The 144,179-nt window shown below is 32.9% G+C and overlaps 7 protein-coding genes and 3 long non-coding RNA genes across 12 annotated transcripts in view; 6 read left to right on the plus strand and 4 right to left on the minus strand.

The window, feature by feature from the left end:
* Window positions 1–384: 384 nt before the first annotated feature.
* LOC136273862 (multidrug and toxin extrusion protein 2-like) lies at window positions 385–26,653 on the plus strand. The gene is made up of 7 exons (XM_066079569.1): window positions 385–511; window positions 649–750; window positions 14,183–14,251; window positions 14,428–14,476; window positions 25,650–25,749; window positions 25,835–25,877; window positions 26,369–26,653. The coding sequence occupies exons 1-7, from the start codon at window positions 431–433 to the stop codon at window positions 26,510–26,512; spliced, it is 588 nt and encodes a 195-aa protein (XP_065935641.1). The 5' UTR covers window positions 385–430; the 3' UTR covers window positions 26,513–26,653.
* On the plus strand, window positions 15,064–17,602 carry LOC117687878 (uncharacterized). The gene is made up of 5 exons (XM_034465220.2): window positions 15,064–15,263; window positions 15,470–15,607; window positions 15,992–16,152; window positions 16,365–16,477; window positions 16,616–17,602. The coding sequence occupies exons 1-5, from the start codon at window positions 15,148–15,150 to the stop codon at window positions 17,282–17,284; spliced, it is 1,197 nt and encodes a 398-aa protein (XP_034321111.2). The 5' UTR covers window positions 15,064–15,147; the 3' UTR covers window positions 17,285–17,602.
* On the minus strand, window positions 17,743–21,383 carry LOC136273860 (uncharacterized). 2 transcript variants are annotated; one of them, XM_066079564.1, is made up of 9 exons: window positions 21,188–21,383; window positions 20,665–20,768; window positions 20,314–20,433; window positions 20,130–20,206; window positions 19,590–19,711; window positions 19,297–19,442; window positions 18,815–18,954; window positions 18,339–18,545; window positions 17,743–18,033 (listed from the first exon to the last, which is right to left on the minus strand). In XM_066079564.1, the coding sequence occupies exons 1-9, from the start codon at window positions 21,359–21,361 to the stop codon at window positions 17,813–17,815; spliced, it is 1,311 nt and encodes a 436-aa protein (XP_065935636.1). In that variant the 5' UTR covers window positions 21,362–21,383; the 3' UTR covers window positions 17,743–17,812. The 2 variants fall into 2 exon arrangements, with proteins under 2 accessions (XP_065935636.1, XP_065935635.1); XM_066079563.1 differs by having other exon boundaries at window positions 19,297–19,446; window positions 19,594–19,711; window positions 21,188–21,376.
* Window positions 26,654–26,817: 164 nt separating the features above from the next.
* On the plus strand, window positions 26,818–60,268 carry LOC105335470 (multidrug and toxin extrusion protein 2-like). The gene is made up of 11 exons (XM_034480096.2): window positions 26,818–26,911; window positions 31,071–31,168; window positions 47,326–47,439; window positions 47,720–47,787; window positions 47,919–48,027; window positions 57,431–57,506; window positions 58,814–58,883; window positions 59,036–59,168; window positions 59,654–59,748; window positions 59,879–59,924; window positions 60,025–60,268. The coding sequence occupies exons 1-11, from the start codon at window positions 26,886–26,888 to the stop codon at window positions 60,243–60,245; spliced, it is 1,056 nt and encodes a 351-aa protein (XP_034335987.2). The 5' UTR covers window positions 26,818–26,885; the 3' UTR covers window positions 60,246–60,268.
* A 13,987-nt stretch (window positions 60,269–74,255) lies between these two features.
* On the plus strand, window positions 74,256–103,371 carry LOC105330752 (multidrug and toxin extrusion protein 2). 2 transcript variants are annotated; one of them, XM_020068313.3, is made up of 18 exons: window positions 74,256–74,344; window positions 74,476–74,577; window positions 76,393–76,461; window positions 76,619–76,667; window positions 84,885–84,984; window positions 85,074–85,116; window positions 86,466–86,510; window positions 86,916–87,013; window positions 88,549–88,646; window positions 89,206–89,319; window positions 89,598–89,665; window positions 89,807–89,915; window positions 90,787–90,862; window positions 91,275–91,344; window positions 102,083–102,215; window positions 102,709–102,803; window positions 102,926–102,971; window positions 103,068–103,371. In XM_020068313.3, exons 1-18 carry the CDS (start codon window positions 74,264–74,266, stop codon window positions 103,286–103,288), a joined length of 1,617 nt encoding a protein of 538 aa, XP_019923872.3. In that variant the 5' UTR covers window positions 74,256–74,263; the 3' UTR covers window positions 103,289–103,371. The 2 variants fall into 2 exon arrangements, with proteins under 2 accessions (XP_019923872.3, XP_065935644.1); XM_066079572.1 differs by lacking the exon at window positions 74,256–74,344 and having other exon boundaries at window positions 74,499–74,577; window positions 76,393–76,531; window positions 103,068–103,370.
* Window positions 103,372–104,028: 657 nt separating this feature from the next.
* LOC136273863 (uncharacterized) lies at window positions 104,029–109,072 on the minus strand. The gene is made up of 3 exons (XM_066079571.1): window positions 109,054–109,072; window positions 108,639–108,952; window positions 104,029–108,488 (listed from the first exon to the last, which is right to left on the minus strand). The coding sequence occupies exons 2-3, from the start codon at window positions 108,838–108,840 to the stop codon at window positions 107,848–107,850; spliced, it is 843 nt and encodes a 280-aa protein (XP_065935643.1). The 5' UTR covers window positions 108,841–108,952; window positions 109,054–109,072; the 3' UTR covers window positions 104,029–107,847.
* Window positions 109,073–109,400: 328 nt separating this feature from the next.
* Window positions 109,401–110,060, minus strand: LOC136273864 (uncharacterized). Its single transcript, XR_010712129.1, has 3 exons — window positions 110,036–110,060; window positions 109,621–109,934; window positions 109,401–109,472 (listed from the first exon to the last, which is right to left on the minus strand). It is a non-coding gene; the product is annotated as an uncharacterized lncRNA (long non-coding RNA).
* Window positions 110,061–115,043: 4,983 nt separating this feature from the next.
* Window positions 115,044–117,044, plus strand: LOC136273865 (uncharacterized). The gene is made up of 3 exons (XR_010712130.1): window positions 115,044–115,176; window positions 115,318–115,419; window positions 116,976–117,044. It is a non-coding gene; the product is annotated as an uncharacterized lncRNA (long non-coding RNA).
* Window positions 117,045–117,427: 383 nt separating this feature from the next.
* On the plus strand, window positions 117,428–133,581 carry LOC117692394 (multidrug and toxin extrusion protein 2). The gene is made up of 15 exons (XM_034480100.2): window positions 117,428–117,473; window positions 120,906–121,005; window positions 121,099–121,141; window positions 123,382–123,426; window positions 125,629–125,726; window positions 129,200–129,297; window positions 129,594–129,707; window positions 129,950–130,017; window positions 130,130–130,238; window positions 130,978–131,053; window positions 131,463–131,532; window positions 132,016–132,148; window positions 132,416–132,510; window positions 132,636–132,681; window positions 132,787–133,581. Exons 2-15 carry the CDS (start codon window positions 120,917–120,919, stop codon window positions 133,008–133,010), a joined length of 1,308 nt encoding a protein of 435 aa, XP_034335991.2. The 5' UTR covers window positions 117,428–117,473; window positions 120,906–120,916; the 3' UTR covers window positions 133,011–133,581.
* A 5,541-nt stretch (window positions 133,582–139,122) lies between these two features.
* LOC105330745 (uncharacterized) overlaps window positions 139,123–144,179 on the minus strand; it is a 10,890-nt gene continuing 5,833 nt past the window's right edge. Inside the window, exons 2-3 of the long non-coding RNA XR_010712132.1 lie at window positions 140,325–140,442; window positions 139,123–139,262 (exon numbers count right to left, since the gene is read on the minus strand). This is a non-coding gene — a long non-coding RNA (uncharacterized lncRNA). The remainder of the gene's footprint in view (window positions 139,263–140,324; window positions 140,443–144,179) is intronic.

Consider the following 144,179-nt stretch of genomic DNA (forward strand, 5'->3'; position numbering starts at 1 on the left):
TGCGTTGTGTGGACGAGGTGTCGGGTAGAAGTAGACGTTCGTTACAATTCCGAACTTTTAAATATCATATCATATAACCGACCGCAATCTGGCGCCCGGTAATAAAGAATTCATCTGTCTCAATCTTTTACCATGAACGGTTTATTACTTCGAAATTTCTATCAATATCTGTTACAAGGATGGTATATAGCTATAACAATGTGCTTGCGACACGCGGTACTATGTATTACACAATCAAAACTATGTAAAACGGGGGAGAGGGGGTGCCTAACATACACAACACCTGTTACCTTAAATATAAATAGTCTATGCCTACTTCGAAACAAACGACCATTTGCTGAATATTTATATTACAAAGTCAATTTCCCGTACATACAAATTAAATTTGCAGACGTTATACCATATTTCGATTCAATCTTTATTTAGGAAAATGTTGCACCTGTGTAGTGATGTTGATGTTGGGATGTATAGAGAGGAACTGACTGAATTAGTCAAATTGGCATGGCCAATGGTAAGCATACGATATGATATAAACTATTTCTTTAAATGGATATAAAGTACAACATAAAACTATTTTTTGCAATATTCCTCGTCACATGTATCTGTTTGCATATTTAATATCAACGAGTGTACATTTATTTTTTCTAGAGTTTGCAATATTTAACTACAATGCTTCCAGACCTTGTAAGTCAGGGTTTTTGCGGGCACATAGGAAAAGAAGAAGGAGATGGCGTTGCACTATCCCTTAATGTAGGTTTTTTTCTTTAGAAATGAATAAAAAATAGTATCTATAGCCTGTCCTAGGTTATGGTTTCCGTCATTTTGTTTTATATATTTTGACAAATATACGCAAACCTTATAAAGAAGTACAATTGCAGTCGATAAAAGGGGAAAACTCCAAGGTTTCTTCATTTATATATCATCTATTTATAACCAGAGTATTTAATATTAACAAAAAAAAACGTAGATGTTTACATCTTATCTCAATTCTGAAGTACTCGAGACAAATCGCACAATCTTCCAACGTTATCACCCGGGTACTTTTATATCTGCTACGATGAAAATTTCTTTATGTCACCTTAGTGACCTGTTGCAATTGGCAATTTGTCTATTTAAAAAAGAAATAAAATTCTGAAAAATTATGACTGTTACAACCGGGGGTGTCATTGAGTCATTTACAAAAATATTTTTTAATCCGACATATGTTGGAAAAAATGAATGCATGTTTATGATGTCCATGAAGCTCTTTTCTAAAACTGGGAAATGCATAGCCTCTCGGCCTGGAGTTCAGGTCCTAGGGTGGGACAAATATGGACACATTGTGATCATTTGTTAAAATTATAAAATCTTCTTCTCCACGATATGCATGTGAAAAAAATCTTAGCTATGATTTCCATTAAACCATCACCTTAAAGGATACCAGCAGCCCACTTAAGAAACTTAGGTCAAAGAGTTTATTTACCAGACTTTGATGCAAAAAACCGCAACGAAATCGTTGCAAAAAAACGGAGTTACGCCGCTTCAAATTGGCTATTTTTACCTGCTTTGGGAAATCTAATCAAGAGAGAACAGTATTAGGCGATAATGAGGCTTCAGCAGAAGTGACGTCACGAGGTCAACAAGAGGGAAATTTCTTTACAAAGCTATACATATTAAATTCGATTTTTTAGCCAAAATGATTGATAGGTCTGATGTTTTGACGTATCTAGTTATTTTAATTATTGTTAATTTAGAAATTTGTATCGGTAATTATTTTCTTACGGTCAGATTTCTAATTAAAAGATTCTAAAATTTGCTATTCCTGTCGCCTTTTTACCGATGGATACGATATCTTACAACGCTTGAATGGGCAGATTTCTGTTCATTATTCATTTTTGGATTATATAATATTCTTTCACAATGGAATCTCTTCTATTTATAGGTTAGATACATCAGATGCGTTAATCCATGAATTAAATTTCTTTGGATAATGATACCATTTGACAAAAAATTGTTTGTTTCTTCCTTTTCCTCTTGTCTTTAAAACTTTTTCAACTTTCCATAGGTCATCACCTTTTACATCTACTTTCTGAAGTTCGGATTGATAGAACGTTCCTTTAATTGCATCCTTATCAAAATCCTGTACTCTGTAGACAGGCAAACCACCGCGTAAAATCCTCTGAGAAATCACAAATACCTCACCCGTCCACCTTTCATCATATTCTCGAGAAAATGGATTCCTAAGATGAGTGAGTCGAACGTAATCACCAATTTTGAATCTAAATGGTTTTCTTAGAGTTTTTGTCTTTTTAACATTTGTGTGATCCTTTGGCCAATACATTCTCCACCATACAGCTGTTTCATTTTTATTGTTAACATTTTTAGGTGCCAAACCAATTGTTCTGTGATATGTGGCATTGTAACTTTTGACAAATGTTTGAAGTTTATTTATATACTCATATCCCTGTTGGTAAGTCATAAAACGATAAATCCTTGTTTTTATAGTTTTTATAACACGCTCGGCTATCGCAGCTTTAGTTTCATTCTGAGCATATAGATGGGTTATTTTATGAACTTTCAAAACTTGTTGAACTTCCTTGGCTCGAAATTCCTGTCCTTTATCAGTTCGTATTCGTTTTGGCACTCTACCTTCTAAAAGAATTTCCCTCAATGCATTGGCAACAGAAACTCCTCTTTTGTTTTTTAATGGCCGCATCCACAAATACTTTGACAGGACATCAATGACGACTAGTATATATGTAAATCCATCGTTGTAGTTAGCAAACTTGGTCATGTCCATAAGATCTGCAGACCATTGGTCATCTATGCCGGTCACCATAATTTTATTTCGTTGAAAACGTCTCCGTAGAGGTCTTTGTAAGCTGTAAGCCTCTTGATTTTGCAACCATTTTCTGATTTTATATTTACTTATAACATATTTACCATCTTTTCTCACATACCGAAACAATTTGTCTGGTCCCGAAAAACTTCCAGCATTCTCGGGATTGTAATAAATTTCTTGTAAATAATTTTCCCACGACATGTTTCCTCAGCAATCCGCAGCGCTAAAATGAATCAACAGTTCTATATCACACTGTTTTATAGAAAAATCATTCCCCACTTTCATCCCCTGTTTCATCTTCAGAATCCACGTCATCATTCTCTTCATCTTCACTATCCGTTTCTTCATCATCCGTTTCTTCATCATCTGATAAATACATCATTTCCTCAAGCAGATGTTTGTACTTTCTGAGAGCCATACGAACAGCTGGTAAGTTCTCATATCCCTTTTTAAGGAATTTTTCAACATTAGTCATTACTTTCTCGTGGATCTGCCCCTCTTTCAAGTCTAACATGTTCAGAATAGTTTTTCCATAAAGGTTCAAAAATGAGATAAAATTGGTCTCCTCCATTTTCTTATTTGCCTTTTCTTCTGCTTCTTTTTTAGACAATCCCTCTTGTCGATATTTTTTAACCTTTTCAGACCATGCATCCTCATTATCAGCCTTTGCTCTCCTTTTCATTCTTTTGAAGTAGTCCTCTTCTGTTGACGCACTAGGAGAATCATCTTCATAGTCCATTTCGTATTCATCTGACTGAAATATATGCTGCTTCTTTTTTGGTGGTTCCTCATAATAATCAAGAGAAAGTTGTCGTTTGCGTTTATCATTCTCTGGGCACTATCTCTTGATATGTCGTTGGAGGTCATGTGTACTATCAAATACAAGTCCACAATCATCACAAGATGACATTGCAGAACCTAAAGACGAATCCATGATTGCTAAAGTTGGACTCTTTACTTCACAACAGCTATTTAAATGCGTCCTTTCTTCTTCAGAATATACTTGCAAATGACTTGCTGCCTCTGGTTTGTGTTCTTTTATAGGCGTGTCTGAGAAAATATCTGTGCGCATGCGCATTGATTCAGGTGTTGTCGGCTTTAAATCTATTAAAAGATATTGAAAAGGTTTTTCTGTTGCTTCTTTGAAATGCCTCATCAAATGCTGGGAGTTATCAGGATACATCTGTCGAGCCAATGTCATCACCTGTTGTTTATCTATCGGATTTTTAAACAGAACTAGATAATGACAATTTCGTCTTTGGGTTGGATCCTTATTATAGAACAAGTTCTGGTTTATAGCAATGACTGAAAGGTTTCTGTGATGGCTCCCTTCCGTAAACAATTCATTGATTCGGGTATCCTTTGAAGCGGTTGACATCATATCATCCAAAATAAGCAAGTTCCTTGTTTGAGGATTTAAAAAAGAATCCTCTTCTTAATCCATTGGTATTCCTCGAATGAATTCCACGCTTGGGGAAACCGTGTCCTTTATGACGTCTTACAAAGGTTGCCATCGTTTATAAAGCCAATTTATTCGCTCTGGTGGGGGGTCAATTTTGGTTAAACAATTCTGCAATAGTAATTTAACAAAATACGTTTTTCCACATGAGGTAGGTCCAGACACATTTGCAGTAAATGGATGCGTAAATTGAAATTTCTGCTGCTGCTGCTGCTGCTCTTGCTGCTGCTTGAGATGTTTTTCCTGGTTTTGATTTTGTGAAGTTTCATATATCCTTTGCTGTGTTGAATAAGCTCCTTCTTGCTGTTGTTTGTTTGAAGTGATGTATAATTTTTGCTGCTGCTGCTGCTGAATTGACATGGTAGATTCCTGTTGTTGGTTGGAACTTGTGGTATGTCCTTTTTCTTTCATTGGATGTTTCAGTTTCAAGTGACGCTGTAAATCATGAGGCCAAACATAAGATTTGAGGCAAAATTTACATTGATTCATAATGATCGATATGTTGACACCTCGACTGCAGAGCCTGAAATGACTAGAAATTATCACTTCACTCCTTAAATAGTCATATCTGCTGCATTATGGGAAATTCTCCAATGTCCATGAGCTAAGGTGTGAATTCCATCGTTTAATATATACCTTTTGTCATCAAAGGGGGAAAGAGTTGTATTGTTTAATGCAATGGTGTGTATCTTGTGTTTGTCCGATCTAAATGTTACCATAGTTTCCATGTGAGATTCTCTTTGAAATAAACATTCTCTGTACGACGAATGACGTAATTTTGATCGTGTCACCGATTTGCTGACACCTTTTGCTGTGCGTTTTTCACTTGGTCCGTAAGTAAGACTATACATTTTTGGTCTCAGTCCTACAAACTCTGTCATAGGTACTGACATGGTTTCATCTTTCATTTTCCCTCGGACCTTTTTATTTGTAGTATCATTTAGAAAATGATCGGTTGGGTAATCGCTGAAATCAAAATGGATTTTGACTTTCTCCAGGTCCTTGTACAAGTCTTTTGTAATAATGTTGTAACATAGGGAATCTGTGTCTGTAAATAGTAGCTTTGCCTTTTCTCCATAGGTGGATTTGATGTAGTTGGAATGGAAATCATACATGAGTACTTTTGACATTTCTAAGATGGAAAATCCAACATAAATAGGACGATTCAAGACAAGTTTCTGTTTTGTGAGTTCCACTGATGCCAAATCATCGTTGAATATTTTAAATAATTTAAATCCTGGTTTTGCCGTGACTTTTAGGAGCCTTCGTTCCCGGTGGATGAGTTGAATGTCAACTCGTTTTCTGAGATTTTCCATTGTCTTTCCAAATACACTATTATTCATCAGTTTGTAAAAATCTTTCTCAAAATCATTCTTAGCAGCTTTTCGCATATTAGTGTTAAAATCGATGCATTGTCGCAGCCATGGATCCTGTTGAAAAGCTAGCACTTGATGAATCTTGGTAATTTTCATACCAAGTGCTAGATACAGTTGTAGATTTCTATAATGGACAACATAGTCGGATTTGCTGTTGGGACTTGGTACTAGTTTTCTCATAGACGTTTCTCCCAGCTTAAGATCTCTCAGGAGTTGTCGCTGATAGGGTGATAGCATGCTTGCTTTGACTTCCAATGATTCAGGTGCCAAGGGGTAGTCACTGTGAAGGTCATGCAATTCTGCTGGATAATAAAGGTCTACAGACAAAATGTAGCCTTCTTCAAAGTTTTCTGCAACATTTTGCACATTAAATGCACTGATATCTTCATCAGAAAGCCATCGAAAGCCATGTGTTGGCAAGGATTGACTCATAGACCATCCATATAAATTGTTGGCATCCAGATATATAAGGTAGTTATTTCGTTCACTGGAGTCATAATCATCTAAATAAGGGTTGTTTGCTTTCGCGTATCTCTGAGATATCATCGAAATCCCCCCTCTTAGTCCTCGTTCAATAAAGAGGTGCATGTCAGGATCTGTAAATAACTCTAAATTGACTTTTGTCATTTTAAGCGCTGCTTGCCATGCTAGCCCTGGGGCGGTATAAAAGTGAGCAGGGTCCAATCCATAAATGTTAAGACAAAGATCTCTAAAGTTTTCAAAGACGTCGGCTAACAGGATAACGTCAGTTTCCATATAGAGATCGTGATATTCGCCCATATTTGATATCTGAAACATTTCCCACACAATCTTGGCATGGTCATAATCCGATTGTGATATGCTTTGGTCACTAATGCTGCTGAAAAATGCTGATCTATCTGGAAGACAAGTTTCGTTGAATTTCTCTTTGCTATCCATGTACTTGTACGGATAAACACCCTTGCGCATGAGTAACTCCAGCTTTTCTTTGATTGATCTTGGAAACTTCCGCTCGATGTACTGCTTGAGGAGCTTGAATTTATCTGCACCTTCTTTTGCAAGGTTGTGCACAAGCTTTTCTAAAGATGTTGACAAAAATTGAAAGGAATCAACGAAATCTAATTTTCCCATTGAAAACGATATATACTTTTTATGGTTTTGGGGAATGCAGCTTATATGCTTATGTTTTATTTTTCCGATGGCTTGCATTATCAAATGAGAATCGTATCCCGTTAAGTTGTGAAAAAAAACGGGAATCCGTTCCTTTTGTTTCAGATTCAGATTACAGGCATTGTGGGCGGCACCTCGAAATTTTCCAGTCACATGACAATGATCGCGTACTCGATCTGATTCAAGTTTCTTCTGACAAATATGACAGTGTGTAGTTTTCTGAAATAATATTTCATCCTCTCTCAACATCTTAAGCGGTTTAGACTCCCTCAAAATATTAATAAGTTGATCTTCTACCTGTAACATATGTTGCACAAACGTTTCAGCAACATTTTCACCACGGTAAGTCACGTGATCATCGGTTAGGGAATCATTTGGTCCGACAATTTTATAAGTAAAACCTGATGGTATGTGTTTGGCTAGTTTTGTAGTGCTCGATTTACAAACGTCTGGTTGACAGGTTGAAATTGCTTCAGCAATGCATTCAAAATCTGCATATACCACAAAAGGTACTTTAAGTTGCTTGGAGACATCGGAGTAGTTTAGCCACTTGTTTTCTTCCGTTGGCATCTCTGTTCTTTGAGCCCCGTGGGTTTGACAGTAGGATATGTGATTGTTAAGTAGTCTCTTTTTCGTGAAACCATGCAAACAGTAGCAGCAATAGAATTTTTGGTTATCATGCTGACCATCGTTCATCAAACGGTTGAAATTTTTTATCCAACAGAAATGGGATCTATTTCCGTTAGATATAATCTACATGACGCATGAACCGTTTCTTTGTCAAATGTAATGGGTAAACGCTGCCTTTTTCATATCCAAACACGTTAACTGCTATGTCATTTTGATTTTCAAATCTTGATATGTTTTTCAGTTGCATTGGGAAATCTATTCCTGTAAAGTCTAACTCATCAGCATATTTGACATATTTAGAAACTCTCTCCACATGGTGGGTCGAGGGATGCAGTGCCGATAAGATAGCCCACTGGAAGCATTTCTGGTCACTGTTTTGGACGTTAACAACAGCTTTTTTGGCCCTTAATCTAATTGGCAGTGGGATGAAACTTGATCCTCGTATGGGTTTGTACTTAGCAACATCCAGGGTCAAACCTATAACTTTATCGAGTGTCCAATTGCTACCCTGTCTTTGGTACTCTAGAAATGAAGTCATAATCTTTTTGTTGCTATCTTGAAGACTCTGTTCCAAATCTTCGACTTTTGAGGCAGCATGACAATGTCCATGAAAATGAGGCTCCGCCGTTTCCGTCTGATTTTTCTTCTCTTTTATGAATCGAGCTTGCATTGTTAAATACCATTTTACAGTTTTTCTTTTCAACAATACAGCTCTCAAAATTTTCTTAATATTGTCATATTTGGAATGAAGGAATTGCAGGGGGTCAAATTTTGTCTTATCTAAAGCGGGTAAATTGTGGACCTTTAGATTTCCATTTATGGCCTCCTCTTCTGTAATGCAATCGTTGGTCTCATAGGCAGTCTGGCCTCCTCCAGTTTGATTACTTGCTTGAGGCATTGTTGAATGTTCAACGTTGTTCTCGTTGTCTACAATAAAGTCGAGATTCTCAGCACAAGAATTAGTATTACACATCATTGGATGTTGTCTCCTCATGTGGCGTTGGAAGTTGTCTTTCCTTCTGAATCGCATACCACAGGTTGTGCATCTGTACTCACTAGTTTTATGAGCAGACCTTAAGTGTCGATACATATTTGATGAGTGCGTAAATGATACCCCACATGCATTGCAAATGATGGACTTCATTGTAGACAATGGATTGCTGATCTGTAAGTAATAACGAAAGAACGTATTATAATATGTATGTGAACATTCCATAGAGTAGGAAAAGATTACTTAAATAAGGAAAAAAGGTGTCTAATTAAAAAACTGCAGGTATGGTCATCGACATCTCTGTTACCAGGAACGGAGCTCCGCTCAACAAAGAAAACACACATGAACTTGAGTCGGACAGGTCTTCCCAATAATGACGGGGACATGTTACGTTAACGCTCTCCTGTCCGTTGTGAGCTAGTAACACCGCCCTATGTCGGTACACCGTATTCATTTACAGCAAAGTCTAAGACATCAAAGTTTAATTATAATACTATTTTTAATGTTTTGAGATATGGAATAAAACATATAGAGAAAGTCTTGAAATTTGATTAAGAAACCGAAGTTTCAAAACAATTGCATGGCCATCAACATTCCTGTCACCAGGAACGGAGCTCCACCCACCGAAGTAGGTTCATATGAAGTAAGTCGGATAGGTCTTCCCGATAATGACGGGGACATGTTACGTTAACGCTCTCCTGTCCGTTGTGAGCTAGTAACACCACCCTATATCGGTACACAGTGTTCATATGCAGCAATGTCTCAGATTTCAAAATTTAATATTCTCTCTCTCTCTCTCTCTCTCTCTCTCTCTCTATATATATATATATATATATATTTATATCAGCATGTTTTAATTACTTGAATGTATATTTGAGTGTAATACTTAGACTTCTGAGTATGTCGTCTCTGTAATCATGAGCTGGATACAGGAATATCTCTTTAAGGCCGTTTCTACAAAATATAAATTAACAATTCAATAGTTTTGCAATTGTTAAAATGAAACTTAAACAAGCCCCTGTTATTTATCTAAACTAATTACCCCCCCCCCCCCCCCAATAAAAAAGCAAACCTTATAAAAAAAAAGAAAGTATACCAAGAGTTTTATAATTTACAACCACAGTTTACAGAATTTATTTATCGTAACGTTACTAAATAAGATTAATTTATTTAGATTATTCTTTGGTCTAATTTTAAGAAGAGAAGAGTGACTTACCTGACCGTCCGGTCCACCACAAAGTGATGAATTTGATTATCTTCAGTCTTTTTATACCCTTACGAGTGACTGTATAAAATCTTAAATCTGATTGGATAATTGAACAAACTGAACCCTAAAATTGTTATACTACATCAGACTTTATCACCCGCTATTGAAATTAGACGCTTTTTTCAGGTGTCTCGCTTGAATTCACTCGCTTCACTACATATAGTTCGTGAATAAGTGTGTGTCTGATGTTTTCTTTTGTGTGACACACATTGTATGAGTTTTAAGGACAATTATGAATAAAACTTTGTAACTTTGGATTAACGTTTTGAATGGTATGCCATATCACATTTATGAAATACATGTAAATTTCACACACTATTTACAGACTGCTCATATTTGTTGTCATTTAATCATTGTAATTATACCACTGTGAAATGAGTGGAATGCTTTTAATTAAGCTTCCTATTTGCTAGCCAAGGGTTTACGATCCACTTGTGAGGATTCTTGATCATCATAAAGCTCAATTTAAATAAACAGTCTGAAAATGAAATTAATTAAAAGCATGTTTGGAAAAAATCCAACATGGCGTCAATTTATAGTTTAATCTTGTCTCTCAATGCTTGTCGTGACAAGTTTACCTGTACTCTATAAATATTTGTGGTGATATCAATCATAACAACACACATTGCGTTCACCTGTGTTTCGCTTCAGAGCGACTTGATCAAAACAAAAGAGGTCACATTCAATGAAGTCTACATTCAATGGGTAGTTCACAGTCAGGGGGTAGTCTACAGTCAGGGGTTACTCTACAGTCAGGGGGTAGTCTACAGTCATAGGGGGTGGGGGATCTCCGTTACAGACTTGACTGCGTCATAATCCTATCAATTCGAAATTATGTAATTATTAATTACTAATCGAATTAATTGATACCTTTTTCGATTTTAATTGATAATTCATAATCAATCAATTTGTTAATTAAACTCATTAAATGACGTCATAGGTATCCTCACACCCTGGGAGGATACCAGGAGGATACTCCATAGTAACTCTATGGGAGGACACTGGTCCAGAAAGGGTACTTTTCCCCTACTAAACAACGCAAGAAAACGAACAGTTTTCATACGACATTCCTGTTTCTCATATAGCGGTGTTGACCCCGTGACGTCACAGTTCATCCCGCTCCAAATATGCTTGATTCAAAACTCGTTCAGGTGTGAAAACGGGTTTTCCCCAAATATCTTTTAAAAAAACTACTTATTCGATCGCTGTAAAATTTTAAGGATGATGTTCTCCATTATATCAAAAATTGACCGGCACTGCAAGTACCCTTTAATTATAATATTCACAGACACAGGGCCAGGGGCTCAGGCCATGGGTGTGGTCATTATGCATATAAAGTCAAATAATATTTGATCTTAAAAAACCATTCTCTCTTCATCGACTGCAGAAGAAGATAACTTATTGAATTGTTATAATATTAACGAAATACTCTACCTAAATTGTGAAACTCGTTTCCCCTTCGGTCAGGACTTCAGTGGCCACATGAATGCAAGGGCTAGTGTGGCACTTAGTAAAATATATTTTTATGATATTTTCTTATGATATTTATTTTTTGTGTGCTTCATAAACAAAACTTAATATTGACTATTTAAAGGGCATGGTCATGATTATGGTCAAATTCTATGTTTATGTTTGTTATTATTAACAATGCGTTAGAAATCCATTTCTTATGATCAAATAAAATTTGAGAGTCACTCGTGGAGTTATAAGCAAAATACAGGGCTCACAGTTCTCTGTCATGTAAACAAGGCTCGTGCCCTGTTTTTGTTTACATATGTTCAATATACCAGGAAAAAAAATCTTTTTCCAGCTTATTTGTCTTTCTTTTTATGTATTTTAAGCATATATAAACAGTTCCAAACGTTTAATACATTCGTTTTATGTTTAAAATTGAACTTTTTATTTCAACGTTCAAAATTCAAACAAACTCTTTGTTTACATAATGAAGAATTTGAAGCTCTTTAACTCGCTTATAACTCAACAAATGACACTCAAATTTCAGTTGCCTATTAAAAATGCCTTTTTGAAGCATTGTAAATATTAAAATCGGAAAAATAATTTAGGGAAAAATTGTGACCATGCCCCTATAAAGGTCTGCAACTCTCTTTTCATCAAAGGTTTACAATTTTTGGCACTTGGAGCTAGAGTATATATAATCTGAGATTCCTCTTACCCCACCCCCTCCCCCTCTTTCACTAGTAAATGTTTTTCAAACATTCAATTCGAATTAGGGTTTATGCTCTAAAAATGAACTTAAAAATACCAAAATGAAACTCTCTGATAGGTCTGATAGGTCAATATAATGGCTATGGAGCTCAGGTGACCGTCAAGGCCTCTTGAATTTTAAGCTGTCTATTAAAACCTGATCAGCTAGAGGAGGCGTTTTCAATGGAAATTTTCAGAATTCCTCCTATTAATGAATAAACATCGTTTAAACTCTATTATTTACAGAAATGAAATAATTAAGCAAAACATAAATTAAGAGTATCTTGGGACAGAATATGATGAAATAATTAGTAAATGGGTACTATCATTGCTTTTGTTCTACGTGTATCAAACTATTTCTGTTATCATTGTAATCAATAGGTTAATCTAAACATTCACTACCGCCATATCATTTTGTTCAAAAGATCCTATCATTTGCCGCAATGCATCTATCTTGGAAATTTATTGAGACACTATTCATTCATTAATCATTTAATAATTTCTTGCACGAAGTTTGACACATATATTTAGTAATAAAATGACACACGTATCAAGTAAACGTCTCAAATCAAAAATTACAACTAAACAACTAATTTGGTTGCAATTGTGCCAAATGTAAATAAACATTTCTGTATTGGGTTTTATAAGGTAAAATAAAGTTTCTGTTTAGCATTGTGTTGGTACCATGAGTGTAGTTTTACCAAGAATGATACTTGCCCGTTGGGGACAACACATTAAAATGTTGTATTTGGGGCCTAGCTAGTTGTTTGGAAGCCCCACTGTTGTATTTATGTAAACCAAAGCTACAACTTAAATGGGCAAGCTTCAACATGTTTCTCAACAGTGGTGGTAGAGTGGCAATTATCAACTTTTTTCAGAAATTTAAATTTGCAATTTATGTCTGCAGCTGTGCATTTCTAAATGATTACAAAAGGCATTGCTCTGTTCTTTTAGGCATAATTTAATACAAAAATATCTAAAAATATATATTTTGGAAAGCATTTCTGTGAAAATTATATACATGTATATTAACAGGTCTTAGTGATCAAACTGATCAAAATTTGAAATATTTCCCCACAATTCTCGGAAGAATGCCTTATATGAAGTGTTATAGTTCCCTGAATGGATCTAGTCGTTTCAAAATCGAAGAAAAGACTGACTCATTGAATCTAATATTTTTTTCTTTTATTTTTGAGATTAATTTAAAAAAAAAATTTTCTCTTGAAAATCGTTACAATAGCTGGTTAAAACTATACACGCTATAATTTACGTCAATTTTAATGATAGTGAAAACGCATGTGTTTGTCTACCTATAAAAGTTATCCTTAATCTGTAAATTACAATGGTGAATTCCATCTCGTTACAAAGATAAAGATTTTTGATTGTTTATTTTCCTGCCAGGAAAATATACCTTTTCATGAATATTGAAGAAGGAAGAGCGAACCAAACCTCATTGCGCATGTCCGTGGAGAACTAGGTGGTCGTTATTGTTTGCCTAATTGAATATCCAACTTGATTTTTTATATGCTTAACAGTTATTAATTTGAAATACATACATGTAATGAGTAAAATACGTTTGTCATTCACGATACCCTTACATCTGCATTAACACTTATAGGATCTATAAATAGCACATAGGGGGAAAACACAGGTCTACGTCATATTTTTGAAGGAAGTATTCATATCTACTCACATGCTTGTATTTTTTTCTTTTGTTTGTACTCGTATATCGGACAAATTTATGCTTTACTGAAATATCCTTTCCCTTTGTGAAACTATCACAATTATGAAGATGTTGACCCTTCACCAGTTTCGGTATGATAGACTAAATTTAGCTGTCGATATCACGTGATAGATAACTATTCACGAGGAGGCATTACTTTCCTGGCAGGAAAATAAATATTTTTTATTGTTTAATATTTGATATATTTGTTACATGATCGAATTGAGCATTATAATTAACAGCATAAAGGTAATTTTTATTAGTAATCAAACACATACAATTTCCCCGTTATTCAAAATTGACGCAAGTTATAGCGCGTAAAGCTTTAAGATGAGATGATAAGAAATATTGTTTAAGATGAACAGAATGTAGAAGTAACAAAGTAATTCTAAACAAAATTAGTGGGAATGGAGAAATATTCGTGACTCTTTGAATTAGATTTATCATTTAAATAAATAACAAATTTCTATAATATAAGACCATATTGTTTTAAAGTAAAATAAAACGAAAGGTCACCACAATCCCACCTTTACACAAATTTTTATCTTCTTTTGCTGACAGATCGTGTCTGCTCTTGGCTTTGCTGTGCTTGCAGGACTGTCTTCGGCGGCTGATACTTTATTCTCACAGGTTAATCGGTATTTTTTTTATTAACGTAAAGATCATATAACAGGAAGAGTAACAAATGAATTTAAATTATGTGAGTATTCAAAGTGACAAGTTTAAAAATTGTGTAGAGTTATGATAAAGGAAGTTTCTATGTTGAAGTCAATATTGCCGCCGTCAACACTTGCTGTAAATTTCAGATTCAAGGGAGTGGTAACAGGGAAGAATTAGGTGTTGTCCTACAAAGAGGTACATCTGTACAATTCTTTATAAATAAAAACGTTTTCATTATATATATATATATATATATATATATATATATATATATATATATATATATATATATATATATATATATATATATATATATATATATATATATATATATATAAATTTCGCCATAATTACTCCAGACGAGAACTTTTAAAAGTCACCCTGTATTATGATTTCACGATCGATTAAAGTAACCACAAAGACAACAAAATGATGATTATTTACAAGACATTTTCTCGAATGACAAACCCGGCCTTTTGTATTTAACAACTGGCGACTTTCTTGTCTTCAGAGGTTATAAATACTTATGTCATTCAAGCACATACTGTGCATTAAAAATTACAACCAATGATTTTAACTTTTGGAGCTGATATTACAATTAATTGGTAACTTGTAATAAGTTTATAACTATGTCAATTTAATGCTAAAATAATTATAAAACCATTTGTTTACATATATTTATCCACTAATTGACAGTTATAATTGGGTCAAAGGGTTAAACTAATATCTTCAAAATATAAAGAAGTACATAGGCTGATTTTATTTGTCATTTAGCAAAAACAATAGGGTCTGTAAGTCTCGTTTGGTTTCACTTTCGCTTTACCACTTCCGGGTACCTCTACTCGGTAAACAAATAGAGAAATAATATGGTATATTGTTTTGCCATCGGTTGCACACACAAGACCGGTAAAAAGTTGCAATGCAATTTATACCGATTTCCGACCGACGTCAGGGAAAGGAAACGATGGGTTGAACGATGTAGGTAAGTAATCATAACAAAATATATATCTGAAAAGTCAAAGAGAGTTGCAGACGTCAACAGGTCAAAACTACCGAACAAAAAAACCCTATTAAATTGATTAAAAGGTTTAAATAAATGATTGATTAAAGATTTCATTTGAGTTTAATGCACAATTAAGAATACTTGAGCCTAAACATTTTACTTATCGTTAAAACACGTAATTTTAGGAGAGCAGACAGAGATTATAATCCAAATGACAGGATTTGCAGCTGCCATTTTCTCGATGGCAAGAAAGAGAATGGACCAACTATATTCAGTTATAGTAAAAACTTTGGATGTTTTCCAGATGTAGCCATACCAAAAAGGTATCAGAAAATCCGCAGTTCCACAAAATACAAATATTTCATTACCAGTTATACTACATACATGTATGATTACATTTAGGAGACAGATTGTGTTATCATATATAATATGTATTTATAAAACATGTTTACATGTAAACTGTAATGCAAAAGATAAATGTGAAGATATAATGTCAGATTTAAGTACATGCAGGTTATCCATCTACAATGAATATGCACATGAATATTGTATGTTTATAATGATCTGATTGAACATTCATTTTACATACTGGTGCGTGCATTAAAAAAATATTTTACTGAAAATTCACAAGAAGAAAATGCAATACTATAGCAGCATCAAGTGAAAAGGCAGATCATGTAATATGCTAGTCTCTTATTTCTTCATAGACGCAAAATTATGAAACCTGCTGTAGAGGAAATATCTGCTTCAAACATAGATGTGGGAGCTGAGGCTGAAGTTGAGGCCAATTCCAATATTACTGTACCAGACAGCATAACTGTACTTCATGATCACGAGTATGCAACTTCAAGTCCTCAACATAATAAAGGTACCGACATAGTGTAAAATGTGTTATCACAACCAGATACAAATGCATGTACAATGTATATATACGTCAAGTACTTTTACATTAAACAGAAAATGTGATACTCCTTTATCGGTGTTTTTATGCTTCCAAGCAAAGTGTTTCTATGTGTTTGTATATTTATAAACATGTATACTAGGGACTTTATATATTGTAAACAGTTGTTATTCTTCCAGCATCCCTTAAACATATGGAAGAGGAATTAGTAAAGTTGCAGCAAGAAATTAACATGCTGAAGCTTAAAAAACCGTCCATGACAATTGGGAACATAATTAATGACCCTGAAAAGGTATGTTACAATGAAAACTATAGATTTTTGCAGTACATGTATAAAGATTTCCTTATTGGCTTGCATATTTGAAAACTTTATTCAACAGTATTTTAATAACATAAATGTGATTGTTGTTGTTGGTTTCTTTTTGTACAGATGCTGCTGTATACATCATTTTCTGCAGATACCTTTTACATTTTGGAGAACCTCGTGGAGAGAATGGGCCCGTTCAATTATTATGGTGGTTTGACTGTGGTGAACTTTAGTGTCAGCGATCAGTTGTTGATGACATTAATGAAGTTACGACTCAACTGCAGGGACCTTGATTTAGCAGAGAGGTTCAACACTAGTCGTGCTACTGTGTCCAATATTATCAACACATTTGTGCATGCCCTGCATGAAATTTTGTTTGAAGGGGTCATGAAAGCTGTCGGAATACCAAGTCAACTGAAATGCCAAGGATCCATGCCAAAGTCATTTGAAGAATTTTCATTGGCTAGAATTGCAATGGACGCCACAGAAGTGACACAAGACATCCCAACAGATATGAATAGCCAGTCACTGGCATACAGTAACTACAAGAGTCGCCACACAGTAAAGGCTTTAACTTGTGTTGCACCTAATGCTGCTCTTGTGTTCTGTTCCGATCTTTATCCTGGATCAACCTCAGACTCCGCAATAGTGGACCATTGTGGCATATTAGAGAAGCTGCAAGCTGGTGATATGATCCTGGCTGACAAAGGATTCAACATTTTTGACAAACTTCCAAATGGTGTCACCCTAAATATCCCGCCTTTCCTCACTAGCAAATCACATTTCACTTAGGAAGAAGCTCAACTGTGCTATAAAATAGGCAGAAGCAGAATCCATGTGGAGCGGGCAAATGAAAGAATAAAGAACTTTGAAATTCTGAGCCATATTCCGTCACAGTATAGACACCTATCCACTAAAATATTTCAACTTTGTGTGGCCCTTGTTAATTTACAGGCTCCCCTTTTGAAAGAGATTGCAGAAAAGTATGACATTGAAGAACCTATTCAGTAGGTCAATGCTTATGTTAATAAATGCATATCTAGAATTTGCAACCCTCTAGTTAACACAGTGTACTATATTTTCTATGCATATGTACATGTGAGATAATAAAGTTAAGATTCTTTGTTTAATTAATTCTATTGGTATAGCATCGTCGCAAACAAAAGCCAATATGTACATCATGTCATAAGAAAAAAACTATGCAAACTCTGTATCGTGGCTTGTGGTTTGATTAACAAAAGTTACTGAACCATTTTCTCATTTATTTTATTTATTTATTATACCACAGACATGCAGACAAAGAATAACAGACAAAATGAATCATAAACTTGGCAGAAACACTTTATAATAAAACTCGATCATGTTCAAGATGTTTGATGACCATGATGCATCTTTCTCGATACGAACAACTTGAATGTCTGCCTGAGTCCACACTACTAAGTCACAGCACTGTGTTCCTGTCAGGTACAACTGTCCTTGGATCTGGTGCCAATAATCATGTTGTGTTCTGAGGTGAAGTGAATTATCACTTGGATTACAATCTAGAAATGGGAAGTGTCATTTCATATATTAGTTACATGTAGAATAGCAGTGACAGCATGTTAATAAGAGGTTTAGTCATAAAAGTACTTCAATATTCAGAATGAAGTGCAAGTTATTGAAATGTTACCATGAACATTTTTGATAATATTTCATCAATGAATCTTCAATAAAGCTCAAATAGGACACATACATGTATATTTTCATATAAGTACATTTGTATTACAATATATTTATTAATAAATGTGCACAATTCAAGATTAAATCCCCATACAATATAAATTTATAGGTTTTTTAGCTAGCTTACCAAGAAAGAAATCCTTCACATTTGAACAAGCTTCTTTGATTGTCATTGATCTGGCGGAAAATGGACATTTCACCTCAACAATGTCAGGTGACAGCAATGTTGAGTTCTTTTCTTGTTGATGGACTCGTTCAGTGATGTTCTTTGGATTTCCTTGAACAAAGCCATCTGGAGAGGCTCCAAGTAGCCCAGACTCATGAAGCCAAATTCCTACAACAATATTTAATAATGGTTATTCAAATTATTAAAGGAATTGTGTGTGTTTGGGAACAATGCATGCAGTGCTGTATTTAGTTTTTAGTACTTTCAGATGATGTGTCTTAAACATATAAAGGCGGGGATTGTTGTCAATAATTAAGTTATCTAGAATTAATGGTAAATAATGTTTTAACATATTTTTTAACAATTTATAATTGCACAAATATAATGACAATTTCAAACAAACTCAATAAACTATTAAATCCTTAAAAAAAACTTACCTGTCTCTAGAACATTCACTTCAAAGACCTTGCAGTATTCTTGTATTGCAGTCTTCTCATGGGCAAGTCCCCATTGGATTGGTGCTCTTTTTTCCAAGTTGTATGCACTCAGTAGTCTTTTTTTCAAGGACATGTTTAACCTAAAATATTTTGAAAGGATTTTGAAATGATCTAAATCTTGTTATTTTAAAAAACATACTCTAAAATAAAATAAAGCTACTGTAGTTTTATCATTTATTGAATAGCACAATATTGTGTCAATTTTATTTTTATTTTTTTCAAGTAGATCATTAAAATGAAGAAATCATCGAAGTAAGATAAATGGCTTTTTCAAATATGTTCAGGGCTACTGTTGAAGAATTTACATCATATTCTCAATAGTGTGTGATTTTAAAAATTCAGAAAAACTGATATCTTTAAACTAAGTATCTTTAAATATTTAATAATGCATCTTTACTAATGAGGTTTGTTGAAAATCATACCTGTTTTTTCGAACAGCTGTAACAATTTGTCCAAAATTGGATGCTGTGAAACGCAGCTTGCGAACTTTGGCCCACAAGGTATTTTCCCTCTGCCCTATTGTGGTCCATGCAGTCTGGATAATTTGCTCTGGGGACATTGAAAGCTTCTCCCTATAATCATGGTTTTTAATTAGATAGTGATTCTGTTAGAAGATATATTTAAGGGAAAAAGCTGATATATGTATCATGGGCTTGATTAGAATATTATTGATACAGTGCAATATAAAAGTGCTGTCAAAATATTAGGTTTAAACATGCCTTAAAAAGGATTCCTTGCATTCAGCATCCAAGAAATCTTTACTTTGAAATAGTTCTTGTATCAAGACAACAGGACTATCTTCAGTTGTGGGTTCTTTTGACAGAATCCAGTGCATTGCTGTACAAATAAATTAAATCAGAAATATTTTGGTCTGAAATAAAATTCACAAAGTGCATGTTTCTGCTTGGCATTAACTTATGAGAATATTGTTAAATAAGAACCTTCGGTTTTTGTTCGTTGACATTTGACATTACAAATATTGAAATTAAATATACTGCAAGCATTTGTGTCAATACAAATATGCTTGTCTGATTCATTTTTAGTAAATTGTTATAACAGCCATGGCTTAATACAACCAAAAAATAACACTAATATCAAAGTACAAAAAGTATCTTATAATGATAAATCTGAAAGAAAAAAAAAGTCAACACCCCCCCCCCCCCAACAAATCAAGTTTAAAAAAAAAAAAGACAATGAATACATCCAACGTGAGAACATATTAAAAGGGAAGAAATTGAACATGAACTGGGAGAACCTGTAAATCTGCCTAATTGGCTAAGTTGATTATAAAAATATAATCGGTCTTCATCCGTCACCACACGTTTTAAGGCTCTATAAGTGTGTGTGTGATATTAGATATATAAATATCCACAATTTTTACTTAAATCAAGTATTTTTTGTTGAAACATTGCTTTGAAAATAAAAAAAAACTAATGTACCTGTATCCTGGTTGTTTTGGTGGAAATAATTCCTCCATGGTTGTTGTCACCTTTGGCTGTGCTGACTTTGGATGTTTTAACCAACTGCATTTTATGTCGGTTTTGCTTGCCTTCTTATATCTGCAATTTATAAAGAATTATGGTAAAAAATATTTGATGGAAAAACAACTGAATATACAGCAATTATGAGAAATGCATGTTGCATTTTATAATGATATCTGAAGAATTTTCACTCATTATTTACTAACTTGAGTTGACATCTAATACACATCAAAAGTGAACAGATTGTCCAATGATTTTCAAACATTAACCACATTTTACAATAATATATTGATATACCAGAACACTTGCCCATAAAGGAGAGTTGCTGCCACATGATGACACTTATACCTCCCCATAGGACACTCGCATGATGATGACTCCACCACACCGTTATCTTCAGATTCAAGGAATATCTATTGCAATGCATTATAACATTAAAAAGAGATACAATACATGTACATGTACCTACACTTGTCAACAGACGAAAAATTTAATCTTTCTCAATCTGTTGTAATTCATACACACAATCTAATCATACACGTGTGCTACAATAGAATTATCCAATAATCAGATATATAGGTATGTCTGTGCTTGCTTGCAGATTTGTTTATGCATTTACGATAACGTTAGAAAAATGGTTTGTTTTGTTTTCAAGTATGATTACATCATTTAAGGAGCAATCTTTCGAAATGTTAATGATTTTTTTTATCAAAAGAGTAAAAGATATGTTAAAGCCTATACTAATTCTCTTTTAAGATGTAGGCTATGCCTGTCCATGGCCACTTCTCAAAAGAGAATAAGCCTATACGTGAGTAACAAATCAACAACGCACCTGAACTTTGTATGATGTGTCCCTCATTGATGCTTGAACATTGGCAGTAATGACACGCAACTCGTCAAACGCGAAACGGAGAACCCTCTGAGACTCAACTGCAGCTTCACTTTTCCTTTTAATCTTTGTTAAACCCTCAACATAGTTTGCCCAATACAGTATCGATAACGCCATATCGCTCGAGGTACCCGGAAGTTAATAATCTCGTCAAATCTCGTTGGTCAGCTGACGAGACTTACAGACCCTATTACAAAACATTTCATGTATAAAATGTATGAATACATATAACTTAAATCGTAGAAATTTGATTGAGTTCGCAAACTTCTCCCTATATTACTGTGAAAGAAAACTGACGTCTCTCTAAAACTCTGAAATTTTGCCCTTGGTTGGTCTTTGTTAGGAGACCTATATATATATATATATATATATATATATATATATATATATATATATATATATATATATATATATATATATATATATATATATATATATATATATATATATGGGATTTTGCTTAAAATGTATTAATTTTGCACATTTTTTTTACTTTTTTTTTTTACATTTCTGCCCTATGGATTTTTTTTTCTGTTCTACATATTGAAGTTATTGCTAAAATAGATCAAATGGTCAAATAAAAAACCCTTTTACCTCCTGGTTTGTTCCAGGGGTCTTATCAAATTGTTTTTTTTGTATGCCCAATTTCAAAGTTTGTCAGATAATGGCTATTTTTTATTTGACATAGACGAAAATGGTGATCTTTATAGTATTATTAAAATATTCAGACATATTTTAGTAATAAATAAATATATAACATCACATACTAAGGTTCATTAATATAAAATACATGGTTACTGTTTTGAAATATATGAATTAAGCTTTATTTAGGCGGGTTAAGAAAACGTAACAGAGGGCTAGGCTTGCTGAACCCTTTTCACGTTTTCAACCCGAAACCAAATATAGCGTATACTTCGAGACATTTATGTTATTCAACGATTTAATATCAATTTTACGCACCAAACGAGCTATTTTCAACAAATTTCGCTGAATATCTGCAGTTGAAACTATCACGCCATGGTGTCAACAAAGCAAAAAGATGAAAAGATGACGTTGCAATACAAATGAAACGATGCGCGAAAGCGTGCGTACTCGTTCTGTACTCGGCCTCGTTAAAACATTTTTTCTTTGTAGCCAGTAAATAAACTTGCATTAGTAATTGTATCAATGAAATTACTATTTGAAAGTTCAACTCAAACAAATATAAAATTAATCACACTCTTTTTTCAAATACCCTGCAATAAATTAAACATCCCATAATAGCAACAAGCTGAGTAGACACGATACTAATAAAAACTCCCAGATCTGACCACAGAGCTCAGAATCCAAAAATCCACTTGGTATTTATTTTTGTCAAACAGGATATTCACGCTGATTTTTTTTTTGTACCTCTAGAATAAGATTCACTTGTATATAATAGAAGAATTGACCTTTAGGTGAGGTAGATTTCCCGGAGAAAGCCTATTTTAAAAATCAAATTTCATTTGATCTTTTTTAGTGTTCATATTTCTAAAAATTTTCGAATTTTCATTAAGAACCTAGCTAATTGCGCTTGTAATTGCAGTGAAACGGTCTATTTCAGCATGAATTTTGGCCTAGAAATCCATCAGGGCAGGTGTAAAGCAGAATAATGACCCCCGTAGAATAATAACTAGAGGTCATTTTACGATAAAGAATAATGATCCCCGGTCATTATTCTACGTAGAAAAATGACGCTTTTACCTGAAGAATTATTATTATTTTCATAAAAATGAGCTCATTTTACACGAAGAAAAGTGACCCCTGTACAATAATTTTAGTTTTTCACTATCTTTTATTTGCTTTGAATATCTAAAATGGTCTCTACAGTATTATAATTTTTATTGTAGTACACAGAAAGAAACAGAAATTATTACTTACTTGCACATTCAAATAATCTTCAAATGAGAGAGTTTGCATATTTAAGAAGAAAAAGGTACCCTCTCGTTATAACATGTACTACGGTGGCTGCTAACGGATTCTATAGAAGCCATCGTAAGGTACTGACAAAATACAACGAACTGCAATTCTCATTACAACGAGTAACACGAATATCATTATTACGAATGAGAACACATTGAAATTACTAGAATGATCCATCTATTATATTTTCAGCTGTAAAATACTTTTTTCTGTTTCACTTATAAATTCGAATTCAATTGAAAAAAATCACATAAAATAATCTAAAATCGACATTGGTCTCTGTTTTGTGAAATCACATTACAAAAAAAATTTAAGAGGACCTGACGGTCGTGGGCATTTTTAGGCGGCATATATCTCTTCTAAAGAAAAGCGTTGTTTTAAGATAAAAGAAACAGATCAATTTGTAAAGCTAAGTAATTGAACTTTTTCTTTATCAATGTTAGTATGTGGACATATATATCTTATGTTAAAGTTTAAGGCAGATCTGATGTTAATTTGTTCACCACACAACCTCCTTAAGGACTCCATGTGTTAAATAACACACTATTCTTCAGTCCGTTTCTACACGGTGATCACAGATGTACTGTATTTACTTTTACATGAAACTGTAATGAAAACTTTGTATACACAAAAAATAAAATATATAATGAGAAATACATGTAAATGCCATTCCTTTTACTTTATCAACTTTAAAGAGATAACATATATTTTTTTAATTTACATCACCAATCTAGATAGTCAGGTACTCTGTTCACAATTGCTCTGAAAAAAAAATTAATTTCATTCGTGATAAGGAAATACAACATTAATTATGTGCAACAAATGTTTAGAATATCAATGTAAATTTAATACGTATTAAAAAACAAAATTAACGTAAAAACAAAGTCTCCCAAGAAATGTAATTAAGCAGTTTTCATAATACTACGCCTGCTTTCTATTTAGTCTCTTTAACAAAAATATAGGTCATTCTTCGATTGAGAGTTTTTGATACATGCGGTAACCCATAATTCATATTTGTTTATAGCAGGGGTCATTTTTCTAAAGGGTCAGTTTTCTTCATGTTGAACGTGAAGAAAAATGACCCCTAGGTCGTTTTTAATTTGTTGAAAATAATCCAATTATTCTACAGTTGGGGAATGGGTCATTACTCTACGTCAAAAAATGAGCCCTGATAATTATTCCTCTTTACTTTGGCTTGTCCTTAAAAAGGTAAGATATCTTTTTAGGTTTTGATCTAAGAAATAAAATAAATAATTAAAAAAAAGAATTTTTAGAACCACACTGTCCTAAGGTTAAAATTTGCCTACATTTTTTAAAAAAAAAACTTCCATAAGTATATTCATTGATATACACGCGTTAGATCTGTATGCTTTGACAGCTCAGATGGTTAAATCGATGTAACTTACCGCATATCTAAAGGGTTCTTTTGCATCCTGATTCGATTTCATATGTTGGCATTGTTTTTCTTTTTCACAATTATCGGTTTGTACAATTTCATCTGTTGGCATTGTTTTTCTTTTTCACAATTATCGGTTAGTATAAACACATTTATAGTTTTTTTTTTATACAGGATTGTTCATTTTAAAGTCAATCAAAATGACATCACAGATTAACTTATTAAAACATCCGTACAAACAAAACATTAATATAAGAACTTGCTTGTCAGTCGTTCTGAAATTAGTAAGTTTAAATTAAAAAAAACATTGCTTCCGATTAAAGCAAAAGAATGTGTTCTTCTTGTTGATATGGATATGTTTCATAAATTTTTAAATATAATGAACAGAACTGAATAAGATGCAAGAAATATAAATACCTGATTTTAACGTTATTGTGGACATGTTATATGTGAAAACTTGATACTTGGAATTATGATCCAATATTGGAATGAAGTAAAATAAAACATTCCCTATTTTTAAAAGGATATGTGTTTCAATAGAATAAAAAAAGAGAGAAAAACCTTTCAAATCGCGTAACTGTCGAGAGTTATTTCTGGTTGTAAATAAACGCTTATGAGATGCATGTATCGTACTATAGAAAGAAAATTGTAAATACAATTCAAAGATAATAAAGTAATAAAAAGCGTCCATAACTCATACTGTTTTGACAACGACTGTAAAACATTTTTCAATCACTATACATTATGAGAATTAGAACTTAAGAGTTTACTGTGCATGGCAAAAAATCAAGAAGTGGAACGAAAGTGGATATTATTTTTTGTAAAGACAGAAACCAATATCGGCCCAAATGTCAATTCTTTTCTTATATACAAATTATTTTTCATACTATTTAGTAATACATAGTAATAAAGGGTATTATTTTTTTTACTTTATTATGACAATTTTTTTTTTCATTCAATAGTTTTCTCAATTTATCAACACATTATTATATTAATTAAGACCTAATCTTCGTTGATACATTTTTACGTGATTTTATTTCCACTAGATTTAAAAACAACCTGTTTTAGGTACATTGATTATGCTTCTATGCTGTTTCCCATGTTGTGCGATACTCTTGAATGCTGGTTTAATTTGTCGAGTAGTTGGACAAGATGAAGAAGTTGCAAGGTAAAAAAATATTCAAAGAAATTACTCTTCCATTTGATTTTTCAAAAATATTTTACATAAGACATCTATTTGATTTTTCTTTTAGGGTTGCAGGAGAATATGCGACTATATTAATGACAGGTTTACCAGTAAGACAATCTTTTATACCAATAATTGATTTATTCAATTAACTAACTTTTATTCCATTAATTATAATTTTCACTGTACGGTACTTGATGTGAAAAGCTTTTTTAGTCTTTTGATATATGTATATTAAACTATAATTATTAAAAAAGCTTCCTGATTGGAGGATAAAGCACATGATATTTTCATTAAGAAGAAAACAGAAGTGTTCCTTAATCATGTATAGGATACTGTGAAAATAAAGAAACATTTTAAAAATATGTAAGAGAATCGAAAAGATTTGAATTAAAAAAATTGATAAAATATAATAAAACTTTTTTGTCAATAAAATGATGAATATCTGCACCTTACACCTATCATTGTTATAAGAATGTCATGTGATTTAATAAAACCAATGACGAAATTCTTCCTATACATAACGGGTGATGCATCACATCGAGAGTATAATATGCATCTAATATAAACAATCCTTTTACGGGTACACACTTTTTTTTAGGGATATGGACTGATACTACTCCTGTCCAAATTTATCCAAGTACAGGTCGATATTAAAATTTTCATGACACTTTTTATTACACATTTATCTAATTCATATTTGATTATGACAAAATGTGGCCGTTTTACCAGTACTACAGTTTAACGCTGCATTCTTTTGAGGGGGATTCACAAATACTGAATGTAAATATGTTTTATTTGGGTCTTTTCTTTATTGGTGATAATAAATGGGTTTTATGTGTTTGTGTTATTAAATACTGTATGTCAGGAATATTATGGAAACACAGTTCACATTTTTAAAATAAATATTTTTTTTTTAATTTTAAAGTATAAAAATCAGTTTCCAACATAAAAATGAACTTGACCTTATTAATAAAATGCAAAAATAAGATTATTTTTTCACTCAACGTATTGGTTATTTTTTTTTGATTTTGTATATATTTCAGTCAGTTGTGCTTCCAAGTCTTATAATAGGGATAATTATAAATATAGAAAACGTAGCTCTGCATGCTCTATTTATGTACGAATTGGAACTCGGAATCAGGTAAGCATTTTTTCTTTTACACCTGTAATCAGATGTTTATGATTTCCTATCCAAATACGTTCACATGCTAACTAAAGTTTTATACATAGATAAAAGATTTGATAAGTTACAATATTTCTATGTCCATTAAAAATTATGATATGGTGCAATTCATGATCACTGTTAATCTTTTGTTGCCAAAGTGATAATAATACATTGATTTTCAATGCAAGTTATTTTGATCCCTAAAAATTAGTCTGTATTTTAAATAAATCATAATTTAAGATGTCAGGTTATATACATTAGACATATCTGAGCTTTTGAAGAAAAAACCGTATTTTTTAACTAATTGAAAAAAGAATTTTTTTTAAATTTTACCCTTCAGAGCTTGTTAAACATTGGTGTTGTGAAAGTGGCAAAACTTCTTTTCTTTAAAACGACGTTTTTTACATTCATGCCAACTACATAAGATACAGCTCGTATGATAGCCATATGGGGTTTGTTAGACATAAACACACAAATGTTGCCCGAAGCCAAAGGCCGTCAGCAACATTTGTCTGAAATTATATGAAAAGAAATTATAGGTTGCCCAAATCCCAGTGAACAACGTTAACTGCTTCATTATACCCTTTACTTGGGATGCAATTAAAATTTCATGTAGCAAACAGCATGTCCCCCAGCACCTCGTGTATATCCATTCTGCAGAATACAAAAATACATTGGTTAGCTGTGACATGCATTTACTCGGTGATCTAACAATTTTTATGTTGAGTCAACAGATCGCTCAACATCGAATATTGTTAGATTGGTTGACTTAACGTTTGTATTGACATTTTGTTGGAAAAAACAAAATAGAAGAGCATTTTCAAGGGTATAACAAACTCAAATGTTTTAATCAGTCACAAACAATTACAAACAGATGATGTTTTCTTCTTGTAAATATAAAATTATGTATTATGTATTACTTATTGCTTTATTACCCGGACACACTTACACTAAACCTTAACAAAAATGACTTTTTCAAATAACAGCCAATCTTATTTACTTAGTACCAGTAGCAAAACAAATTCTCCATCATAATGATTACATTGGAGTTATGGTTAGATATCAAATAAATACACATAGTCAAATTCTTCAAATAATCAAATACCTAGGTCCTTTTCTTTTATGTAAACAATGCTTTGTTAAATGTACATTTTGTATGGCACTCATTGCTGGATGAATCGATAATATTTTGGTGAAAAATAAAAACGTTTTTTCTTTTCAATCTTGTTGTGGTTTTCTTGGCTAGAAGACATTGTTTTGCTTAACCTTGGTAAAGAACATCACAATATTACTTGCGTAAACATGTTAATTTTTTTTCCTAATGTTAATTAAAAAATTATATAATGAATTTTAATAAGTTAAAGTTATCATTCTTCGAACATTTAATTGATAAATGTATAGCGGTAACTTTTATTGTCGATAAAATTTCAAAATTTCTCCATTTACTATGGAGACGTGTTCAAAAATCAGACATGTAAACTTGTAAATCCGAATATGCAATCGTGTTCAAAAATCAGACATGTAAACTTGTAAATCCGAATATGCAATCGTGTTGGTGTGTGAGCTTGAGGATGAATGAGTGTAATTTTGATCGTATAACCTATAAAACGCAGGGATAACTTTAGAATTGACCCCGCAGGCCTTCAAATTAATTTTTTCTACAGATGCTTAATTGCAGCTGAAATATGCTTTTGTTATTTACATGTTACCTGCCACTATAATACACACTTTTCATCTGAAGTCTCTGCATTTGTATTTCCATTCTCTGACATATCACGGCTGACATGTTACAAATCAACAAATGTAAAGTCTACAAGTTTGTCGAATTTTGACATGACCATGTATGGAAACAGTTACGTCACTGATAGAAAAAGGCTAGCTGCAGCTAAAGGCATGTTGTAATCGCCGGAATAGGGACGGAATAAATAAAAAAAATCTTAGTTCCATAATCATAATATCTCTGGATAACAACATTTCTTAGAAAGTATTATTTTTTGGAAAAATAGATTATGAGATTAGTGTACATTTTATCAAGAGAATATGTAAAAGATGCGAGTGAAGAATTCAATCGATCGGCTTCAGATTTTTTTCTTAGAACTGGAAAAAATTACATAAATTGACTTTGTTTGAATATCCATGTATACAGATATACACACATTTTTATTAGAGTACATGCGACAAATTGTTAAAGTATAGAGCGCGGCTGAATTACTAAATAACTCCAAAAGCCTCCTTATTGCTACCACAAAGTTGGGACAAGAACCCCCCACCCCCACCCTCTCCCGCAAAAATTACACGGGGTCGGCCAGCTGGACAATCAAATAACTAAGTTGCAAAATTATCAATAAGAGAAACAAACTATTTAAAGACATTGGTTTTGAGATTTTGAAAAATATGAGAAAGAAGAAGCGACACCCCCTTTAAAGATTAATAGATAAAAATTCCAAAGATAAATTTAACATTCATGAAATTAAAATGTGCATAAATTAAAAATGTTTCATTTTTCATTCATATCGGCAATATATAGGGAAAAAGCCTATCATATAGGTGAAAATTGGCATTTTTAGAAATTTAATTATAAAACTTCTTTTCATTTATAACACTTTTATATTGTTTTATCATAATTTAACTTTCACTTGCACAACAAAATCATTTTGATCTTTTTTTAAAAAGTATAAATACATGATGTGATGTATGGTTACATACATTTTTCCGTGAAATCTTTGAAGGTAGTTTATTTTTAACTAATTCAGAAAATGTAACAAAAATAACAAGAGAAAAGCTGTCAATATGCACGTGACTGCAAACCAAGTTTTCTTTTGTGTGAACAGTATCCATAATCCATTTTTCAATTCTGAAATCAGTGATAAATTCTTTCTATCCAAAGAAATGGGGTACTTTATTTGCAATGTTTTTACCAAAAAATGACTAAATTCAACAGCTGATATCATATTGATATTTTTTCATTAATTATCAGAAATCAAAATTCTAGCAACTTGCATATCTCTGATAAATGTATAATTTATCTGCAAAACAACAACTTCCTATCTTGAAAACTGTACGAGGAGTTATCGGTACAATAAAGGTACCTTTTTTGTAGCCACTCGCCCGCCCGCCATTTTCACTATTTCAATAATTGGAAAACCCGGTTAAAAGTTCTCTCTCAAAATTCTTAGAATTCAGAAGCGATGGAGCTTCATGGGACCTCGAGGCGAACTCAGAACCCCATGCCCCTTAAAATATATTTACCCCCACAGGAAGTGTTTAGATCCGTCTCATTTCTAGAAAAGAGTACGCGTTTACATATATTCCACTTTAAATTACACGTCAAATTATTTTAGAGAAATGATATATTAGGCATTACTTTTTAACCCTCATTTAACCATGAGAATTATATTACAGAGCATTCGTCACATCAGCAATGACTTTTATATTCATGAACCTCCTCCTGTTTGGTCCAGTTTCAATCCTACCTCAAAAATTTTTCTAATGATAATACGGGTATTTTCGATAGAAAAAGTGTCGTTCGTCAAAAGCTTATTGCAACAGTTCGGCCGAATATTATGTTTAATTTTCGTCCATTCCAGCGATTACGGCATGCCTTTTCCCCGCAGCAAGGCAGTTGCCATATAAGGTCATGTCAAAATTTGACAAACTTGTAGACTTTACATCTGTCAATTTGTATCATGGCAGATGTGCTATTGCCGAGTCTGAAGATACAAATGCAGAAACTACGGATTGAAAGTGTGCAAAGTTGAAGGTTTAATTAACGAATGAAAACAGAAAAGCTGCAAAATGTGAATCATGCAAAAGAACTGAGCCAAATCTTACATGTGTTTATGCCTGAGTTTTATAGGTTACACGATCAGAATTACACATATTCATACTCAGGCTCACACACCAACACGATTGCATATTCGGATTTACAAGTTTGCATGTCTGGATTTTTGAACACGATTACCCTCCATATATTACAAAACCCGTTTTAATGAAACAAAAATGTGAAGCTTTTTAAACAAACTGGATTAACAGAAAAAGAAATCCAGCAGATAATTCAATTACAATCTTTTTGAATAACTGGTATACCATGTTATTACTTTTTCTCTTTTATTGACCTATATGGATTTTTCCCCAGAGGAGCCGCTATTGCTGTTGTCCTAAGCCTGTGGACTTCGGTCATTCTGCATGTATTGTTTATAGCTTGCACGGGCTATAAGAAAGACACTTGGAAAGGTCAAGTATTAACTATTATGATAATGTGTCGAAAGAGGATTGAATAAGAATACATAATTTAATGAATCAAAAAAATTGTACTCAATATTTAGATTTAAAACTGTTATAATGTGTTTGCTGTTAATTTTGGGCAGTGAATGACAAAGGGTATAAAATTCTAAGTCTTGTCTACAATCTTTATATCCATTACATCCTTTCACCGTTTGACTCAAGATTTTTGAGATCATCTATTTTATTTCCATCAATTACCCAACTTCACACCACGCTACCCTAAAACGACTCTCTGACCATTTCTCTTCTTTATTTAGAACCCATTATACACGTAATGGTCAGGTGTTAATCCTTTTTTGTAAACGAAATTAATTACTTATCTCATTGGATTACGGGTGCCGTCGCTGAAACACAATAAATTTGGATCGATCATGGTGTTTATCTTCACTATGGCCCAACTCGTTTTCTATGGTGCACAGAAATATAATAAGTGCTGCCTGCCATAATAAAACCCCTTGTGGATAATTCTGTAAATGATACATTATAAGGTCTCCGTCTTCAGCGGAAGACCCTTCTATTATTCTATTGTTTCTTTATCACTTTTCTTATTAAGGTCTTCCCTTTCCAACGGAAGACCTTATTGTTTTCTATTATTTTTTCCAAATTTTGTGCACGCGATTTCTCGAAAACTACTCAACCGATCTCAACAATTTTTTCACAGATGATTGGACATTATCTGAATTTTTTGTTGTCGTCACTTCCGGTTCGGATTTACGGTCGATTTTGTAATTTTTTTACGACCAATTTTGTGCAGAGCTGATCTCAGAAACTATTAGAGATATGGCTTTACATTTTCAGAATAGGTAGAGCATGGTTTGAAGTTGTGCACTATTTAGTTGTTTTGCACCAGTGGCGCTATTCCTTGGAGCTCGCTTAGGCACGAAAATGGAGTACAGATTTCGAATCAAAATTTTCATGTGTTTTGATCAGTATCTTTTTATTAGTTGATATTTTGTTGAGACATATAAAACAAAAGTAGTAGAGATTCAAAAGTTCTATCCAATAAAATCAAGAAAAAGGGGCTGGCCCCATTAATTAGGGACAAAAAGACTTGTAAATCTATTACGAATAACTTGAAAACAATAAATATTATGTTATGCACTATAAAATCAAAGTTGTTGATCTCTATATTATCGGTTTGAAAAAGTCATCGTCAGCTAGGCCCATGTTTGACGTAATTAGGGTTTTTATTCTTTATCTTAAAATTTGGGGGGGGGGGGTTAATGTTGAAATTGTATCGATATTTCATGGTATCATTTAGACTAAAAAAAAAATCGGACGGAAGACCTACTCATTACTCGTAACAAGGTCGTATCTAGTTGTTATTATTTTTATTCTTCTTTAGGTCTTCCGTTTCCAACGGAAGGCCTGATTGTTTTCGAACTGTTTATTTTTTTTCCAAATTTTGTGCACGCGATTACTCGAAAACTACTCAACTGATCTCGAAAAGTTTTTTACAGATGATGAGACATTATCTGAATTTTATATGTTTTTGAGTTTTTGTCGGCGTCACTTCCGGTCCGGATTTACGGTCGATTTTGTAATTTAATTTTTTACGACTGATTTTGTGCAGAGCTGATCTCAGAAACTATTAGAGATATGACTTTGAAATATTCAGGATAGGTAGAACATGGTTTGAAGTTGTGCACTATGTAGTTGTTTTGTACCAGTGGCGCTATTCTTTGGAGCTCCCTTAGGCACGAAAATGGGGTACAGATTTCGAATCAAAATTTTTATACGATTTAATCTATATCTTTTGATCAGTTGATATTTTGTAAAGACATATATTACAAAAATAGTAGATAATCAAAAGTTCTTTCCAACAAAATCAAGAAAAAAGGGGTTGGCCCCTTAAATTAGGTGCCAAGAGACTCGTAAACTCTATTACAAATAACTTAAAAAGCTAAAGATATTGTAATGCATTATAGAAGCAAAGTTGTTGATTATACCAATATCTATTAGAAAAATTCATTGCCACGCCCATTTATTACGTAATTAGGGATTTTTAGGGGCCAAAGAACTTAATCTTTGACGCAATATCTCTAGAGGAGTAGACATATTTTGTTAGGCATTGTAGAAGAGAAAATGTTTGCATTAATGATACTAATTGATTCCATTTATCAAAACACCAATCAATGTCTGTCCCAATAAAGGATCTACAGGGCTGGCCCCTAAAATTTTCAATCATTTGTATCTCAAAAATGAACAACAATTTTAGTTAGGCGTAAGAACAAAAAAAAATTGTATTCTTAAGACCTTTTCAAAGAAATCAAGAAAAAGGGGCTGGCCCTTTAAATAAGGGGCCAGGACACTCGTAAATTCTATTACAAATAACTTAAAAAACGATAAAGATTTTGTAATGCATTATAGAAGCAAAGTTGTTGATCGTAACAACATCTATCAGAAAAAGTTAATGTCTCGCCCAGTTATTACGTAATAAGGAATTTTAAGGGGCCAAATTACTTAACTTTGACGCAATATATCTAGAAAAGGAGACATATTTTGTTAAACATTGTAGAAGAGGAAATGTTTCCATCGATGATTTTAATCAATTTCAATAATCAAAGCACCAATGTCTGTCCCCATTAAGGATCTAGAGAGCTGGCCCCTAAAACATTCAATCATTTGTATCTCAAAAATGAACAACAGATTTAGACGGTTGTAACAACAAAAAATGTTAGTATTCGTGGGACCTTTTGAATGAATTCAAGAAAAAAGGGGCTGACCCCTTAAATTAGGGGCCAAGAGACTCGTAAAGTCTCTTACACGTACCTTAAAAACGATCAAGATTTTGTAAAGCATTATAAAAGAAAAGTTGTTGATCGTAACAATATCCGTTTGTAAAACTCATTGCCACACCCAATGATGACGTAATTAGGGATTTTAGGGGACTCAAATCTTAAATCTTATGTATGTGAAAAAGCAAAACACTTTGTTAAGAATTTGAAAGGATATTGACAATCGTATACATTATCTTAAAGGGAGGCATTGAGTGGAAATTCTGAAATTTCATGGTATCGTTTAAAAAATTGAACGGAACACCTACTCGTTACTCGTAACAAGATCGTATCTAGTTATTATTATTACATATTCTGATTCAGTAAGAATGTCACTATAAGTAGAGTTGAAAACGGAAGACCCCTCTTGTTTTTCTTCGGTTTCTTTTTATTATTATTTTATTTTTTTCTGACTCCTTCTCGGCTTTATATCTCAAAACGTTTTCATCCGATTTCCATGAAATTTTCAGTGATTTTGTCCGGAAGAAATCTTCGTAAACTTAAAAGATGTCGCTTTTAAATTACTGCTGATAGATGTATCAATTCTATGGTGTACTGGAGGGTTTAAAATTTTATTTATCAATTTTGCTCAAAACCGGAAGTAGTTCCAATCTTTTGGAAATTTTCATTTTTTAAACAAAATAATACAATACTACAGTATTATAGAGTTTGCCATGGTGAATTCAAATCTGAAATCTGTTTAAAAATCGGACGATGAATTGCAGAGATATTGGGGATTAAAAATCGATTTTTTCGAAAATTTTGATTCCGCGTTCCAGGTTTAAAAAATAGCGAAAAGTTCAAAGTTAAATTATTTCGTACCAAAAATAATTCGATTTTTGTTAAGTCTTACTTTGATACGTTCAGATTTTTTTTGTAAGGTCGTTCTTGAAATTGTAAAGGTTTTTGTCAATTCGTACTCAGAATCATTCGGATTTTGTTAAGTCGAACCAAGAATTATTCGATATTTTATTTTTGTTTAAGTTACTCTTGTTATTGGTTAAGGAACTTTGCTTCTTACAGGAACATCTAGCTTTACTCCTGACATTAACGGAAGACCCACTCGTTGCTTTGCAACGAACTTTGCTCTTGTTATTAATATTATTATTGTTAAGGTCTTCCGTTTCCAACGGAAGACCTTATAGTTTTCGTACTGTTTCTTATTTAGGTCTTCCCTTTCCAACGGAAGACCTTATTGTTTTCGTACTTTTTCTTATTATTATTATTTTCCACAAATTTTGTGCACGCAATTTCTCAGAAACTATTCGGCCGATTTCGACCATTTTTTACGTATGATTGCCAGAGGTCATAATTGTACAGGTTTTTTGAAATTTTGAAATTGTCACTTCCGGTACCGAGTTACGGCCGATTTTCTATTTTTTACGACCTATTTTGTGCAGAGCTGATCTGAAACTATCAGAGATATGACTATTAAATTTTCAGGATAGGTAGTCTATAGTTTGAAGTTGTGCACTATTATGTTGTTTTACGCCATTGGCGCCATTTCTTGGAACTCGCCTAGGCACGAAAATTGGGTACGAATGTTTAATCAAAATTTTCATACTTTTTGATCTGTATCTTTTTATAAGTTGATATTTTGTTAAATATATATAACAAAAGTGGTAGAGAATTAAAAGTTCTTTCCAACAAAATCGAGAAAAAGGGACTGGCCCCTTAAATAACAGGTCAAAACACTCGTAATCTCTATTACAAATAACTTTAAAATGATAAAGATTTTGCAATGCATTATAAAAGCAAAGTTATTGATTGTAACAATATAAATCAGAAAAAATCATTGGCATGCCAATTTATTACGTAATTAGGTATCTTTAGGGGCCAAAGTACTTAAACTTGGACGCAATTTATCTAGAGAAGGAGGCATATTTTGTTTAGCATTGTTGAAGAGAAAATGTTTGCATTGATGATTCTAATCGATTCCATTAATCAAAACACCAATGTCTGTCTCCATTAAGGATCTAGAGGGCTGGCCCCTAAAATATTCAATCATTTGTATCTCAAAAATGATCAACAATTTCAGATAGGTGTAAGAACAAAAAATGTTTGTATTCTTAAGACCGTTCCAACAAAATCATGAAAAAGGGGCTTGCCCCTTTATTTAGGGGCCAAGTTACTCGTAAACTCTATTACAAGTAACTTAAACACGATAAAGATTTTCTAATTCATTACAGAAGCAAAGTTGTTGATCGTAACAATATCTATCAGGTAAAATCATTGCCACGCCCATTTATTACGTAATTAGGGATTTTTAGGGGCCAACGTACTTAATCTTTGGTGCAATTTATCTAGAGAAGGAGACATATTTTGTAAAACATTGTAGAAGAGAAAATGTCTGCATTATTGATTGTAATCGATTTCCTAATCAAACGACCAATGTTTGTCCCCATTAAGGATCTAGAGGGCTGGCCCCTAAAATATTATATCATTTTATCTAAAAAAAACATGATCAACAATTTTAGATAGGCGTAAGAACAAAATATGTCGGTATTCGTGAGAACTTTCGAATGAATTCATGAAAAAGGGACTGGCCCCTTAAATTAGGGGCCAAGACACTCGTAGAGTCTTTTACACATACCTTTAAAACGATAAAGATTTTGTAATATATTATAGAAACATAGTTGTTGATCGTAACAATATCAGTTTGGAAAACTCATTGCCACACCCATTGATGACGTAATTATGGATTTAGGGGACTAAAATCATAAATCTTTAATTTGCTGTATGTGAAAAAGCAAAACACTTCGTTAAGCATTTTAAAGGATATTGACAATCGTATACATTATCTTAAATGGAGTGGTTTAGGGGAAATTCTGAATTTTCATTGATATTTTAATCGTATCGTTTAAAAATTGAACGGAAGACCTACTCGTTACTCGTAACGAGATCGTATCTAGTTATTATTTTTTTACCACAAATTTTATGCAGGCGATTTCTCAAAAATTGTTCGACCGATTTCCAAAATTTTTTCCACAGATGATTACACTTGATATGATCTTAATACATTTTTGATAATTTTGTTATCGTCACTTCCGGTACCGATTTATCAGCCATTTTGTTCATTTTTACGACCTATGTTGTGCACACTAAAACTCTGAAACTATATGACAAAAACATGAATATGAAATTTTCAGGATAGGTAGACCATAATCTGAAGTTGAGCCTATTGTTTTTGTTTTACGCCAGTGGCGCCATTCTTAGGAGCTCACTTTGGCTCGAAAGTTGGGTACGAATTTTGTCCCCCATTTTTTGTACACAAGATTTCTCAGAGATGGCTCGATAGATTTTTTTGAAATTTGCAGGAGTGAAAGAACAACATTGTATTCTCAGGAATCTATTTCATTTTTTCCAAAGTTCATTTCCTGTCGTCCATTTCCTGTCCCTAGGAAAAAACTAGTTTCACAAGGATCTCAGATTTGGCAGATAGTATCGATATTTCATTGTATCATATAAAACTAATCGGACGGAAGACCTGTTCGTTACTCGTAACGAGATCTAGTTATTATTATTATAATTATTATCATTAAGGTCTTCCGTTTCCAACGGAAGACCTTATAGTTATTGCTTTGTTTCTTTTTCCCTATTCTTATTAAGGTCTTCCGTTTCCAGCGGAAGACCTTATTGTTTTTCTTAGGTTTCCTTTTCCCTATTATTATTTTTTTTTTCTTACCGATTTTGTGCACGCGATTTCTCGGAAACGGCTCAACCGATTTACGTCAAATTTTCATTTCTGATAGGTATTGATCTGAACCTTGTTGGAAATGTTTTTGTTGATGACGTCACTTCCTGTCTTGAGATATCGTGGATTTATCAGTTTTTATAGGGGTATTTTGTCAGGAGAACTCCTCTTTTACCATTTAAGATATGATGTTGAACTTTTCAGGGCTGATAGACGAAAGACTGAAATAGGGTCTAATGGTCATTAATCATCTTTATCTCAAAGAGCGCCGAAGCTCGCCCGAGCTTGAAAATTAAGATAAAAAAGGCGTCATGATTTTTCTTGGTTTTCTTTGAATATCTCTTTTCTTGAAAGCATTTTGTTAAAACATGTAGAACAAAAAAACTTAATTAAATCAAGAGCTTTCATTTCAGTTCATGAAAGAGGGGCTGGCCCTTCAAATTAGGGGCTGGGGGGCTCTAAAGTCTTTTAATGATAACTTTTTACCGTGAAATATTTTGTGATGCGTTATAGAAGCAATTATGTTCATTTTTAGGTTATTAACCTAATCATGGCAATCATTTACTCCTATGTTACGTAATTAGGGATTTTAAGGGGCCAAAAGTCCAAAACTTTGATGCTCAATATCTCAAAATAAAGAAACATTTGGATAAGCAATATTTAACAAAAGATGCTCAAAATATTGAGCTTAACAATCTGAAACCATAATTTCCTTGTTATGCGGTTCCTAAAAGGAGTTACAGGGTCAGCCCCTAAAACGACCCTCTCCAGATATCTCGAGAACGGTACAAAATTTGTAAACACTTTTTGAACAAAATGTGTTTGAATTAACAAGAGCTTTCATTTGAAATCATGAAAAAGGGGCTGGCCTTTCAAATTAGGGGCTGAGGGGGCTCTAAAGTCTTTTAATGATTACCTTTTACCGTGAAATATTTTGTGATGCGTTATATATAAGCAATTATGTTCATTCTTAGGTTATTTACCGATACATGGCAATCATTTACTCCTATGTTACGTAATTAGGGATTTTAAGGGGCCAAAAGTCCAAACCCTTAATGCTTAATATCACAAAATGAAAAAACATTTGGATTAGCAATATTGAACAAAAGATGCTCAAAATATTGAGCTTAACAATAATCAACTATAATTTCTTTGTTATGCAGTCCCTAAAAGGAGTTACAGGGTTGGCCCCTAACACGACCCTCTCAAGATATCTCAAGAACGTACAAAATTTGTAATAACTTGTTGAACAAAAAGTGTTTGAATTGACAAGAGCTTTCATTTGAAATCATAAAAAAGGGGCTGGCCCTTCTAATAAGGGGCTGAGGGGGCTCTAAAGTCTTTTAATGATAACGTTTTACTGTTAAATATTTTGTGATACGTTATAGAAACAATTATGTTCATTCTAATGTAATGTACCTGTACATGGCAATCATTTACTCTTATGTTACGTAATTAGGGATTTTAAGGGGCTAGAAAACTAAAGCTTTGATGCTCAATATCTCAAAATGGAGGAAAATTTTGGAAAGCAATATTTAACAAAAGATGCTCAAAATATTGATCTTAACAATGTACAACCATATATTGTTTTTATCTGGACCCTAAAAGGAGTTTTAGGACCGGATATCAAAACGATTTTTCCCAATTATCTAAAAAACGGAAACCAATTTCTAAATACTTATTAGTAGTACACAAAAATAGCTTTTGACTAAAATGATTGAAAAGGAGCTGATCCCTCAAATAAGGGACACCAAAGGTAGACTTTCACCCATTACTTATAGATCCTGCCTCCTTTTCCGGATACGTTTCGTTGATGAAGGTCAAGAGTAAGGTCATTCCATATTCTAAAAATCGGACGGAAGACCTCGTTGCTCGCAACAAGATCGTGAATAGTTATTATTTTCATTTTCTTCCTATTTTTGTGCACGCGATTTCTCTGAAACGGCTCGGCCGATCTCAATCAAATTTTCGGATGTGATAGATAGGGGTCTGAACTTGATTTTGTACTGATGACGTCACATCTGTTTTTGAGATATTGGGATTTTTCTAATTTTTATATGGGTATTTTGTCTTCTGTTGTTCTCCTTAACTATCGGAGATATTAAGCTCAAAATTTTACGGTTGGTAGAGGAAAGATTGAAGTTTTGCATGATTGTTGTTTTGTATGTTTAGCACTTCTGGTGCCAAAGCTCGCTAGGGCTAAAAAAATTGACATTAAAAAAGCGTCGTGAATTTTTCTGCTTTTCTCTCTTTATCTCTTTTCTGGAAAATATTTTGTTCATACATGTAATGTAAAAAAAAATTATTTTTACAAAACCTTTCAGTTGATATCAAGAAAAAGGGGCTGGCTCCTCAAATTAGGGACCTAGGAGGCTCTAAAGTATTTTACCCATAACTCTTTACCGAGAGATATTTTGTAATAAATTATAGAAGCAAATATGTTTATCTTACAGTTATGAAGCCCAGCAGTAGAATGATTTTCTCATGTGTTACGTAATTAGGGATTTTTAGGGGTCAAAAGTCCAAAATTTGCTCACCTATATCTGAAAAAGGTAAAATATTTTGTAATGCAGTATAAAAGAAAAAATGCTCAAAAGGATGTACTTAACAACATGCAACCTTCAAAATTTGGTTCAGCAGCCCCAATAAGGAGATAAGGGACCGGCCCCTAAAACATTCTTTCTCAGATATCTCAAGAATGGTAACGAATTTCTGAACACTTGTTGAACAAAATGTCTTTATATCAAATGACCTTTCATTTGATACCAAGAAAAAGGGACTGGGCCCTAATATTAGGGACCTAAAGGGTTTTAAAGTCTTTTTCCTATAGTTCTTTACCGAGGGATATTTCGTAATAGATTATAGAAGCAAATATGTTTATCTAACAGTTATGTAGCTTAACAGTATAATGATTTTCTCATGTGTTACGTAATTAGGGAATTTTAGGGGTCAAAAGTCCAAAACTTTCCTCACCTATATCTCAAAAAGGAAAATTGTGAAATGCAATATAAAAGAAAGATGCTCAAAATGATATACTTAACAACATGCAACGTAAAAAAAAATTTGGTTCAGTGACCCCAATTAGGATATAAGGGACCGACCCCTTAAACGTTTTTCCACAGATATCTCAAGAACGGTGACGAATATCTAAACACTTGTTGAACAAAGCTCTTACACCTGAAACAAAATAGTATCTGGCCCTTAAATATAGACCCTCTTTTCCTGTTTTAAATCATGTATAGGTGTTAAATAGCAAAATCAAGATCGAACATAAATCTCAATTTCTAAAATCAGACGGAAGACCTCCTCGTTGCTCGCAACGAGATCGTGTCTAGTTATTATTAGGGTCTTCCGTCTTCAGCGGAAGACCCTTCTATTATTCTATTGTTTCTTTTTCACTTTTCTTATTCTTATAATTAAGGTCTTCCGTTTCCAACGGAAGACCTTATTGTTATTGCTTTGTTTCTTTTTCCCTATTCTTCTATATTATTATTTTTTTTTTTTCTTACAAATTTTGTGCACGCGAGATCTCGAAAACTACTCAATTGATTTTCATGAAATTTTGGGATCTAATAGAGGATGATATGAACCGTATTGCAAATTTTTTTTATTGATGACGTCACTTCCGGTTTTGAGATATAGTCGTTTTATCAATTTTCAGAGGGGTATTTTGTCGGCAGTACTCCTCTTAAAGTATAGCAGATATAAACTTGAAATTTTCAGCGATGGTAGACGGAAGACTGAAATTGTGCATGAAGGTTTAAAATCATTTCGATCGCAAAAAGTGTCGAAGCTCGCCTGGACCCGAAAATTGGGATAAAAAAACGTCGTAATTTTTTGTGGTTTTCTTTAATTATCTCTTTTCTGAAAAATATTTTGTTAAGTCATGTAATGTAAAAATAGTTTCCATTTACAAGACCTTTCTTTTAAAATCAAGAAAAAGGGGCTGGCCCCTCAAATTAGGGAACCAAAGGGCTCTAAAGTCTTTAATCTGTAGCCCTTTACTGAACGATATTTTTTGAAATGTTATAGAAGCAAATATGTTTATCTCACAGTTATGTATCCAAGCAATGTATTGATTTTTCCATGTGTTACGTAATTAAGGGTTTTTAGGGGCCAAAAAGTCCAAAATTTTGATCGCCATATCTCAGAAAGGAAAAATATTTTGAAATGCAGTACAGAAGAAAAGTTGTTCAAACTGATGTTCTAAACAATATGCAACCCTCAAAATGTCGTTAAACGACCCCTATAAGGAGATAAGGGATCGGCCCCTAAAACCTTCTTTCTCATATATCTCCAGAACGGTAACAAATTTCTAAACACTTGTTGAACAAAATGTGTTTAGAATTAAGTGACCTTTCATTTGATATCAAGAAAAAGGGGCTGGCCCCTTACATTAGGGAACCAAAGGGCTCTAAAGTCTTTTATCTATAGCCCTTTACTGAGGGATATTTTGTAAAATGTTATAGAAGCAAATATGTTTATCTCACAGTTATGTATCTTAGCAATGTAATGATTTTATCATGTGTTATGTAATTAGGGGTTTTTAGGGGCCAAAAGTCCAAAATTCTTATCACCCATATCTCAGAAAGGAAAAATATATTGAAATGCAGTACAGAAGAAAAGTTGTTCAAAATTATGTTTTTAACAATACGCAACCTTCAAACTTTCGTTAAACGGCCTCTATAAGGAGATAAGGGATCGGCCCCTAAAACCTTCTTTCTCATATATCTCCAGAACGGTAACAAATTACTAAACACTTGTTGAACAAAATGTGTTTAGAATTAAGTGACCTTTCATTTGATATCAAGAAAAAGGGGCTGGCCCCTTAAATTAGGGGATCAAAGGACTCTAAAGTCTTTTATCTATAGCCCTTTACTGAGGGATATTTTGTAAAATGTTATAGAAGCAAATATGTTTATCTCACAGTTATGTATCTAAGCAATGTAATGATTTTATCATGTGTTATGTAATAAGGGGTATTTAGGGGTAAAAAGTCCAAAATTTGATCACCCATATCTCAGAAAGGAAAAATATTTTGAAATGCAGCACAGAAGAAAAGTTGTTCAAAATGATGTTTTTAACAATACGCAACCTTCAAAATTTCGTTAAATGGTCCCTATATGGAGATAAGGGATCGGCCCCTAATACCTTCTTTCCCATATATCTTAAGAACGGTAACGAATTTCTAAACATTTGTTGACAAATGTGTTCAGAATGAAATGACCTTCCATATCATTTCAAGAAAAAGGGGCTGGCTCCTTAAATTAGGGGATCAAAGGGCTCTAAATTCTTTAATCTATAGGCCTTTACTAAGAGCTATTTTGTGAAAGGTTATTTAAGCTGAATTAGGTATAATACGTTTATATATCCTAACAATATAATGATTTTCTCTTGCGCTACGTATTAAGGGTTCTTTAGGAGCCAGAGGTAAACAAGTTTAATCTTTTCTATCTTAATTTGAAGAAATGCAAGTCTTTTAAAAGGCAATATAAGATAAGTTATAAAATGTGATACAATAAAGCATTAGTTCTCCACTCTTTTTCCATATCATGTTTTTTTGTCGAAAATCAAAGTCGATGATGTCAAATTTCCTTCTAAAAATCGGACGGAAGACCTCCTCGTTGCTCGCAACGAGATCGTGTCTAGTTATTAATATTATTCTTTTTTTTTTTCTTACCGATTTTGTGCAGACGATTTCTCAGAGATGGCTCAATCGATTTCATTCAAATTTTCAAGATAAATGCGATTATATCTGAAGTTGATTGTTTTTTATCCGTTTTTGAAAATACGCTTCCGGTCGGAAGTTATCGTCCGTTTACGATTTTAAAAAGTCAATTTTGTCTGTCAGGTTTCTCAAAAACGAGCAAAGATACAGGGCTGACAATTTCAAAGATGATAGATCTACCGTTTTTCTGGTGCACCTCGGTCAAGAGAATGTCCGCCGTCACCTCTGGTCGTCACCGGAAGGAAATTTGAAAAATTGAATTTTTCGACTTTTTAATTTTTTTATATTTTTCCTTGAAATTTCTACACCTTATACTGACCCTTTCACTGATTCAGAATATGTAATTTGTTTAAAAATCGATCAACGCATTCTGGAGATATTAGGCATCAAAGTCCTGAAGCGAGAGTCCGAGTAGCTCAGTCGTTAGAGTCGTGGTCATGTGCCTAGGCGACCCGGGTTCGAGCCCCGAGTGCCGAATTTCTTTCCCCCTCTGTTTGTGCTTAGATCTGATTTTTTATCTTTAAAATGATGGATTCTGTTCTTTTTTGTTTTGATTTAGTAAAAGAAGTTACAATAATATTGCTTTTCCCCGTATTTGAGTATTGAGATCCATAGCTATGTATTCATACTGAAATAAAGTTAACATGTTGAAAAGTTACATCTTTAAAACAACGCTTATACATTGTTCTAACATATGTATTTTGTTTAGAAATTGTGTAATATGTGATATTTAGAATTTAATATTCTCCGTTTAATATAGAAGTCACTGACCGACACACACCCCCCCCCTCCCCATTCATAAAATCATTTAGTTTTTCTGATCCGATTTTACTTGATCTTTGATCTTGGACCTTTAATATCAACTTAGTATCATTCTAGATTACTGTACTAATTACCAGACCAATTCGTTCATTATTAACAGAGTTATGAACTTTTTGGCATTTGAGTTTCAATCGTCGTGTTTGACATGTACTGTACAAAAAAATCTAACTCCCGAGTCCTTCACTCAATTCTAATGAAAAATTCGTGAATATAAACCTCGGACCCCATTCTTATTGTCTGTAAAATATGCAGCGGATTGAACAATTAAGAAGAGTCAAACGGCGCTTATAGCCTATACGCAGAAATAAAATTTACACACTACACGCACCGACCCCCCCCCCCCCCCCTTATTCACAAAATCATTAAGCTTTTTTGGACTGATTTGACTGAATCTTTCATTTTGGACCTTTATTTTCAACCTAGTACCATTCTAGATTACTGTACTAATTACCAGACCAATTCGTTCACTTTTAAGAGAGTTATGAATTTTTGGACATTTGAGTTTCGATTGGCGTGCTTGACATGTACTGTAGAAAAAAATTCTTACTCCCGAGCCCTTCACTCAATCCTAATGAAAATTTGTGTAAATGTACCTCGGACCCCATTCCTATTATCTGCCAAATATGCAGCGGATTGAACAATTAAGAAGAAATTCCTGAGATCAAGCGGCAAGTTTAGCCTGTACGAGGACTTAAAATTTACACAGTACAAGGGATGTAAGCAGCCGCGTCATATTTCTGTTGCATGTATATTTCTTGTTTTCCGTTTAGTCTGTATCTACGATAGCGTGTGAACTACTTATGAATGTTAGAACTGTGGAAATTACTGTCATCAAATTTTGACCGAATAAATTTACGTGTTACTGATTTCGTTATTTCTACATTTATAATGATTAAATTATCAATCCTGTTGAAATAAAACAGTCAAACACAATAGTAAACGACACGAAAAAAAATCTCAACACTGAAATACATGTGTAAAATGCATCAGTCATTGCTTTAGGACTTTACTTCCCCTAATTATCGTTAACCGAATCCGAGATCCACACCTCAAAATTCTACTTTCGATTCATTTACCACGAAAATCAAGCTCGGGTCTTTTCACCCCCCTCCAGACAAAAACACGCATCAATATTTCAAATGACATCGCACTGTTACCAAACCTGTGTAGTCAGACATCTCACACATCGTTTATAATCTCATACAAAAATTCAGCTCCTCTCCCGAGCGGAAACGCCCCAAATTCAAAGAGAAATTCGGGAATTATTTCGCGTCAGCCATGTCGTGAACCTTTGCTGAAATACTGTTATGACACCTGCAAAGGCCTCGCCGGAGCTAATATTTCTTCTTTCTCTCTATTTCTTTCTCTCTATTTTTTTTTTTTTTTTTTTTTTTTGATTTTCTAACTTAAATATTCAACATAAAGGGGTTGTTGGACTGTAGTACAAGTTGAAAACACTCGTACATTAAGATTTAGACAAAAACAGTCTTAAATTATTAGGGTCTTCCGTCTTCAGCGGAAGACCCTTCTATTATTCTATTGTTTCTTTTTCACTTTTCTTATTAGGGTCTTCCGTCTTCAGCGGAAGATCCTTCTATTATTCTATTGTTTCTTTTTCACTTTTCTTATTGTTATTATTATTATTAGGGTCTTCCGTCTTCAGCGGAAGACCCTTCTATTATTCTATTGTTTCTTTTTCACTTTTCTTATTATTCTTTTATTTTCTTACCGATTTTGTGCAGACGATTTCTCGGAGATGGCTGAGTCGATTTCGCTCAAATTTTTAATATTAACGTGTTTGTATCTAAAGCTGATACATTTTTTTTAATTTTTGAAAATACACTTCCGGTCAGAAGTTATCGTCCGTTTACGATTTTAAAAAGTCAATTTTGTCTCTCAGGATTCTCAAAAACGAGTAAAGATAAAAGGCTGAAATTTTCAGAGATGATAGATCTGTCGATTTCCTGGTGCACCTCGGTCAAATGAATGTCCGCCGTCACTTCCAGTCGTCACCGGAAGGAAATTTTAAAAAATTGAATTTTTCGACTTTTTTATTTTTTTGATATTTTTCTTTGAAATGTTTACACCTAATAGTGACTCTCTTACTGATTCAGAATATGTATTTTGTTTTAAAATCGATCGAGGCATTCTCGAGAAATTAAGCGTCAAAGTCCTGAAGCCAGAGTCCGAGTAGCTCAGTCGATATAGTCGTGGACATGGCCCAGGCGACCCGGGTTCAAGCCTCGAGTGTCGCAAATTTTTTTCTCTATTTTTCGCTTAGATCTACGATTTTATCTTTGAATTGATAAGTTTAATCTAATCTATTCAAAAATCAGACGGAAGACCCACTCGTTGCTCGCAACGAGATCGAATCTAGTTATTATTATAATTCTTTTTCTTACCGATTTTTTGCAGACGATTTCTCAGAGATGCCTCGATCGATTTCATTCAAATTTTCAAGATAAACGTGATTTTATTTGAAGTTGATATTTTTTCATCGATTTTTGAAAATACACTTCCGGTCGGAAGTTATCGTCCGTTTACGATTTTAAAAAGTCAATTTTGTTTGTCAGGTTTCTCAAAAACAAGTAAAGATATAAGGCTGAAATTTCTAAAGATGATAGATCTACTGTTTTTCTGGTGCACCTTGTTCAAGGATATGTCTGCCGTAACTTCCGGTCCTCCCCGGAAGGAAATTTGAAAAATTGAATTTTTCGACTTTTTCATTTTTTAATAGTTTTTTTTTTTTTTTTAATTTTTACACCTTTTAGTGACCTTCTTACTGATTCAGAATATGTAACTTGTTTTAAAATCAATTAAGGCATTTCCGAGAAATTCAGGGTCAAAGTTCTGAAGCGAGAGTCCGAGTAGCTCAGTCGATAGAGTCATGGCCCAGGCGACCCGGATTCAAGCCTCGAGTGCCGCAAATTTTTTTTTTTACTATTTTTCGCATAGATTTACGATTTTATCTTTGAATTGATAAGTTTAATCTTATCTATTAAAAAATCGGACGGAAGACCCACTCGTTGCTTGCAACGAGAACGATCTAGTTGTATTAATTATTTTTTTGATTTGTTTTCTAAAGGCTGGAACAAATTGTGTTTAAACGAATGGAGTACTTTTCTAAAGCTAGCTGTTCCAGGAATATTCATGATGTGTCTGGAAATTTGGACCTCCGAAGTGACCACATTTTTTACTGGTAAGTTAGTGTTTTCCCATAATCATTTTAGATATGCCTTTTATACTTTATGGTTTAAAATTATTTTAAAAACCAAAAACCATACTTTCTAAAGATTTGGAAAATATTATTTTAAGTCGTTTTTAGACTATCAATGGAATTAAAATTTGTAATATTTAAAACCCCTTTAGATATTTTCATTTTTTTTTCGAAAATTTAATATATTATTCAATATACTCGTATATTCAACAAATGTACTCCACTCAGTTTATTTAGTTATTATGTATCAATTCTTTTGTAGGACTAACAAGTAAAACAGAATTCGCTGCATATGCTAGCTTGTTTATCGTTGGATTGATGATAACAGGTGTATGTACACTTAAACATGCAAAAATATTCTCGGATGTATTCTCTATTTTTATAAGTTTTAACGTATTCAAATTGACAATCAGCTGATTCTTTTTACAAGTTATTAATTTTTTTGTTTGATTTTTATACAGGTTGTCTTTGGCATGTCTGTTGCAGTGAGCATGCGCATGGGTATTCATTTGGGAGCTGGAAATACAGATCAAGCTAATGTATCTACAAGGGTTACAATCGGCTTTGGAAGTAAGTATTTACACTGCCAAAGAAACACATGTCAAATTTATCAACATTATATACCGGATACATTATTGCCTGGTGGTATTTTAACGTTTCCTATTTTGCATTTTTTTTCAAACGAAAGAACTAGTTAAACCGAGAACTGAAAATCAACAAGCACATATGCCTGTGAAAAAAATTATTTACTGTAAATTTTTCATATTTTATAAACTGTATTTTTCAAATACTGTTCATTTTTTTTTATAAGCAGGGCTTTCAAAACTAAATTAAACAGCTTTGTTTTGCCTTTTGTTTTTTGTTTTTGCTTATCCTGTTATAACAAAGAAGATGCAAGCTTTGATGTATGTATATATATACACCATAATTGTAAAAGACAGCATTGTGCATAATATTAAACATTACCCCTACATCGTTACAGTCCAGAGTTGTTATTATTATTTCAACTTTGAGCCATTAGGTTCATTAGCATTTCACACATATAAAAAAATAAAAAAAATTGGAGGCACGCAAAATGGGAAGCCAATAGCGCTATGAAGAGCAACATACAATTGTTACATAATTACAAACTTAAAGTTATTTTATTTTAACCATATGAAATATTATTATACATATATGGTAAATCCAAAATGGTATTAGATTTAAATTCTAAAAACATCTGTCTCATTGCATAATGAAGGTTAAACAACAATATTTATTTCAGATTTATTAAAAACAGCAAACAATTCTTGGCAATAAACATATTCTTTTTTTTATAATTGGAAAAAGTTTATGAAACACAATGTGTATTTTGGGCTCCCATAATTCTCCAAAACCATTTTACAAATCTGGGCCCGGTTTTTCGAAAGGTGGTTAACTCTAACACCGTGTTAACTCTGTGTTAAACTCGGTGTTAAAGTTAACCACATAGTTAAACGTTTTTCAAAAGCGTGTTAGAGTTTAACCATGTGTTAACTCTGTGTTAACTTTAATCCACCCCCAGTACCTTGGTTAAAGATTTAACACAGTGATTAAATATAGCCGCCGGTGTAATTTTTTTGCCAATTCAACTGAAAAAGTTGGTCAAAGAAGCATTTTCAAAAAAATTTAAAGTTTAAAAATCTTACATATGATATAAAATACGGAGAAGCAACCGGCTTGACATGAAAATTTGCAGTAATCTGTGTGATATATTTATGGAAGAAGGATTTTGCAAATGGTTCATACCCCTTATGTTAAAGGATCCCTTCACTGGAAAAGGCTGCATTGAAAAAGGTACTGTTTTTCCCTTGTTTGACCTTCATATTGATTATATTGTTGTTGTCACTTAACACATTAAAATAAAATTCCAAAATTATTAGTGAAATGGGTACTGTAAGTACAAAAACATTATACAATTTTTCCTTGAATTTTTAAAACATCAATGAGAAAAGAATTTTAGATAATAGATAAATATTGAGTGAACATGTTAGCATAATTTTATTTTCAATGTTGGTTACTGCATAATAAGATTTATCTCCCTTTTGACAAAATGCAAGTGGTGGATCATGATTATTTTTAAAACTTCTACATAAATGTTTTGTACAGTCATGGAGTTATTGATATGATTTTTGTGTACATGTATTTCATATTATATCTTCCTTTTCAGGCACGTAGCATCAGCCCCCCCCCCCCCCCACCACATTAGGATTTTGAATTTTTTTTTTTATGCTTGTCAAGATGTTTTGGATGAATCTGCCCCCCTCCCTCCCCCCACACACACACTTTCAAAAACGATGCTGCATGCCTGGTTTTCTTTTTAAATTAAATTTCTTAAGAATAATTGCATTAGAATCTTTTGAAGCATTTAATTTCTAAAACTCCATGTAGTTATATTGATTTATTAAATTGAGTGATATTTAAATTTGACCTTATTTATTTCATTTCACTGGGCAGATCCCAATCATGATGCACATATTTTAAGTGTACATATTTGATATGTATTTTACATTATCAATAAATATATTTCTGACAAGTTTTAAGTATCTTATAATTAAAAAAATCATTTGTTCTGTATTTTAAATATAAGAATTATTGATTTTAAGATCAGAAAGAAGGAGAACATGACAGGTGTGAAAAAAATATTCTGCTTGGTGACACTTACTATGCTTGGTACCTAATTCTACCAAAGCCATATCTCATGAGGCCCACAAACTGCAGCCGAGGAGAAATTTAACCCAACATGCATACCAAGACCAGAAGTGAAATAGAAAGGTTCTTTTGTTGAATAAGGTGTGATTCTATTACCTTTTTTTCACTGAAGGTTGGGTATTTTCAGTTGTAGTGACATTTAATTTTTCAAATTATCATGGCATTTCACATACAATATATAACAGAGCATTCATATGCTTTAAGACTAAATATTTTAACATTACCTGAAAATTTCAAGGGAAGTATTATATTACATTTACTGTACTCTCAATCAAAAAACCTGAATAGTCTCCATTACTGAATTATAAAGAGTTCAATGTCACCTGGATGTGAACTGCTCTGCTTATACCAAAATCATCATCTTTACATCTATATGCATGTAACTCATATTGGACTCATAGGCATACAACAGGGTTCATACATGTATACATAAATATGTACATGTTTTCTGATTATGTCCATTTTAAACAAAATTTGTAGTCAAAACTGTTAAATATTTGAAGTGAATTTGAATTAAGTTCAGTCCCAAAATATGACTATATTTGTCTTTATTTCACATTTGTTGTCTTTTTGTATACATTTTATCCATTTTAATTCACAGATTTGCATGATACAGGAATTAACTGCCTGCATTGTTTATTTGTAAAGGACTTTGAGACACTGAGAAAGATGAGTATTTGATGACAACAAACCTCTAAGCCTCAAACACCATGCACCAGGAGAAGGAGGACAATTATTGTGACATTTAATCTAATTTCTTCATCCTAATAAGCTTAAAAAGTAATACACATTAGACCCCAAAAAATTGACATTTTTGGGTCTCTCTCTCTCTCTCTCTCTCTCTCTCTCTCTCTCTCTCTCTCTCTCTCTCTCTCTCTCTCTCTCTCCTGTAAAACTTTATATTTGTACTTTTATAATATAAAAGTTGAGATTTTCATCCAAATATGAAATACCCAATAAATATACTACAGTATACACAGAATGTTACACAAAGATGACTCAATTTTTGTTTATCACTGTTTTTAGGGGTAAATGTTATATTGTTGTGTTTTTTAATGACAAATTGTTGTCTTTAATTACCCATGTTAGATTAAATATTTAATACCTTTATTTTGTATGTTTTTGTCTATAATGTCCTTGTATAAAAATATGCATTAATACTAGTAAGCCTCTGATATAATTACCCTTTTATTTAAGGCATATTTGTCTTTCAAGTTAAGTTTACATGGAGACAAATGCAGTTATCATTGAATACAAAATGTAAAAAAAAATCAATTCTTTTTGCTTCTTCCTGTCCAAAGGTGAAATTTTATATAAATTTACATAGTTGAAAAATCACCCACTCCTTTCGATTGTCTCATTTTACATGTAGGATATGTAAAAGTACATTTTACATAAATTAAAATAACATCTGGTATAATTAGTACTTTTGAAATAAACAAGAAGCAACAAAATTTTTCTTTGTATTGTATTTATGCATCAAATAAGAAAAACATGTAAAGTTTGAACATTTTTTTGGGATTTCTTATCTGTCTCCTACGGCGGCGTGGAAGGGCCAAATGAAAAAATAAATAATTCTTATTTGTTCGGACGAATAAGTTATTTGTTCGGACGAATTACGATTTGTTCGGACGAATTAGTTATTTGTTCAGACGAATTAGGATTTGTTCAAACGAATTACGTATTTTTTCGGACAAATAAGTTATTTGTTTGGACGAATTAGGATTTATTCGGACGGATTAGGATTTTTTTGGATGAACAAGTTATTTGTTTGGACTAATAAGTTATTTGTTCGGACGAATAAGATTTGTTTAGACGAAATAGGGTTTGTTCGGACAAATTACGTATTTGTTCGGACGAATAAGTTATTTGTTCGGACGAATTAAGATTTGTTCGGAGGAATTAGCTATTTGTTTGGACGAATTAGGAATTGTTTGGATGAATTAGCTATTTGTTCGGACAAATTAGGATTTGTTCAGACGAATAACTTTTTTGTTCGGACGAATTAGGATTTGTTCGGAACGAATTGCGTATTTGTTCGGACGAATTAGGAATTGTTCGGACGAATTAGCTATTTGTTCGGGCAAATTAGGATTTGTTCGGACGAATAAGTTATTTGTTCGGACGAATTAGGATTTGTTCGGACGAATTACGTATTTGTTCGGACGAATTAGGATTTGTTCGGACGAATTAGCTATTTGTTCGGACGAATAAGTTATTAGTTTATATGGGAGTAATTTAGACTATCTGCTCTGGTAAAGATCGATGTAGATGAAAGGGGGGGGGGGGGTCAAGCCACCCCTTTCCTTCAAATGATAAATTGCTAATAATATAGACATAGGTGTTATATTATCTGATATGTATGCAATATCTGACATATCTGTATCTGACATATTTTGTAGTCAAGCTCAGTTTTCAAACTCTATCTATTTTAAAGATTGGGGTTATACTATCATGGTGCCATGGGTTTCCGATAGTCTAAAACTAATGTTAACCCTAATGGTTGTCTCTTTAGTCAACTTTGAATCTATTTCATTTTTAAAATCAGACATAGCATCAAAAAAATTGTCGATACAAAATCAAAGTTCGTCGTCATCATATGCAGTTTCTATTTATGAATAATCTGGATGCCGCATTCGACCATTGAATATAGGCGTTAGATGTTTCCGATAGTATGATTCATAAACAATATTTTTCAATAATAGTTAAGAAAAATGAGATACAACCTTTTGAAAATATTGTATGAAATTGTCAATTGTTGTGTAAGCTTTTATTTCACCTTAAATCGTCCAATTATTTTAATTTTTTATTCAATCAGTTACATGTATGATCAATTGTATGATAATTGATAACGTTTTTATTTGCGCTCCTAAGATTCCAAACAAAGGAAAACTTTACAAAGCCATATGATAATTCTAACATGTAAATACGTCATCAGAGGTCTATTTGACGGACGATAAGTATTTTTATCATTAAATTCTATTTTTATTATTTTTTTATATTACAGTTAGGATGTTGGGTTATTTTGCTGACTTTATATTATAAAGTATAAGTAAAAATTAGTTTGTTTTATAAGTCACTTAAGTAATTGTGCGATCATTACAATTCCACGAAGAATATCAGTTAACTTTGATCGTATACATGTATATGTATAAAGTTAAGGCGAAAGATAATTTCGTATGTCCAGTGTCCCAAGTAAACAGGAAAATGACTAAATTTTCAATATAAACATCGACAAACGAAATCCACCTGCGGAATCATATATTTATGACTATTGGAAACATTTCTTCTGGCATTGCGCGGAAAAAAAACTTATAGTTACCAAAGAAAAAAACCTGCGCTGCCTAGAGTTGGCATACATCTATACGCGTAACTAGAGCCGGGGTGGTCGTGGGGCCTTGGACCCCCATCCCGCAAACAAAATTATCTCTTAGACCCCCCCCCCTCCACCCCCACCCCGGTAAATATTTCTGGATCCGCGCATGATCATGTAAACTGATTAGACTTTTCACATTTATGAATCCATGATTATGACATCTCTCTCTCTCTCTCTTTCTCTTTCTCTCTCTCTCATATATGTACCACTATTAATAACTTATTCATCCGAACAAATCCTAATTCGTCCGAACAAATCCTAATTCATCCGAACAAATAGCTAATTCGTCTGAAAAAATATCTATTCGTCCGAACAAATCATAATTCGTCCGAACAAATAACTTATTTGTCCGAACAAAATCTAGTTTGTCCGAACAAATCCTAATACGTCCGAAGAAATAACTTATTTGTCCGAAGAAATAACTTATTCGTCAGAACAAATAGCTAATTCGTCCGAACAAATCCTAATTCGTCCGAACAAATAATTTATTTGTCTGAACGAATCCTAATTTGTCCGAACAAATCCTAATTCGTCCGAACAAATCCTAATTCGTCCGAACAAATAGCTTTTTCGTCCGAACAAATAACTTCTTCGTCCGAACAAATCATAATTCGTCCGAGCAAATAACTTATTTGTCCAAACAAATCCTAGTTCGTCCGAACAAATCATAATACGTCCGAACAAATAACTTATTTGTCCAAACAAATAACTTATTTGTCCGAACAAATAGCTAATTCGTCTGAACAAATAACTTATTTGTCCGAACAAATAGCTAATTTGTCCGAACAAATCCTAATTCGTGCGAACAAATAACTTATTTTCCGAACGAATCCTAATTCGTCCGAACAAATCCTAATTCGTCCGAACAAATAACTTATTCGTCCGAACAAGTAGCTAATTCGTCCGAATGAATAAGATTAATTTTTTTCCATCTGGCCCTTCCACGCCGCCGAAGTCTCCAGCTACCCGGGTGCGTTTGAATTTTATTTTTATTAAAAGCAGGCATCACACTGGTAGGTCTCATTATTTTTTATAATGGTTGAAAAGGTAGTGGAATAAGAAAGCAGAATAAGATTTTCATTAAATATGATTGCTTAGCTTACTTTTTAATAAAAACAAGAAATTACATGCAGGACGGCATGTACGAGGGTCAATCAAAAAATACGAAGACAATGCGGCTGTCTATCATATATTTTTCATGAAAGTCATACTTAACAGATTAATCTGTGCACCAACACTTATGTTATTGATATGCGAAGTTTTAGTTCATTTGATGAAACGGTATTTTTGTTACCCCTTTTTAAAACAACATGTTTTGTCACCACGGCGCACGGTAACATTCAAAACATGACGTCAAAATTAAACACGCACAGTTTATAGATATACCCCATCTTTATATCACGCTTAGTCTCTTGTGCCTTTCTTCTTATAATCTAAAATGGCACTGAACCACTTAACATCTTATTTGCACACATTTGCTCGAGAATCATAAGTTTTTCATTTTCTAACCGTGTATATCTTAGTTTACAGTAAGGATAGCCCTGAACGTCGGTTGACGTTACTTCTTTTATGACCAAATATTTACAGATATTCTACTCTCTTTCGGACTGTTTTATATTCAAAATACAATGACTACCACCCCCACAAAATTTATTACAGTTAAACACAAACTTGCAAATAATTGTTGACTTATTTTTTGCACCATTGTGCATTTTCACAGCTTGTATCGGCTTTTTCCTGAGTTAAATCCATTTTATTTGTACTTCTCGTTGCGCCGTGACGTCCGGCGACGTCGATGTTTTTAGTCAATTCTAAAGAGGACTATCTGACTTTAGTTACTAATATCTGTTCGACAAAACAATATATCCCTTCATTATTTGGTACATAGAATACCATGACTATACTAAATTTGAAGTTTCAATATAATTTGGTTTTAAGCCAAATTTATAGAGATAATACTTTCAATTATATGGTTTATTGTTGACATAACATAAATTTTGACCGTGCGCCGTAAATTCATTTTTGCAGGATTACATTTTAAATAATTCTTAGATGTAAAGAAATTTATTTACTTTTTTTCCTGCAAATTGTCTGAAAGTATTGTTAAATTATGTCTACCAAATTTAGTAATGTTTTGACGTTAAGTAACATAGCTATGACAAAAGTCTTCGTATTTTTTGATTGACCCTCGTATATTTGTCACTAAAAATGCTACAATTCATCCAATTTATCAAAATAGGTCAATTTTTAGTGTCGGTGATACTTGTTTTTAAATATGTGTGAGAATTGACACAAGGAAATTGCCACAATGTTCATTATATCAGGTGAAAGATTTCAAACCCCTGCCTTTTATGAAAATCAATACAAAGGATATACATACAAGGGTATTTCTATGTGATGTGGTGCTTTTATAATGATAATATCATGTAGATACATGCAGTACTGAATAAGGTTTCTTATTAAAAAACAATTGACCTCTAAAAAATTAAGTAAAAATGTTTTGCTGAAGAAGAACCATATGAATCTATGTTAAATAGAGTAAAGTGGAAATGGTGGGTTCACTTAAATGACCATATATTTTTTAAACCTCAGTGGAATTGGCAATATGGGGTATACTTTTTCTAAGAATTGCATAAGCTTTCTTATTCTAAGACAAGATGTCTTTTCATAGAATGTTGGTGTAAGTTAAACCCTATAAATTAGTTAGAAATATTTTTTGAGCCTTTGGACTGTGTTTTATGATACATTTACCTTATTAATTTACATATTGAAAGGAATTTATAATGGTATTTTGAAGCTATTACATTGTACTTTAACAGTGTTATACAGACATCAAGAAAGAAAAGGATTTGGAAAATAGCGGACTATATAGGATGGAACCCTGGAAATGATATTGATGTTCAACATATAATTATATTAATACTTCACTAGATTCAAACTTATTGAAATCCCAAAGCAAAATCTTTTTTTTTCTTCATATATAGGAAGTAGAAATGAATTGTGGGTAACCAAGTAATTACCAAGTGGTTAACTCAGTTAACACAGTGTTAGCTAACCAATGCGTTAAATTACTTTGGATCAACAGAATTTAACCACTGCATTAGCTAATCACTTGATTAGGACTTAACATGTCGTTATCCTTAACACCGTGTTAAATTCAACCACCTTTCGAAAAACCGGGCCCTGACCTTATAAATGCTGCCTAGTTGGAACATGCCCTCCTGGTCCTTCAGTCTATGGCAATACAGGATTATAAAATACAAAATGTCGTTTCCATTCGTTTGAACCAATAATTCCTCATTCGAAAAATTCTTGTAGACCTTAATGAGAGACATCCAAGTTCGGTGTTAACCATACCATTATTAGAATTTGATTTCAATCCTAAAACACACTTCAAAAACTTCATAAAACTTTTTCAATATCATTAGCCTGGTTTAATACACACACTTCACAACCATTAAATAAATGATTTTACATATGTTTCAAAGGAAGCCATGAACGGTTCATTATTCAAATACGAATCATTTGCTCTGGAAAGCATGGTTAAGAGACACGTTTGCCCTTGTTCTGCTGACTTTTTTTTTTAGTTTCTAAGAACTTACAATTTTACGGGGATATTGCATCTATGCAGGTAGAGTTATCAACAACATTTAGAAACTCTCAATTGTATGACCAATGTCCACTCGTATGCAATCTATACCTTCATTCCCGAAAATAACAATGGACTTACCTTGCAGACTTAGCTTACTGAATAAATACTGAAAATTAACATTGCTCTTAGAAAATTAGAAGAAATAGCAAAAAGTTTTGTGCTGAGGATATGCTATTCTTAGTTTTCTTATCCAATAATAAGATATTGTTTTGCAGCTTGTGTTGCTGTCGTTATTGCTGTTCTTTTAGTTTCTCTTAAAGATGTCATACCTCATTTTTTCTCAAATAATGAGTGAGTATGTCAATATTTTAATGCACACGTACTTTCTTATAATATCTGCGAGTTTCATTATGAATATTCTAATATTGACCAACAAACCTGCTTCAGACTGTAAATTATAGGCCATTACAATCGATATTGGTTTTTCAATTACACACTGTTAATCTTACGCAATGTGCTATGGCTGGACAAAATTATCTCTTTTGTTTTAGGTAAAACAGTGCCGTTAACAACTTTGATATCTATACTACTATATTAAAATAATAGACTCAAATTTTTGAGCTTAAATACCGATAAATCGAAAGAGTACTGTCTTTTGTTTTATATATTTTAAAGATCATTGGTACTAGAATTTGTATTTATTTTTTTCTCAATCAAGCTTCGTTTATTAATAATCAACGAAAATTCCTCCAAAAATTCCGGAAATCATCTAAATTTTTGGGGATTTTACTATCTTGCGCATGCGCATTACATTCACACTAAACCAGGGGAGGCTCTTTATTTTATGTTTCAACAATATCACATTTGCATGGATAAACTTGGAACCGATAAAATAAATGCATGTTAATTTTTATTTGAAATTTTTTTCTGTTCACCAAAAAAAATACGGGAGATTACTCTAACACAGTGGATTTACTATTAAAATTCCCGAGAGTTTCGAATGTCAACATGGGGTGTAAAAATCGTTGTTGAGATACGTTGAATTCTGCAATTATAGAATTAAAGTTTTCGAAGAAAGGTATTTTCAGATTCAAAACGGTTTGTTGTGAACAATTTGACTGTTATTTTCAATGCCACTTTATTAATTTTCTCCAGAGACATAAATAGAATGTTATCTATGTCTCTGTTTTGCTCCAAAATCGTTTTGGAGCGGTTCTGCAATTTTCTGCGATTTTCTGCTTCATTACGGGTATATGGGAAACATTTTAACTGCGGTGAAGGCCTTTCCCGAGACACAGTTAGATTATTCCAACTCAGCAGAGTGTAGTGAAATTAATAGGATTATTGTAGGCTTGGTTATGCAAATGTCAACAATATACGGTGTTTCGATGTATCTATTTTGTAAATGCCCGATATCATATGCTATGTCAACCCGTGCGTGCACGGGTCAAAGTCTAGTTTTTCATATAAATGATTTCTGTAAATTTCATCAGAAATACCAGAATTACTCGTATAGACTTCATCATGAAGGGTAGAATAAGCCACCTTTTCTTATATACCTAACCATATTTATTGCAAGGAACCAAACATAATAAAAGATTTATAGAATCACCGATAAATATAAATTTTCCTTTTTAACGATGTTTAATATATTATAGGGCGGTTGTATCCATGGCGACATCCTTAACACCTCTGTTGGCAATATTCAAATTTTTCGAAATTTATCAGGTAAATTAATTAGACTCTCCTTTCATCAAATAGTAGCATAAATATCTTTGTAATTGACTTCCCTGCTTTAAATAACGAGTTTATACACCTTTTTGCTTTATATTACGTTTGAAGACATAGTAACTTATGAATTTTGTAACTTCTTTTCTAAGATTATGTGCACAGGAATACTGCGCGGAATTGGTTTCCAGACATATGGGGCTGTCGTGAATTTTATTGGCAATTTTCTCATAGGGTTTCCAGTTGCCTTATCCTTGATGTTCGCATCCCCTTTACGTGTAGCAGGTAATTGGTGCAGTCCACTGGTGTCTTAACCCGCATATTGTGGCTTTCTCTTATTTTGTTTGTAAACCAATGTTCACGAAGAGAATTAATTTAATGTACTATGATTTTTTTAAGGAAAGTTGTGGTAGAATAACACACAAACTATTTTAAAACGTTTGACTTCATTTCGATCAGAAACCTGTTAGTGGAATAAACAACACAATTTTAAAATACAGATTATTCAGGGACGATTTATTGAATTTGTCCGTACATGTATTAGACAACAGCAGACTAATTAAAAAATTGTCAGAGGTAAGACGGTGTTAGTGGTATTCACTATTCAAACTGGATGCTTCTGTTGAAATTGTTTTTATTTGAAAACTATCAACGAAAATATTGCATACCTCTGCAATATGATAAGGTAAACTTCACTTTATCCTTGAGACACTTAGAGTGTTCCTGCGCACTTCATTTGAAAGTATTTAATCAAAGCTGTATATTGACAGGTGCTTGGTGGGGTGCAATCGCTGGTGCTGTAGTACTCTGTGTGGCCTTTACTATCAGAATCAACACTGTCGACTGGAAACAGGAGTCTATAAAGGTTATTCTTGATTTAACTTGTCATTTATAAAACTTTGCTAAATATAACAGCCAAAAAACAAAAAAAATTTAAAAAAAATCACATCATTGTTTCTTCTGTGTGCGATTTCACAAGTTATTTAACATTATAGGCTAGAAAAAGAGCTGGTATAAAAATGGAAGACAATACATGGATAGGCAAGTATCATTTATTTTTATTTTCTTATAAATCCTTGTTATTTCTGTTTGTTTTTATGGGTTGTTCGATAAGGGGGAATAACAATTCTCTTTTTTGCAGTCAATGACGAAGCAGAAAGTATGCAATTGGGTGACCAAACTCGGGAGATTAAGGATTACAGATCATTTGATACCTCTGTCGAAAGCGGAATAGTCTCCTCAAACACACCACCAAGTTCAGCTACCAACAACTTTGAGGTCTATAGTAAAGTGGTCACACTAGTTATTGTTAGCTTGATATTTGCAGGTGGATTATCTCTTCGATTGTATGTAAATGTTTGAAGTGTAATAAATTAATAAAGTATGGAAACAATGTCTTGATAGTAAGAGTTTATTTATTTATTTTTAATTAAAGTTATTAGAGGTGATGTTGATGGTCTTATTGTAAATCCCTAGGGGTATGAATCACTCTATCATGGTGGTAACACGTGATTCATCAACTGCACCACTAACACTTTTTTTAAAGAGGCCGATTTAAAGATTTTTTGCGTAAAAACTACAATGGAAAAACCCTTTATTTTCTTTGAAGAAAATCTACAATCTAGTCATTTTTAGAGGCCATTTTAAAATGAAGGTACGTTTACTATAGGAATATAAAAGAAATTGTCATTTTCCCAATCTAATTTAAAACAGAACTTTCATCCGCTCTCCGGTTGTCTATATGTCGCGACATTTGGAAAACCAGTGAGCGGATGGAAGTTTTAATTTTATTAGATTGTCATTTTCAGCACTTCAAAGCAGATTAAAACAATACGACAGTTGCCATTTTCCTCGAATTGAGATTTGTAATATCAATTTGTTTGATGTAAAAAATACTAAATTTTACCATCTAGTTTTAAATAGGGTGATATAAAAATAGGAGACAAATGTATAAAAACGATGTGTTTTAAATCAATACATTATAGGTTACTGTTGATCTTTCTCACCTTTAAATGAAAATTCAAAATGAATAGAATGAATACATTCGCGTTTAGCTCACCTGAACCGACCTTTTCTAATCACCTGTCTAATTATCTGTCTTTAAAGGTATATAGTATTTTTTTACAGAGAGAAGAGCTGACAGAAGGGCATTTAGTCAGTCTTTCTGTCTGTAAACGTTTGTTTATTGAACTTTTTTCAATAACACTGAACCAAATTTAACCAAACTAGTGACAAAGCATCCTAATGGAAATGAAATTATAAATTGTAAACATGAAGAGCGAAACCGTTTATAAAAGAGAGATAATTGCAAAAAAGTGAACGTAGATCGTAGAGTGTGTCCAAAAACTCTCTCATGTATTAATGCACCAGAAATACCAATATCTATACCAAGGCTTGCATATAAAATGAATGTTCTATTTAAAGCAGAACAGTGCACGCAAATGGCACTCTCCGCAATTTTTCACTTTCATCACCGCTACTATCCCTTTATAAACCGCAGGCCAACTACCAGTATAAAGTATTTCGCTGTAGAGGTATCACCTGTGTGTGCATACATCTTGCCTCGCCATGTTACCCTGTGGCGATGAAATTATTGCACTTTTTTCAAGTCAGGAGATTACTTACATCATATACACAAGCCAAGGCATTATTTACAAAAGTATTTGCATATATAGAATTAGTAATATAATACGATTTAACTTATCAGAGTTAAATCCATTTATCAAAGGGAAATCATGTTTAGATTTCATCATATTAACATTTTATTTTATTATCAACTCATAAATCTAGGCGCGTATTTCACAACTAGTATTCCCACAATAATCTGCGCCTCCTGGTATTAGCCTTACCATCGGCCTTAAAGAATGTGGGCGCTTAAGATGTAGATTCGGCAGGAATCTGGGCGCACAAGGAGAGTGAAAATTTCATCAATTAATTTTGAATATTTTTCGAATTATAACCGTTATTTGGTTTCTGTTGGATGTGGAATGAGTGGAAAAATATTTGAAATGCTAAAGGTTTTAATATAATATGGGTCTAAATATAGCAACACGATGCAATTCATGCAAAATCCTACTTATTTACAACTGTTTTTAAATGATTTTGTTGTCTCTGGGTCTTCTCTCCACAAATTTGAAACGTGTAAAGGTAACATATTTCAACATTAAAAATGTCGCATTTTAAAAAAAGATGGAGAGATGACCCAGAGATGACTAATTATGTACTTTTCAAATTATTTTTTGAAGGATAAAAAACAAAGTCCATTGATATGACAGTGGTGTTTCAAACAGTACTTTATAGAGCATATATTGACAAGTCTCCGTGGCTCAGTGGTTTCGTCCTGGATTTAGTGAATACATACATTCAGTGTTTTGGGTTCAAATCCAACTGGTGGTCTTTTTAAAAAAAATCAAACTTTTTTGTTTTAAATGTATGTTATTATAACATGATGTTGAATTATAATATACCGGTATATTTTAATTTGTTTTTATTGACTTCTAGATCTGCTGTATGAACACTATAAAAAAATTCTTTTCTTATTACTAGTTTTTTAGGATAACACAATATAACTTCATTAAATAATGTTTTCATTAACATTTCCAACTAGTTATCGGTTTACCTCTCATTGCCATTTTTTGAAAGCTTTGTGAGTTTTTTAATAACCGGAATAGCCATGTACTTCGACTCTCAACATAATATATTTTTGTTGAAACCTGTACATAGCCTTTCGAGGTTATAGACATTTAAATCCCAATTGATTCGTGTCGAGGATTCCTGCAAACTTACAATCTTGTGCGCTCACTTTCTTTTGGGCTATTAGCCAAACCCGTGACGTCATTTTGTACTTGCATCAGTCATCCTTCAAAAAATTCAAGAGTAAACTATGCCAAAGAGGAAGGTTCGAGAGGCCCCGCCTGCACCACGTGCAAAGCCGCGCGACCGGAAGCGATTCGCAACAGACAGCTCTGGCTCTGATGGTCCCCAGCATAGTGTGAATCTGGTCGATCTATCTGGTCCCCAGAATAGTGCGAATCTGGTTGATTTCTCCACCTCGCCTAACCTAAATAGGGAAACCATGTCGACCCAAAAGCAACCACCAGCGCTGAACAGGGAGCAGTTGGACGAAGTGACACAGGCAGTGATTGCCGCCATGTCTAGTAGGACAGAGACCTCTCATCATCAGAATGAGATGACCCAGGATGCATCTGCAGAGTATCCAGGTACTGACATTCTACCTACACTAGCCATAAGTACCAATCAAAAGTCTCGTATGCAAAGTTACCATAATGACCTTGGGCACAATGTTTCGAATAACCTTAAGCTAAAAAAGCTAACGGCGAGTATGTTACCTTGGGGCTTTTATTTGTAATCCAAATATGTCATTTGCTGTTGTTGACCAAGAGTTGTGACTTTTATATATGTACAGCCCTCTGGCTGTTCAAGGGTCTGTGACACAAAACATCCCCCTTAGATGTTATGAATTCAATTATAAAGGTCAATGCAACAAAAGTGTATATCAATACAAACATGAGTGCATTTTGTGTTCTTTAAATCACCCCTATATCAAATGCAGACGCGGTTCAGGTTCTGATTCAACTTACAGGCCAAACAGCGTTTCAACATCCTGGCGCCCTCAGTTACCTAGAACGCAGTCAACCACGTCCACCTATGCTAGACCTGCTCTACCTAAGGGTCCCAGAGCCCCCCAAGCAATCCACCAATATAGACCTCAGCAGCATTGCTCACTCTCCGGTTAATGTCCTAAACTTAAGTAAATATCTCGCTCATTATCCAGATCAACTAGCTGCTTTTGAATTATTACAGGGTTTTACATATGGGTTTAAGCTTGGTTACCAGGGTCCACGGGTTGCATCAGATGCTAAAAACCTTAAATCTTTGTACTGTTTGCAGCGGGAAGCTATGCAGGCCGTCAACAAGGAACTACTTTTGGGGAGGGTTGCGGGACCCTTTGTGTTTTCACCACTTCCTAATCTAAGGTTGTCACCGGTGGGCATGGTACCTAAAAAAGATGGCTCATTTCGACTCATTCACCACCTATCATACCCATCTGGATCTAGTGTTAATGACTTTATTGACAAAAGTTTGTGTTCAGTCAAATATTCCTCTTTTGATGAAGCCCTTTGTATGTTAGCTAATCTGGGTCCCGGGGCACAAATAGGTCGCCTTGATATTAAAAGTGCCTTTAGATTGCTACCGATTCACAAGTCTGATTTTGAGTTGTTAGGTTTTAAGATACAGGATATGATTTTTATTGACAAGTGTTTACCATTTGGCTGCTCTGTTAGCTGTGCTTAGTTTGAGAAATTTTCAACATTTTTAGAATGGGTATTTAGGGACAGATCAAGTTGTGACAACATAGTGCATTATTTGGATGATTTTTTACTAGCTGGAAAAGCTGGATCACAGGACTGTGCCTATCTGATGGGTGTTTTTAAGGAAATTTGTGCAGAGTTAGGAGTCCCATTAGCTGACAAAACTCTTGGTCCCGCAAACTGTCTAGTGTATCTTGGCTTAACACATCTAGTATGACTGTTAAGATCCCCTCGGACAAAATTCAGCAGTTAAAGTTCAAGTTGTTGCATATTTTACAAAAACACAAAGGTACTTTATGTTGCATATTTTACAAAAACACAAAGTTACTTTACTAGAACTTCAAGAATTAACTGGGTTGCTGAACTTCTGTATTCGTGCTATCCCAGCTGGTAGGGCATTTGTTAGAAGGTTGTATGATGCATCCTGTGGGCTGTCGCGTCCTTATCATAGGCGTAGGGTTACTGAAGAATTGAGAAGGGACATTGACACTTAGTTAATGTTTTTTGAAAATTTCAATGGGGTTACATCATATAGATTGGTCAGTTGGTCAAATGATTTTGATCTCCAGTTATATACAGATAGTGCAGGTAATGCTGATTTAGGATGCGGGGCGGTTTTTGGTCATCATTGGGCATACTTGGGTTGGCCGGACCATTGGAAGGCATCAGATATCTTCTCGGACATAACATTTTTGGAGCTAGTTCCTATAACTATGGCTTTTGCAATTTGGGGCAGCAATTTGTCTGGTAAACGGCTAATAATTCATACTGATAATGAAGCCTTAGTTTCAATTCTCAATTGTAACACCTCAAAGTCCAAAAGAGTCATGTATTTGCTTAGGCATTTAGTTTTGCAAGGTCTGATGCTTAATATTCAGTTCAAAGCTAAGCATATAGCAGCGATATACAATGTTAAAGCAGATTCTCTTTCCCGACAGCAATGGAATCTATTCAAGGCCAGTTTTCCAGGAGCAAACAGTCAGCCATCAGCAATTCCTGCATCATTTCTGCACATGATTTACAGTTTAGATCCCAGGAAATTCTGAGTTATGCTTTGTCAAACAATACCTGCAAACTATATGATACTGCAGTAAATGCATTCCATTTGTTTTGTCAAGTCTATCAAAGTCGGCCAGTTTGGCCCCCATCTCAGTCAGATTTAGTCAATTTTGTGTCGTATCTATCACTGCAGAAATTTTCCGCCAACGCAATCAAAACATATATTGCAGGTATTTCTAACCACTGTAAATTACATGGCTTCCCAGAGAGGACCCAAGATTTTTTTACTTAAAAAGGTTTTGCTGGGCCTGAGCCGGAGCAATCCCCACCATGACACTAGAAAACCAATTACCTTGCAGATTTTAACCACCACGGTCCAGACCCTCCCAAGCATCTGCCATTCATATTATGAATCTACACTTTTTACAACTATATTTGTTACAGCATTCTTTGGGTTTTTCAGAATGGGCGAGTTAGTACAAAACAAAAAGCAGGATGTGGGGCATGCTATCCAAGTGCAAAATGTGTCATATTCACCACTGGACAACACAATTAAAATTGTACTTCATCATTCAAAGACTGATCAGGCGGGTAGGGGGGCTGCTTTTCAACTTAAGTCTACACATAAGATTGTTTGTCCTGTGTCCTGTATTAGGTTATATTTACAGTTGAGGCCGAAGTGTAGGGGGTCATTGTTTTGTCATATTTCAGGAAGTCCGGTGACTAGATACCAGGTAGTATCAGTTTTCAATATGTTACTAGAGAAATTAGGTTTAGACACTAGGTTGTACAAGACACATTCATTCCGTATTGGTGCAGCATCTAATGCTTGGGCGTAAGGAGCAAGTCAGCAGTCTATTGCAATTGAGGGTAGATGGAAATCTTCTTGCTTGCTTAATTATATAAGACAGTAACTCCTCTCAAAAATGTTAAGGTATTGAAGGTGACAACCTTCTCTCATGTTTTTATTTACATGTATGTCAATTTTTTTTTTAGATCATACAAGAATCTGGATTGTTGGGTCATCCATCATTAAACATGCTTTTTGTCATGCAAGAAAGTCTTGCCGGGGCACTGATTTACAGCTAGATAGACACAAGGCATCCATTTTCTGGCAGGGCAAAGGGGGCATGAGGTGGGGTGAACTTTACTCTAAGATTAAGACATTGCTTAAGGTAGAAGATCCACCTCAGATTTTGGTCATGCATTGCGGAGGCAATAGTATCCCTATGCAAAACGGGGCTAAATCAATTGAACTGCGATTTAGTATTATCAAAACCTTGGAAAAACTTTCTAGACTGATGCCATCCACCACTTTAGTTTGGTCCCAGATTCTGCCCAGGGGTGTATGGAGGGGTGGGAGGGACCAAGTAGCTTTAGAAGAGGTTAGGAAGCGAACAAATAGGGCTGTTGCATCTGCACTTAAAAGGTTGGGTGGAAAATATATAAGATATCCAGAGCTGCGCATTGATAGCCCTGGTTTGTTTGCCACAGACATGGTACATCATTCTGGCCTGGGCAATTTATTTCTGTACCGCTTGCAACAAGCACTACAAACATTCTTGTCCGACCCCACTGTGTTTGCGTCGCCTAGAGTAGGGGAAGAGGGGCCATGGCTGCGCTATGACTAATTGGGTCATAGTTAGTTACACTTGACGGTGACTTGATGTTGTTGTTATTTCACCTAGTCCGCTGGGTCTCAGTCATGTTGACTTGAGAAAAAAAGTTTTTGTGTGTTTTTTCTTACTTGGTCAATTTGCAGACCATATAACTATTAATGAACAGCATTGTTGTTACTTTATCATTTCAATCAAGGGCACTTTTTCACTCCTATAACAAGTAGTTATCTTATACTTTTATGCCTTTGGGCATTAATATTCCCTGCCCTCATGCTTTGATCTCTTTTTAATTTGTAATAGCTTAATGGTATATAATGATTAATCTCAACCTATAGCCCTCGTTCATGGGTGTAGCTTTACTGGTGGCGTAGACTATGCTGTGCATAGTCTCGTGGCGGCATTCTGGCTTACCAGTAGTGCTTATGTCAACAATATTAATTGACAGTTATTTGCATTTGTATATATATTATGGACTAGGTGAGCAAGCAGTTGAGCATCTGTTCCCAGGGCTCAAGCTTTTGCTTTGCTTGTTTTTTAGGGATGCCCTATAAGGCAAGAATTGATGCCTGGCTCCCACATTTTTAAGCAGCCATGGCCAATCATCGCCAAATAAAACTTAAAATAAAATACTGTGTAGTTGTTTATCATTGGGCGATTCCACAAACTTGTTTTGGTTTTTCCTATTTCGTCTTTGATAAATGCTTAAAATCCAAAGACAAGGAAAATAATTATACACGTCGACCACGAGTTTCAGGTGTGCAGTCTGGTGTTATGAATTCGAATACTTTAAATACCTGTGCGACGTTGCCTATTTACGCCCGGTGTTCAGCTATAAACCGAGACCTCCGGACCAAAGCTCGGACCCTAGGAGGGATTCAAATTTCTATAAAATAATTACAATGCTACAATTTGTGACATTACTATGCAATCATCTTTAGATAATGCAGATAACTTCTACAAACTTTGACTCGAGAACTAAAAGTATTTATTGATATTAAAGGGACATGGTCACAATTTTGGTCAAAAAAATATTTTTCCGATTTTAATGTTTACAATGCTTCAGTAAGGCATTTTTAATAAGCAACCAAAATGTCAGTGTCATTCATTGAATTTTAAGCGAGTTAGAGAGCCAACAGTTCTTTGCTATGTAAACAAAGCTTTTGTTTACATATTGAATGTTGACGTGAAAATTACAGTTTTAGACCTAAAATGAATTTGTTAAACGTTCAAAACTGTTTCTTTATGCTTTAAATGAATAAAACAATAGACAAATCAGCTTGAAAAAAAGTTTTTTCTGGCATATTAATCCTATGGAAACAAAAACGGGGCACGAGGCTTGTTTGCAAAGAATTGTGAGTCCTGTATCCTGCTTATAACTTTACGACATAATCTCAAATTTCATTTGTTCATTTGAAATGCATTTCTAAAGCATTATAAATAATAAAAGCAGAAAAAGAAAATTTGACAAAAATCGTGACCATGCCCCTTTAATCCTTTCCTGCAGAAAAACAATGCTACGTTTAGTAATATCATTTACGTAGGTATATCGATCATCGTGTAGGCACCCTCAAACCTTAATATCATATCAAGGTCACAGGGACCTTCTTTCAATTTATATTATCATTTATAAATAGTTAATTTTTCAATTTTGTCATCTTTGTTACGTTGAAAACAAGATAATAATATCGGGTAGTTGGTGCATATTAGATCAGAAAGTAATTGCGCTCAAAAAATTGTACATTTTATGCTCGCAAAGAAATGTAGCGTTTTAATTTTATTTGTTTGGTCTCCTTCAAAATGATTCGATTGATATAAAGAAATATGACTGCATATTTAGAAAAAAAAAACATAAAGCTGTCATCTTTAGCATTTTCCGTCACCTACATGTAAGGCAAGGGGTATGTCTTGGAGGGGGTATTTATATTTATTATTATTTTATTATATAATTATTATTTCTAATTATTTTATTCTGCTCAGGAATTTCAATGAAAGAAATGAGTTAATTCACCTATTAAGAAAAGAGAAAGAATGAAGCTGTCTATCAAAGTTAAATATTGTAAAAAAAAAATATATGGAAAGAGTTCACGGGGAAAGTTGTAGTAACAGTAAATGGAGTTATCTTCCTTTGTTTCTTCATATTGAGTAACTAATTAGTAAAGTTATATGATCAAAAGAGTTATGCATGTATTTTTATCATTTGAAACAAAAACAGTTTTTTATCTTTCTAAATAAGCAAATAGACTTGTTAATAGTAAAGTAAAAAAAAATCTAATCCAAATCATTGATAAGCACTACAGGTAAATTGATTAAGGTATAAAAGCTAGATGGTGATTCAATGTCAGTGAAGATTGAATGTTCAAACGCAGAGACAGGAGAAGTGAATAACAAGTGATAACTTTTATAGTTGTTTTTATTTGTTTAAATGCCCACACGGAGTGTTTCTGTCCGCCTTTGGGGATAGGGGATGATAGGTTAACGTTGTTTTAAATAAAACATGGTTACCAGCCACCTTATGTTAGTATATCTGCGAAAACATATGCATATAAAACATAATGAAAGTAACGAATATTGGGAAATTATATTCTATCAGATTGTTGTACCTTTTCAATATCAGGTCATGCGCTATATTATGATCTTTAAATTTTTCGATAAAGATATAGATTTCAAAAACTTTTCATGAAGAATTCAGAGAGGGATGTGATCGTCTTGATGAAACAACAATTTTTGGAATCCAAAATGAAAGTTGATTGAATGCATAAATGAGACTACTTGACAAGTTTGTGGATGAGCAATGATACTCAGATGATCGTTAAGGTTTATTGGCCTCTTGTTTTTATTACATAATTAATTTTTGCAATTCGATCAGAACCATATGTTAGAAATGTAAGTCATTCAGATGACTCTTGTTAACGGATAAATAACAACACTATAAAAAGATCACTGGTTTAAATCCCGCTGTGGTCACTTGTTGCTGTATGTTGTGCACTTAGACATTGTCTCTGTCCATCCAGCTGAAAATGGATACTGGCTAACGCTGGGGACTAACCTGCGACGGACTTGTGTCCAATTCAGGGGGGGGGGATAAATGACTATCATCCGCACAGCATCACGGAAACCGGGGATAGGCACCGGCCTTATGCACTTTCATATCTCAGAGAAGGATTCAACTAATGTACAAATAAAATATCATATTATGGTTCTCCATGAATCTTCATCGTTCCATGCAAAATTCACTTCGTCTACGTCGTTCCACCACGTTCCACTACGCCTCCTTTTATTATATGTACGTACTTATATGCAAACCCACTTATAACTTAATTGCTTTAAATACAAGTAAATTAACAACAGTGGAGTACATATACGAGTATTTACATTCTTTAATATATAGGTGAATATAATCGAACACGTTCTAGACAAATTAATAAATAAATGAAAATCATACATTTCTTCCGCCGACAAAAATATCGTAAAGTTAAACATACTGGGTTGTGACATAAAAGAACACAAAATAATGTAGACAATCAGGTCTTGCAACGCCAACGCTAACGAAATTCACACAGGCTGCATGTTCCCGAGAGCACTCAGCAGGGGGGACACACCCAAGAACACACAGAAAAGTCTCAAAATGCTCGTAAATACTACTCGGTGTCCAAACCTCTTCTCTCAAACTTCAGCCCACAACCTGTATATATAGCAACCAAACTAACCAAACAAGTTTTACTACTCAAGATACATGTACTAAATATAGTGACATCCAGCAACACCCTAATAAACATCTACGTAAACATCCAAACAAATTCGATGAGTATCCCAATCTAGATATAAGATATAGTACAGCAAGAACAACTTAGAGCGCGTTTGATTGAACTTATTCAAGTAACTCTAGGGTTATGTTAGCGCATGCGTTAAAGGCAAAGGCTTGACTCTATTAATGTGAAAAAACGACCCGTTTTACTCCTGTGTTAAAAATGACGAATAAGTTTTCTCCTGTTAGTTGATCCAAGGCGAACCGTCTTAGGTTTGTTGGTCTAAAATTTACATACGTTTTATTATTTGTAGATTACTAACCATTAAAAGTTGAATTTCTTTTATTAAAAACATCTATCTTGTAAATCTGTTGTGAAATTTTCTTGTCATTTTAGAACTAATAAGATTCTCTCCCTATACCCAGATCTGATTTTTCTTTAAAATTGAAATATGCATCTCAGTGATAAAATTCTTCATGACTAACTAAGAAGAAATTAAAAAGGAACATAAAAAAATGCAATGTCGCATTTTACCTGTAGAGTTTAACATTTCCAATAATCCAGCATTAACTAATGTTTTATTGTCTCTCCGTTTATATCTAACTCTACTCGAGATATGGAAATCTATCAGTCGCATAAAAGTTTTAGTAATTCCTACTCGGTGAGTGATGTATTTAATTTAGATTAATATCCCACAAAATTAAAAATTGGACATATCAAATTCACAATCGCTCATCGTTTTCTGCCATTTTGAAACTCTTGTGCACTATCAGCAGGAGTAAATTTTTGTAATACGTGTTCAACACTAACAAAAAATATGTGTTTTATTGACAACTCTGGCAACCTGAGGTACTCGCGTCGTTCAATCAAACACACCCAATTGACTAAAAAAAGCGTCAATGAATGAACGATAACTCCGATCGATGAACAATAACTCATACGTTAAATGAAGTGGACAAAAATATGACAAAATATATTTTTTTCAAAATTGGCACAATGACCATTAATATTGTGACACTGAACAAATTCTTTAGAATAAAAAGCATATGTTTCTTCTTTATTGACATGAAAATCCATTTCCAAACACATAAACAAATTTGTTTAAACCAGCCTTCGAAATTATACACTTGTTTATCTCTCAAAATATTGTGCGTATGTTATATGTAAATATCAAAACACAACAAAAATAACCTTTAAAGGACCTAGATTGAGACAAGTTTTAAGATGAAAACTTTATTTTTTATGCTTAAAATGCTTTCAAGATACAAGCGAGATATGGATAAATCATTCTTACGTAACAAAGCGTGAGTCTGTAATTAATTATTAATGTAAAGTAAAGAAACAACTATTTCCTTGTCAAAATGCTTCTTGGAAAACGAGATAAACTGATTCAATGTGTTTATAAAAAATATTATCTGCAGAAGAAAGAAACATTTTATTGAAACATACCAATACAACAATACGAAAGCAATAAAAAGACTCTTTTTTACATATTAACTCCAAATTTGGTCTAACTCGACATTTTACTTCAATTTTTTACGACGCATAGAAAATACCCATATCACAGTGTTAACCATTCTAGATATTTAAACAATGGTGAAAATGAAAATTTTCCTCAAAACGTGCCTAGGGGTTCCTTTAATTACTAACATGATTTGTTTAATGGTTTCAAATACTAACAAGTTTACATACCAATACAATTTGAGTGCCTTTGGCGCAACAACATCGGAAGGCTAAACTTAATAGTGCGCAAACTATTTTCCATAATACTCATTTTTTCATGCTTAAGAATTACTTCATTTTTTTTTCTAATTCTGAAAGTTTGCTCTTACGTATAAATTGCTAATGCTAGTTTGATACAACATTCTTAATCATAACAAATCACCCATTGGCCACAGCATTTGCATTAAGACATCCAAAATAAATATCTTTGCTTATAGACCGAGAAGGTAAGCACCGCCTTCAAATTTTCCTGGTCAGTGTATAGTCAAGAATATAAAAAATATTTTAATTGAACTCAGTTTGTTTTTTAAATAAGAATAAAATGTAAATAAAACAGCACCCTTTATTTCACTAAAAATACAACTTATGTTTAATTCCACTTCACTATCTTTATAATATTGATCTTGTGCAACCATGTTTTTATATAAATAAAGCTGCATTGTGTAGACAAGGCGTCTGGTCGAACTAGACGTTCGTTACAGTCCCGAACTTATAAATATCATATCCTATAACCGACCGCAATCTGGCGCCCAGTAATAAAGTGTTCAGCTGTTATCAACTTTTTACCACGAACGTTTTAATAACTTCTGAATTTCTAACAAATTAGCAAAATCAAGCACTCTGAAATGATTAAACAAAGCCTTTATGGCTAAAGAAAGGAATATACCTATTTTAACAGATTGTGCCATATACACTGAACAATGTTTTTAATATTTTGATTTTAGCGATGACAATTCTTAAAACGTTTTTTGGTCGAAACTTGGTTCCCAGTTACAAAAACCAGTAATTTGTTGGTCATAAAAATTCATAATGTTCTATATTTAAATGCTATACTTCTATATAAATACTTTGACGTTAAAAACACATGAAGAGAAATCAAAGACGGTAAGACCCTTAGGCCGAAATCGTACATAAGAAAACTGGTCAGAAGGTGCACATTTTTTTTGTACTACTATTATCTGAACATTGCTTATAAAGTGGCAGCTGTTATTGTTTATCTAAAAGCTCTGAGAATGTCTCGTTAGATTTTACCTAAAATATAATGAAAATTTAGTTATTACATGTAATGTAATACAACAGGGACTGCAAACTTTTCTTTTTTATAAACATGTAGGAGGTGTTCGAACAAAAATCTCTTTTTCAATTATATTTTCAGATTTTGAAATTGGTAAATGTTTATGAGCTTAAAATGCTCTATCAAGAGAGGAGTCAGCTCCCTAGTTCTCAAGCACATATAGTTTTTTTTTCATTTTTGAAGAAAATTTAACAGACGATAGCAAGTCACTTTTTTTTTCTTTAAAAATATGCGTCTTTGATTTTTTTGGCATTTTTAAAAATATCAAATTTTAAGGTAAAATCACCTTACAGATATTTACTCCATCGTATTCAACCCTATTTTCTTCAATATATTAACATCATATAATATAAGACATGTCTCCTCTAAAAAGGATTCAACCACACAGTTCTTGACTGGGATCCAGAAAATTTGATTCATCGGACAGAAAGACAAATACATTAATTTTATTTTTCATTTTAGCCAAAGGATAATGCCCTTACACATTTCTAACTGTACAATGATAGCATCAATGTACTTTTTCAATATTGTAGTTATCGTAACTGCGAATAAATATACATCAGTAACGTCAGTAATGTTTTCAAGAAATAATTGCATAAATAATTGTTGAAACGATCGTGTATATCTGTTACGAGGATAGTATACAACTATGATAATAAACTTGCGATATGCGGAACTATGGACGTATACAATTCAAAATTATATAATTTGGGGAGGGGGGGGGGCTTCGCGTGGCCTAAAACACCTGTTACATCAAACTGATCTATTTTTAACTATTTCGAAACGAATGAAGATTTCCTCAATATTACAGATATCAATTTCCCGTGTATAAAAATTTAAATTGCAACAGTAATACCATATTTCGATTAAATCTTTATTTAGGAAAATGTTGCACCTGTGTAGTGATGTTGATGTTGGGATGTACAGAGAGGAACTAACTGAATTACTCAAATTGGCATGGCCAATGGTAAGCATTCAATAAGATATAAACTATTTCTTTAAATGGATATAAAGTACAACACAAAACCATTTATTGCATTGTTCCTTGTAATCTACTTGCATATTAAATATTAATGAGTTTGCATTCATTTTTTCTAGAGTTTGCAATATTTAATGAACATACTTCCAAGACTTGTCAGTCAGGGTTTCTGTGGGCACATGGGAAAAGAAGAAGGAGATGGCGTTGCACTATCCATTAATGTACGTTTTTTAAGAAATGCATTAAATAGTATCTATAGTCTGTCGTAGGTTACCGTTTCCGTCATTTTGTTGTATGAATTTTAACAAAAATATACACACCTTATAAAGAAGAACAATTAAAATCGATGCAAGTCAAAAACTTCAAGGTTTCTTTGATTCATTGATTTTTCATCTATTCACATGCAGATGATTAACATGAATACAAACAAATTCCTTACGGAGATGTTTACATTAGATCTCAATTCGGAAGAAACTCGAGACAACTTGCACAGTTTTTCAATGTTATCATCTGGGTACTTTCATATCTGCCGCACTGCAAAATCTCTTTAGGTCACCAAAGTGACCTATTGCAATTGGTATTCGTCTGTTCAATAAGAGGGATGTGAATTCTGAAATTTATAACTATAACACCCCTGGTATTAAATTGGGGGGGGGGGGGCAAATAAGCAAAATTGCATTACTATTTTAAAAAGCATCTTATTTACTTCCACGTATGTTGGAGAAAAAATAAATATATGATTACAATTTTTGGCATTTTAAGCTAGGGTGCATGATGTATATATAATCTGAGATTCTTTTAACTCTCTTCTCCCCCTTTTCATGAATAATTGTTTTCAAACATCAAATTCGAATAAGGGTTTAGACTCTAAAATGAAGTTAAAATTATTAAATTAAAACCCTTTGATAGGTCATCTAATGACTGGAACTCAGGTTACCGTCAGGCCTATAGGACTCTTGTAATTTTAAGCTCTGTATTAAAACCTGACTAGCTAGATAAAGCGTTTGTAATAGAAATTCATAGAACTATTGAATAAACATCGTGTAAACGCTGAGGTATTTATAGAAATCAGATAATTAAGCAAAACATAAATTAAGGGTATCTTGGGACAGAATATGATCAAATGATGATAAATAAGTATTATTATTGCTTTTGATTAACGTACATCAAAATAATTCTGTTGCCATTGGAATTAATAGGTAAATCGGAAACAGTCACCACCACATTATCATTTGATTCAAAAGTTCCTATTACTGGGCGCAATACAATCTATCTTGGAAAACTATTGAGACACTTTTCATTTTATATTTTCTTGCACGAAGTTTGTTTGACGTATATATTCAATAATAGAATCACACGTATATCATTTTTATCACCAGGTAAACGTCTCAAATAAGAAGATAACAACTAAACAATTGATTTGGTTGCAAGTGTACACAACAATATTTGAACATTACATTTATTGCTCTTTTATCTATTTACAACAGGTTTGGTTATTTATTGGCAGAAACAAGTCAGATTAAGAAATGTTCACATTTTTATCCTCAATTGTAAAAGATGACAGTACCTCTCCCTGAAGTGGCATATATTTCGTTGATGTGATCTTTTTCTTGAAAATATTTTTTTGGAAAGCATTTCAGAATGTCCTATAGCTTCAGGAATGGATCTAGTCGTTTCGAAATCGAAGGAAAGACCAAATCATTGTGTTTAAAACATTCTTCAAGTTTTGAGATTATTCTTTAAATATTTCTCTTTCTTTTGAAAATTGTTTCAATAGCTGGGTAAGAGTAATAAGAGTAATAAGAATGAAATGATCCAAGAAATATATATATGATGAACGGAATGTAAAAGTAAAAAAGAAATTCTAAACAGAATAAGAGGGAATGAAAAAGTATTGGTGACTTTTTTAATTAGATTGATCTTTAAAATAGATAACGATTTTCCGTCATGTTAGGTTACATTATTTTGAAGTAAAATTAAACGAGAGGTCACCACAGCTCCATCCTTACAGATAATTTATCTCTCTTTGCTGACAGATCGTGTCTGCTCTTGGCTATGCTGTGCTTTTAGGACTGTCTTCGGGGGCTGATACTTTATTCTCACAGGTTAATTAGTATTTTTTATAAACAAGTAAAGATCAAACGATAGGAAGACTAGTGGATGAATTTAAGTTATGTGAGTATTCAATTTGCAAGATGACAATTAAAAATTTTCTGTTTTAAAGTCAATATTGCTTTTGGCAACATTTGCTGTAAATTTCAGATTCAAGGGAGTGGAAACAAGGAGGAATTGGGTGTTGTCCTACAAAAAGGTACAGCTTAACAATAGCCTTTTAAATAAGAACTTCTAATAAATGTTTATTCCAAAAAAGACAGTACAGCTGAAAAAACGTATGTGTTTAACTTCAGATTTACTCATTGTATCGTAAGGAAATAAGAAATAACGTTGATTGTGACTGTGGATAAAATGTACATAAAAATCCCTTTCAAATGCCTAATTAATTTTATTATAAGCTTTATAAACTAAAGGGTCGTACAAATCAAATTAATCTTATTTATACATATGTACCATGTGGATTTTGATTGACAGTACTAGTATTTGACACGTGCTGAAATTTTCGCACGACTACGGTCATTATAGAATATGAGGTAAAAGGGATTTCCTATGCTGAACACAAGAATTAACTTCGTTAAGATTTCTATTTATGTATAAATACCATAATTTCAAAATTTGAAAAAGACCCAAACAATACAATATTTTGAAACATATATACCATAGACTTTTTCTAACTGTTTTTAAAAAATTAGGGAAGGTTACCGTCTATTTCGGATATCTACGCAATGCCTTTTGTCCCTAGACCAAGGAATAAAAAGACTGGACTTGCGAATAGTGATACGAGGAATTTTTTGCTTCGATTGATAGAAATCACTAGAAGATGTACTGGAATTAATATATCGAACTAAAATTGAGAACGAGTGAACAGGGTATCCTTAACGTGGTTCCAATATCTGATAAAAACATATGTCATGTTAATAAATAAAAAATTAAATAGACAGAGGATATACGCTCACAATGAAACTTAAAACTAGGTTATTATGTCATAAGCTATATCATAAAGCTACGTATACGTTCACGACTTTTTAAGAGGCCTTTACAAACTGATCGCTCATTAAATAATATCCTCTATACTACCCCATCGATTACAAAAAGAGTAATTATTTACTTTATAAAAAATAAAATTTATAAAAATGTAAAATAGAGCATTGTGTCCAAATTTTATAGAGAATTATTTTACAAAATTCTACCAGAGCGCCAAAGACATAGAATTGACGTCACTAGGTACGGCGAATATCCTTGCTTTATGCTTTACAAAATATATTATCTTCAGAAATATTTATCACAATGCATTAACATTTTCAGATCTTAACTGAAATGAATAAATATCTCAAAGCACAAGCTGTTGTCTATTTACGCGGATTTTACACAATTTAATCGCATCTGTGACATTACTTTTGGATCAACCCTCGTATTTATATTATACTAGATTTTGACCCGTGCGTGCACGGGTTGACATTGCATATGATATCGGACATTTATGAAATAGATACATCGACACACCGTATATTGTTGACATTTGCATAACCAAGCTTTAATAAGCTTACAATAATGCTATTGATTTCACTACACTCTTCTGAGTTGAAATAATGTAACTGTGTCTGGGGAAAGGCCTTCACCACAGTTAAAATGCATCCCATATACCCGTAATGTAGCAGAAAATTGCAGAATTGCTCCAAAACGATTTTGGAGAAAATTAATAAAGTTGCATTGAAAATAACAGTCAAATTATTCATAACAAACCATTTTGAAGCTGTAAACACCTTTTTTCGAAAAGTTTAATTTTATAATTATTGCAGAATTCCACATTTCTTCAACAACGTTTTTTACACAATATGTTGCCATTCGAAACTCTCGGGATTTTTTTTTTATAGTAAATGCACTGTGTTAGAGTTATCTCCCGTATTTTCTTTGATGAACAGAAAAATATATTTCCAATGAAAATTTACAGCATTTGTTTTTTCTTCCACAAATATCGTCTCTGTTTATCCATCCAAAAGTGATATTGTGGAAACATAAAGAGCCTCACGTGATTTAGCATGAATGTAATGCGCATGCTTCAGATTGTAAAATACAAAAAATTCAGATGATTCCCGGATTTTTTTGAGAAATTTTCGTTGATTATTAATTAGCGAAGCTTGATTGAGAAAAAATGATAAGAAATTGGTAATCTTCAAGTACCAATGATGTTTAGAATTTATAAAACAACAGACAGTACTCTTCCGATTTATCGGTATTAAAGCCGAAAAATTCGAGTCTATCATTTTTATATAGTAGTATAGATTTGATACTTGAGGATGCCTCCTTGAGTTTTTATGAAGTTATACTATATGATAAAGTAAAGTGTAAAGTGTTTGTCCTTTTCTGAGTATTTCAATTGGTTGATTAAACTTGGTATGTTTTTTGTTAATCTGTATTGAAGGTATGAACAATTTAATATTGCAATTAATCCAGCTCAAAATCAGACTTGTATACGAAATTGATGAACACCTGTCTATTTCATTATAAAAGGTGAAACATTCATACAGCAGATCCAATAGGCCCCAAAAATTTATGATTTGTTTCTCAGGCAGTGCTGCATCAGTAAAACTATTTCCTTATCAAATTTGAATATCGTTATTTTTGGGATTTTTTTTATATCTTTTCATTTTTTATTTTTTCTAGTGTGAAATCTATGTAAATTACACCAGAATTTCTTCAGAAGTCAGCCTGTGTTCTGAGTTAACGATCGTGCTAAATAACCCAAAAGGCAATTTTATGATATTTATTTAATTCATAAGACATTTTCATAACCTCAATTAATCCTTGTTTTGTTTTTTAACTAGCGACTGTCTTATCTTTAGAAGTTATAAATACGGATGGTGCATCAACATTCTGTGCATTGAAAATAACAACCGATGTTAATAACTTTGGTGCTGATAATACAATTTGTTGGTACATTGTAATTTGTTTGACTCTGTCAATTCAATGCTTAAACAATCATTAAACTAATTGTCAACATATGGTTTCAAAATTATACAGATCCACATGACGGTTGTCAATAGGTCTAAGGGTTGGACAAATGCCTCCCAAATAGCTGTATACAGACGAACATAGACTGATTTTAGTTCTCATTAACCGGATACAATTACAAATCATTTCGTCTATTAAATGTATGAATACATATAAATTAAATTTAACGAATTGGAAAATATTTACAAATTTTTAAGGGTTATTTTATTGTTTATTGACTTAAAATAATATTTAAACCTTGCCAATGTATAAGCTTGATGAATATCTGCTGATTAGTACACAAATAAAAAGATGGGATGATTGTAAAGTTGTGTCTTTAAAAAAAGAAAGGAAAAACTGCCAATCTCATCAACATTTAAACCTTTAAGTCTGAGAATATAATGATTAATATTTTTGCCTAACATAATTATACCTGTAATTAAAAATTGAAAATAATTTGTTAATTTTTGCGTTTGTACAGAGTAGTTTTCGCAAATTACAGTACGTACATTTCAATATATGTCATACAAGTAATATATGATTATATATCCACTCAAATTCAGATTTGGTATATAAAAAAAACTCGTATTCTGTATTGCTTGAAAAAAAATTTCAGAGTAAAATGTTTGATTTAACATTTTCGACAACTAAACCCTGTCCGTTTTGCATTCTATAAAATAACATTAAAAGGGTACCCTGCAGCCCAGCTGGTGTGAAAGTCATGTCATAAATTTTATTTACAATGCAAAATTTAATGCAGAAAACCGCATCGAAATCGGTGCAAAAATAACGAAGTTACGCCGCTTCAAAGTGGACATTTTTATCTGTTTTAAGAAATCCAATCAAGAGAAAACAGAATCAGGCGATAACGAGGCTTAAGCAAAAGTGATGTCACGAGGTTAACAGGGGGAGATACCCTTACAAAGCTATGCAAAATAAATTAGATTTTACAGCCAAAATAATTGATATAGGTTAATTTTTGGACTTATTTAGTTATTTTAAGTACTGTAGATTTAGAAATATGTTATCCGTATTTATTTTGTCACAGTAACATTTTTTTAACGGATTTTAAATTTTGCTATTCTCGTCGCCTTTTTACCGATGATTACGATATCTTAAAATACTTGCATGGGCTGATTATGTTCACTTTTCATTTTTTGATTACATAATATCATTTCACACGCGAATGATCCGAGACAATGGCACAGGTAAATAGGTAAACTAACGAAGCTACTACTCCAGACACGTGTATATCTGGGGCATGAATACACATGGTACACGGGTCTGGTGAAAAATTAACGGGGGGAGGGGTCCCACCTTTAGACTGATAAAAAGATTTGTGTATAATGTGCTACTAAATTATCATATCAGATAAAACAGAAAAATATATCAGACTGTGCAAAATCAGGTGTTCATATGCTAATACATGTCTTATAAAGTATGACATTCAGTGGTTAAAGAATCATGCATGAGATATCCCTATCAAAACGTAATCAGTAATGTTAAAAATAAATGCCTTTATTGTTACTTATTTACTCACTTTTAAAGCAACTCAAATCCTTTTTTTAATGTAATTTTGTAATTATTTTGGAAGTAATTACGTTGATCTTTTATTTAGTCTCAATTTCTTATCTTATAAAGGGCAACTTTCTTTCAAGCGTTTTGGTCAGCAGGTATACTCCACATAACTTAACATGTTTTACTGACGTCGACTCATTATGAAATCTAAATATATTAATATGAATAATAAATTTTAACAAAGGATGCAAATAAGTGTAAAATGAAATTCTATTATCCTATTTTTTAAGAATACAAGGTAGACTCCATCATGCAACCATATTGGAATTTCGCCCTGATTTGTTATAGCTCACCTGAGCTGAAAGCTCAAGTGAGCTTTTCTGATTACCCGTTGTCTGTCGTCTCCGTCTGTAAACTTTTAACATTTTTAACTACTTCTCTAAAACCACTTGGCCAAATTCACCGAAATTTGGCTCAAAGCATCCTTATATTGTATTCAAAGCGGAGAAAACCTTAATACTTTAAAAAAAAGTGGTGCACTTATATAAAAAAAAATCTTCTTTTCAAGAACTACGGAGTTAATCTTAACAGAATTTAGCATAAAAAATCCTTATGGGAAGGAAAATATAAATTGCAAGAATAAAGGGCAAATATGTTTCAAATTTGAGCTTATTTAAAAAAATACTAACAAGGGGGTCAATCAGTTTAAATGTTATTCCATATCTCGTGCAAAAGAGACAGAGGACTAGTCTACCATATCTCAAAAACGAGGTTCTTTGTTTGAAGCAGCCATTTTGGATGCATTTTGTCAATCGTAAAAAGCTCAATATGTTTGTGCAACAGTTCACGTGCGAATATAATCTATGAAACATTGAAGATATATTGGTGCCGATATTGTGAAGTAAATTGAGATAAAACATTTCAACGCGTTGTCAGTTTTACTTGTGACGGTGGTATTAGCTTGTTTTGGTTTTCGTTTCATTTTGCTTTTTAAACATAACCTCTAAAGAGGTTATAAATACGGGTAGTTGTATTGGGTCATAGAGTAGGACTAATGCTTCCAAAATACACAGAAGTGCATAAACTGATTTTTGTGACTTACAAAACGATTTATCTATTTTATGTATAAAAACAATTTTAAAAAAATAAAACAATTTGGATAAGTTTTTTTTAAGTTGCTTATAATTCTACGAATGGCGCTGAAATGTTTTTTGATCATTAGAATAATCTTGCTAAACAATGAAGTACTTGTGTACAGAAAATTATGAATTATTGTATATAAAAACAACGTTTTTCAAACAGTTCTGACACATTATAATTTTAAGGATATCTGCATTTAATATCATTATTTAAAAAAAATCATCTTGGTTTGTAAGCAATTGTTGTTTTTGAGGAAAGTTGAAAATAATTTATTGGTCTGAGTACAAAAGAGTGATACATGTATGCCTGACAATACATTGAATAGTTTTTTAACATATCACGCGACAAAATTTCCAGGCAAATTTTTTCATCATTCAAGTCAGGAAGGTTATAAAACTTCACACGAACTTACACCAGGTAAACAATTATTAAAGGGGAGACCAATTAAGTTTTTGACTATGGCCTTGGTGACTTTGGTCACCAAAGAGTTCATCACATCGTCGGAAGCCAACGGTTAATTACGCGTCGTTCCCCTCTACATTAACTGGTAATTTAGAGAGGAACAACGCGTAATTAACCGTAGGTTTCCAATGATGGTTCAAACACTGTGTACTGGCTTCCAGACAATCGACATGGTGTATTCATAGAGCTTGGCATCTTAAATAAACACAAAAAATATATTAACTTAGATGTCATTTTTTTCTAAATCTTATAAATGCTCAGAAAATGGAAATTAAGTTTGATTCTTTTTTTCATAAATACCAACTCACCGAACAAAATATATTGCAGGTTAATGGTAACTACCTTTCCAGTATTTTCATCATATAAACTAGATATGTATTGCATGACCTCTGAGACAAAAGATTAATGACTAAAATATTGGCATCCTTTAATTGTGTATATTCAACATGTTCAATTTATGATCACACGCGATAAGGTAGGCCCACAATGGGTTCTCATTTTTAAACTTATATACTTGTGAGAAAATGTATGAATTCTTTTATCTTTAAAAAGCTAACACTGTTCACGTATGTGCAAAAATTGCAGGAAATATTGTACCGCTGTTATATATAATTTATATATCGCAATACATTTTCACCTCCACCCCTTTATAAAGTATACTCAGTCTAACATCAGAAAAATTATGGTACTTAACTTTGCTAAATATAAAATTTTACTGTTCTTAACTATTTAGAGAATTTTAAGTCAAAGTAGTTCGCCATTGTTGTTCAGGTGAGCAATGTGGCCCATGAGCCTCTTGTTGATCCTGTGTTTAAAACATGTTATTATTTTTTTATTTCATGTGTTTGTTTTAATTTGCATGTTACTTTGATTGTTATTGGTTTGAAATTATTATTAATGAATTATCGGGTGATAAAGTGGTAATTTTATGTCTCATGCGAGGAATAGACGTACGTTACCTTGTACAAATTATATATTATCGATAATACTAGCATTAATAATGTCATGTAAAAAATCCTCCGAAAGAATGGCAATATTAGCAAAAATTTCTTATAACAATCGTGCTTTGATTGATTGTCAATTTTTTTACATAGACTGTGAAGTGTATTACATATGTGACTAAATTCATGAAGTATTTATATTTCGATAAAACAATGCATGAAAACAAACAGTTTTCATGTTTCTAATATAGCAGCGTTGATCCCGTTACGTCACATTTCATCTCGCGCCAAATCGGCTTGATTCAAATACTGTTCAGGTGTGAAATTAGGGGTCTCCACAAATATCTCAATAAGTACCTATACGATCGCAGTAAAATTTTCAGGATGATGTTTTTCAACTTAGATCTCCACAATATCAAAACTTGACCGACACTGCAGGTACCTTTTAAACCTATTTTAAAAACAGCACGCACCAAGCGCGAGTTAGCGCTTACCATAGTAAACAAACCACTATTGCATATGTACGAGGAATAAAGTAGATTATAACAACGTTATGTTTGCGTTTTAAAATAGGAAAGAACATGTCCTTCATAGTTGAAACTTTAAGGGAACATGTTGAAGGTGGGGGGGGGGGGTGTACACATATAGAGGCTAAAAAGTAAAGTTTTGTGACGACAAGCTTTCCGTAATTACTGGCCTTGAGTCTCATTCTATAGTAGATTATACATTGTATGTATACAAATTAAACTTAGATTTTTTCTTTGTTGCCAGTAAATAAACTTGCACAATAAATTGTATCAATAAAACTATTATTTAAAACGTCAACTCAAAAATCAAATCATCCACATTCTTTTATACAAATACCGTGCAATGAATCAAACATCACATAATAGGAGCAAGCTGATTAGACATAGTGCTTGTTAAAACACCCGCACCTGACCACAGCACAGAATCCATAAAACCCACTTTTATTTTTGTAAAACAGGCCATTCATGCTGATTGGTACATATACCTAGACATTTAAGAATCATTTAATATATCAAAAGAATCTACCTTTAGGGGAAATTGATTTTCCGAAAAAAAAAAGGCACTTTTAAAAATCAAAGTTCATTTCCTACTGTACATATTTCTAAATTTTTCGAATTTTTATTCAAAACCTAGCATATTGTGCTTATAATTCTTTAAGTTGGCTAAACATTTATTTTGCAGTAAAACGATCTATTTTTGCATGGATTTTGGCTTAGAAATCCATCTATACAAGTCCGTCCCCCCCCCCCCTAAAAAAGATATTTTGCTATGTTTTTTGATAGAAAAAAAAAATAAAGATATGATCTTCAAGAGGCACCCCTGTCATGTTTTAGGAACATTGATCATGCTTCTATGCTGTTTTCCATGTTGTGCAATACTTTTGAATACTGATTCAATTTGTCGATTAGTTGGACAAGATGAAGAAGTTTCAAGGTAAGACAATTCCTTAAGAAAAATTATTTTTTTTTCAATATTATTTTTCTGATTTTTTATGTATGATATCAATTTAATTTTTCCTTCAGGGTTGCAGGAGAATATGTGACTATAATGATGTCAGGTTTACCAGTAAGACACTCTTTTATACCAATAATTAATATATTCAGTTACATGTAGCTAACCTTAATTCCATTGATAAGAATTTTCACTTAACGACACTTAGGAGTGAAACGTTTTTTATTGTTTGAATATATGTATATCGAACTATACTTTTTAAAGAAACTTTCTGATAGGAGGATAATGTGGCGAGCTTACATTGTACTCAGACACCAAAACATAGAAAACCGATAACCTACAATCAACCGCTCTTCTGGCAAACTAAAATCCACCCACCTACCCCTCTATCTACTTCCCAACTTAAGCTAAATTCTTTATTTACTTAACTGTCTAATGTCGATCTCTACTGCCCCTTGAAACTCTTGCTTCTTCTGCTTTCAAACTTTTGCTTTAGAACCCGTCTTTTGCTAAACTCTACTACCCCTTAAAACCCTTGCTTCTTCTTCTCTCAAACTTCTGCTCTCAAAATCTGTATTTGCTATGCTTAGTTCAACTAGTTATATACTGAACAAAAGTAAACGCTCGGATAAAAAACGAAAAATGGATTAAACATGAGCAAAATACCTTGATCTGACAAAAATGGACATAAATTAACATTACATGATATCAATCAAACTTAAAAAACATAAAAGTAATCATTAGATATAATTCTACTACAGTTATTGCCAAGATCAAAGAGATGCCACGGACATTATACTCCAATATACCACGAACGTCATCAGTAAATCAGATCAGAAAAACCTATTTGTCTCGCACTGATCATGAAAGTACAACTTCAAACCGTAAAAAGTTTTAAAACCATGTCAATTTCACGTGTTAGTTCCAGTCAAAACGATTTGTATTGCCTCAAATGTTTATTTTTAAGAGATCAATGCGGCTGTTCCTAGGACCTCCCCAGCACATTTTCACTGCGTGTTTTTACAGAAAAAAAATACAGTGTAGGAGTAATAATCGTATTAAATTGTTTAAAGCAATTATTTAAAGCACGTTATCTTTTCATTGTGAAGAAAACAAAATTGTTTCTTATACATGTATATAATAATGTGAGAATAAAAAAAAATTAAATCCCGAAGATATGTACATGTTACAGTATAGAAAATATTTGAAAATAAGAATATGATAAAATATAATTAAACAAATTTTTCAATAGAATCTTGGATATCTGCATCTTACATCTATCACTGTTATAAGAAATATTCAATATTGTTTAAATCATATAATTTGATAAAACCAATGACAAATTACTTCCTATAAATAACGGGTGATGCATAACATTACGAGTATCACATATATCTTATACAAATAATTTAATGAAAACAATATTTTTTACGGGTACACACTGTGTGCGATTTTTTTTTCAGGGACATGGACTGACACTACTCCTATCCAAATTTATCCAAGTACAGGTCGATATTAAAATATTCATGACAAATTCTATTACACAATAATCTAATCGATTTAGTGTTATGACAAAATATTGCCGTTTTACCAGTGATACAGATTTACTTTGCGTCCTCTCCAAAAATATTTGAAGGGATGCAGAAATACTGAATGTATATGTATTCGGGTCTTCTCTGTGTTGGGAATAATTATTGGGTTTAATGTGTTTGTGTATGAAAATACTGTATGAAATGAATATTATTGAAATACAGTTCACATTTTATTTTTTTTTATTTTCAAAGTAATTAAAATTAGTTTCGAATATAAAAATGAGTTTGACCTTCAGCTTGAAGCTTATTCATTAGATGCACAGAAAAAATGTTATCATTCAAGGTATTGGATATTTTTTTTCTATTTTTAATATATTTCAGTCAGTGTTCCTTCCAAGTCTTATTATAGGAATAATTATAAATGTAGAAAACGTAGCTCTGCATGCACTATTTATCTACGCTTTGGAGCTCGGAATCAGGTAAGCATTTTTTCCTGTTACACCTGTAATTAGATATGTCGGATTTCCTGTCCAATTACGTTCACAAACTTACTCATGTTTTATACATAGATTAAAGATTTAACTAGTTTCAAAATTTATATGTCCATTAAAAATAACAAATATGATGCAATTTATGGTCACTGCTAATCTTTTATTGACAGTGTGGTTCTAAAACATTGACTTTAAGTACAATTTATTTTGATCACCAAAAACCTAATCTGTGTTTTAAATAAATCATAATATTTAAGATATCAGGTCATACACATCAGACGTTTATGGGCTTTTGAAAAACCCATATTATTCAACATAGAGAAAAAAGGTAGCTTTCAAACTTTTATCGGTCCAAGCTTAATAAAACTTAGGTGTTGTGATAGTGGCAAAACTTCTATTCTTTAAAACGACGTTATTTACATTCATTCAAATTACATATTTTTCAGTTCGTATGATAACAACATATGGTTTGTTGGACCTTAAGACACAAATGTTCCCTTAAGGCCAAAGGCCAAGAGCAACATGTGTCTGAAATTAAAGTTAATAATTCATGAGTTGCCCAAATTCCAGTCAGCAACTTTTTAAGTATACCCTTTATTTGAGATGCAGTTAAAATTTCAAGTAGCAACCACCCATTCAACTCACACAATACTTCTTCTATTAGCGTTCCGCAGAATACTAAAGAACATTGCCTAGCTGTGACATACTCAATGATCTAAAAATTTATAGGTTGAGTTAACAGACCAGTCAACTTCGGATATTGTTAAATCGGTTGACTTGAGTTTGTTTTGCTTGACTTTTGTTTGGAAAAACAAAATAAAAAAGTATTTCTAAGAGTAAAACAAACTCAAATCTTGCATTTATTAGTCATAAACAATCACAAACAGATGATATTTTCTTCTCGAAAATATAAAAGTATGTATTATTCATTGCTTTAATACCAGTATCCAGTCACCGTAATTCTTAACTGAAAAGAAATTTTTCAAAGGACAATCAATCTTACGTTGTACCAGTAGCAAAATTCTCTATAATAATAAATACATGGGAGTTATAGTAAGATATCAGTTATATACATGAAGTTTATTTCTTCATATATTCAAACGCAAAGGCCCTTGTCGTTCGTGAAAACAACGCTTTGTTGTATGAATATTTCTATGGCGCTTTTTGCTGGATGAATTGATTATAATATATTGGCGAAAAATTAAAAACAGATTTTGTTTCAATCTTGTTCCGATTTTTATTGCTAGAAGACATTGGTTTGCATAACCTGAAAAAGAACATTAGATTATTACTTCCGTGAAAATGTTATTAACATTAATTTGATAAATGTATAGCAAAAACTATTATTATCGATGATCTTCAAAAATTATTTCAAAATCCGTATTAATGAAACGAAAACATTGAAAACAGGATGAACGGCAAAATTTTTTAGCATATAATTCAATTAAAATTTGTTTTGAATAATCGGTTGACCATGTCTTGTCTATTCTCTTTTGATGACATGTATAAGTCTGTTCTTCTAGAGGAGCCGCTATTGCTGTTGTCTTAAGCCAGTGGACTTCGGCCATTCTACATGTTTTGTTTATTGCTTGCACGGACTACAAGAAAGACACTTGGAAAGGTCAGGTATAAAATATTAAAGTTATGTGTCGGAAGCGGACAAAACAAGAATAGTTAATCCAGGATATCAAAAATATTATATAGCTACTCAGTATTTACATTCAAAACTGCCAAAATGTTTACTTTAAATTTTGGGCAGTGAATGAGAGAGGGTATAGAATTCTGAGCCTTGTTCACAATCATTATATTCAACCACCTCCTTCTACTGTTGGATTCAGTATTTTTGTAATCATCTATTTCAACCAAATACCAGATTACACACTTTAATGCCTTAAAACGACCCATTGACACTCTGTCTTGTTTATGTAACACCCATTGTACACTCAGTGGCTCGGTGTTAGTCCTTTTGTGAAATCGAAACTAATTACTCAACTCGTTGGATTACGCGTGTCGTTGCTGAAACGCAATAAAATTGTAACATGGTGTTTATCTTCACCATGGTGCAACTCGTTAACTATGGTGCACAGAAATATAATTCTTGCTTTAAACCCCTCTTGGAGAATTTTGTTATTGAGACCTAAGTGTATTAATAATTTTTCGTTTTGATTTGTTTTCTTAAGGCTGGAACAAATTGTGTTTAAACGGATGGAGTACTTTTCTAAACCTAGCTGTTCCAGGAATATTCATGATGTGTCTGGAATTTTGGACCGGCGAAGTGACCACTTTCTTCACTGGTAAGTTTGTGGTTCCCATAATAATTTTAGATATGCTTTTTATATTCTTTTCGGTTTCAAATCAATTTAAAAACAAAAAATATAATACCTTCCAAAGATTTGGAAGAACAAATGTGATTTTAAGTCGTTTTAGACTATTAATGGAATTAAAATTTGTAATATTTAAAACCTTTTTTGATAAGTTAATATTTTCCAAAACTTATGTTCAATATATTTGTATATTCATCAAATGTACCTTACTCACTTTAATTAGTGTTTAATGTATTTTTTCTTTGTAGGACTAACAAGTAAAACGGAATTGGCTGCATTTGTTAGCTTGTTAAATGTTGGATTGATAATTACAGGTGTATGTACACTAAAACATGCCCAAATAATCCTTGGATTTATATCCATTCTTAATTTTGATTAGTTTTACGTATTCAAATTGACGATCGGCTGATTCTTAATACAATTATTTTTATCATTCTTTTGTAATTTTTAAATACAGGTCGTCTTTGGCATATCTGTAGCAGTGAGCATGCGCGTGGGTATTCATTTGGGAGCTGGAAATGCAGATCGAGCTAATTTATCCACTAGGGTTGCATTCTGTTTTGGATGTAAGTATTAAAACTACGAAAGAAACACATGTGAAAGATATCGCCTTTGTATGTCGAATACATTATTGGCATTTGGTAAAATAACAAGTTTCTTATTTTGCAAATATATTTTTTCAAATCGGAGAACGAGGTAAACCGCAAACTGAAAGTAAGCGAACACTTCGGCCTGTACGACAAATAAAATCATTAATGATTTAAGTTATATTTCATAAACTGTATTAATCAAATACTATTGAATTTGTTTTGTTTATTTTGTTATATTTATTTATTCATTTCAACCTTAAGCCATTAGGCTCATTAGCATTGCACACATATCAGCATATAAACAATATTGGAGGCACGCAGAATGCAGAGCCATTAGGCACTATGGAGAGCAACATGCATCTGTTACAATTTTAAAGAATCGTTATATACCATATGAAATATTAATTTTCATTTATAATGAAAATATGGTTTTAAAATGTAAATCAAAAATCTGTCTAATTTCAGCTAATGCAATGAATTTCTCAATATAGTTGCATAATAAAGGTTACCCAACTCTTCTGTGCCGTTTGTACTAAATAACTGAACAAGTTTGAACATTTTTGTTGACATTAATAATTCTTAATATTTTTTTTTATTAATATGAATTCTAAACTGGAAATATTTAACACAAAGTATAAAAAAGACTTCAATGTCATTATGATTAGAAAAAGTACAACTTCTTTCTCTCTTGCAATGTTTTTATATATTCAAACACAACTGTCAAGGAATTTTCTGAGGTAAAGGTTTGAGTAAAAAAAATTGCATACTTAATTACATTTCAAATGTAAAAAAAGTAGAATTTTTTTTTTAGATTAATTTTTTACTTATAAAAGATATTGTTTTTCAGCTTGTCTTGGTGCCGTTATTGCTGTTCTTATAATTTCTCTTAAAGATGTCATACCTCATTTTTTCTCAAATAATGAGTGAGTATTTCAATATTTCAATGCACACATAGACTAATTTCTGTGATGTTCATTGTAATTATTCTATCAATTTGTCTGACAAACCTGCTTCAAAATGTAAATTAGGGCCATTACAATTGATATTAGTTTGTCAATTACTCACTGTTGATTTTACCGCAGAGTGCTATTGCTGGACCAGTTATCTCTTTTATCTCTTTGTGCTGTTAACTGTGCCGTTAACAATTCAAACTTCTGTAAAATTCATTAGAGTTACCAGAATTACTTGTCTAGATTTTATCATGAAGGGTAGAATGAGTCACGTATTTTTTAATATCGAACCATATTAACTGCCACGAACCAAGCATAATAAAATAGTTGTATAATCATCGTTTAATATAGATTTTCTTTTTTAATCATGTTTCATACATTATAGGACGGTTGTATTCATGGCGACCTCCTTCACACCTCTGTTGGCAATATTCAAATTTTTCGAAATTTATCAGGTAAATTGATCAGACTTTCATCCAAATAGTAGCATAAAATGTTTTATAATTGTCTTCCCTGGTTTAAAATACAACGTCTTTATACAGTATGATGCAATATATATTCGTACAAAATAGCTGCCTGTTTACATTCGCTCTTCACCTCACAAATTTAACGTCGAATAAAAGGGTTTATGAATAGCATCGGAATTTCGTTAGTTATTTATAACAATTTTTGGTCCTGTGACATTTCATATGCCACATGATTTTACTGTCGACTGCTTCTTACAAATCTGAATCGACGTAAACAAGATGGGGCGCAAACCAAAGGAATTAAGTAATGAGGTAAAATAAATGGTATCGAAAAATGTTACAAGATGGTAAAACTATTACTTACGTGTCAGAAACCTTCGCAAAAAGCCAGATCTACAATTTCAAGATTAAAGAAACGTGTAGAAAGACGGGGTTCCATAGAAAACATCCCCAGACGAGACAGGAAATCCACTGTGACATCCCGAGATTATCGGAATTTTGAAAGGCTTGTGAAAACCCACAGAAGAGAGAGTTTGAAGAATATTACGGACCAATTTAATGAAAACATGGGACGGGCCTGTATCTAAACGAACTGTGCAATTGCATCTGCACAAAAAAGAATTTGTGGGACGATAGGCAAAGAAGAAGTTAGTGATCAGAGAAGTGAATAAAACAAGAGGCCCAATGGGCCACATCGCTCACCTGAGCAACACTGGCTTTATATGGTCGTTCAAGGGATATTGTGCTATGTGGCCCCTCGGTAGATTAACCAAAAATGAATATCCGAATTTTACACTTATCTTAGCATATACTTAATCTTTCACATATTTTCCTTTATGGAATACCATTTTTACCGAAATTAAGATTATATGCAATATAAATAACTAAATTTTCAATTGGTGTTTACGGTTAACTTCCAGTTCCCTTTATTTTAGCCCCCCCCCCCCCCATCACTTTATGAAAAGATTTAAGATTTAAGAGCATAAAGGTACATTTTCTCCCTCCACTACTTACTAGTTATTGTATTTTATTTTTAAAAATCCTATATGTGAAAGAAGAAAACTGAACCTCAATGCACCAGAATGAATGCGCTCAATTCCTCAAATTAAAAACATTGAAAAATTTAATTGGCCTTCTCCATTATAAACGATTGTCTTTTACCAGGCATGAATTCATTTCGTATGACGTTTCATATCCTGACTCACTTGATTGAAGAATAAACTTCACTGAAAAATGTTGTCACATATGTTAAAGAGCTATAATTCAAATCAATGTTTTGGCAGGCATGTCGCTCTATTGTAACAAGGCCCACCCATTATTTTCATCTTTATTAAAAAACAACAAATGTCTACAAACAAAGATGATTTTCCGTTGCAATAATTTTTTATGAACAGTGATAATGCTTTTATTCTCATAATAATAATGTATCAGGACTATGGAAACTGTTTAAAAGGCGTCGTTTTCATATACTTGTGTTCGAAAGACTATCAAAAAGAAGATGAGGGAATAAGATGGTACAACTGCCCATTTGGTTTAGTCGTAAAATACAACTTCAAATATAACACTTTTTTCAATTAAATATATTTGATATGTTATAATACAAGTTTACAAAAGGGTAATTTCTAACTATATTCAGTTTGAAATTTTTCAAAAAATGATTAGAAAAAAATAATAAATCATTAAGTTTTGGTGGTATCGAACCTACAACCTAAAGACCTATGTTCTATACAGTTACCTAATGTCTGGTGCTCTAACCACTGAGCCATTTTATTCACAACAAAGTTTGTAGTTTAAAGTAGATCGAGTGTTCTGTGATGTCATGCTTTTTTGTAAAACTTTAAGTTCTTTAAATTTTGTGCAAGATAGTTTTATCTATTATACGTGAATATAATCACATGGATGTAATTAGAAATACTGTTAAGTTCAAGATATTTTTGCAGGTCAATTTTATCCTAAATTTCCTGTTTTTTATACATTTTATCGATGCTTCCAACGGAAGACCTTATAGTGATTGCAGTGTTTTTTGTTTCTTTTTTTCTTATTATTTTTTTTCTCCTTTTTTGTCGGCAGAATTTCTCAGAGATTTCTTGATAGATTTCCTTGAAATTTTAGGGATGATTGAAAATAAAAATATCTCGAGGCGTTATTTTCATTTTTTCAAAATTCATTTCCGGTCGTCATTTTCCTGTCCCGCGTCAAAAAACCTTGTTCCCTCGAGATCTCAGAATCGGCAAACACTTGAACATCTAAACTTTGTGGGATGATAGACCTATAGTTGTAAATGTGTTTAAACTATTTTGTTTTGTTCGTCGTAACTTCCGGTCGTCACCGGAAGCACTTCAAAAATAATTATTTTTACGCATTAAATTCCTTTTCCATATAATAAATATATAAATATAAATATATACATAGGTTATCTATGCTATGTTATCTTAACAACAAAATTCTACTTCCGATGAGATATCTCAAATATCTCAGGTAGGTTTTTTAAAACACATTTTGTTTCCACTAGATCTCAGAAACTATAAGTGATATAAGCACGAAACTTTCAGGGATGATAGACATTTGATAGAAGATGTGTTTAACCGGTTTCATTTTGTCTTCCGTCACTTCCGGTCCACAAAGGAAGAGTTTGAACAAATTGAGCTGTGAATCAGTTTAATTTTATTCCTTTGATATTTGTAGTGTGCTCAATGAACAATAATTTACAAAAGGCAAGTATACAAGAAATATTTAATACAATTTACATTGAGCACTTCTGTTTGTCTGTTCCCTGTCCCGAGACAAAAAAAACCCTTATTTTGACGAGATCTCAAAAACGGTAACGACTTGAACAACTAAACTTTGTGGAATGATAGACCTATGTATGTACATGTGTTAACACTATTTTGTTCTATCCGGCGTAACTTCCGGTCGTCACAGGAAGTACACCTTATTTTGATTTTCTTAATAATAATTTGGTTATTTAGCATGGAAGTAACATTTAAGCTATAGAATTACAAAAGGTCATCTTCACATTGTAAAAAAAACACAAAAAAGTTCTACTTCCGGTGAAACGTCTCAAATTATTCAGATAGCCTTCTTTTTTAAAAACAAAGTACCCACAAGATCTCAGAAACTATGAGAGATCAAGACACAAAACATAGATGGATAATGGACATTTGATTGGGCATGTGTTTAACGGGTTTCATATGGTCGTACGTCACTTCCGGTTCTCACTCGAAGTGTTCAAGCGATAGAAGTTTTTTTAAACATTTTATTCAACGTGATGAACAGTAGGTAAATGTATTAAAATATCTACTTTTGATTTCTTAAATCGATCACTTCCGTTTGTTCGTTTCCGGTCCTGAGACAAAAACATTTTCTCAACTAAATATTATGACGAACAAAAACTTGAACATCCGAACTTTCGGGAAAGACAAAACAATGCATGAAGAGTTGTTTACTGTGTTCTGTATGATCCAGCGTAACTTGCGGTCGTCACAGAAAGTACTCAAAAATTGAAATTCTGTCTTTTGGTTTTGTTTATTTCTTGGGAATTCCTTTACAGTATATATAATATCCATTTTCTGTTTACAAACAAAATATATTTTTTGTACAGATCATTTTGCGCAGGTAAACAATTAACTGTCTGATTTACCGAAGTCTATATTTGATTCGATACGTAAAAATTCCAAAATACAGGCGATATTTCCATAAAGCATAAACGAAATTCAAAACAACGTAAAATCACGGTCACGAGTGAAAATGTCAACACATTGAAAGATTTAACCTCCATTCACTTCACGAAATCGGCACAAATATATTAGCATGTTTCAAGTATCCCTTCGTACGTAAGCTGTTGCATAACAGGCAAATTTATCTTTGTCAGTTTGACCCGTTTGTCATGCGTCAACATTCAAACATGGCTGCTTTGTACAAAGAACTTTCGTTTTCGATATGGAATACCGAACCCGAAGTTATAAACTGATTGACCGCGATTATCTCTTTATTTTTATTTTCGTAAATTACTCAAATTTGAAACAGAATTCGTCGATAATTTTTGCAATTTATATTTTCCTTTCCTTAAAGATTATTTATGCAAAATTACGTTGAATTTGACTCAGTAGTTCTTGAGAAGAAGATTTATTAAAATGCACCCCCCTTTTTCTACAGTTTCGATGTTTTCTTCGCTTTGAATAAAGATCGGTCTTTCATTTCTGCAATTTATATCTGCCTTCCCATAAGGTTGCTTTGTGCCAAATTTGGTTGAAATTGGCCCATCGGCTTTAGAGAAGAAGTTCAAAATGTAAAAAGTTTACAGACGGCCAGAGAGACGGACAGACGGACGGACAGGCGGACGACGGACAAAATGTGATCAGAATAGCTCACTTGAGCTTTCAGCTCAGGTGAGCTAAAAAAAAAAGCGCTTGTCTTGGTGCAGAGAAAAGAGAAAATTGAATGTTGGGAACTACTGGAGAAAAGTTATTTTCTCAGATGAGTTCAAAATCGTTGTAGAACAGAAATCTCGTGTCTGTATTTGGAGAAAACGGGGCGAGGGCTGGAGACCGGACTTGGTTGAGGCACGTTAGGCGAAGCCATCATACGAAGTTATGATCTTGGGATGCATTTTGTGGCACGGAGTAGGTACTATTACAGCTGTTAATCGCAAAATCAATGCAGAGAAATACCAGCAAGTACTGAATGACAATTTGTGGCCGGTTATAGTCCGACATTTTCCCAATGAACAGTACATCTTTCAGGATGACAATGCGCCGGTGTAATGAAGAATAATGACCCCCGTAGAATAATGACCGGGGGTCATTTTTTGATGTAGAAAAATAACCCCCCGGTCATTATTCTACGTAGAAAAATGACCCCTTTGCCTGAAGAATAAGTGTCATTTTCATAAAAGTGAGCACATTCCACATGAAGAAAAGTGACCCCTGTAGAATAATGACCCCCTTGTAGATTAAAGTTTTTCAGTATATTTTTTTTTATTTTTTGTGAAATAGTCTTTACACTATTGTAATTTTTACTGCTGAAGTTTACAGAAAGTAACAGAAATCATAATTCATATTCAAATAAACTTAAATTGAAAGAAGGGGTATATCTTAGAAAATAAAAATCCTTCCGTTATAACAAGATATTGACGTACTGCATCGGGGTATGGTTGTCATCTTAACAATTACATTTACATATATCTATGGTGTTCCGATAGGGTCACTTCGACCTTAGGGCAAAGATGCGAAGTTGCAAAGGCGATAGTGCGAAGGCGAAAGAGCAAAAGTGCGAAGATGCGACGACGAAGTGCGAAGATGTGATGCCTAAAGTGCGAAGGCGAAGGAGCGATACTTCTATCACTCCTTCCTTCCCAACTTTGCACTCTGGCCTTCGCATCTTCGCACTTTCGCCTTCGCCTTTTTTGATTGCATTCAGCAAGTCTCGGTCGATTACATAGAATTTAATACAGGCACCGTACTCTCCAAGGTTTAAATTTCCGATTAATCCATGCTATTATTGGTACGCATGCGCTAGGCCATCGCGCTTACTATGAATGTTTATAAATATTTTAATGTGTACATGTAACATATGTTTACCAGTGCTGGCTATGCCTAATCATTATCTACTCCACACAAAATTTAATGTCCGCCATAATGTGTACATATGCACTTCCATACTCCTGTCACTTACCAGCCGTCTCTTTACCGTGGACCAAACACAATAACAATGTAATTTCATTATGCGACACTCCTTGCTCATGCATGGATCTAGAGGGGAATGGGGGGTCCACCCCCCCCCCCCCCGGAAAATTCAATATTTATAATTTCACGCAGTAAAAGGGGAGAGGGAGTCCGGACCCCATCCCCCTGGATAATTTTATTTTATTAATTTATAAAGATTAACTTTCCAAAATATGCCTCGGAACCCTTTAAACGATGGAGAGCTCCGCAATTATAAAACATAGGTAATCACAGATTACAAAGCTCACCGAGACGAGGCATCACCTTTATGAGGCATCGCCTTTATGAGACCACCTTTATCATATTATATGAAAACCATCCTTCATGATCTTGGATATTCATGGATTCTGTTTTGAAACAATATCGTATATCATGATCATATGTTAAAAAATTGTGTGTTAATCATATGTTCATATGTTAATCAATACAATAATATAAAATTAAAATTGCATCCTATCATAATTACAATATATATCATATAATACCATAAACTACCGTAAAATATTGTGAGATATGATATTGTAACGTATGATATGACATTGTATTGTGTTATATATTATTTTGTTTTCCCTCGGACTGAAATGTCACACTTTCATTGGTTTAGACATAGCACGTGATTGCCTCATATATCTCTATATTTGTTCGGTGAGAAATAATACTAGGCAATATGGCCGTCACTGGCCGACGCTTCGCTTACTCATTTCGACATTTCATAGTATTTAATACATAAACCGAATGCCGTAAGTTCTTAAAGTATTTGGAGTAGTTGCCCTTTGAAATTCTTTAAAATTAGAGTAGTTGCCCTTAGAATATTGACGTCACATTGTTTTGTCTGGAGCAGAACAAAATTGGCAGCGTCAAAATTTGCTTAAATCTCTGCAGAGATAGGGAGAAAACATTCAAAATTGACTAGCAACAAAACATTGCAAGTAAACATGGGTGAAGCAAAGGTTTTTAAAGAGTATTTGAAAGGTGAGATTGAAAATTTTGAAGAGTTTAAATGAGTTAAATTGGACGAAATGTTAGGCATCTTAAACCTGGCTTTGTGTAGATCATTGATATTTGTGAACAAATCTGTCGCTTGATAGTCCTCGGGGAAAACAAAACACTTATTAGGTTAGTTACTGACTCACTACGGAAATATATTGGGTTGATCAATCTCATAGATGGCTCGGCTTCGCCTCGCCATCTGTGAGATTGATCAACCCAATATATTTCCGTAGTGAGTCAGTAACTAACCTAATAAGTAATAGTATTTGATCAAACAATACAATATCATAAAACATAATACAATATAGTATTATATGAAACAATATCAAACTGCAATAATACATCATAACATTGAAACATATGATATTATATTGTATAATTAAGCATTGAATCATTATTGTTTGAAAGATGTGGTCTCATAACTGCAACGCTGTGTGCATACAAATTGTATAACGCAAGCTAGCGCGTTATGAAAATTTGTTTGCACTCATTGTTGCAGTTATGAGACCACATCTTTCAAAAAATAATGATTCAATGCTTATATTTACGTTTTTTAAACATGTATTTCCTTCCCGCAAATATGATTTTTTTTAAAAGGCTCTGCCTTATTCAACAAGTAATGCGAAATTAACAGAATGGTCACTAGAACAGACACAATATGCTGACAAAAATAGTACGCAGCGTTTTAAATTCTAATAACACAATTTTATTTTTCTTTCTGTAATTTAATGAATTTACTCTTGGTATACTAAGAAATCAATGAATTGAATTCATTTAACTGTCAAAATATATTTACATCAATGAAATATTTATCAGCGTAAGTATAATATCAGGTCGTTATCCGGTTTGAAGTCGCGAGAAGAGTCAGTTCTTGTTCTTCGAGAAATACTGAAGAAATACTGAATGTATTCATACGCCCCAGATTTGGTGATTAAGTCCTCTGTGTTGTGTGTAAATATCACTAAAAATAACCAATGCAATTTAATAGAGGGAAAGAAAGTGAATGTAAACATTATAGTTTGATATTGTATTGTATGATACTGTATCATATTTGATACATAATATGATATTGTATTGTTAGATACAATATAATTTGATAAACATTGTATCATATCAAATTAAACAATATCATGGGATAAAGTAAAATATTATATAATACAGTCATACTATACACATTGTATCATATAATACAATAATATATATTAAAATCTTATAAAAAAACAATTTCATGTGATATGATAATATATCATATACACCAATACCATATTATACAATATCGTATGATACGATAGTTTATAATATTACAATATCATAGGGACCATGTTACATCATTTTACAACAACTACATCTATCTATCAAGCAGGTTTGAGTGAGGTAGGAGATTTCTTTAGCATCCTAGATAATGGAGATCAGGCTCTGCATCTGAAGCAACCTCTGCGTTTCATTTATAATTTGGTTAAATCAACTATGCAAGCTATCTATCTAGCTATAAAACATGTGACCTTTTCCAAAAAAACTAAACCTCATCAAGAATCATAAACCTATGGCTCTGATTCAGCATTTAAGCCTGTCGGGTGCATCAGTATCATAAGACTATATCAATGCAAGATTGGTGAAGTTAGGACCAGTAATAACTAAGATATCGTCATCAGAGGGCACCTGTGTCAAAAACTTTTACCAGCTCTTAAAATCTTAACCTCCTCCAGCATCCGAAACCTGTGACTCAGATTCAGCATTTAAGCCTGTCAGGTGCATCACTATAACGAGACGCACCATCCATACAAGTTTAATGAAGTTAAGACCAGTAGTAACTAAGATATTATCATTAGAGGGCACCTGCAACAAAAACCTTTACCTCCTCCTGCATCCGAAACCTATAGCTCAGATTCAGCACTCAAGCCTGTCTGGTGTATCATTATCATAAGACACGCCATCTTTGCAAGTTTGGTGAAGTACGGACCTGCAGTAACTTAGATATTGCTATTTAAGGCACCTGCAACAAAAACTTTAACCTGCTCCAAAAACCTTAACCTCCTCCAGCATCTGAAAGTTAGAAACCAGAATCAGTAGGTCCAGATGCATCCTCCATGTAACTTTGGTGAAGAGAGGACAAGTAATAGCTTAGATACAGGAGCTACAACTAAAACTTTAACCAGCTCCGGACGCCGACGCCGGGGGTATAGCATATGCTCCCATTGACTTCATCTCAGTGAGCTAAAAGGCGAAAGCGCGAAGATTCGAAGGCGAGAGTGCGAAGTTGCAAAGGCGAAGAATCGGTAGTAGTATCACTTCTTCGCCTTCGCAACTTAGCACTTTCGTCTTCGCGCTTCGCTGTCGCAACTTCTATATTCTTCATATTGTTCATGAATTATACTTGCATTGATGATTTCCGCAATACAAACTGCTGGATATACAAGTGCATCACTCAGAATTAATGATGAAACCAAAATTATGAAAAGTTTACTCCACTGTTAGGCATTATAACCAAGCTGAAGTTAGAGCCATTACGCCAGTAGAGGTTAACGGCCAATAAGGAAAACCGTCAAAGTACCGAGAGTACTCGTATAGAAAATATATTTTACTTTATCCTCAGCATACTTTAGTAAGTTTAGTTAATATCACGATGATTTATGCATCAATAGTTTGTATGAGCATTGGTAACATTTGATACAATAAAGATCGGGTGATCAAAATCAAGCAGGATATAAACCCCTAACATGGGTCCTAACCTATTATCAACGCTTTTAGAAACAATCTTTTCTTATTATAATCGATCAGTGTTTATTATCTATTAAGATTTACTATAGTCAGGTACTCTTCACAAATTTGCTCTAAAAGAATAAAGTCTATCCATGAACACAAATACAACATTACAACAAATGATGTTCATGTATTACGTAGAAGAAAACAAAACTAACGCAGAATGCTTTCTTTTTAAAAAATCACTTTCCCCAAGAAATGTAAATAAGAAGTATTCATATTTCTACGTTACCTGCCCCCTTAGTCTTTTTCCATAAAGATATATATACCTGTATCATTCTTCGATTGACAATTCATTCACCAATGAATATTGCTTATATTATTACAATAATTATTCTTTCATGATTATTGTTCGTTAATTATCACACAATATCCACATTGTGTATGAATTATTTTTTATATGCATCATTTCCCGGCGTTTGTCGACGAGAGAAGTAACGTAACTGTTAACAATCAATTTGTAGCAATGTAAGAGTGTTTTGCGTGTGCTTGCTACGGATAGGAGAAACTATATACAGCGATTTATTTACAAGATCGATGTTTATAACTTCAAAATCAGTTGAACAGAGTGAAAAATAAAGTAACTTCAAAGTCATATCTTGGATACGGGGTAACCAATTTCTATTCATGTTTACGGGGGGGGGTCATTTTTTTATGGGGGTCATTTTTCTTCATGTATAACATGAAGTAAAATTACCCCTGGGTCTTTTTTCTTCAGAAAAATCCAATTATTCTTCAGCTAGGGGGGTCATTATTCTACGTCGAAAAATGACCCCCGGTCATTATTCTACGGGGGTCATTATACTTCATTACACCGGCACACCCTGCCCGTTCAACTAAGTCCCGACTTAAACATATTTGAAAAATTATGGTTTTTTCTGAAAAGAAAGCTGCAAGCACTTGTTGGTCGTATTGAAAACAAGGACGACCTGTTCCGAGAGATACAGCGGGTATGGACATATATCACGCCTCAGAACGTACAGAGCCTCTATAACACATTCCTCGACGATAACAAAGTGTAATTCGGCTGAAAGGTCATTTTACAAAGTATTGGGTAAGTTTTAGTTATTAAGAATATTATTTAAAGATGGAAACAAGAGTTTGAAGTTTGACCTAATTCTGTCGCGAATGTAAACACGCCGTCATTTTGTAGAAACATATATTGCATCACACTGTACACTTTAATTTAAGCTGTACATTACTCATTAATACATAGTAACTTATGAAAATTGTCCATTTCTTAATTATTAAAGATAATGTGCACAGGAATACTGCGTGGAATTGGTTTCCAGACTTTTGGGGCTGTCGTGAATTTTATAGGCAATTTTCTCATAGGGTTGCCAGTTGCCTTATCCTTGATGTTAGCATCTCCTTTACGTGTAGCAGGTAATTGGTGCAGTTCTCTAGTGTCTTAACCCTTATTTTGTGGCGTTGCTTACAAATACTCATAAACCAATGTTGAATAGATAAAATAGTTCATGAAGAGAATTATTTTAATGTACTAAATTTTTTTTCGAAAATATTGTTAAAATAACACACAAACTAATGCTAGAACATTTGACGTGATTTTCATCAGAGAGCTGTACATGGAATAAACAACATAATTTTAAAATACAGAAAACTCATGCACGGTTTATTTATTTTGTCTGTATTAGACAACAGCAAACTGATTAAAGAAAATTGTCAGAGGTATGACGTTGTTAGTGACGTTCATTATTCAAACTGAATGCTTCTGTTGAAATTGTTTTTTATTCGTAATCTATAACCAAAAATATTGCCTACATCTGTAAAATGATATGGTAAAATTCGCTGAAGACGTGAGAAATTTAGAGTGTTTATACACACTTGTTCGTATTTAATAAAAAGTGCATATTGACAGGTGCTTGGTGGGGTTTAATCGCTGGTGCTGTAGTACTCTGTGTTGCTTTTACTATCCGAGTCATCTCTGTTGATTGGAAACAAGAGTCTATAAAGGTAAATTTAGATTCAACTTGTCATTTATAAAACTTTGCTACATAAAACCGCCAAAAAATAAAGAAATGTTTTAAATCATTGTTTCTCCTTTGTGTGATTTCACAAGGTTATAAACATTATAGGCTAGAAAAAGAGCTGGTATGAAAATAGAAGACATGACATGCATAGGTATGTATTGATCAATTTTTCATAAACACTTCTTTTTGTTTTTGTATAAATCATGAGTTGCTAGATAAGGGGGAATGAAATTTATCCTTTTTGCAGTCAATGACGAAGCAGAAAATATGCAATTGGGTACCCAAACTCGGGAGATTAAAGATTACAAATCATTTGATATCTCTGCCGAAAGCGGAAACGTCTCTTCAAACTCAGCAATTAGCTCAGCAACACACAACCTAGGGGTCTATAGTAAAGTGGTCACACTAGTTATTGTTAGCTTGATATTTGCAGGTGGTTTATCTCTTCGATTGTATGTAAATGTTTGAAGTGTAATAAATTAATAAAGTATGGAAACAATTTCTTGATAGTACGAGTTTATTTATTTATTTTTAATTAAAGTTATTAGAGCTGATGTTGATGGTCTTATTGTAAATCCCTAGGGGTATGAATCACTCTATCATGGTGATAACACGTGATTCATCAACTGCACCACTAACACTTTTTTTTAATAGAGGCTGATTTGAGGATATTTTGCGTAAAAAACTACAATGGAAAAAAACTTTATTTTCTTTGAAGAAAATTTACAATCTAGTCATTTTTAGAGGCTATTTTAAAATGAAGGTACGTTTACTATAGGAATATAAAAGAAATTGTCATTTTCACAATCTAATTTAAAACAGAACTTTCATCCGCTCTCCGGTTGTCTATATGTCGCGACATTTGGAAAACCGGTGAGCGGAGGGAAGTTTTAATTTTATTACTAGTGTATCCTAAGTAAGACACTCTCAAAGTGACTCGGGTAATAAGTATTGGGTAAATAGGAAAACTCGAGCACTTCAAGAGCATCACCTGTCAATATTATCATATGATGATTTTTTTTTTTTTTTTTTTTTTTTTTTTTTTTTAAATTTTTGCTCCCTCTGTATTCAATCATATTCAATATCTGCACGAGCTATGTGCATTCCGCAATATACTTCACTTCCCTTTACCAGCCAAACCACGAATGTGACAAGTTCTACTGCTCTCGTCACTTCTCGCGAGATCTCACTTAAGATACTAGTGTATCCTAAGTAAGACACTCTCAAAGTGACTCGGGTAATAAGTATTGGGTAAATAGGAAAACTCTTACTACAAGTACCCAACCTCTCATTTACGTTTGTAACTCCAAACAGTTGCATGCATGGCATCATCCACTAAGTCTCTCCCAATACTTAACCCATTACTAAATAAACAACAATAAAACATTAATACATCATTTATTGAAATAACAAATATTAATCCATACAAACAATGCATAATACAATATAAGACACAGGGATCCCAATAACCATAACTAGTTCAAATGACTCCCCCAACCCTCTAATTAGACTCAAATGCTTGTGGAAGTCTAGAATAATCCCCAAATTTGTCAAAAATAACATTAGCGTCCCTATCTTTCAAAACTGACACCTTTGCTAACAAATCACCCACCCCAGATGTACCAACTATCCTATTGATCCTAGAATATCTGTTGAATGATTGCCGACTTCGCCAACCAACATGCTCCATAATTTCTTCTGAAGAAGTTGTATTATTTGCCATCAGGGTAATACCACAACCTGCCCTAAAACTGTGTGCTGTTTCCCCTTCATAAATATTCAAAGTAATAAGATATTTTTTTAACCTATCCGACATTGCTGAAGTTGTAACATGATTGTCTAACACTAAAGTCCTTGATGAGTCCAAAGACCGAAACAAATAACCTACCCTCAAATCAACACCCAAGTCCCTCGAGCCTTCTACATATTTCTTCAAACCTTCAACTGGACAAATAACTTGATTTTGAACCTTAGGTAGTACAAATTCATTTACATGCCCATTACCTAGGGTTTTCCCAACAGTATGGCTCAACAAATAACCCTTCTCATCTGACAGCTTCTTCACCTCCTGAGATAAACACAATGCCAAATCATTAGCACGATCACCAGAATAAAATAAAACTTTAAAGAAAGCTTGATCTCGCAAATAAACATATCTATTTCCAACAGTAAGATCCTTTTTTGACAATTGATCATTAAAATACAAACTCAACTTTTCCAATTTGTTCAGAAAAATCGGTTTGGCTTGTTTCGAAGACACATGCGACATTGCTTGTTCTAATTTTACTGCATCAACATACCTCCTTAAGAGAATACTATCTGCTGGATTACATCTTTCCAAATGTCTTGCATTATCCCAAGGTTCAACTCTACCTATCTCAATAAACATTGCTTTAAATTGCGCAATGTAAGAAGAGACTGTTCCAGCTGCTAGACGCACTGGACAAGAACATGAACTAGCACTTGCAATACCAAGAAAAGGACAAGATAAATCATGAACTTGAGTCTTACCCACTCTGTCCTTTCCCAGAAGAAATAATCTTAAATCTTCTGGAGTGGCTTTGAAAATTTTTTTTCCTATAACATTTTCAAAATCCAACTTTAACGCTAATTTTTTCTTACAGTATGCCTTAGAATCTAGTAAATTGTTCAGGTAAGCAATGTGCCTTTCTGCAGAATATTGCATCAAACATTTCTTCTTCACAACACCACTACACAAGGATTGAGAATCAACTTCACTGACCAGAACTACCTGAAATACAATGAAATTTTATTTACTTTGAAAGAACTAACCTGACAACAATTAAATCATACAATAACCCATGTTTTGCTTCAGAAAACCCGGATTTTGAAGGGAATAAAAGCACACCCCTTTCCCCTTTCTTACCAAGTACAAACCTATCCATTGCATACTGACTGACCAAAGGCCACCAAACTGGGATTGGCAATAATTTTGGAATAACCATTGTACAAGCCTCAACACCCTGGTTTTTAAGATAGACAATAAGCGGAAGAATAAGCCTAAATGGAGGAAATACATATGGATTCTTCTCCAATGTTATATCCTGAGAAAATACATTCACACCAGCAGACAATGGGGTCGGGTATGGTGTGAAATGCCTTAAAGGTTTCCCATTTACTTGGCTAATCATACAATTTGAATCAAGGGACATTAGATCAACTGAATGTGGACCAAACCTCTTTTCAATAGTCTCAAACTTCTCCCTAGTTCACATACAATCCAATGCTGACAATCTTCTAGAATGACAATCTGCTGGGTTATCTTCAGATTTCACATACAACAAATGCAAATCCATATTATTATCCACACTGAAATTCCACAAACTCTTCATAATTCTGTTCAAAGCAGGGTCTTTCCCACTCATGCTCTCCCAACCATAGACACAAGCCAAATTGTCTACATAAGCGTCTACCCTGTGGTTTTTTACCACATCTTTGACTGAACATAGAGCATTGAACAAAGCTTGAGCCTCTTTAACATGAATTGGCCTATCATCCTCATTCCTCCAGTAATCTGCACACACTATCTGTTGACCCTTAACATCTACTAGGGCCCCCCACTTAAACTTGGATGCATCTGAGGCTACTGTAATTTGTAAATGCTTTTCATTCCTCCAAGAAAAACAACCACTCCAATGATCTATAAATCTCCAATACAAAATTTCTTGTCTCAAATCATCTGTCATATCCACAAAACCACTTCTTTTAGCTGCTAAAGATACTTTCTCTTAAGCCGATAAACTTCTGAATTTTCTCATCTGGAATAATAAATGCTAATCTCTCAGAGTCAACTAACATCCCTAAAAACTTTATACATTTCACTGGAACTAAGACTGACTTTTTAATATTGAGAAAATATCCAACTCTTATCATCACTTGACAGACAATATATAATGCCTTTTCTGCTACCTGACTGTCATCCAGGTGACTGTCATTTGGAGAAACTTCAAGGTCATGGAAAAGAGACTGCAAAAATCCCCCAATCCATCTATCATCAATGTATTGCAAACATGGTACACCTAAAGACCTACACCAACTAGTAGCCACCATACCTACACTTTGATAAATAAACGCACTTGCTTTAAATCCAAAAGGAAGAGTATTAAATATCATAAACCATCCTCCAAACTGCAATCCAAAATATTTTTTAGACTGCTCACTCAAATAAATATGATCATATCCCGACTTGTCATCCATACTAGACATAAACATGCCTCTCTGAACTAAGCGTGGAACATCTTTTAAAGTATCTAAAGAAAAAGGGCAATCCTTCACCCAAAGATTCAAAAACCTTTCATCATGGCACAAACGTGGTTTTGTAGGTTCCACTGTAAGAGGCAAAACCAAGTGAGGTGGCTCGCAAAAACCTACCTTCCCAATCAGTGTAAGAGAACCATTTTCCAACCTTTCATACAATGTCTTAACAATATAATCTTTAAATTGTGCACAAGAGGTAGAATTTGGAAAATAAACTGAGGGTGGGACATCCGAACTGTAACTCTTACCCTTAAAGTTTCCTTTAAAAGGTTTAAAAAACTTTTTAACATCAACCCCCTCCTTTAGCCATTCAAGAACATTATCTGGGGCATCTATTTTTTCCCACTCATGTAAACATGAATGCAAATTCCCAGGTATAAAATTATTAGGATCCCTGAATCTTAGATTTTCCAAATCAAATTTAACATTTTTCTTAGCAACATCTTCAGCAGTCACACAAGGTGAGGGCTGAGCATTCTCACCCCTGTAATTAACCCATTTTTCATCCTTTACTCTCTGAACAATACATTCTGGATCAAAACCAGAGTTAAATTCCCAATCAGGTATAACAGGACAAAATTTTCTCTTCTTAACCAACACCTCATTCTGAAATCAAAATGAATAAAAGAACTAGAAAGGATGCAAAATAAGTTAATACAGAGGAGGATACTCAACCCTCAACTCATGTGAAAAATCACAAAGGGCATTAGAAACCCCCGAGTTGAAGGCCATGTACCCAAACATTATTCTTATTTTTTCATTTTTGGACAATCAGCTACAAAATGTCCCAAGTCTTTACAAAACAAACATCTTCCCCTACGAGGGCGAATACCCATACCTCTAACTGAAGGACGAGGGAACCCAAAACTCTGTGCAGGGTATCCAGAATATGGCACAGGATAAGGGGAAAAAGGGAATTGTGGTTGTCCCAACAATGGTACATAAGGATAAGGATTAGCTTGCATTCCCGTCAAATCTCCCAAACTTTTGTTACTATTTTGACCCACGTTCTCTTTATCCTTAACTACCCCAGACCCTTCATACTTTTTCCCCTTAAGCCAATCAGCTACCACATTTGCAATTTTTCTATCCTCAGCTGAACCAAATAGTTTCATAGTAAGCCCACATAAATCTTTAGAATTTTCATATTTTTTACAATGTGTGAAAGATTTTGAATAGAAATCAGCATCTTTGTGAGAATTTCTAAATGCGACATCAACAAGTGTTTCTAAAGCAGCCAGGAGGACATGCGCCTGTGTAAGGTTAGGACGACCAGCCAATATCCTAACTTGTCTTAAACACTCCTCTACCTGATCCTCCCCCGATTTCTCTTTCATAGATTCCATCTTCCTCTCAATGTCTCTTAATCTTGTTTCCATATTCTTGTCACCTAAATATAACAAACAATTATTTATTATTGCTATTATTTTTCTTTTTTTTTTTTTTTTTTCTTTTTTTTTTTTCTTTTTTTAAATACCCCAATGCAAAATATACACATCTCTCCTTATATAAATCCAAATAAATTATACTAAAATAGTACCTGAAGCCTGAGAGACACTAGCTGTTGACACAGATGAGCTACATGTAGTAGAAGCAGTGGCAGCTGAACAGGATGAAGCCACAGCTCCACTGTTTTGAACAGATGAAGCCGCCCCCTGGTTTACTTCAGCACTGGAAGTTTGCACTAGAACTTGACCTTTTGGTGCCCCCACCATGTTTGCCTGCTCTATGGCGAAATGCATCAATATAACCAGACTATCAAAATCCTCTTCTCTCCCAGTTAAAAGCAAAATATCCCTCGAGCTTTCTCCCGTGAGTCCTTCAAACTCTGCCCTTAACTCATCCAGATTATATCTATAGAAAATATACCTTAATTACCTTACAGGGAAAAGAATACCAAAATTTAAATATATGTAATTAAAATATCAAAATATATGTCATAACTACATCAATACCTGGTTAATGCATGTCCTTTTTTTTTTTTTTTTTTTTTAGTCTGTGAAGGTCACATTCCTCTATCCTCTCTACTTGTGCTTTAAATTTTTAATATTACAGGCACCAAAGACTTTCCCACTAATGAATGTTTTGGTTTTAGCACACTCATCCTATAATCAAAAAGATATATATAAATAAGAATTCTTAATTATCAACAGGGAACATAATATTACAACAAAGTGTATTAATATCAGCTATTTAACACTTAAATATATCGTGTACCTAATATGTAAGCCACCCTATGCCAAGACCCCGACAATCTAAACCCAGCTCTGAGCTCTCGCAACGCACGTGCAACCCGCTCGGACCCCCGATTTCTCTTTCATAGATTCCATCTTCCTCTCAATGTCTCTTAATCTTGTTTCCATATTCTTGTCACCTAAATATAACAAACAATTATTTATTATTGCTATTATTTTTCTTTTTCTTTTTTTTTTTCTTTTTTTTTTTCTTTTTTTAAATACCCCAATGCAAAATATACACATCTCTCCTTATATAAATCCAAATAAATTATACTAAAATAGTACCTGAAGCCTGAGAGACACTAGCTGTTGACACAGATGAGCTACATGTAGTAGAAGCAGTGGCAGCTGAACAGGATGAAGCCACAGCTCCACTGTTTTGAACAGATGAAGCCGCCCCCTGGTTTACTTCAGCACTGGAAGTTTGCACTAGAACTTGACCTTTTGGTGCCCCCACCATGTTTGCCTGCTCTATGGCGAAATGCATCAATATAACCAGACTATCAAAATCCTCTTCTCTCCCAGTTAAAAGCAAAATATCCCTCGAGCTTTCTCCCGTGAGTCCTTCAAACTCTGCCCTTAACTCATCCAGATTATATCTATAGAAAATATACCTTAATTACCTTACAGGGAAAAGAATACCAAAATTTAAATATATGTAATTAAAATATCAAAATATATGTCATAACTACATCAATACCTGGTTAATGCATGTCCTTTTTTTTTTTTTTTTTTTTTAGTCTGTGAAGGTCACATTCCTCTATCCTCTCTACTTGTGCTTTAAATTTTTAATATTACAGGCACCAAAGACTTTCCCACTAATGAATGTTTTGGTTTTAGCACACTCATCCTATAATCAAAAAGATATATATAAATAAGAATTCTTAATTATCAACAGGGAACATAATATTACAACAAAGTGTATTAATATCAGCTATTTAACACTTAAATATATCGTGTACCTAATATGTAAGCCACCCTATGCCAAGACCCCGACAATCTAAACCCAGCTCTGAGCTCTCGCAACGCACGTGCAACCCGCTCGGACAGCTCGAACTCAAGCCTCTGGCAAAATTACAAAATTTAACAGACCAAGTACTCCACTCATCCCGCATATAAATACTTTTTAACATTATATACAAAATCACTAAATACTCCCCAACACTTAACCAATGTTCACTATAGCTATCAATAATAATAGCGTTACCCATGCATGCCTCATGCACAACTCCATTTTCCCGAGGTTACTTACATTAAAACAACTCATGCAATCCTATAGGCTAAACCTATTCCATTGCCACAATTCCCATCACTTAGATTTTCCCTCGGCCACTACCGTTAAATTCTGAAAGCGTGCAATCCTATAGACCGAATCTATTCCATTGCCACAAATTTAACTTTTTACTTATCATGACCACTGTCGTAAAACGTACATAAAATGTGCAATCCTATAGGCTTTACCTATTCCATTGCCATCATGAATAAATTAAAACTCACCTTCTACATGGGCCAAATGCTCCTAACCTTGGACAAAAACAGAAAATCCGCGGTAACGACCACTCACTTCTGCAGCCAAACCACGAATGTGACAAGTTCTACTGCTCTCGTCACTTCTCGCGAGATCTCACTTAAGATAGATTGTCATTTTCCGCACTTCAAAGCAGATTAAAACAATACGACTGTTGCCATTTTCCTCGAATTGAGATTTGTAATATCAATTTGTTTGATGCAAAAATACTAAATTTTACCATCTAGTTTTAAATAGGGTGATATAAAAATAAGAGACAAATGTAAAAAAAAAAAAAAGATGTGTTTTAAATCAATACATTATAGGTTACTGTTTATCTTTCTTACCTTTAAATGAGAATTCAAAATGAATGGAATGAATGCATTCGCGTTTAGCTCACCTGAACCGACCTTTTCTAATCACCTGTCTAATTATCTGTCTTTAAAGGTAAATAGATAAACAATTTTTAGGGTCTTTTTGAGAACTGCAATGCTGAGTGTGATATGACTATATAATCATCCAGTTAGAAAGGGAACTTGATTATGAATATAAGAAAATCCATTTTTTATTGACAGGATCTACATGTATTACACCACATTGTCCAGATATTTGTTATGACTCCATGAAGCTGATTGTATCATGCCTATTGTTGCTCAGGTGAGCGATGCGGCTCATGGGCCTTTTGTTGTAGTTATTAATGTCTCTTCGTGCTACATTTACTTAACGGCACTCATTTGATTTGCATATTTAGAAAACGTCGATTTGACTCAATATTATGTAAACATTTGATATCTGATACTGTATAGTTGTTTAAAATATTCAGTATTAATACTTCTATAGTCAGACCAATGCATCTATATCTGCAAGACAGTTTGCCTGCAATATAAAGTACACTGTTATGTTTACAAGAAATCATTTTAAAATAAAATGTTGGAAAATCCGAGATCAGTCAGAAAATGTAAATATTTAAGTTGGATTTTTCAACAGATTGAAGTTAAAATTCAAAGACTAAAATTGGAAATTCTAATTTTAAAGTTGGCTTTTAAGGATTAAAACTATGTCAACAATAGTGATTGTGGTGAGGATGTCCTTCTGCTGGTGCTGGTCCTGTAGGAGGTTGATGCTCCACTCAAAGTCAAATATGTCCACGATGTATATCCGTGGAACCACACAAGGAAACTACCAGGAATACTTAGACCTGTTAATTGTTCAAATACAAATACATACTTATGTCACAAGGTGGACACCATACCATACACATGGCATTTTCATAAATACTGCATGTCTCAATGATAGACATTTTACTTACTCGTAACTTCTGTTATGCATAACATACATGAAATACATGCATTACTTTACACATGGATACACTTACACTTACTCATACTTTACACTTACTAAAATAAGACCAACGGAACATATGTCATTCATATCTTCTTCTTCTTCTTCTTCTTCTTCCAGTAATGTGCCTGGCACCAAGGTTGGGCATTATCGCACATGATTAAAAGGTTAAAATCATGCTGAGGAAGGCCTCGTTAAAATCTGGTTAAAATCTTCAATTACTAAAATGGGTAGGATCTGGGGCTGATTCGGGCTTTGAAGGCCTCGAGTGAATCAGCTGTCACTATGGCTGGTGAAAGTGAGTTCCAGATTACTACTCCGGCTGGAAAAAAGGAGTCCTGATAACATTTTAAGTGGCAAAATGGTTGTAGGAACCTCATAGTATGTCCTCTAGTATTACAGCTGTTTACAGGATGTAAATGACTAAATGGTATGTCGATGTATCCATTCACAATCCGATACATCATAGTGGCTCGTGATGTTATCCGCCTGGACTGCAGGGTATCAAGATGGAGATGATTGAGCATGGATGTTACGCTGCTCTCCCTGCTATAGTCGCCCATGATGTATCGTGCAGCTCTTCGTTGTACCGCCTCTATCTTATTGATGTGGGTCTTGTTGGTATGATCCCATACTGTAGAGGCATATTCCACCTGAGGTCTCACTAGGGTCTTATAGCTGGTTGCCTTGACATATACATATACATAAAGACATAAACGGACCACCATAATAAGAATTCTAAATATATGTAACAGCTGGTAAAGATATTTAATGATAAACGTGAATAGCTTTAAGTTGAAATTACCGAGAAACTTCGTAACTGGATGTTTTAAGACATTTACATGTACTGCATTCATGAAATAATAACATTAAAAACACAATAATTATGACAAAATAAGGCTTACCTCAGAGAAGCTGGACCATAGGCATTATAAATATGAAAACAAAGTAAAAATGTGCCAGGACGTGTACAAGAAAAACAGAAGTATTTGTTGCGTCCTTCCCCTCGGACTGCCGTGTCCAAACTGTGCACGGACTGATTTTAATTTTAAAGGTCCAGTGAGTTGAGGCTCGTTACAGGTGAATCGTACAGGTAACATTACGAAAGAGGGGCTCACCACAGGTTAATTACAATTGTCATCAAATCAAAACAAGTAATGTGTGGCTTTTATGTGACAAGCTAAAATTATTATTTTTAAGTTGGAATTTACAAAAATACGAAAACCAATAATCGCTTAGTCAGAAAAACTCATCATATTTGTATATCTTAATGCAGTTTTCCTCAATAACCTTAAGATGTTATATTCACATGAGTTAAATTAGAGACTGTTATGACCTTGGGGCTGAGATCGTGTATCAAAATTGGTCAGATAGTGCAGACTATAACAGAAAATCATGACTACATGTTCATACTACTATCAGTTTATATCTTCAAATATAAGGGGGTTGATTTTTGTAGGACTTTTGATAAGCATTTTTTAACATTTTTGATTTAATGTGGGCTGTTACAGTTTTTTTTCTGATGGGGAAAGTTTATGGGAAAGTCTCAAAAGATTTTACAGCAAGTGCATTTGTCAATATTCGGTATAATTTAATGACCCGAAAGAATATTTTAAACAGCAAATCAATTTCGGGCAAATCGGTCTTGGTTGATCATAGTTTTATGTAGTCTGTAAATAGAATGAAATCTATTTCAAAATCAACAACATATCATCAATGTCGTAAACTTTAAAAATAATATTGTTATAGTCACATACGTTCATTTCATGTAAAATGAAAACGATGCGTGTGTCGGTATTTATACTTATATGAATAGGTTTGGTTAACAAAACTAACAACCTGATAAACAAAACGTATACTGAAAATGAAATGTAATCAATATGGAGAGATATATTTTTCTTTTTTATGTACACAAGGGAGGTGGTTTAACATACACCATATTTTCCATTCTTTTCCAGAGTTTAAAAATGAAATGTTGGGCCTAAAAATTATATCAAGAGAAAATCAGCTAAATCCGGGATCTAAATCGGTTGGAGTGGGGGTTATTCTCAAACGCCTATATAGTTTTCTTTGTAAAGAAAATGCAAAAGACGATAGTTAGACACCCTTTTTATTGCGTTTATGGTGTTGCAAGGCAGGATTTTTTAAATGATAAATTGTATATTGTATAAATTGTATATTGTAATCATCCAACATATATTTGCACCATCTTATTTACTTGTTTTTGATCTTTTGTAATCATACCATACAATAAACTACTGTATTTCAATAAAGGGTGTAGCATCTCAGTTATTGACCGGGATTCAGGCAATTCATGATTAATGAACATCATGACATAGTGTGTCTGCTTTTAGTTTCAACAAATCCTGTGATGCCCTCAAATACAGTGAATAACTATATAAAAACCGATGCTATGATATGTACACTATTTCAATATGGTCGTTTACACTCAACAACGAAATGTACAACATAAACGTTTATCAATAATTGGATAGTGTTTTGCGTTTTAGTTTTTGGCTGTGATGAATGCGTAAAAGGTTTAAACCTTTAAATTCATAATTTTAATCATATCGAAATTTGTACAACTAAGTACTCCTTTGTTACGTCGATGATTGTATTTCAATGTTCTTATTTTCCAATTAAAGTGTACTGAAATAATTGTGCACATCTGTTACATGTGTTATGTATAGCGAAAGTCTTAGGTTCTTTCATAAATCGATATATCACCGTGAATTGTTTTTAAAAATAACGCTAACATCAAAGAAACGTACCTACAGCAGCAGCACGCCTTACTGTCGGTTCTTCACTGTAGAACATTGTAAATGGGATAGACTTACATACACACCATCTGTTCTTTTAAATAGATATACTAGTATTTTAACTTCTTCTGTCATTTCGATTCATTTTATAAAATGTGGCGCCTGTGTAATGATGCTGATGTTGGGATGTACAGAGCAGAACTAATTGAATTACTCAAATTGGCATGGCCAATGGTAGGCATATAAACTATAATATGAACTGCAAACATTTTCTTTAAATATAGAGTATGAATAAAAACCCTTTATCGCAAAAAACCATTTTTTGCCAAGATATTTGCCTATCAAGTATTAATGGGTGTGTATTCATTTTTATAGAGTTTGCAATATCTTACCATCGTGCTCCAAAGCCTTGTCAGTCAAAGTTTCTGTGGACACATAGGAAAAGAAGAAGGGGACGGAGTAACATTGGCCATTACTGTAGGTTTATATTTCATTTTGCATAAAATGTTATCGAATTGATTTTAATTCACGAGAATTTCTTTGGCTTTTATTTTAAATCAAACTACGTTGTACTTTTGCTGTCATTGGTATATGCAGAATGTTTTATTATTTACTCTGCTTGATTTCATAAAAATTATCGAATTTACATCGATCATTTTATTCACTTAATCTTCAATGATTTGAACTAGGTGTATTTCTTTATTTTTTATTTATTGATACATCACCTCTAGTTCCGACTGAATAATCAGATTTTCAAATTTTAATGACTTTTATGCTTTACAGTTAGAGTTAATTTTTGAGGACAATGCTTGACACGTTCAGGTCAGATAGATAAATGTATAATATATAAGTAAAAAGAACTTGATTCAAAGGTCGGGACCCAACGCGCTTTGTTGGCTTTGCCAATGATCCTCCCCGGACACCATACTTACTCTATAATGTATCTCTGTGTAAAAGAAACACGAAAAACGTTAATTATAGCTTACGCTATATTGAACGGTTTTCATGTTTCTTTTTTTAAATTTTCATCTATAGTTTAATTTTGGTTGTAACGCCTCATTTGATTGGCTGATACAGATGGAGGGATATGTATTATATTGTATAACATACCTTGGTATGGGGACACACCCCCTTGACAACATTTATCCGGAACTACTTTTTTTTACATGTAAACCCTAGATGTACACTTGCATGAATGTGTTTACCAAAGTGAATAAATAGAATATGATTAAATTTATATCATTTCATTCGCATAATAAACGTTTTAAATAAAATGTTGATAATTGATTTTCTTTAATTTAAAAAAAAATTGCTCCAATCTATCCAAATTAAAAATGTCTCAAAAATGGAACTGAAACAACTTCAGGACAAAAAAATATTTTTTACGAAAAACACAAAACGGGGGGGGGGGGGGGGGTGTATGTGAAGGATATATAAGTGCACATGTATTTATAAAAATAAAATATAAAAAACCTATGTTGAAAAAAAAACTATCAATAAGTTTTAAACCATGGTGAAATAATCGCCTATATAATTTACCAAAAACACCAAATTTTAACCCAGAATGGGAATTGCACCAAAATCTCTCTTTCAGAGCGCTTTACTTTTAAGCTATCTAGGTTTATGATGGTAATTTGGTGTGGTTTTAATATACTGATTGATGCCTCGTTTCGTAGAATCATTTTGCGAGCAAACAGATCTCCATCCGATTGAGTCAGTCATCTGACTGTTAAAGAATGATTTCGGGACATATAACATACACTGTAAATATGAATCCTCTGTTATAAGTTACAATCGGAATTGCTCGACGGCTCAGAGGAAACAAATGAATTACACTCTTATATTATTATTATAATTTTTCAATTTGTATGTACACACCGTTGCAGGTATGAGACCACACCTTTCAAAAATGCCTTTATATATATATATATATATATATATATATATATATATATATATATATATATATATATATATATATATATATATATATATATATATATATTCATATCAAATCATATTTTTGCTGACAGATAGTGGTTGCTTTTGGCATTGCTGTGCTTATAGGACTGTCTTCGGCGGCTGATACTTTATTCTCACAGGTATTGACATTTTAGGATATATTTTAAAAACTTAAAATCAAAGGATGCTATCAATGGATACATTTCAGTTAATATGTTCCTTAACATATTATATTTAGCTTGTACGATATTTGGGTGAAATTGATTTTTCAACATGTTAGCGTGGATATCGATTTGAATTAGCGTTTTTCTAAATGTACCTATTTTTGTACGTAAATCTATGGCATTCTGTGATGTACTTGATTAAGTGGAAGCCGCTTTTCACCAAAAGCTAAATAGAACACACAGCTAAATTATTAAAGTTTTATTGTAGATCTATCGTATTCTATTCAAATAACTTGTTGAAATGTTTCTTTTATGAAGTCAATCTTGCCTCAGGCATCCACTGTTGTAAATTTCAGATTCATGGAAGTGGAAACAGGGGAGAGTTAGGTGTTGCCCTGCAAAGAGGTACATCTTTACAAATTTCTTTTATTGAATAAAATAGTATATTTCATGATCTTCATGATCTTCCTAAATCCGGTAATGTTTTCCCTATATCAATTTTAAGCTTACGTTTTAAGATCAATTCTATGATAATTAATCATCAACATACAACGGCAACGCAGTAATAGTCTTTTAAACACAACGTATAGTCACAAATTTTCTTTGTGTTTTTTTTAAATAACTTAATAACATTGTATAGCAATTTTGTAATTTGCTTATTACTAAACAGTTACAACAAATGAAATTTGAATGTGTAAACAACACTCTGTTACGCAATGCAGCAGTAGGTATCATCGAGTTCAGCTTTAACATAAGATATGTGGGAACCAGTAACACATTAAATAGGGACTATAAGAAAGAAAAGAAGCCGATAGGCCTTAACGGTCACCTGAGTAGCATATAACCCATACACAAACTTAACAAGGCGTCTCATACAGGGTGTCCTAGAATTTCTGATACCATTTGAAATTCGTATAATTGAAAAAAATGGCCAAAACTTTTAAATTGTGACTCAAATAAACAGTGAAGTCATTTCATTTTTTTCCCCAAAAACTGTTTAGGGATAAAAAAAAAATTTTGCTTTTCTTTGAATTATGAAAACACAAAATTGCATCGTATTTCTTTGGTTGAAATTATTTTTTCTTCAAGATGAATTTAATCGGACAAAGGAGTAGGCATTTTGGTTGTAAAACTGTATAACCCAAAACCGATTCCAGATAAAGTTGTTCAAATTGTTGAAAAAAGAATACCCTAGGGAAAAACAATCCAACATACAACATATTTTTTTTAAATATTGGGAAGATTTGTGGAAAATGGGATCCGTACAGTGGCTGTTGGGAGGAAATTTACGTATCAATTTTTGTCTTTTTATAAACAATGCTCAATCTGTCAAAAACTTATAAATGTTCGTGAAATTTGTAAAAATGAAATTTTAATTTACATCATATACATTCATGGAAATGCATTTTATATTTTGTTAAGTAAATTTAATAAAACGTTATTCAAGGAGTAAATGGTATCAGATATTATGGGACACCATCTACATGCATTTAATTTTCATTCTGGTGTAGAAAAATTATAAATTTGTAAAATGTGTGAAATCTATCAAAAAGGACTATGAAACCTATAATTATAGCGAAAACCGGAAGATCATCAATAAGTGAATGACCTGATATTGAAAAGACTCTGATAGAAAATAATTTTCCCATATTTGTTAACTTTCAGGAAATGTTTTATGTGTATATGTTTTCATAGATACACTAAAACAAAGATAGCTGGAATACATGTTTTATCTAAAACAACCTCCCATCCCCCATCCCCAGGGGCAGACAGAAACTCTCCCTGTGGGCATTTGAACCCAAATAAAATAAGCTTTTAAAGCCATCATGAGTTTCTCACTTCCCCTATCCTCTGTTCCAGCTTTTGAATATTCAACCTTCATTGACAATTAATCACCATCTAGCATTAAACCAAAATCATTTTACATGTATCAGTCATTTTAGTTAGCCAATTGTTACTTTACTATTAACAAGCCTATTGTTTATTCAGAAAGTTCAAAAACTGCTTTTGTTTCAAAAAATAGAAATACTTGCATAACTCTTTTGATTATTCAACATTTTTATATTTACATTATATTCAATGATTAATCACTAAATATGAACAAGCAAAGGTAGATGACCCAGGGTCATGATTTTCACAATTTGGGAAAAAGCTTTATGGACATCATAATCATCTATTTAGTTTTTAACAAATATATATGAGAGTAGAGAAGAAGATTTTCCAAGAAATAATACATTTTACTATATCGCCATTTTGACCCCTCCCTAGAGCCTGAACTCCTGACCAAGGGGGGTCATGAATTTCACAATTTCGGTAGAGGGTTTCGTGGACATCATAACCGTGCGATCAGTTTTTTCCTCATATGTGTGGGAGTAGAGAAGATTTTTGAAATTTGGGGGTTTTTTTGTTTGTTTGTTTTTTTGTTGGTCTTTTTTTTGTTTTGTTTTTTGTTTGCATATTTGGCCCTGCCAATGGTGCAGCGGGGGTTGTAGAGCCATGACTTTTACAATTTAGATTCCTCTTACCATATAGATGCTTCTTACCAAAAATGATATCAATTGGCCTTGTAATTTTTAAGACGAGGTTATTGATATAAAATTGTTAACACACTACGGACGAAGCACGACGACGGACGAAAACAGATAGCAATAGGTCACCTGAGTTTACTCAGGTGACCTTAAAAGCGTATTTGTCACTACTATATGTCATTAGCACATCGAAATGTATAATAGAATAAATAAATGGAAGAAGTAACAATAGATATTGTTAAAGAAAACCACATGTTAAGCAAGCATAAAAGAACTTGAGAAATTTTAGCATCTTTTTTTAAAAAGAATTTAAATCAATATTCAATTAATTAGAATGAAGAAAAGAAACTTTGGGATGTTCAAACTTTATTCACGCAAAGCTAAGGAAAACCTGTTTATAAATACAAAAACTACATGTTGATGTAACAGTTTTAAAGCTGTTTGCTACATGTTCATAAATTATTTTTTAACCGTACTTCATTCACAATACCGCATTTCTTCAAAATGTCTAGCTCAAATAAAGGGTTATCATTAAAACCATATATTCCGTATGTGTGTACAGCAAGCTAGCACACGTGCCGTGGAAAAAATAGCTCCTGTGAAAAATGATCATTAACTTACACAATACATGTCCTTTTCAATGGAACAAAAAATCTAAAATCTAAAGTAAGGAAATGACAAAATTTAGTCTATGAAAATAATTCTGAAGTATATATGGAACTACAACTGCTTAATTCATTTTGATTGGTCGATTACCGTTGTGGTTGTTAAGGCACACAGAAGGTTTGGCTTTGCTATGCCTAATTACTTAACAGCCCGAAAAATTTCTGTAGAGTGTCAATAACAAACCTATGAGTATTTGAGTATTTAGAATTGTGTAAATGAAAATGTAAAAAAAAAAAAATACAATTCATCAACCTTTTCCATTCAAATAGCCTTCAATGAATCAAAAATCCCCAAAGAGCAGCAAACTTATTAAGATAACACTTGGTTAGAATACCAAGACCTGACCACAAAATGCACAGAATGCAGAAAATCCACCGGGGTTTCATTTCTGTCTAATAGTTTAGGAAGAAACCCTAATTGTTATGTGTTCCTGGACATCTACTTCACTGTATTAAGTCATGTATAATAAATTAATTACTTACATATTTTCATTTAACATTTTTTGAGTTAGGTTTTGTTGTCAGATTTTAGTCACCGTATTAGTAAGAAGCTATAACATCATTTTACTGAATGGAAATTTATACGTTGTTCGAGCCATTATCAACTGTGATTTATAAATCGATTTTGAAATGAACTGTTTTAGGCATATTGATAATGCTCCTATGCTGTTTACCATGCTGTGCGATTATCTTAAATACGGACCTGATCTGTCGATTAGCTGGACAAGATGCAGATGTATCAAGGTAGGACAATTCAAACAAAGATATTTCATGTTCAGTATTATTTTTCAATATTCCACATTCTATAATTGTATATTAATTAATTTTTTTCTTTAGAATTGCCGGAGATTATGGGACTATATTGATGGCAGGTTTACCAGTAAGACAGTCTTTTTTTTATCTCAAATATATTCAGTCTGCTATCGATTTAAATAGAACCTTTATTTTTGGATGCTTAAAGTTTATAATTTAAACTAATTATGAAATAAAGAGTTTTTACATTTTTTACAAACTAACTCTCATATAGACTAAATCTTTTTCTTTCTTTTTTTCGTATTTTTTTCTGCTTCAACATAATTTTGGCTTAAGGCTCTGTTACACCAAGCTGCTTCCCCACGGCGTTGTAAAACTCATGTAATCGCCGTAAGATTGCAAGGATAATTCAGAAAAAATGTACAGTTTTATTTGAAAATTTTACAAGTGGAGATGTCCTGACGGAGACCGAGGCGTTCTTACAGAGCTACCACGGCGTGTAACTGCGTTTCACACGGAGTTCTACTTGGCGATTAACTGCGCTCTCGCTGAGTCTCCGCCGAGAGCTCATGACGTGCTAGGAGTTTTTACTACGTGTCCACGGCGTGCACAAGACATTCTTTACTTCTGGGTAGTTTAATATTAATTTGTACAATTGTATGGGAAACAAACAAGAATTTACAATTAGTAAATAAATGATTAAAAATTGTTTTGATTTTATGAAAAGGTAAATTGTAATTGAAACGTAACGACTTCTAACCAATTTGTGAAGGACTAGGACAAAACTCTTAATAGTCGGGTCTTCAAAAAAGATCCGTTATTAGTTTTTAGAAAACATAGAAAAGATGTGAAAACATCAGAACCAAATGGCATGATTTCCATCTACGTCCATTTAAGGTCTTGGAATATTAGCAAATGCTACTTTTACATTGCCATCTACATCCAGTTTGATAATTATTACATCGCTTGCTATTGTACAACAGCCATTGTTCGAGTTTTCGTGGCCTTGATGACAACGCACTAGAAACACCGTGGGAGCGCGGTATAAACGAAGAAGAAACGTCACGAGAGGGCGATGAACGCAGCAACAGCTCTTTGGGGTCGCTGTGTGAACGCAGTCAAATGAAAAACAACTTGTTCAAACGCTGTGAATGCGCAGTGAGAGCGCGATAGAGACGCAGTGAGATCCCAAAGGACTCCGTGAGGACAATTGACTTATCACTGAGTCTACACTGCGATTAGCTGCGTTCCTTGAGCGCGCCGACGGAGCTCTCGTGGCGCTGTTGGAGATCCTACGGCGCTGTCACGGCGACCTCACTACGCTTCTACGGCGTGTTTATCAGAACGCAGAGCAACGGCGCGTACTTTGTGCATGTTCAAAGTGTGCGCCGTCGCATGGCGTTCTAAAATGTTCTAGGCGATCCCACCGCGACGGACGAAGATGCTGTTGCGTTGTTACGGCGCTGTAGGAGACTCTACTGCGTTAACCTTGGCGTTTTACGTTATTTAAGGACGCAGCGGGATCGCCGTGAGGACGCAGCTCCGGTGTGACAGAGGTTTTATATATCTCTTACTTTGTTAAGAAAACGGATATAATAATCTGATCAACACTTATTGAAAACTTAGATTTATAAATGTTTTAAAGTGCATTCTAAGAATTCTTATTTTAGCGACTTTTTTATACTGGAGAATGAGAGTTGCGACCTAAATCCTCGTGAATTGATGTATACGTTTATCAATTTTACAATTAAAATGATATCACAGAACTTTCGACCCCGCATGGGTAAATCTTGTTATACATTTCTTTTATATAATAAATCTTTTTTGACCCCATAGGCAAATCTTGTTACACATTTCTTTATTATCGTAAATCCCTTGTAAAAGATCTATTTAATATCATTTTTACTACTCATGTTAAGAAAGATAAATCTAAAAATCTGAAACTGATAATGTCGGTCATCAATAGGTAGACGTAAAGGTATAATGTTATATTCTTTTAGGGTACAAAACAATGAAAACAGAAGTTTATTTTATTATTTTTATTTTTTTGTATTTAAATTCATGGATATAGCAATTTAAATGGAGGGAAATTTGCCTAAAGAATGATTTTAATTCCTGAAGATACGGAACATTATTTACAGCATTTAAACGATTCTCTCAATACACTGATAGATGTCTACCACCTACATTTATTTCATAAAATATTCTTTGTCTTTCACACTGGAAAGGTGATTAAAAGGAAACAATTGGCGTGATGCCTCCTATATAGAAAGGTTGATGCTTCACATTACGGGTATATTCAATTTCGAAAAGTAATTCGCTAAATGATAATCTATTTACGGGTACATATTGTATTTTCTTTTTCAGGGATATGGGCTGACACCACTCCTTTCTAAATTTATCCAAGTACAGGTCAATATAAAAAAATTAAGACAATTTCAATTGAATACATGTACTAGTAATGATAAATATGAAATAATTGCTTTAGACCACAATCCTTTATGTACTACAGTAATTGATGTTTTAAAGAGATTAATGAATTTTCGGGGATGTATGGGGGTGGTTAGTATTTTGGGGGTTGATGTGTTAATTTAAACATTGCTAATGTGGAAGTTTACGTTCAAAATACAAATTTGAAAAATTTAGAAATATGCACAGTAGATAATACCAAAGTAACATACTTGAGAGAATCGACTTCTGATTATATGTGTATGTTGGTGGATAAATTGCAGACAGCGACATTTTCTACGTATTGTTTTAGTGTCTCTCGTACTGACATATTCGATTTGCATTTTAAGCGTACATTTTAATCCAACGAATTATTTGCCGTTAAATAATTTCAAAGACATCTCGTAAGTCAAGCAGTAAAAACAAAATCTAAATTTCTATATTCGTCAAAATACCTACTTTTTTTAACTTAAAGGTGCATGGTCAGTATTTTTGTTAAGTTTTATTTCTCTTTTGTATATAATGCTTTAGTAAGGCATTTCTAATGATCAACAAATCTTTGAGTGTAAGATGTAGAGTTAAAAGCAAGATGCAGAGCTTACAGTTCTTTATTATGTAAACAAGGCCCGTGCCATGTTATTGATTACATTGGTTCAATATACCATAAAAATTGAGTTCTTTTTCAAGCTGATTTTCTATCTGCTGATTAGTTTTGAACATAAATAAACAGTTTCTAGCAATTGTCATTCATTTTAGGTCTAAACCTGGAAAATGTAATATGTAAACAAAAATACATGTATGACCTGACCTTTGTTTACATTACAAAGAATTGTGAGCTTTGCACACACTTATAACTCGACGACCGAAGTTGAAATTTTGGTTGACTATCAGATATTAGCCTTACCGAAGCATTGTAAACATTAAAAACGGAAAAATAAATTTTGACCAAAAAATCGTGACCATGCCCCTTTAAGCCTCTATCACTCCCCTATGAAGCATAAGACATGGAATATTAAGATACAGATATCAGTATTGTTTAAAGTATTTAAAATTCTTTTCTAGGAAAGATGAATTTGCAGGCATGTAGCATCAGGTGTAATTTGGTTGTATTTTTGTTTTTGTTTTTTGGGGGGTTTTTTTTTTGGTAAAGTGGGGGCCAAACATCAGAAATCTTGAAACGCAAATTTAAAAAAGAAATTGAAAATCTTTAAAAGCAATATTGAGGGCGTTGGCGAATGTGTAGTAACTTAAACTTCAATTGTTATGTTTATTGTTAACTTCACTACTGATTAAAAATGGGCTTTTTAAAATGTGAAGGGATAACTTCATGATTCAATTCTTTAAATGTAAATTTAAGGATGCCAATTAAATTTGTTTTTATTTTTGCGAAAAAACTATACTATTAGAATATGTGAGAAGTGGTCATTTCACGCACTCTAAAACAGATTTTTGAAATACTATTATAGTAATAAATTCAACCTTCTCGTTGATAGTGGGGGTCACCTCGAAAAATCAAAACGCACCAAATTTTGTTATAAATTTTGCGTTTTTAAATATGGATTTGTACAATGAATTAATTCAAAAATCAGAAAAATGCCCCTTAGAATAACATAAGTATGTGTGTAAAATTTCTAAGGCGTACACGTTTAACTTTTTATTTCATATTATTTCTTAAAACGTACTCGTAGAAGCTCCATTGTATCATAACGTCATTAAAGCACAAAGGCAACGCTTACCCAATGAACAACGTAAAAGAATTTTTCTTTGAGAAATCTAAATATTTTCATCAATACTTTGTTAATTGTGTTCAATTTCACAAGTGGTATCAAAACAATTTTTTAACCGGTATGAATACATAATATTTTACAATATTTCGCAAAATCATGCGCAATAAAAACAGAAGTCGCCACCTTAAGAAAATGCAATTCATGGTCGCTGTTTATTTTTTGTTGAAAATATGAATCTACAAATTTTACAACTCATTTTGCATACCCGAGAGTCAATCTCTGTCTAATATAAATCATAAGCTTAAAAATAAAAAAATGCAGCCCCCCCCCCTCCCCGATGCAACGTGCCTGATTTTTCTCTTTGATGAAAAAAACAACATAAACTTATTGGTTTAACATAAAATATATGCCAATCTTTTCAACATTGTATATATTTCAGTCAGTTTTGCTTCCAAGTGTTATAATTGGAATTATTACAAATATAGAAAACGTGGCTCTTAATGCATTATTTATCTACGCTTTGGATCTTGGCATCAGGTAAGTAATTATACCTGTCAGTTGTTAGATATTCAGGATTTTCATCAAGTTCAATTGCGCTCCTATACGCAATCTTCATAGTACAAGTAAAATAGGCAACCGAAATTTGAGTGTCTTTTGTTGAGTTTCAAGCAAGTTACAGAGCTTGAAATTCTTCGCTATGTAAACAAAGCGTTTGTTTACATTTTGAACGTTGAAGTAAAAAAAATTATTTTTAAACCTAAAACGAATGTGTTAAACGTTAGGAACTGTTTATCTATGTTTAAAATAAATAAAAAGATATACAAATAAGCTGAACCTATGTAAACAAAAGCAGGGCACGAGCCTTGTTTACATGTTAAGGAATTGTGAGCCCTGTATCTTGCTTATAACTCTAAGAATGACTCTCAAATTTAATTTTATCATTAGAAATGCATTTTAAAGCATTTTAAATAATAAAAACATAAAAATAAAATTTGACCAAAATCGTGACCATGCCCCTTTAACTTATAGCTCTTCAAAAATGATGACAGGTGACACAATCACAAAAACATTGACCAACAAGTTGATTTGTGAGTGGGATACAATTTCTGCAAAATTTTCCTTACTACTCCCATCAGTTTCACAGCTATTGCTGAATTACTGAGCTGATAAGACGCGTGACCTCAATATGCATATCTGAAGCCTCTGAGATCGGAAACCTTCGGTGCGACGTAATAGCCGACACACTGCCCATTCGCTGTATCTTTGAATCATAGGGATTTCTGAATTGCTCTTATCTAAAATCTGAAGTCATTAACTTTTGCTCATTGCTATTAAAAGTTTGAGAACCCAGAACATAAACAGAGTTATTCTAAGCTTAGAAACCCCATTTCTGTTTCCACAGCAATTATGAATAAGAGTAAAAATTGTGACCTGTACTGTTAACTTTTCATTGATCTATATACTTCATGCTGGAAAAAATATGCCAGATGTTGGATTTGTAAAAGATAAAAATCATCAAAACCATGGAATCATTGTTTCTGAAGAAAGGATTTTGTTTTGTCAACACATAGTAAGTGATAATGTATACAGACTTTTCGTAACCAGGAATTTCACTGGATCTTAAACACTAAATTAACCCTTATTAAGTTAATTGGACTTAATAAAGGATATTTTGATTTAAGAAGTATTACCAGAAATCCTGGTACCTGTAAGCAAATATATTTGTAAATTTCTTTAGTTCCACAAAATCAGGGGTCTACCTTAATCTCAATACTAATAACTGAAACATCTTTTAATTTCATTTTTAGTATGTTATTTGATTATGTTTGTTTATTGAAATTTAATTAAAAGAACTATAGATATATACCAATTTTCATAATCAGTAAATACTGAAACAGTAGTTTCTTAACATAGTATTCAGGTTTTAAAATCGTATTAATCTCAGACTCCTTGAATTTTATCCAAATGTAATTTGATCTTTTGGTAGTACTTCTGAGTTGTGTATAATTTATTCTCTATTGATCAAACCTAAGAAAAAAAAGCCCAAAAACGAGCTGTTATGCACACTGATTACTTCTTATATACTGACATTAGATTCAGATGGACAATGGATTATTTTTTTTTTTACAGCAACACCAATTGTTACAAATAGTACACAAAAAAGGATTTATATGTGATATAATAAAAATCTAACTCATCATGCTCCCAGTTGAGTTTTTTTTTTTAAGAAAAAAAAATATTTAGATTAATATCAACTTATTCAAATCAATGTTTTGGATCTGCAAAATTGGATTAATATGCATATTATTCAAACAATATATTTCAAACTTTACTGAATACTGACAATCTGAGCAAGTAGTTGCCTATCTGGCTGACAGGATGATAATCTGCAATAAATGATTATCAATCACTGAATCTTCAGATTCATTCTAATTTAATTACTTTTTTTCAATTCCTATTACCACTATCTTATGTACATGTAATCTTGTACATTCTATAATCTTATTACTTTGTTTTTAGGAGAGGGTTCATACACTAAACTTTTCAATAAAATATGCTTTTAATAAATTCACTTTAATCTGATATTGCTTTATTTCAAAATCATCATTTGCAACACAAATACACTATCCTGTACGTGTAAATAAATCCTCGTCCATTGCTCTGTTTACTATGTAGCCGATAGCTGACTATGTCATCTTTGACGAATAACGCACAGGGGTTTCTTATCTCATTAAAGATCGGCAAAACTCGGAGATCTGCTGCAGCTGGGATTTTCAGCACACTTAATTGAGCTGTGTGTTCTTATCTGATGCTAGTCAAATGGAAAAATTGTTATAAACTGATTTATATTTATCAAAGAAAATGTTTTTAGTAGAAAATGATTTTGTGTCACCTGTCCTTTAATGCTGTAGGAACATAGCTTAGTTTTCCTTCAGAGCCAATTTTAAACATTTGAATCAACATAAGGATACCATGTTTACTTTTTCTCATTTTTATGTTGACATATCAATTCTAATATATTTCCTTAAAGGAATAATTTCCCTGTCCGCGTGTTTGGCCGTTTTATTCCTTGATCTAGAGACAAGAAGCACAGCGTAGTAATCAAAATGAACAGTAACCTTCACTATTTAAAATCAGTTAAAAGGGTTATATTTGCTTTAAAAAATTGTGTTGTTGGGACTTTTTTAAAATTTTAAACCATGTAGTTAACTCTTAAATAAAAACGTAAAAAAGAGATAAATTTATGACGCGACAATATCACGTATGCATATACGTATATTATGTTATAAACGTTATTTTTTTTCATTGTTAAAAAAATTATCAAACTGAAATAAGTTCATATACATGTATATGTGGGTTATATAATTGTATTCAAAATTACATTTTCTGGTCATAGATTGTTCTACGCGCAAATACGGTATAGCTTATTCTCATTGCGTTAAGATTGGCTTGCTGAAAAATATCTGAAACGGGATTTTTTAGAGCAACGTTTTCGTAGTAGTAGTAGAAGTAGCAATACAAAAGAACACAAGATAATAGCTTTATCGGATTAATATTAAGGTAGCCAGCCGTTATGTTATATGTTTTAATTCTTTGAATACAAAAGGGTTGGTCTTTTTTCGTTGGAACAATGTGTTTATACATTTATGATGAATATTCTTTGATGAATGTTTTAAATATTAACTGGTGAAAATAACAAGGAAGTGTATTTGTTATTAATTTAATTTACCTTTTATAACTTTTTAATGCCATTTATCGGACAAAAATTTTATAAATTACATTATTTTTTAATGACAACTTTGATCATCTATATAAAGCCTTTAAAACCTGTTTCAATGAAAACAATAACAATTTTTTATACCAAGAAGGTGAGTAAAAAGGTATAATTTCACCACCACGAATACTATAAATAGAGAAAATAGTGCGAATAACAGGTACACATTCAATAATATTGCCGAAAAACATGATAAAAAAATTTTCGTCGACATATAAGAATTCTTCTTTTTCAGAGGATCTGCTTTCGCTCTTGTCTTAAGCCTATGGAGTTCGGCCATTCTGCATGTATTGTTTATAGCTTGCACGGGCTACAAGAAAGACACTTGGAAAGGTCAAGTATAATTTCATAATACAAGGACGCATCAACAATTGTCAATTAAGGATTTTGATATTTAAAAAGTATTTCTCCTTCGGATTTATTATCAGGCTTTTGAATTATTTACCTGTGCGTTTTTGGCAGGAAAGAAGACAAGGTATAAAAATACTAGTCTTGTCAACTTTATCTATGTTCAACCTCCTTCTTCTTCTGTTGGATTCGATCCTTGCTTTTATGACATATGACATAAATGGATCACAAAATAAATGATACATAAACGTATTCAAAATTGATTTATTTGTTTTATAAAGGCTGGAGCAAAATGTGTTTAAACGAATGGAGTACTTTTCTAAAACTAGCTATTCCAGGAATATTCATGGTGTGTCTGGAAATCTGGACCGCCGAAATAATTACATTTTGCACTGGTATGTTTGTTGTTCCATTGTAGATATGCCTTTTCAGTATAAATGATTTCAAAAACTAAAGATAGTACAATACAGAAGCGTGTGAAAAAGATATATATTTTTTATCTTTTTCAGATAATTTTGTAATAGTGGAATTTAAAACTTTAAACTATAAAAAACTCTTTTGAATTTTTAAATTCTGACTGCACATTTACCAATGTACTTTGTTGGGTTCTCATAATAATACATGTACTCTTTTGTAGGACTAACAAGTAAAACAGAACTCGCTGCATATGCTAGCTTGATTATTGTTGGATTAATGATTACTGGTGTATGTACGCAAAATAATGCATAAAAAGTCACACAAATCCTCGAATTGATCGAAATTCTTTATTGTGTTTTGTTTGGCATAGTTTTCTTTTTTTCATTTCTTTTGAAGACAGGTCGTTTTCGGCATGGGTATTGCAGCGAGCATGCGCGTAGGTATTCATTTGGGAGCTGGAAATGCAGAACAAGCCCATGTATCTGCTAGGGTTACAATCTGTTTTGGATGTAAGTATTTACACGGCAAAGTAATGCATGTGAAAGATATTTTGTTCATCGGATACCGTTATTCAGGAGTAAGAAGTTGCTTATTTTGCAGGGCTTTTTTAAAATTGATTTTTCTAATTTTTTGCTGAAAAGGTTTACAATATTTGTCGATAAAAGGAACAAAAGGGAAATACGATGTAAAAACTCAAAAGATTCAAAACTCATTATAATTGCTCTGCTATGATGCGTTCGGAATATTGATATTCCAATAAAGTTTTCTATTTCACCTACTTATTGTTAATGGTCACTATTTCTGACTAATATTTCTCTAAATTAAGTGTTTAAGACAAATGAATCTCCTTTTTGTTATTTCAAGAAGTCATGATCTTCAATTTATTGAAAATGAAAAGTGAAAGTGTGCATACCAAAAAGGCCCATTATTGTAAATAAGTTCCTGCAACTTGTCCTTGTACATACTAGTATTTCCTAGCAGACGATTATTGTCTTGTCGAATATTTCTTATGAACGCACTATAACCACTAGTTGACAACACAAATTCCCCTGTAGCCCAGCACCCTTGATGTCTGCCATCATCAAATTTAATATTCACAAGACATATTGAATGTATAATAAAACGAATGAATTAGCTCTTAGATACTTAAAAAGCCAAATATATCAAGACGTTTTGTGGTGGTGATCGTTAGTATCATGCTTATTGTAATTTGATTCTTTAATCGTTGAAACTTAATTTGTTTTACAGCTTGTTTTGCTGTCGCCATTGCTGTTCTTCTAATCTCTCTTAAAGATGCAGTACCTCATTTTTTCTCAAATGACGAGTGAGTATTTTAATATTTTAATACACACATGTTTTCTAAAACATTGTGTGATGTACGATTGGGGCATTTCTTTAATTTCTTTATACTCTGTAAAACGTGGTTCAATCTATTAATAATGTGGCCATTACAATCAATATTAGATACGATTTAAGCGATCTATACTAAAGCTGGAGCAGACTATCTCTCCTTTTGATTTTCTTTTGGTACAATTGTCTGTAAACAGATTTAGAATACCAGAATTATTTGTCAAGTTATGTTTGTGAAAGAATATAATGTAATATACCATTTACTAAGTATGTATATGAAAAGCTATGGATCAAACACTGTAAAAGCATTACTAGTATATAGTCACCATTTACGGTCAAGTTTGAATTTAAACAATCTTTTTTTTCTTCTAAATGTTATTCAGAGCTGTTGTAACCCTGGCATCCTCCATCACACCTCTGCTGGCAATTTTTAAGTTTTTCGAAATATATCAGGTATATTAATTTTACGTTTCATTATATATATATATATATATATATATATATATATATATATATATATATATATATATATATATATATATATAAAGCGCAAGGAAATTCACTTTTTATTGGAGCTCCACCGCCGCCCCGACCGAGGCTTGAACTCACGACCTCTGGAACCCATTCTCCTAGCAGTGAGCGTGAGTTCAAGCCTCGGTCGGGGCGGCGGTGGAGCTCCAATAAAAAGTGAATTTCCTTGTGCTTTATCTATATCTATATCATTCACTATGGGCAGGTATATGTCAATTTGAGAGTTATTGCAATGTTTGTGCTTATATATATATATATATATATATATATATATATATATATATATATATATATATATATATATATATATATATATATATATATAACCTGGTTTTAAATACATTTTCTATTTTTAAGTATTACAGTGTAAATTTTATATATTGCTTTCCTATTTTAATATCTTAGTCGATGTGCGCGGGAATACTACGTGGAATTGGTTTTCAGGCTTTTGGGGCTGTCGTGAATGTTATTGGCAATTTTCTCATAGCGTTGCCAGTTGCCTTATCCTTGATGTTTGCATCCTCTTTAAGTGTTGCAGGTAAATATAGTTTAGTTTTCTTATTTTACCCTTATTTGCGAGTTACATTTAAATTGAATCTCTTTTTCAGGCAAAAGATCATTTTTCCTTTATTCAATTAAGTTTACAAGTATAAGTGTGTATATATATTATATTTTTTATTTATATTTACATCTGTAACAATAAAAATTTTACTTTTAAAAGACTCTGGAAACTATAGGCAGTATAAGCAAACTTCATTGATCAGCTATTCAGTCAGGGCTAACATTGTTTCCCAATAAATGATAGGTGCGTGGTGGGGTACTATCACTGGCGCTATAGTACTTTGTGTGGCCTACAGTATCAGAATCTTCACTGTCGACTGGAAACTAGAGTCTATAAAGGTAAATCTGTAGTCAACTTGTCATGAATTAAATATAATTGTATTCACGGGAAAAAATGAAAAATATTTTGACTATTCTGTCTGTATTTCAATACAAAGATTATCTTTTATTTATCAACATTACAGGCTAGGAAAAGAGCTGGTGTAGAAATAGAAGACAGTACATGCATAGGTATGTATTATCAAATTTTTCATAAATCTCTTCAATTTTTGTTTTAAATGATCAAACGCATTTTCAAAGCTATTTCAGTGGGAATTGAAATTATCTTTCTGGCAGTCAATGATGAAGCAGAAAATATACACATGGGCGATAGAAACCGAGAGATTAAAGATTACAGATCATTTGATACGTCTGCCCAAAGTGGAGAAGTCTCGTCAAACACACCAACGAGTTCAGCGACAAACAACCTAGAGGTTTATAGTCAAGTGGCCATAATAGTCATTGTTAGCTTGATATTTGCAGGGGGTTTATCTATTCGATTAACAGTGAAACCAAATTAATTGAAGAATACAAACACTTCTCTTATTTTAGGTGTATTTATTAACATTTAGTTGGTAACAGAGTTGAAATAATGTTCAATAAGAATACAATAATAGGTTATGGACTTTTTCTAATTTGTGATTGGTTGAAAATGAATGGTGTGAAAATTTACTTTAATTTGATTTGTTAAAATGTCGCTCGACGCAAGGGATATAATATTCTGATAATGTAATTTACGTACAAATTAAAGTTTTCTAAGATTTTCAGAATGAAATTTTTATTTATGAAATTAACGCTTAATATATTTCAGTAAAACTAGTTAAAATATTCTATTATTATCTACTGGAATTTTTTTATGCAAATTTTTGAGTTGGATATGACTTAATGGTATTGATGTTAATAGTGAATACATGGTAAAAAGTACAAAGAAAGTTTTGAAAGTTTTGAAAAAATTGGAGTCCACGTTGCAACACATACACCATTGAATTAAGACCTTATTACGGGCCACCAGAAGGCTGTCCGCTATTTGATATACAATTAGATATTGTAACTGCGTTTCTGCAGGATTTTATTCAATAAAGAATTAATATTATGCTTATTTATATAAATTAAAGGTAAATTTGCATTTAAGAATATGTTTTATGCCTTTCAAAAATATTACATATTTTTGTTTTACACGTAAATGTTAAGTGGGTCCTAGACTGTCGTGTGAGGCGCCATTTTACCGAGATTATAATCTATTCGGAAAATTTCGGAGTTTTTCATTATATCAGGATCGGTATACGGGACATTTTAAAGACCTGAAATACTAAAGACCTGAATGACATGAAATTTAATATAAATGATATATTTGAATTTCTTTGTTCTGCGTCAATTAAAATGTGAAATATGGTATTTACGCAAAAATAAGACAGACCTGACCATTTGAGCTGACCTGATATAATTTTAATACTTTTGAGAACCTCATGCAATTAAATTAGCATAAACTGAAGTGTAGATAAGATTTATAATTCAATTTTTAAAAAAAAGTTATCCAGCTTTTTTAAAATTTATTTAATTGTGCAGTTTCTACCGGATAAGCATATGATCTTACATGATTAAATACAATGCAACAAAATATAAAAATGTTTGAAATACTTTATCGCCAAGAGAATAATGATGAGTTGAACTCTGAATAATGTACAAATCAATATGTTCTCCATTACATCATACTATTGCAATAGCCATACAATTACCGTTAGAAATGCTTAGAGTAACGAACTCGATTCTTAATATTAATAGTAAACTGTTCAACTTCAAAACGTGTTGCTGAAAAATATATTAAAATTTACCATAAAGATTAATAGTACAACCAACTCTTTATTTTCTTCTTTGTGGTGTGTTTTTTATGTAAACAACTTATGATGATTCATTTTAGGTGGAGCATTTTCTTTTGCTCAGTATTCACTGCAGTATGGGATATTCATCATAATATTACTCTGGTGAAAACCTGATAGTTTTATTCAATAACGATCAATTATAACAAAGTCGTCTGTACTACAAAATCAGATGATCTCATCTTAAAAGAAAGACGCGTTCATTTATACAAACATAGCTAAAATTAAATCGATAAACTACTGTAAAATTATACTAGTTTTAATGCATTGTTTACATCGGTGAATCAAGAATGATAAGTGGGGAACATTTTTTTACGGGTGCTGAGTTTTCACGGTAATTTCTAAGAAATGCAAAGGCAGAAAAATCTTACTTACATTCATTTATACCAAGCTTTATATTTATGAAAGAAATTCATGGGTTAAAAATCGTTTCATATGACCTTTCAGGCACGTAGCATCGTTTTTGAAAGTGGGGGGCCAGACTCATCCAAAAAAATTTGACAAGCAAAAAAAAAAAAAAAAAAAAAAAAAAGGAAATTAAGACTTTCCCGAAATCTTCAAAATCCTGGGGGGCTTGCGGTACTATATAACTTAAATATCAATCCTAGTTTCCTTATTTTTATATCAATTTTTTACATGCTCTCAAAAAAGTGGGGGGGCCAACTCCATGATATTTCAACTTTTTTTATGTAAATTTAAAAATATACTTGCTGCGTGAAAAAGTGGGGGGCCAGGCCCCCCCCCCCCGCCCCCCCCCCCCTGATGCTACGTGCCTGACTTTAAGTAAGTGTTTATATATATATACGGGCGATAACCCTTACAATTAGATGTAGGCATCGTTAGTAAGTGCATTACATTGTATTTATATACCATGAAAACGTTTCTCTTTGTTTTCATTATTATCTACATATACAACAATCGCTTACTGCTGATCGAAATTAACTTCCTTGTAATGTCATGTTGTAAATTTTGAATTTACCGGGTGGCAGTAAATACAAAATTTACAACATGACATTTACCGGGTGGCAGTAAGTACAAAATTTACAACAGGACAACAGGACAAATTTTGTATTTATTGCCACCCGGTAAACTCAAAATTTACAAGATGACAGTAGCAATTTAACGTAGAACGTTTACATATCGAAGCGGAAGAAAGTAAAGAAGACCTTTGGTTTGCACATGATGTGGACCTCGTACTAGTATATCTTATCAATGTCAGAATAATGGATAGAAATCGGGATCCCCAATAAAAGAGCTAGGAATTCATTCTCAAAATAAGAATCCCATTTAAATTAACACAGAGCAAGACTTCTCTCTTACCTTGAAAGGCATACAGAAAATTTTGTCCATTATTAAAAAATCAAAGGCCTGAAAGGCCATAATGGCTTACGGGTTTGATATGACTATATTTACATGGATCGAGTATGATTCCCTCTATTTCTAACGGAAACTTTAGTTTATTTATAGCTCTATAGAAAGTAACTAGCTACATGTAATTCATAGATCTATAAAAACTAACAGGACCAATATCAACATGCCCCATTTGTTGATTGGTTGAACCCTAGTGACCGAAACAGACAGGATTGAAATCTAGACGCCTCTTTTATCAATTGATTGAAACCACCATTGCTTTTAGGAAAATCATAGACTGCATAAAATAATAATGATGATGTCAGACTCAAACTCCAATATGAGACAATTTGTTTCTTTCTTTTATCCAACGACTGAAGTATATTAAGGTAGCTCCATACTCGTAAAATTCTCTGAGGAAAGTTAAAAAACCGAACTGATTTCGACTTAATAGACTTAAATGTCATCAATTGTTAGAAAAAATATACATGTCATCACACTTTTTGAGATGCCAGATAAACATAAACTAAAGCATATTTTAGCATTAGAAAAATGTATTTTTTTTTTGTTAAAAGTAAAATCTTGTAGGCAGAAATTAGTTTTTCTTGTTTAATTTTAATGTCAACTTTATCAGAAAACTAGAATTACATAAATATTTTAAAACTAATCGTTGGAATAAGAAAAATTATAGCATTTAGACATACAACTGAGAAAAAAGTCAGAAAGAGTTATTTCCCCTTTGCATAGATAAAATATATAAAAATTTGGAAATTTAGAATAAAATTAAGTGCGAAAATATCTTGAACTTACCAATAATTCTAATTACATCCATGTGATTATATTCACATAAAATATATAAAACTATCTTGCACAATTTTTAAAGAATTCAAAGTTTTACAAAAAAGTGTGACGTCACAGAACACTGGATCTACTTTAACTGTAAATTCATTCAACTATATAGGACACAAAAACACTTAAAACCAACATGCTCTCAAATATCAGTATACCTTGTATTCCTACGCACTATGAACTTGCGCGAGAGTTGGTGCACGGTGCGACGTAACAGCGCCACAGACAGCGCGAACTCACTGCGCGTAAATATAATATAACCAAATGATGAAATGTACTGCATGTTATGTACTATAATTAATGAATTCTCATGAAATCTACACCAACAAGTATTATTCCATTTTATTTGTATTTCATAAATGTATATTTATTCATATTTTTCTGGGTTTTTTTCTACTTTTTTAAGAGGCTGACCTTCACAAGCTTTTATAAGAAATATAGATTCACAAGGCAGTTCTAACACCTTCTGTTTTATTTTTTCCCCTTTGTACAGAGATAAACTCTTTGAAGGGGGGGGGGGGGGCAAGAAACAGGCAGAACTATGCAATTACAGCAAACTTGTTTTGACACCAAATTTAATTAAAATTAATTACTGCACTATAACTTTGCAGTCAGTCTCTCTTCACATGACATGTGTACACAGTCATTTTCAGAGGCATACTATACGATGTCTCTATGTTATAGTAATGTGACATCGCTTTCGTATATGACTTGCAATCAAGCTTAACTGCATATTGTTTTCTTACTTGAGTACATTTGGTCTCAAGTTTCCAATATTTTTACGACAAATAAACGGTTCAATCATAGCACAACCAAGGTAAGTCCATCGAGGGAACATTGTGCTATTTTTAGATCTTGGAAAATCCCCAACATTCGATAATGGCGGAGGTGTCGAAGAAGGCACATTATATTAAAACAAGTTCTAATTGCCCCTCTATTTATGCATTTATTACCGATTTATAATCCCAGTTTCAATATATCTCAATCATAAGTTCAGTTCTTTAACAATTGGAAAATATAATCTTGCTTAAAGATATTTATTATGAACAACAAACAGTTAACTTTGCAACATTCGAATAGAACTATTTTTTGTCGCGCATGTTCAGATAACTGAACTCTTTGCCGTAAAGATTATCCGGCAACTAGATGGCCGTAAGCCATAAAAAGGTACAAATAAAAACATAAGATTCACAGTAAGAAAAACAGTACACGGTACACTACTAAAAAACTTGAAAGATAAAACCGTGAGTTTAAATTAAGGACTGATTTAAAACAAACATGTTGGTATTGACCTATATGGAAAGTAGATCATTACACAATTTAGTTAGGAAAGATTTACAGTTCTTCTGACGTAGTACTTTTTAAGTATTTTACCGTCTAAAAAGTGTCAGTCGCTATTTAAACACTAAGCATGTAATATTCATTTGCAAGACAGTGAATTTGCAATGTAGTCGGAAAAGCAATGTTATGTCGAATATTCGCCGTCCGTTATTAGCTTCTTCTCACGACAATTTAGCTAATGATACCCCCTTTTCAATCAATTCTAAACAAAGTAAGAAAACGACGAAATAAAACAGTCTGATTTCTATATGCGTTTTATCTGTATGGTGATACTTTCAAATCTTTAATTCTATCATTTCAATGTCTTTATGAGTCGTCAAAACTGCTATACATGTATATCAAGAAGCAGTTTTTGTTAAAAGCGAAGAACTCCTTTAAAAGAAGTCACATTCTTTATTAAAATGAACGTGCATGGAAAAAAATCCATAAACATGTACAGAAAAAAATTGAGGTAGTACATGTGTATTTCAAATATTTAAAAAGAAACGATTTTTTACAAAATTGATATTTTACATTAATGTGAGATGACAAAAACAATAACTTAAACAAAAAAATTATATAACAAACAGTGAATAAGGTTTTTGCAAGGAGGAAAATCCTTTTAAAGTTTACCCAATGGAGCTCAAGTCATATCATCTAAAAATTTATTTCATACTTTCGATTGGAACACTTTCTTTAATGACTTGAAGTGATTTTCATTCGCTTTAACTAAAAATGCAGAGTGTCTGTCTAGATAAACGCCTTTTTGCATTTCAAGTTTGTAATCGGATGTACAGAGAGCCAGCCCAACAAGCATGCAGTACGAAGCTGTAAAACCCCAAGTTTCGATCTTTTCACCATCAACCATGTCGTGGAAAAAGAAAATCATGTATTCGGATTCACCAATTACCATATCTTTTTTCACAACATCGTCTCTCAAAAATCTCTCAAGAGGTAAACTAAATATTTTCGACACCTCCGCTTCGTTCATTTTCGGTTCAAAATCGGAAGGAATGATTCCAACTACTAAACTGACAAATTTATTAGGTCGCACAAAAGATGGAGGAAGGACTGCTATGACATCCACATCCTTCGCAGGAAGTCCAGTTTCTTCTTCCGCTTCCCTGAGAGCGGTGCTTATTACTGATTGGTCATCTTCATCCATGTGACCTCCCGGAAATGCAACTAATCCAGCATGGGATCGCAAATGTTTTGACCGCACAGTCAGGAGAACTTGAACTTTTCCGTCTCGGATGAACAGGGGAACAAGAACGCTTGCTGAAACAAATCCCTCTGGTTTGGTAAAATTAGCATCTCTCAATCGAAGGTCGAACTTGCTCATGCGTTCCCGAATCTCCTCCGTTGTTGAAACAACAGCTGTGGTGAAACCAAAACAGGGATGATAGATCAAAGTCAAAAATTCTGATTTAAAATGACCTGAAGTTCATATTAAATTTATGTTCAATAGATAAACTTTATACATGATCGAAATCCTTTATTCGCCTCTGCTTTTTTTTTAAATCATAATTAACAATTTCCGATCCTGGCAAAGTTCGATAACTCTAAATTATCCGGAATGTTTTTATTCTTACCTTAAATCTGTCTTTTATAATCTTAATAAATCGCATAACCATTCAACGAACTGCTTGGTTTAGTGGCTTCACGGAGACTATAGGAAGAGGTGTTCGAGCTACCGATGCACCTCACCTGTACATCCGGGTTTTTTTTTATAATTTGATCTCAACTTGTAAACGTTATTTATTATAACTTTCATAACAATTCATTAACTTGTATACGTTATCTATCTTAGTCATAGTGGCCAAAACTACAATAACTTTGTAAAATGCATGGATGCCATCAAAAAATTTATTTTTATTTTCATTTCATTTAAAAATTTTGAAGGATAAATAACAATTTGATAATGAAAAAAAATACTTTGAGGCTAAGGATCGGAGAACCTTAATGTATAGATTTTAGTTCTATGTCTTTATAAACTAAAACAGAAGGGAAATTTAATTACATGTCAATGTTACATATGATGTTTTCATGGTTTGTTTTTTTTTGTTTGGTTTTTTTGGGTTTGTTTGTTGTTTTTTTTTGGTCTCGTAACTTATTTTGATGTGTCACGTACGAATTTTGGATGGTTATATATTTTTGTATACATTGTACAATTTCTGAACCCTCCGCCATTTGCATGTACATTGCAATTACCAGTGTTGTATACCTACTAGCCACGGGACTCCTTTGGTAAAAGAAATAAAAGTTCACCGCCAAATTTACCCAATATAGTTTAAATAGAACTTAATTCATAAGCTTAATACACTTTTTAATATAAAAAAAATCAACTCATTATTTAGTTTCCCTAGAATTTTGTTAACTTAATGGATATCTCATGATACAAGTTCAGGGGCGTATGCAGCTAGTCAACTACTTTCATACCTGGTCCGCTGGAACTTGAAGCCATTTTTCTCACTATTCTAACTAAGTTTCTCATAAACTGTCATGCTGGTAAACAGAATCCTTGCAATGATAATAAGAATGTTCTGTTTGTCCTAACCTGAAATAAATATCAACATATAAAATATTATGTTTCTCATTTTATATATTCATTATATATTCATTAATGTATGCATATGCGTCTATCTTGTGTTTTCATTTTGTATTTGTCCTGATTATGTTTTAACATTTTGCTTGCCATATCACTGTATTTCTTGTGAATCAACACCAATCCTTAAATAAATTTTATGGAAAGCTGAAATCATAAACTTTAAGGAATGCTGCTATATCAGTGAGACTTCAAGTTGGCGGAAAGCCAAAAAGTAGAGAAGTCTATATATAGTGCATATATCAACAAAACCCCTAAAAGATATTCATAATTACAATTAAACTATTATAATTAAAAGTTTCGTGGATAAGTGATAATCGGTTAATATTGAAAGTCATTTTGTTGTGGTGGGGGTCGCAATACCAACTTTCGCTTGTTTAATGTGATAAAGTGTGCAAACTATTTTAGATTCGGCGATATGGTGAAACAAACAGTAAAATCAGGCGCATATTCATGCATTATTTCACCTCCCCAGAGGGATTGGTTGCTAGGAAAAGTGTGGGTGGAGGGGTGGAGGGGTGGGGGGGGGGGTCAAAGGGGCGTTGGTAACTACGATATGTCTGGATTTTGATTTTGTCCCAAATTTAACGCACTTTGAATTCTTTTTTTCAAGGTGCGTAATTTTTTCAAAGTGCGTTATCACAAATATTGCATGGTACAATGAATGTGGATTAGCCCAATTTTCTTAAAGCAATATATAAGCTTTATTTTCTAGCTTTTATTTTGCTGTCAAAACATGCTGATACTGGTAAGATAATTTTGTGCGTAACTTAGATCTTTATGATTAATAAGGTGAAATCAAATCATTATATTTTATCATAATAAAGATTCCTGTAGCAAAATCATTTCTGTACAGGACTGCCAAAACATGAGGCCCAGAGGCCAAATCGCTCACCTGAGCAAAAATTGCATTAACTCTGATCAAATTAGCATTACAGTATCAAAATCAAAATATCTTGACAACTATGTACTGTAGATCTTGCTCAAAAAATTGTTAAAATCTGTCAATTTCTATCCACATATTTTTATGCCCTTTTTGTTGTTGTAGCTCTAAGAAGATTTTTCTCTGTTCCAATTTAAACCCCCTCCCCCCACTTTATGGCACCACTTTTTTCTAGGGAATCATGGTTTGATCAAATTTTAATCTGCACAACCCATGCTCTCACACAAGTTACTGCTTTTTTTACTAAAAAATTTCCCAGAAGATTTTCTCTATATATTCTTATGTAAAATTCACCCCCCCCTTTGTGGCCCCACCCTACCCACAGGGACCATAACTTAAAAAAACTTGAATCTACACTATCTGAGGATGCTTCCACACAAGTTTAAGCTTTTCTGCTTTTCCTAAGATTTTAAAAAGAAGATTTTTTAAGATTTTCTCTATACATTCTTATGTAAAAATCCATCCCCTCATTGTGGCCCCACCCTATCCCCAGGGACCATGATTTGAACAAACTTGAATCTACACTACCTGAGGATTCTTCCATACAAGTTAAAGCTTTTGTGGCCTAGTAGTTTTTTAGAATAATTTTTTTTACAAATACCAATAAATTTTCAATAATTCGACATTATCTCCCCTTTGAAGCGGGTGTGGATGCTTTGTGCCAAGTTTGGTTGAAATTTACCCAGTGGTACTGGAGAAGAAGATGAAAATGTGAAAAGTTTACAACAATGACAACGCCGCCAACGCCAACGCCGACAGACAACAGACAAATTTTGATCAGAAAAGCTCACTTGAGCTTTGAGCTCATGTGAGCTAAAACATGAACAAATCAGGGCCTTTTCTTAAAAACATGACAAACAGATATTTTAACACTGTGCCGGACAATTATGCCAGTGCCAAGGTGGCATTTTTGCACCCGCTTAAGCTGCATATATCTAAAAATTCAAATATGTCATACGATAGACCATTGATTAAAGAGTTAACAACCACCTTTGATATCATTGTATCTCACCTGTCAAGTGAGATATTTACCTTTCAAAAATAAATTCCTATAGGAAAATAATCTTTCCCATAGGAAAAACAATATTCCTATAGTTAATTTGAAATTTCCTATCGGAATGCAAGAACTTCCTGTAGGAATTTCAATTCATAGGATTTGATAAAATCCGATTTGAAAACTTAAGATCAATTCTATGTAAGAATCAATGATTTATAAAAGGGTCTGGCCACGCATAGTCACCAATTTTCCTTATATTTCATAAATGGACTCACATAGGTGTATAACGCAAAAAAAAACACTAAAAGTTGGCTGCTGGGGGTAACCGTCGCCATGGTAATCGAGGCTAAAGATGGGAAAATAGCAAAACTTACCTACTTTGAAGCCATATTAGAAGGTTTTGCCCACTAATTTAAACTATCAAAGACATAAAACAGCCTTTGTCCTATTTTCAATTATTTAGTTATATAAGAAAATTAATGGAGAAACCAATACTTTTAAAATGTTACCATGGAAACCGTTACAAATTTTTTAAAATCAGTTTTCTGCGGTTTTTTAATAAGCCCAAATGGGAAACTGTTAAATTTTTACACCCATATCAATGTCCATGCAATATATATTTTATCCTGAAAATTGACATCCGTTGCTATGGCAACAAGGCCAAAAATTAAGAAAAACTGAGAAATTGAAGATTATTTTGATATGCTTTATTCCTGATTTTAGAATTTATTTGCAATTGTTTTAGTTGGAACTTGTAAAAATATTTCTAAATTTTCATTATACACACAAAAACCTTTGTTATGCAACAGAGAAGTGTTGTTGCTATGGAAAATTAAGTGGCATAAAAAAATCACAAAGAAATTCTTACTTTTTGAAAAGTCCATAGCAACGGCAGTTATTTTTAGAAAATTTCAGATTTTTTTCAAGTGTCATTAAAGTTAAGGACAAACTTTATTTTTTCTCACCATTTGATTTTATATATTATTCATTATAAGTGAAAATTATCCATATTATGATTTTCCTTCTTTTTTAGCTTGTTAGCATAGCAACGGTTCTCAATTTTCATATTTAAATTTTTAATTGCACAATCATCATAGTGTTTACCAAAAAATCCAAGATTTGCACTTTTTATTCAAATTAGATGAAGAAAACAGATTTTGAAATTTCTGTTTAGTAACCATGGAAACGCTCTAAAAATATGCGTTTCTCCATGAATTTTTTTCTTTCTTTTGAAAAATGAAAACTATTTTTAAAAATATATTCTACCCTGGAAACCCCAAGTTCTGCACATTACTCACAGTATGTTCTCAAATAACCATTAAAATGCCATTTTTACATCTTTACCCTCAGTTACCAAGGCAACGGGACCACATAGCAAGAAACAAATGGTGTTAGGCTCTTTTACTCACCAAAGTCTATCAAATTGTCAAGTATGAAGAAAGTCCGTGACTATGCGTGGCCACCGAATTTTGATTCTTACATAGAATTGATCTTAATATCCTATAGGAAAACTATAACTCTGAATCAAATTCCTACAGGAAATACCATTCTCCTATAGGAAATATAATTCCTATAGGACTTTTAAAAAATCCTATAGGATTGTCAATATTTCCAGCAGGAGAATCAATTATCCTATGGGAATTATCATTTTCCGATGGGATATTAATTTTTGAAGGTAAATATCTCACCTGACAGGTGAAACACACTAAAAACAAAAGTGGTTATATACTCTCTAGACAATGGTCTATC

This window comes from Magallana gigas, chromosome 3 (genome assembly GCF_963853765.1).
Source record: "Magallana gigas chromosome 3, xbMagGiga1.1, whole genome shotgun sequence".
NCBI classification, from domain to species: Eukaryota; Metazoa; Mollusca; class Bivalvia; order Ostreida; family Ostreidae; genus Magallana; species Magallana gigas.

Excerpts from the sequence above, each read along its gene's own strand:
- LOC136273862 (XM_066079569.1), top strand. The coding sequence starts at position 431 with ATGTTGCACCTGTGTAGTGATGTTGATGTTGGGATGTATAGAGAGGAA. Across the intron at positions 512-648 it reads TCAAATTGGCATGGCCAATG|AGTTTGCAATATTTAACTAC; the intron begins GTAAGCATACGA and ends TATTTTTTCTAG. Across the intron at positions 751-14,182 it reads GCGTTGCACTATCCCTTAAT|ATCGTGTCTGCTCTTGGCTT; the intron begins GTAGGTTTTTTT and ends TTTTGCTGACAG.
- LOC117687878 (XM_034465220.2), top strand. The coding sequence starts at position 15,148 with ATGGTATATTGTTTTGCCATCGGTTGCACACACAAGACCGGTAAAAAG. Across the intron at positions 16,153-16,364 it reads AAGTCCTCAACATAATAAAG|CATCCCTTAAACATATGGAA; the intron begins GTACCGACATAG and ends TTATTCTTCCAG. Across the intron at positions 16,478-16,615 it reads TAATTAATGACCCTGAAAAG|ATGCTGCTGTATACATCATT; the intron begins GTATGTTACAAT and ends CTTTTTGTACAG.
- LOC136273860 (XM_066079564.1), bottom strand. The coding sequence starts at position 21,361 with ATGGCGTTATCGATACTGTATTGGGCAAACTATGTTGAGGGTTTAACA. Across the intron at positions 19,443-19,589 it reads AGGAATCCTTTTTAAGGCAT|AAGCTTTCAATGTCCCCAGA; the intron begins GTTTAAACCTAA and ends GATTATAGGGAG. Across the intron at positions 18,034-18,338 it reads TGTGAAGGATTTCTTTCTTG|ATTGTAATCCAAGTGATAAT; the intron begins GTAAGCTAGCTA and ends TCCCATTTCTAG.
- LOC105335470 (XM_034480096.2), top strand. The coding sequence starts at position 26,886 with ATGTACGAATTGGAACTCGGAATCAG. Across the intron at positions 47,440-47,719 it reads AGTGACCACATTTTTTACTG|GACTAACAAGTAAAACAGAA; the intron begins GTAAGTTAGTGT and ends ATTCTTTTGTAG. Across the intron at positions 57,507-58,813 it reads CATTTTTTCTCAAATAATGA|GGCGGTTGTATCCATGGCGA; the intron begins GTGAGTATGTCA and ends AATATATTATAG.
- LOC105330752 (XM_020068313.3), top strand. The coding sequence starts at position 74,264 with ATGTTGCACCTGTGTAGTGATGTTGATGTTGGGATGTACAGAGAGGAA. Across the intron at positions 85,117-86,465 it reads TAATGATGTCAGGTTTACCA|GGACATGGACTGACACTACT; the intron begins GTAAGACACTCT and ends TTTTTTTTTCAG. Across the intron at positions 102,804-102,925 it reads GGAAACAAGAGTCTATAAAG|GCTAGAAAAAGAGCTGGTAT; the intron begins GTAAATTTAGAT and ends TAAACATTATAG.
- LOC136273863 (XM_066079571.1), bottom strand. The coding sequence starts at position 108,840 with ATGCATTTCGCCATAGAGCAGGCAAACATGGTGGGGGCACCAAAAGGT. Across the intron at positions 108,489-108,638 it reads TAGTGTCTCTCAGGCTTCAG|GTGACAAGAATATGGAAACA; the intron begins GTACTATTTTAG and ends TGTTATATTTAG.
- LOC117692394 (XM_034480100.2), top strand. The coding sequence starts at position 120,917 with ATGCTCCTATGCTGTTTACCATGCTGTGCGATTATCTTAAATACGGAC. Across the intron at positions 121,006-121,098 it reads CAAGATGCAGATGTATCAAG|AATTGCCGGAGATTATGGGA; the intron begins GTAGGACAATTC and ends TTTTTTCTTTAG. Across the intron at positions 125,727-129,199 it reads GCTTTGGATCTTGGCATCAG|AGGATCTGCTTTCGCTCTTG; the intron begins GTAAGTAATTAT and ends CTTCTTTTTCAG.